The sequence below is a fragment of the Trachypithecus francoisi genome, unplaced genomic scaffold, assembly GCF_009764315.1.
Source record: "Trachypithecus francoisi isolate TF-2019V2 unplaced genomic scaffold, Tfra_2.0 Lachesis_group13, whole genome shotgun sequence".
Lineage (NCBI taxonomy): Eukaryota > Metazoa > Chordata > Mammalia > Primates > Cercopithecidae > Trachypithecus > Trachypithecus francoisi.
In genome coordinates, this window is record NW_022681458.1 from 23,583,910 (window position 1) to 23,728,088 (window position 144,179).

General features: G+C 40.7%; 2 long non-coding RNA genes across 2 annotated transcripts; both read left to right on the forward strand.

The window, feature by feature from the left end:
• Positions 1-28,384: 28,384 nt before the first annotated feature.
• On the forward strand, positions 28,385-53,835 carry LOC117095312. The gene is made up of 3 exons (XR_004441916.1): positions 28,385-28,396; positions 35,075-35,079; positions 53,736-53,835. It is a non-coding gene; the product is annotated as an uncharacterized LOC117095312 (long non-coding RNA).
• Positions 53,836-119,132: 65,297 nt separating this feature from the next.
• Positions 119,133-121,357, forward strand: LOC117095313. The gene is made up of 3 exons (XR_004441917.1): positions 119,133-119,208; positions 119,846-119,944; positions 121,124-121,357. It is a non-coding gene; the product is annotated as an uncharacterized LOC117095313 (long non-coding RNA).
• The last annotated feature ends 22,822 nt before the right edge of the window (positions 121,358-144,179 follow it).

The following is a 144,179-nucleotide window of genomic DNA, read 5'->3' on the forward strand; positions in this document are numbered from 1 at the left end:
TTGTATTACCATTTTTTTGTCCTTTTCTTTCTTTTTCCTTTTTTCCTGTCTTCTTTTGGGTCAATAGAGTAGATTTTATGATTCTATCTTACTTCTTTTGTTGGCTTATACATGTAACTCTTTGTTCCTTTATTTTAGTGGTTGCGATATGGCTTATAATATATATCTTTAACTTATCACCGTCTACATTCGAGTGATATAATTCCCATTCACTTATAGTAGTAGTTGCCAAGCGTCAAAAACTTTGCCTCAGGGAAACATTTGGTTGGTAATGTCTGCAGAAATTTTTGGTTGCTACATCTTGGGTGTTGTTATTGGCATCTATTGGGGGCAGGGGACAGGGATGGTTCCAACAGCTTACAAACCACAGGACCATTCCCACAGAGCAAAGAATCCTTCATCCCAGATGTCAGTAATGCTGTGTTGAGAAATGCTGAGTATATACTATAGTATATTCTCATTTCCCCTTCATAAGTTTTTTGCTATTGTCATACATTTTACTTTTACAATATTATAAGCCCCATGCTACATTTTAAAATTATTTTTGTTTAAAGTCAATTATCCTTTATGTAGAATTAAGCATTAATTTAAAAATCTTATATACATAATTATGCAGTTACCATTTTTGATGCTTTTCATCTTTATGTAGATCCATATTTCCATCTGGTACACTTTCCCTTTTGCTTGAAGGTCTTCATATTTTGTGTAATATGGATCTGCTTGAAATAAATTCTTTCAGCATTTGCATTTTGTAAAAAAAAACTTCATTTCAGTTGTTTTTTTGAAAGATGTTTTTACTAGGTATACAATTTTAGTTTTTTTTTTCAATACATTAAAGATGTTACTCTGCTTTCTTCTCATTTGCGTTGTTTCTGATAAGAAGTCTGCTGTCATCCTTGATTCCCCCATATAAAGCATCTTTTCTCTCTGTCTTTTTAAACTATTTTTTTCTTTATTACTAGTTTTGAGTAACTTGATTATGTGGGACCTTGATGTAGTTTCCTTTATGTTTCTTACGTTTGGTGTTGGTTGAGATTCTTGGCTATGTGGGTTCAGATTTTCCATCAATTTGTGAAAATTTTGAATATTATTTTTTTCAGGTTTTTTCTGTCTTCTCTTTTTTGGGCACTCCGATTATATTACCCATATGTTAGGCCACTTAACTTTATCGCACAGCTCACTGATGCTCTTTCCATTTTTTAAAAATTGTTTTTCTCTGTGTATTTCATTTTGCATGATGTTTAACACAGTACCTTCAAATTCATTAATCTTATCTTTTGTAGTATCCTATCACCCATTTATCTCATCCAGTATATTTTTTATCTCAAATATGCTTTTTATATTCACAAGTTTTATTTGTGTCTATTTATCATCCGTGTCCCTACTTAAATTTTGAAAAATGAAATAAAATTACAACTCTTTCAATAACCTTGTCTGCTACTTCTAATATATGTGTCAATTCTGGGTTAGTGTCAATTTATTAATATTTTCCTCATTATGAGTCATAATTTTTTGTTTCTTGGCATACATGTAATCTTTGGATGCCAGAGATTTTGAATTTTATCTTATTAAGTGCTGAATATTTTTGTAATCTTATAAATATTTGTGAATGTTGTTCTGGCATACCATTGAATTATTTGTCAACAGTTCATATGTTTGAGTTCTTCTGTTAAGATTTGTTAGAATCAGATTCACATTTATTCTAGGTCTGATTATGCCTCACTCCTGGGGCAAGATTCTCTTAATACTCTATTCAATGTGAATTATGAGGTTTCCAGTCTGGCTAATAAGAAAAGGCACTATTCCCAGGACTGTGCAAACTTCAGATACTGTTCTTTCTAATCCTTTAAGGTGGTTCTTTAACTGGCTTTGATTAGTTCCCTCAAACACAGGCACCTGATCTTGACTCTGCAGCATGTTAGAAGGGGCACTCTGTTGATCTCCTGGATTGTCTCCCTTTGCCAGTCTCTCTTCCCTTGTACTCTGCCATATGAACTCTAGCCACCTTGGTCTACCTGGACTCTCAGATGCATCTCCTCAAGTCAGAAAGTTATGCGCACTACCTGTGCTTTTTTGCCTTGTGCCAAGACCTACAAACCCTAAGTCAGTAAGCTGGGGCAATCAGAGTTCACTTAATTTGTTCCCGTATCTCAGGGGTCACTAACATTTTTGCCTGGTGTCTAGTGTCTTGACAACTGTTGTTTCATATATTTTGTCTCTTTTTTTTTTTTTTTTTTTGAGACGGAGTCTCACTCTCCCGCCCAGGCTGGAGTGCAGTGGCGCCATCTCGGTTCACTGCAAGCTCCGCCTCCTGGGTTCACGCCATTCTCCTGCCTCAGCCTCCCAAGTAGCTGGGACTACAGGCACCCGCCACCGTGCCCAGCTAATTTTTTTTGTATTTTTAGTAGAGACGGGGTTTCACTGTGGTCTCGATCTCCTGACCTTGTGATCCGCCCACCTCGTCCTCCCAAAGTGCTGGGATTACAGGCGTGAGCCACCGCGCCCAGCTGTTTTGTCTCTATTTTTTGGTTATTTCAGATAAGACACTAAATCCATTGCTTGTTACTTCCCCTTAGCCACAAGCAGACATCTGACTATTCTATATCTTGACTGTCATAGTTTTCATGACTGCACATATTTGTCAATATTCATAGAATGGTACATGATGTGATTTGGCTCTGTGTCCCTACCCAAATCTCATCTCAAATTGTTATCCCCACATGTCAAGGGAGGGATCTGGCAGGAGGTGATTGGATCATGGGATTGGTCCCCCCGTATGCTGCTCTTGTGATAGTGAGTGAATTCTCATGAGATCTGATGGTTTAAAAGTGTTTGGCAGTTCTCCCCTCATTCTCTCTGCTGCCTCCATGTAAGGCATGCCTTGCTTCTCCTTCACCTTCTGCCATGATTGTAAGTTTTCTGAGACCTCACTAGCCATGCAGCACTGTGAGTCAATTAAATCTCTCTTCTTTATAAATTACCCAGTCTCAGGTAGTTCTTTATAGCAGTGTGAAAATGGACTAATACAGAAAATTGGTATTGAGGTAGTGGGACATTACTGTAAAGATACTTGAGAATATAGAAGCAACTTTGTAACTGGGTAACTGACAGAAGTTGGAACAGTTTGGAGGGCTCAGAAGAAGACAGGAAGATGAGGGAAAACTTGAAACTTCCTAGATATTTGTTGAATGGCGGTGACCAAAATGCTGATAGTGATATAGAAAATGAAGTCCCAGCTGAGGTGGTCTCACATGGAGATGAGGAACTTGTTAGGAACTGGAGTAAAGGTGACTCTTGCTATGCTTTAGCAAAGAGACTGGTGGGATTTTGCTCCTGCCCTAGATATCTGTGGAACTTTGAACTTGAGAGAGATGATTAGGGTATTTGGCTGAATCAATTTCTAAGAAGCAAAACATTCAAGATGTGACTTGGCTTTTTCTAAAAGCATACAGTCATATACATTCACAAAGAGATTGTTTGAAATTGGAACTTATGTTTAATAGGGAAGCAGAGCATAAAAGTTTTGAAAATTTGCAGTGCCTGTACCCTCATTGTATCTTGGAAGTAACTAGCTTCTTTTTGATTTTACAGGCTCATAGATGGAAGGGACTTGCCTTATCTCAGATGAGATTTTGGACTTAGACTTTGGAGTTAATGCTAGAATGAGTTAAGATTTTGGGTGACACAGGTAGATCTTCTGAGGTCAGGAGTTCAAGACCAGCCTGATCAACATGGTGAAACCCCATCTCTACTAAAACTACAAAAATTAGCAGGGCATGGTGGTGCACACCTGTAGTCTCAGCTACTCTGGAGGGTGAGGCAGGAGAATTACTTGAACCCGGGAGGTGAAGGTTGCAGTGAGCTGAGGTCACACCACTGTACTCCATTCTGGGTGTCAGAGTGAGACATCATCTGAAAAAAAAGAAAAGAAAGAAAGAAAAGACTTTGGAGGACTGTTGGGAAGGCATAATTAGTTTTGAAATGTGAAAACGACATGAGATTTGGGAGGGGCCGGGAGTGGAATGATATTGTTTGGCTTTGTGTCCCCACCCAAATCTCATCTCAAATTATAATCCCCATGTGTTGAGGGAGGGACCTGGTGGGAGATGATTGGATCCTGGGGGCAGTTTCCCCCATACTGTTCTTGTGATAGTGAGTGTGTTCTCATGAGATCTGATAGTTTAGAAGTGTTTGGAAGTTTCTCTCTCTCTCTTTCTCCGACTGCCATGTAAGAGGTGCCTTACTTCCCCTTCACCTTCTGCCATCATTGTAAGTTTCCTGAGGCCTCCCCAGCTATGTAGAACTGTGAGTCAATTAAACCTCTTTCCTTTATAAATTACCCAATCTCAGGTAGTTCTTCATAGCAGTGTGAAAACAGACTAACAAAGTACATTAGTAAAGGGTGAATTTTACTATGAAATTTGTTTCTCAACTTAAGAAGATATTTAAAAATGTCTCATGTTATAGTGAATGTTTTAAAGGTTATAGGGTTAATAATCCTGAGTCCTAGGTGTCACTTATCCACAGACCAGCTATGTGAGTTTGTGCAAGTCACTTGATCATCACTAGACTATTTTCTTCATCTTTTAGGTGAGGTTTCTAATGCTTGCTGCTTTGTAGGGTTACAGAGGGAATAATGTTAGATGATGCATGAACATGGTTTTGTTAAATTGCATTTTCATGTATTTCCCATCTGGCGTTGCTTTCATAATTTTTTGTGTTTTATCTGTCTTCTTTGTCAGACTAAGATTCATGAGGGCAAAGTCCAAATTGGTTTGTTTACCTCTATATCTTCACATATCATGGTGAATTGAATGAATATTTGAACATTGAAAATTAAGTGCTATTACTATATAGAAATGCAATTTGTCTTATAGACAGGATATACTTTATTAAGACACTTCAAAAAATCAAAGTTCCTCTTCACAAAGTTATGTAGCTTATGAAACTCAGTGTGGATGACTGAGATTGGTGGTTTAGGGTTTACCTTTTTCGTTTTCCTTTTTGCTTCAGGTTAATCTTTTTCGCTACAGGGGGAGCAAAGCCTTAGAATTCCCCCTCACTGGCAAGATATTATGTTTCTGCATGTCAATTTATTACCGTTATCTTCTACATTTTTATTGGAAATAAAGGTATAAAGATAGCACAGAGGGTTATCGTGTATTCTTCTCTAAGCTTCTCTTAATGTTAATGTTTCACATAACCATGGTACAGTTATTCAAACTAAAAAATTAACATTGGCATAACAATATTAGCTAGACCACAGACTTCAGTTGAATTTCGTCTTTTTTTTTTCACTAATGCCCTTATCTCTTTCATGATCCAATACAGGATACCACATTGCATTTAGTCTTTATGTCTCTTTCATCTCTTCTAATCTGTGACAGTTTCTTAGTCTTTCCTTGTTTTTTATGACTGACATTTTGAAGAGGACTGATCGGGTGTCTTGGTAAAGTGTTCTTTGATTTGGGTTTGTCTAGTGTTTCCTTATTATTAGGGCTATGAATTTGGGGGAAGAATACCACAGAGATGAAGTGCCTTCTTCATCACATCACACTAGCATCTACATGATATTCAGCGTGACTTCTTACCGGTGATATTCACCTTAATTACTTGGTTAGGGTAGTATCTGTCAGGTTACCTTTTTTCCTTTATCATAGCCTATTTGTTAGAAATAAATCAGTCACTGAGTCTATGAACACTCGTGGGGAAGGGAATTAAATTCTACCTCCTAGAGAGAGAGGTAGCAAAGAATTGTACACATATGTTAAACCACAACAGTTTATAAATAATTTGGGGTATAAAATTTGAGGCTATGTGAATATCATAGCTTCTCCTTAAACTTTCTCTACTAATTTTGCCATTCACCTGTGGTTGCCTGCAGCACCCACTACTGTGGTTTTCTAGTGGTGAATTTCTATTTCTTTGATTTCTTCTACAGTTAATGTTTAGATTTTTTATTAGAAAAATTGTCCCCTCTCCCTCATTTATTTGTTCAATAATTTATTTATATCAGTAGGAACTCATGGATATTTATTTTATTCTTTATTTTTTAATCCAATGCTATAATTATCTATTTTATTCCAGTTTTGGCCATTGAGAACTTTTCCATGTTGACTCCCTTGTCCCTTTAGATACACCCTGTGCTGGTTGATCTTTGAGTGTCTTGTACAACATTCTTGACAGAGCCCACACTTTTTGTAGGACATCTTAGACACTTTATACACCAGACAATGTGACTCACCCACTCAACATCTCTGAAGTAAATTGCCATGAGAGACAGGACTTTGAAAATGAATGACGCTAAAAAAATGATTTGGCTGTCCAGACTTTACTTATGGACATAAGTGAACACAGACTCCATTTTTCTCTTTTTACTATGACTTTTGCTTCAAATTCTCAAGACTACTCTTGTGCTCCTATCTCAACAACTTCCACAGGCTGAATATAATCCTTTCTCTGTTGCATGTTGACGCACATCTGTGAAGATAACTGGACTTCACCATGCTTTTTGGGAAGCGTAGATGGTAGTGAAATTTGAAAGCAGGGGATAGAGGAAGAGGATTTATCTTGCCCAGCACAATGGATCAGCTGCTCTACAATCTGCTCACATGCAGTTGAAAGTAATGGATGAGCCGGGCAAAGTGGCTCACGCCTGTAATCCCAGCACTTTGAGAGGCTGAGGCGGGTAGATCATGAGGTCAGGAGTTTGAGACCAGCCTGGCTAACATGATGAAACCCCATCTCTACTAAAAATACAAAAATTAGTCAGGTGTGGTAGCTCACACTTGTAGTCACAGCTACTTGGGAGGCCGAGGCAGGAGAATCACTTGAACCTGGGAGGCAGAGAGCCGACGTGCCACTGCACTCCAGTCTGGGTGACAGAGGGAGAGTTCATCTCAAAAAAAAGAAAAAGAAAGAAAGAAAGTAGTGGATAGTTTTTTGACTGGGTCAGAATTCTCAGTGTGTTTCCAGAGAAGTAAAGTCAAGCAGAGAGAAAAATAAAAGGAGTTATTCAATCTGATATATAAAGCCTCCTCCTATTTGCTACCTCTCTATCTCACTACTCTACAGCAAGACGTTTCATGGCTGGGCTTTCTCTGAACTGGACTATGGGCAAGTTCTCCAAGATAACCAGCTCCTGTCTCTCTAGCTATGTCTTTCAGATCTTATGAGAAAATAGAAACCGTAGTTCATCATGTGGTGGTATTGCCTACTTGAATTCATATAACTACTTGGGCTGAGGTTCCTTAGTGAGTGTACTTTTTCACTAGCCTGTCTGAACTGAACAGTGCCTTTGGCATTGACTGTATGCCACTGGATGTCCTTAGTGGTTGTACATGTACAGAGCAGAAGGGAAACAGCCAGGGCAATCTGGGCTTCTGAATGGTTCCATTCATTCCATGGAGGCATAACCTCCTGCCTGACAGCCTTCCCACATCCATTTCCGTTTCCTCCCTGGTTCCCCGCAGCTCTGCAACTTCAGCCTTCCATCCTCCTGCCATGTGGGCTATATCCAGTCCAAGTTTATTTAGGCACAGTCTCTTTCTTCATACACATGTGTATGTTGGGTTTTTCAAGGCATCCAGCATTCTTTCCTCACTAGCTACCCTTTTTCCACAATTGACAGCATTTGGACTCAAACAGGAAAAAAAAAAAAAAAAAAAAGCCCTCTTCCGCTCCTGGGGCAGCACCTGCCTTAGCTTCCAGAGCTCTCCTGCTCCGTTCTGTTGATCTTGGGTAAACCGTGGAACTGGATATGGTGGAACGGAATTTCTGGGTCATTTACCCGAGCAGTTTATATCCTTTGGACTTCTCCCAGCCAGCCCGTTGAATCTCAGGTAAGGTTCAAATGCTTTTTTCTGACCTCTTGTGGCTCATAAATTTCAACTTATGTGTGAGCTATGTGTCCACATTCCTTGATTTGCTTTGACTCACATCAAAGAGGTAGTTACAGCTAATGAGTGACCCATTAAAACAACCATTATGAATATTTTAAAAAACATACACACTTCTATGTATGCATACCCATTTATCTACACTTGTTTTTCATTGACAAACCAGAGAAGCATGTATCATGCCCAGATAATCCTAAATTAATCACTTGTTCATTCAAAAGCCATTTCCAGGGCAACTAGCTTCTTTAGATAGCCAGTATTGTGGCCATGAGGCCACTACCATAAACTCTTGAGTGAATTTAACCACTCAACAAACACTGACTGAGCATCAGTTGTGGGCCAATCTCTATTCTATGTTCCAGGATGGAAAGGATACACAGGACAGGACAAAATCCTTTCCCTTAAGAACTCACATTTTAGGCTGGGCATGGTGGCTCATGCCTGTAATCCCAGCACTTTGGGAGGCCGAGGTGAGCAGGTTGCTTGAGGTCAGGAGTTCGAGACCAGCCTGGCCAACATGGTGAAACCTCGTCTCACCTAAAAATACAAACATTAGCCGAGTGTAGTGGTGAGCACCTGTAATCCCAGCTACTCGGTAGGCTGAGGCAGGAGAATCACTGCAACCCGGGAAGCGGAGGTTGTAGTGAGCTGAGATCACGCCACTGCTCTCCAGCCTGGGCGACAGAGTGAGACTCACTCTCAAAAAAAAGAACTCAGATTCTAGTTTACTCATATAAAGTGTAAAGGAATAAAGGGGGAAGAATGCTAACACTTGTGTTGAGTGCTGTGTAGAATATAATAAACTCTCACAATCATCAGTAATTAAATGTAATTAAATTCTCACAATCATCAGATTATTGATAATTAATCAGCATTGTTGATACTATTATGTCTTCTTCTCAAGGCCTTCTAGTTTTCCCATCTGTTTCATTTCTCAGTCTCTTTATCTATAACAAAATTTACACGGATGAGACAGAATATAACCAAATATGCAGTGAAATAGGTGCTAAATAGAGATATAGTCAAGATGCTAAAGGTTGGAAAAGAGACAGTGCTCACCATCCAGGCGGGTAAGGGTCTTCAAATTTTATCGTGCATAAAGATTACCTGGGAAGTTTGTTTGAAGTGTTGACCCCTGGGATTCAGCTTTAGAGATTCTGATTCAGTAGTTTTAGTAGGGAACCAAGGATCTGCATTTTTAAAAATGCCCCAAATTATTCTAGTGGAGGGGATCTTCAGACCACTTTGACAACTGGTCTAGAGTCCAAAGTGGTCACATTTATTTTTACTGATATTCTAGTGTATGAAATATTATTGCAGAGGGATCTATCAATCCATTTCTTGATTTTTTTAAAGTATCACGTGATTTAACACCTTAATGTGAATTACATCAGCTGCATTGATCCTTGACAGAAATCGTGAGGCCACAGCAGCATAAAACACAAGGTGAGAGTCGTGAGTGGTGGGGGAAAGCAAAGACCCCATTTCCAGTGCTTGTCTGAGTGACAGTGATAGGCTCTGCCTGAGACTTTCTCACAAGCCACTGCTTCATGTCTACAGGCAAAGAGGTGAAGTATCTAGAGACTAGCTAGGTACCTCCTGCTTAGTTTATTTTGTCTAAGACCTACCTCATGCACCATTCCCTCTGTGTTCTGTTCTGAACTGTTTCTCTCTACTCTGATCACGTGCCTCTCAGAGTTCTATCTCCCTAGAGCCTTTGCAGACTTCCAGAAATAATGTTTCCTTTTCAAATCATCTCGGGAAATTCTCAGGCCTTTTGTGTATAGGGTTGACCCTGTGTGCCTAGATATGCTATTGATTATATATATGATTCTTAGCCCACAAACCTCGGTGTACAAGAAACATTGCATCTATTTTCCTTAAATAACTAGAAATACAACTCTGATTCATCATCGCTTCAGGTTGTTGGGAAATTCAAGCTAACATCTGGGTGTTCCTGAGATTTCAGAGTTCCAAAGTCTTATGAACACCAGAACTTTGGGGCGACCCTTCTGATCATGAAAAATGACCCACTCTGGTAGGGCTGCCAGTCATTCTTTTATGTCATTTCTTCAAGTTCGGTGACTCTGCTTATTTGTGCTGCTCCAAGAACATGGGAACTTTAGGGGAGAATGGGCACTCATTGCACGTGCAGTAAATTCCCCTGGTGTGCGCACCCAGCTATCCTCTCTGAGTTGTTTCATAGTACCCCAAACACTGCTTCCAAAAAGCAGGACATGGGCCATTCCTCATGGTGGATGCCAGAACCATTTGTTTGAATAGTTTAGGCTTAGTTTGAAGTTAAGCTGAAACTGAGGGCCAACTTCTTTTGTCTGTTGTGTACGTCACTGAGGGAAGAAATATAAGGTTTTGGGTTTTTGTTTGCAATTAGAGAAGAGGGAAAATCATTTCTGTTTTTGACTGCTTCCTTGGGAAAAACTATTGACTTTGAAAATTTACAATATACTAGGACTTGGACCTATTACTCTATTTAATCCTCTAACACATCTACGGGAAGATAGTAACCTCCAGATTTTACAATTACAGGAAAAGAAACAGAGACTGAGAAAGGATAAGAAACTTGCCTAATTAAAAAAAATAAGTACAGAAAAGTGAAGTTACTTGCCAATGCTAGAGTCACCATGGGTCTCTTGACTCTGAGGCCAAGGTTTGTTTCCTCACATTATTATTGGTCTGTCTGCCATTGCTACAAAATTGACTAAAAGAATATTTCTCGAAAACTCCCATTCTTTAGGGACCAATACACAGTTAGGTTGTGAAACTGTTTACCCATTTACAAGGACAGCTGTAAAAGATCTTTAATATTTGGAAAATCACATTTCAGCACAAGTCTAAGATTTTTCAGTCAAGGATTTATTTTGTTATTGCTTATGGGTATCACTTGTATAAGGAAAATCATGTTTTGAATCCAAGATTACCGCAAACATTGAGTTTCAATCCCTACACACATCTCTTAGACTTCTCTTTCTGAAGCAAAATGTATACTATATTGCAAAAAACGATAAAATTTGTCTTCATGTGCAAAAAAAATGATACTTATGTTTTGATGGACATCCTTTCATGTGCAAAGGATTTGTCCTTTAGTATGTGTTTTATTCTCAAAGTGGTCTATGGCTGAATCACCCTAGATGGATGCATAACCTTGTGCAACTTCAGATTTTCCAGAGGAAAGAAATACTTCTACTTTTCTTCCTCTGTTACCTCCCACTCCTTTATCTTAGGCATGCTTACCTGTCCAACTTCCATCTTGCCTGCTGTGATTTCAGCAGTTTTCCTCACGTTACATCTTCAGAAAAGACAGAGAACAGCTGGCCTCCTCTCTGCATATAATTACTCCTCTGAGATTTGAATACTGCTATTCATTTCCTTACCTTTAGTGAAATAAATTTTTTGCTGGACATTTTGGAGAGCCCTCCAGATGCAGCTTTTAATAACATATCCATAAACTGGAGTAAAGCCACTAGATAGGAGATGGCCTGTCTTGGAACCAAAGCATAATCAGGACCACACAATTCAAAGGCCAAACTCATCTGGAAGGGTGCAGGCTGGTGGGACAGCCATGGTTTTTGTTTTTAACTAGGTAGTGTTTTATTCCAATCACTACAGTTAGAACTGTTAGTCAATGGCAAGGTATTGACACTATTTATGTTTACTCTCAAATAATTAACTCTAGAGGGAAATAGATTTAGGTATGAAGAAATTACAGAGAGGAGAGCAAATTAAGATGTAGGAGGCTTCATAATTTGTATTTGTGTTCTTGTAACTTCCAAATTCAGTCATTTCACAATGATTTATTGAGTGCATACTATGTCCCAGGCACTGTCCTAGGCACCAAGGCTATAGTAATGACAAGAAGTAAGTCATCATTATTATTATCTCCTTAAAGTGAATATCAAGTTCCCACAAACAAATCTTAGTCACAATCCCTGCTCCTTAAGAACTTTTAGACCAAGACAGAAACACTCATGTAAATTCATTCAAAGAAAATAGAAAAAGTACAACAAACAAAAACCCCCAAAGAACGATAGGCAACCCAGTCTTTGAAGAAGCTGGGAATGGAATAATATCCTCTTACAACTGGAGAGTGCCAGAGAGAACAAGGGAAAAGGCCCTGAGTTCTTGGTGTATTCAAGGAAAAGCCAGGAGGACAATGGACCAGGAACACTGTCAGAGATGGGATTGGTAGGAGATAGGATAGGAGAGAGCCAGAGGCTGGGCTGTGGAGGGCCTTGCAGACCAAGGTCCGAACTGTTGGAAGCCACAAATGAGAACAGGAGTCTCTGAGGGGCAAGGATTTGGGAAGAGAGCACAGACACTGGAGTCAGGTTGATTTGTGTTTCAATCCAAGATCTGTCACTTACTGCGAATTGGGAAAGTTCAATAATCTCTTTGAATTTTGACTTCTTCATAGGAAAATGGGGAACTATAAACTTAAGAGAATATTTTTGACCATTAAAAAGGTAAAGATGAAAATTGAATGGTAGCGAGCGCAGTGACCCTAAATAAATGCAGCTGTTACTGCTTTCTGCTGTTAGATAGTATTTAGATACGCTGTGACATTATTGTTTCCAGTTTCTAGTCGTAGGAACTGCATAAAGATTAGTGGCAAATCATCACTAATAAGTGTGGTCATGTGCCACATAATGATGTTTTGGTCAGTGACAGACTGCATATAAGATGGTGGTCTTATAAGATTATATATTATAGTATTATAAGGTTATAATACTGTATTTTTACTGTTTAGATATACAGATGGTTAACGTTGTGTTACAGCTGTCTACAGTGTTCCCTACAGTACCATGCTGTACAGGTTTGTAGCCTCGGCGCAATAGACTATACCATATGGCCTAGGTGTGTCCTAGGCCATACCACCTAGGTTTGTGTCAGGACACTCTATGATGTTCATACAATGACAAAATCACCTAACAACACACTTCTCAGAATGTTTATCCACCGTTAAACAATGCATGGCTGTAGCTGAATTAGGATTCAAACCGAAATTTGTCTGACTCCTAAACCTTCCCTTTTCTCTCTGCCTTACGTGATAATACTAAGACTAAAGTTCTTAGGAGCCAATAGACCTCAATCCTGAAGGCAATTTGGAGGTGGACCAGTCAGAATAGAAACAAGAATCAACAACTTGAGTCCTCCAGCTTGTATTGGGCTTACGCAGTGGTCAAGTTTCCTGGGCCAGTGTCAGGGGAGGTAATGTCAGAGTGTCTCCCCCTTCAAGATACTCAATGAGAGGACATAGAGGCATATGTCCTGATTGCTTTAGACATCCAAATGCCCAAAGCAGGAGACCAGACAGGCTGGCATCTTGGCCTCGGCATACTCTTCTGTAGTTATGAGATATTGAGCATATTGCTCCTTGCACTAGAAGGATCGGATGTGATTTACTCACTAGTGATTGCTCAAAATCCATGAACCTTCAACTTACGTCTTTTCAGCCTCACAAAAATTCCCAGCTGCCTGTGTGTCTGTGTCTCATTCCCCTACAGGTGCAATATGGGAAAGGAGGACTACAAGGTTAACTTTAGAATAACCATTGGGGGAACTACCTGATATAGGAAGGGGAAGCAGTAATACAAAGGTTTTGTGAAAACAATTTTGGTGGTCTGGCCGGGCTCCTTCTAGGACACCTCACACCCAGAGGGAGCAGTCCTGGCCTACGTCAAGTAGTGTCCCATGGGAGAGGGTTTTGGGAGGATTACATACCGGTGACTCTCTGTTACCCGGAAACTCATGAGACTGGCTTCTGTGACATAAAAAAGCATGATGTCTGCCCAAAGTTAAGAGTTTCTATGATCTGTTTGGGGTTTGGGAATGCTACAAGAGGTTTTTATAGCAGGTTGGTACTTAAATTTGGAGAGACTCTAGGCAGCACAGCAGCCAGGATCCCAGGGTTCCTATAAACAGCAGAGTTGTTGTGATGTCCAGTTGAAACCATGCAAGCAAAGAGCTTAGCAAAGGGCCAGTCATATGAAAGTATTCAATAAGTGGAAAGAGGAGGGGGATGTGTAAATTTTTCAGAAGGCAGGGAATTAATTTGAGCTTGTAGTGACCTGAGGCTGCTGTATTCCTGTATTAGTCCATTTTCATGCTGCTGACAAAGACATGCCCAAGACTGGGTAATTTATAAAGAAAAAGAGGTTTAATGAACTCACAGTTTCATGTAAGGCTGGGGAGGCCTCACAATCATGGCAGAGGGCAAAAGGCATGTCTTACATGGCTGCAGGCAAAGAGAGAATGAGAGCTTGTGCAGGGAAACTGCTCCTTATGAAACCATTGGATCTCCTGAGACTTATTCACTGTCATGAGAACAGCACAGGAAAGACCTGCCCCCATGATTCAATTATCTTCCACCAGGTCCCTCCCATGACATGTAAGAACTGTGGGAGCTTCAATTCATGATGAGATTTGGGTGGGGACACCGCCAAACCATATCAATTTCTGTCTGCCCTCTTCACATCTTTTAGAAAAGTTTAATGAGCCCAGTTTACTGACTAGGTTACTTGGAAATGGCTAAGGTCCTTTTGGGGTAGACTGGATCTGTTCAAGGGAAGTAAAGAAAGAGTGGAAGGTGGTGTTAATGTGTTAATAATAACTGTGATTCCATAATGCCATTCTTCAATGTGTAATTGATTGAACACCTAGAGTGTATTAGGTACATCATAAAGGATCACATATAATCCCCAACATTTCGTTGTCTGCTCACACTGAATAAATGAGGAAACCCAGTCTCAAACAGGCTGTGCGACCTGTCTATGAGAGAGGAGAACCTGGAACTCTGATCCTAGCCTGTCTGATTCAGAAGCCCAGGTGAGGCTAGTGCAGCAAGGGAGAAGGCTATGAAGGGGGTAGGGAGCAGGAGGCATGGCAGGCAGTTTGGTCCTTGCTATAAGTTTTGGCATGCAAGAGCTTTTGCAAAGCAGCACTAGAAATCACCCAAAGGAAGCCATTTGTAAGATCTTGTGTGGACCAGGGCTATGGGTGTATCACCTTACTCCTTTTCCAGTCAACAATTCTCAAGTCATCTTGTTCATGTCTCTCATTCAGATTGGGCTGCTATGAAGAGGACAGACAGGGCAGGAAAGCATAAAACAACTGGATAGAAAATAATTTAGGCTTTTTTTCAAAGAGAAGTTAGAGGAGATTAACTGTTTTAGATAACCTAACACATTTAAAAAAATATGCTTAGGGGCTTGAGTTTATTTTAACCACAGCATGTTTCACAGGGCTCTCACAGCTGATGTAGTAGCAGGGAATAACTTAGCAGTGCTAGAACAAAGTTATGCAGTGTGGTGGAGGAGTTTCTCTATTTCCTTGTTTTCAGTTCCTGAAGAATCAAACCTTCTGTGTAGGCTGCCTGACATAGGCCATGGCCTTGTTAATGTCTCCTTAATTAACAAAGGGATTTTTATTTATCCAGTGCAAAGCTTTTCTTACCTCCTTTCCCTATCCCCCAAACCAGCCATGCAAGTCAGCACGTACTGAGACCTCAAAGAAACCCAACAGTGGACTTAAAAGAATCCATGCAGCCGACTGAAGAGGAGTTTAATAAGCTTGGCCTCTCTTTTTCTTCTTCTTGTATTCAGCTTTTAAAAGACTCTCAATGTGTTGGCCGCAGGAAAATTCTGGGACTCTGAGAGATCCAGGAGATGGAGGGCAGTAGGGGAGTTGGAGATGGTAAGGGGTGTATTGCAAAGGTAACTAGAAGTGTGGCTTGAACCACAGCAGGGGATTGGATGATTCAGAATTGCCACAGTCTCATGCTCATGGAAAAAACTTGGCAAAGTATAGCCAGAAATGTAGGCCTAGGTTTTCAGCCCCTAGGACTTCAAACTGCCTATGTTTCCTTCCCCTAAAAGCCTCAGGCTAGCTTTAATCTGTTTTTCAGAGAGTCACAGGCTGGTCAGGTGGAAGTGGACTTTGACCTGCAGGCTATCTGCAGGCTGAGTTGGAAGCCCAGGTGAGGATGGTAGAGCAAAGGAGAAGGCTATGAAGGGGGTGGGTGGGAGTGGGGCATGGCAGGTCCTTTGATTCTTGCTATAAACTTCAGTATGCAAGGAGCTTTAGCAAAGCAGCACTAGAAATTACTCAAAGGGAGCCATTTTTAAAGTCTTGTGGGGACCAGGGCTATGGCTCTCTGAATAGTGATGAAGCCCTTTTAGGTTGTCAGCCTCTTGGGAGTAGCCCTACTCCTGGCAGACAGCACTGAAGCTGTCAGGAGAATCTGTGTTGTCATTGGTGGCCTCCATGTATTCCAGAGAGGGAGGAGGGCCCACATTCTCCAGAGAGATAGTGAGATGAGGGAGGTGCCAGGTTTTCTGTGATCTTTGACTCTCAGCTGAATTACTGGGGAGAGAACCAGCTATAAAAACCATAAAATTACTTTGGTAATCCCCTCTGAAAGCCATCTATTAGAAAATAAAAAGGGAGAAAAGATGATAGCAAAGTAGAAAATGATTCCCAGGGATCCCTGGGCCCCTGTGTTTGAGAATCTTTTGTAAAAGCCTCCCTTACCACCCCTGGTGAAGTCATTAGAATATAGAGGGAGGAAATCCAGAGTTTCCTGGCTGTCAGCATGGCGACACATCAGACTGCCCATCTGTTGAGTCACCAGCAGTGGTAGAGACATTTAGTGCTCACTTATTATTCAGGTGCTCCCTTTGCAGTTGGATTGGACCCATTTGATTAGTTCTAGCTGATAGCTGTGATCAGCAATGATCTGTGCCATATTGGGGTCAAAGCAGTAAACAGGCATTGTGCTACCTCAGTCTTTCTTTACATTGCTGGGGCAACCATGAAAGCATACTCTACGTATGCTGAGATGAAGAGACAACTTGATCCTTGAGTCGTTGGTTAGAAAAGAACCCTTACCAAGTTACACTGGATTTCGAGTGAGTGAGAATTTAACTTTTTGTTGTGCTGACGCACAGAGATTAGGAGTTTGACTGTGCCAAGTACTAACAATAATTATCATGATTAAAAGGATGGTGTCAGTGCCATGCTGTTTTTTTGTGTTGTTTTTTGTTTTGTTTTGTTTTGTTTGTTTGTTTCCCTAGGGACAATTTTCCAGCATGCAAGTGTTTCTCCAGAATTGGCTGGTGGAGACCTGGCTCCATCTAGTCTTGTAAAGCCTCCACAATTTTTTGCAAGGTTCTTTTGTGGAAGCTCTGAGTATTATCCAATCCCAAAAGAATATCTCTAGATTGTTAAGATCTCTTCTACTCAACAATTGGAAAGCACTTCCTATATGTCCAGATAGCTCTTACTGATGCCAGTCTACCAATCTTCTGGCTGCCCCAGCCACAAACCATAGATATGATTGCATTGATTCATTCAACAGGGATGTGTTTGGTACCTGCAAAGGTCCAGACAATCTTCTGGCATTTGGCCTGCTTCATGGCCCTGCCCCTGTTCTTGAAAGACGGTGATTATCTGCCATAATAGAAGGCACCATACCCAGGAGCTGAGCTAGATGCTGACATATATCAATGATCTCCTCCCAATTTCCCAAGAACTTGTTAGATAAGAATTCTTTCTTTGTCTTTTCTTACAGATAAGGAGACTGACTTCCAGAGAACCTCCTGGTCACAAAGCCAGGAACTGCACAGCCTTCTCAGCTCCTGATTCCATGACTTCTGTACTCTTTTCAGGAAACATGGATATTCCAAGATTGCTTCCCAGATTAGTCATGATGAGGTTCTGAGAATATGGATATTCTTTCTGTGGTCAACTTTGCTCAGTAATCACAGACCTCTCCCACTGGTCATGGGTCTTCTGATTAAGAACTATAGGACAAGAGAAGATATTTCCCAAGAATCATAAAGTAAATGTTCATTTCTAAGAGACATGAATGTGTTACTCATAGATTCTGTCATAGATTTCGAGGAAATCTGGCCCAGGCCCTTGACTTCTTCTGGAATCATAGCACACCTTGTTCTGACCAGTTTTACCCATTAAGTGGATTTGTTGAGGAGGAGATGAATCCTATGATCTCTTTGGATGTCTATTTTCCATAGTCTTTCTTGTGTTGGCTGGCAGGTAGATTTTGTTTAAGTTAACTTCTCTTGTTAACTTTTTGGCAGTTCCAAAAAGTTAACTTAAGAGAAGTTAAGCAGAAACCCAATGCCAATGGAATCCAGAAGGCTTTGTCCACACTGCAAGATCTCTTCTTAGGTAGAAAATAAGGAGAAGAGCATGTCCAAAGCCAAGAAAAGAATGAAGCCAGACTGTTTATCCCTATATTTTCTTTCTGTCTCACTCTACTTCTCTTTCATTCTAACCCTGAAATTGTGTCCATCTTGAGAGATCAGAAATGGCAAAATGTCAGGTCTCCATTCTAAGAGCATTTTCTTTGATTTGGGCTTTGGTAATGAAGGAGAGTTACCATAAATTAATCCATCAAAGGGGTACTATAAAATAGGTCTGTGGCCTGGTGTGAAGTTCTAGTAATAATGATTACTGGATGGGAGATGGGGTGAAAGGTGGGAATTAAATGAAATTTTCCAAAGTCAAAAGCAATATTCTACAAGCCAGAATGCAAGAGAGAGAAATGGACTCAAGATGCAGGCTAACGAGTCATCTTGTTGCAGAGCCAAAGAAATTGCCAACTCAGTAAAATATTGCCTTTGATGCGTTTGCTCCAGGGACTTTCTCTTTCATGGAAGGTAATTAATTATCATCATCCACTCTTACTTAGTAATAATCTTTTACAGGCACTTGGGCATTCCAGATGCATGCTGTTACCTAATATTTAGGCTGGAGGGAAGTGGTTTTTGGGTGGATGAAAATTGCATCCCTGGAGAGCTTCTGACTTAGGGCACATTCTCCTCAAGATTCTGACTCATTAGCTGTATGGAGCTTTGGAAGCTAGGTGTCTCGGCAGGGCCTGTGGAATCCTGACCGCATATATGTAGGATTGTCTAAGGCAGTGAGACCCAGTGGACACCACCCAGTTCTTTCTCAGGAGACAGAACACTGTGAGAATTCTGTCTCTATCTAATCTTATAAAGTCTCCACAATTTTTTGCAAGGTTCTTTTGTGGAAGCCCTGAGTATTAACCAATCCCAAAAGAATGTCTCTGGATTGCTAAGATCTCTGCAACCTGAGACTTATATGCAATTGGCATGTTATGCAACCAGCATCTTATGGATTATTCTTCAATAACTTCTCTATTGTTGAAGAATAATCCGTAATATGCCAGTATCCCTTCTGTCTCTGTCCTTCCTGACCAGCATTGGGAAAAGCATTTCACTTCCTAGGTTGTGATTTCTCCAACCTGAGTTGGACATAAAAGGTACTTTTGCTCTTGACTTCACCCAGAGTGTCTTCAGTTCATGAAGATGACTGAGCTCATCCAATTGAAAGGGATAGAGCTGTTTAAGAACAGGTGCAAAATATCAGCTATGAAGGTTGACTTCACAATGATTACATGCTTTGAATCAGAGTTGCAGCAACTTGCCATTTAATGTCTCGGAACCTCTGCCCGTGCCTTGTTCTCTGGCCAATTTTTGACAGAGAGGTTGTTTTCTCTCTTGAAGGTACACAGTGAGAAGGGGAGGAGAGGGAACTAACACTTAGAGAATGTTGGGTTGGTCAAGTACTTTGCCAGGGTATTTCATCTGTGTTATCTTATTTAATCCTTACTACAACTCTGAGGTTGTGCAGTTCATTTTACAGATGGAGAAAATGAAGTTCCAAAAACTTAAGAGAAATGAAGCAAAAGCCCAATGGCAGCAGAATCCAGAGGACTCTGTCCACACTGCAAGACCTCTTCTTAGGCAGAAAAATAAGGGAAGAGCATGTCCAAAGCCGGGAAAAGAATGAAGCCAGACTGTTTATCCATGTACTTTCTTTCTGTCTCACTCTACTCCTCTTTTATTCTAACACTGAAATTGTGTCTGTCTTAAGAGATCAGAATGGCAAAATGGCAGGTCTGACTGTCTGAATCCCAGCCTGCATTCTTGATTGCAATATCCTCTTTCCCTCACCTCCAGCCCTCCAGCTGCTGCTAGAAGACACACCTGCTCTCCTCCCTACTCCAGGGCTGGAACACATTCCTCCAACCTCCCTGCTGCTCCCCACCCCAGACCCTCTCCCTGGCTCTAGAGTTGTCAGGCCCCTGATGACAGGGAAATTAGAGAAAGAATGTGGGATGCCAGGTCGTGTCAGGTACCTGATGCCCATCTGGGAAGATACATGGAGTGCCCGGCCCTGTTTGAATTTTCTGGACCACTGAGAAGACAGAATTCCAAAGATAAAGTTCCTTCCCTCTCTCCACCATTGGCTCTCCTTGCTGATGGAGCCTGCTGATGTCAGTCTTTGGAAGAGAGGAAGGAGACTTCAGGATGGCAGGGCTGTGGATGCTGCTTCTGTGTTCTCTGCAGGACACCCTAGCAGCCACGCTTGTGGTGCTCAGTTCTGGAAAACACCTCTTACTCTTTGTCTGTCTCTCTTTATCCGACATTCTTGACATTTTCTCGCCTGGACTGTGACAAGAGAAACAGTAACTAAAGAGCCAGTACTGAACAAAAAGAGGAGCTTTAATTCTGATAAGTTGATTATCTCTATTCCAGCTTCTGTGAGGACTGAACTGGAATGAGAAATGTGAGATGTGTATGTGTATGTAAGAGGAAGTGAGGGAAGAGTGGAGAGATAGAGAGAGAGATCACTAAAGTTAGACCTCAAGAAGAACTTCCAGCCTGGGAGGTATGACATGCTAGGGTTAGTGATGGAGGGTCAATTCTAATAGAGGTCTTAGTCCAGGAGAGAACTAGAAGATCATTAGATCGCAAGAAGGCAATGAAAGATCACAGGAATCAGTTTCTAGACCAGGTGCCATTGTGAAATCAATAAGGTACAGGACTACAGCCAGGACTCCAGACCTCAAAGGCATCATCTGAAGCATAGTACATTCTAGACTTGGCATTTCTTCCTTTTTGATTACAATATTGAAAATGTCATATAAATAGATGACCTGTCTCAACTCCCAGACCATGGAGGCAAATTGATATACTACATGGCTACTTCCTGACCAGAGCTACTGGCTCTGCTTTTCTAGCCCCCTAAATTTACATCATTTCTAATCTCCAGAATCTAGACCACTTAGTCATTATTTCACCAAAACACATTTTTATAAACACTCTGTGTTTGTGTTCATGGCCATGCAGTGAGAACTGCAAAGCCAATGGCACATACAGGTACTGTTTTTCATTCTGATCCACTCACTGAAGGGAGCATTATCCCATTTAATCGTTACTATAAGAATCCTATTTTGCAGAAGCAGCTAGAGAGGTTAAACAACCCACCCAAGTGCAGAGAATCACTGAGAAGCAGAGCTGGAATGCAAATCTGAGCATACCAGCTTTAAGAAACTTGCTTTTAACCTGACAGTTGGAGAGAGACCTTTCTCTTGAGAACCCACCCATTTCACAGCACAATATACCTCTCTTGTATCCTGTCTTATTATTTATTGCTGCAAAATAAATCACCCCAAAACATAGTGGTGTAGAATACCAACCGTTTTTATCATGACCTTCAAATTCTGAAGGTTAGAAATTCAGAATGGGCTCAGTCGGAGTCATTTTCCTCTGCTCCACAATGTGCTGGTCCTCAGCTTGGATGACTCAAAAGGGTAGGAAGTTGGAATCGCTGGGGTTGGAGGATCCATTTCCAGGGTGACTTCTTTTTATTTATTTATTTATTTTTTTTGGAAGAATTAGAAAATCAGGCTGTGTCTTTTATAATTTCTATGTTAACATTTATGAAAAAAATCTTTGTTTTAAAAATGTTACTTTAAGTTCTGGGATACATGTGCAGAATGTGCAGGTTTGTTACATAGGTATACATGTGCCATGGTGGTTTCCTGCACCTATCAACCTGTCATTTAGGTTTTAAACCCTACATGCATTAGGTATTTGTCCTAATGCTCTCCCTCCACCTGCCCCCCACCCCTGACAGGCCCTGGTGTGTGATGTTCCCCTCCCTGTGTCCATGTGTTCTCATTGTTCAACTCCCACTTATGAGTGAGAACATGCAGTGATTTCTTTACTCATATATCTGGTGCCATGGTTAGGATGGTGTCATCTGGAGCATGTACTTGCAGCCTCTTTGGCATCATGGTTACAGCATACTGAGAATTCTGACATGGATACCCCCTGCTCCAGGAGTGAGTGTCCCAGTGAACAAGGTGGAACTGCGAAACCCTTTAGAACCTAGCTTTAGTCATCGCCTAGCCTCATTCTGCTATGCACTATTGAACAAAATATCACAAGCCTGCTCCTACTTAAGCGGTGGGGAGGTGGACCCTACCTCTCAATAGAGGACTGTCAAAGAATTTGTGGGAATGTTTTAAAACCGTTATATGAGTTAAAATTCTGTGTCGGTAGCAAGCGGGTTGAGCATTTCAGATCCTGATGTATGCCAAGGGCGTATTGTTTCTTTCTTCTTTGTAAATTAAATTGAAAGCATTGAGATGGAGACAGTTTGGGTCCTTATTTGGCTGAAGGCATCCTCTTCATGGTGATGCAGCGGGAAGAGTGGGAAGAGTGGGAAGAATGGGTAGCAGCCCAGGACAGAAGAGCAGCTGGACGCAACCCACCAAAGGGATTCAGACCAAAGTCTCTGTAGGCCTCACTGTAGCAGAAAGAACTTCGTAATCAACACTCTCTTGGCTACAGTCCTGGCCTGTCAGTGGACCCTGTCCCCCTTAGCCTGGCAGCTCTCTATTATTGCTTCTCAGCTTGGATGGGAGGTGGGAGGAACCAAAGTCAGCTTCCCTCCCTTCCCAGGCCTCTTAGACTTGCCAGACAAGGGCATCATCCCTCCTCTTTGGGCAAGCACCACTGCTCTCTTATCTGCTGCTGTAGGGAGGGAGCCGTCAGCACCCTCCCTGTTCCATTGCCAGGCGCCACCAAGGCTCCTCTGGCTTGGTGCCTCCTCACAGGCAGTGTAGCAGAGGCCTGAGTCCTGACTTCTGGCCCCAGCTTCACCCCAACCCTGGATGTGATGTTAGCCAAGTTGGTTCATCTCTTTGGATTTTAGTTTCTCATCTTCAAAATTAAGGTGGAGTGGTTAAGTCAGTGCTTTAATATGCACACAAATCTTCCATGGATCTGGTTAAAGTGCAGGTTGTAACACCATGGGTCTGGGGTGGGGCCAGAGATTCTGCATTTCTAATAAGCTCCCAGGTGATGCTTCTGCTGTTGCCCTGCAGTAGCAGGAATTCAGTGCTGGTCTATAGAACTTTTGCAGTGACAGAAATGTCCTGTATTGGCATTCTCCAATATGGTACCCGCTAGCCACAGTGGCTATTGAGCATCTGAAATGCAACTGTTGAATCAACAGGAACTGATTCTTACATTTTATTTAATTTTAATTCCTTAAAATTTTAGTCTGTGGCAAGTGGCTAACATGTGGGACAGCATGGGATAGAAAATCTCTTAAGATTTGCCACTGACCACCCCTCTGAATTAGAACAGGGCATTTAATGTCTCAGAGCTTTAGCTTTTCCACTGATGAAAAAAATAACTCTTCTTGCCTAACAGAGTTTTTGGTGGGTGTGGGGTGTGGTGATAAGTTATAAAATAATTTGTCGACTGTATAGACATGTGTTATATAGTAATGATATTACTACTAATACTATATATTAATTAATATACATTATCTAACACTGCCTCTATATATTGAAAAGAAAAAACTGGCGTCAGACAAATTGGGTTCAAACTGCATTTCCAGCAGGTTCTAGCTCTGTTTTTGGTTTTCTCTGGGCCTGATTTCTCATCTCTAAATTGCATGACATGAACACTTTCACAAGACCCTTGAGAGAATAAAATGGGTTAAATGTTAAGTAGCAACCAGTACAGTGCCTAAGACACAACAGGTGCTCAGTTAATGTTAAGATGGCACAGTGGAGCCATCGTCAGTGGTTGGGGTTTAAATCCTGGATCTAGTACTTACTAGCTGCGTGTCCTTGGAGTTGTCATGTAATCTCTCTTTGCTTCAGTTTTATTAGCTTCAGAAGAAAGGCTATAATACTGTAGAAAGTTAAATTATTCATTAATTTTGCCTCAACAGATGTTATTTGAGCTCTCCCTTTACGTATTTTGTGGTAGGTGGTTAAGATACAATGGCGAGTAAAAGTAAAAATTGTCCATGGTCTTATGATTTGTATAATCTGCTATGTGCTAAATCAAACATTACATGCAGCAGAGTATCCGTGATGCTGCAGGATCCTGTAATTGGAAGGCCAGAGAAAGCCACCTTTGGGAAAAGACATTGCACAGGAATCAACTCTCATTTGCCAACTGGATGTTTGCTATGGTTTGAATATTCGTTTCCTCCAAAACTCATGTTGAAACATAATCCCCAGTGTGGCAGTATTGAGAGGTGGAGCTTTTAAGAAGTGATTGGGTCATGAGAGCTCTGCTCCTAAGAATAGATTAACCCATTCATGGGTTAATGGATTAGAGGTGTATCATGAGAATGGGACTAGTGGCTTTATAACCAGGAGAGAGATCTGAGCTCAGCCCCCCCTCACCACTGATGCCCTGTGCCACCCTGGGACTCTGTATAGAGTCCCCACCATCAAGAAGGCTCTCACCAGATGTGGACCCTCTACTTTGGACTTTTCAGCCTTCATAACTGTAAGAAATACATTCGTTTCCTTTATGTATAACCCAGTTTTAGGTATTCTGTTAGAAGCAACAGAAAACAGACTAAAACACTGTTGGAAAGTAAGAGACATGGAAGAGTCTAGACTAGGGGGTATACATTTGTAAGTTGTCTACTCATAGAGATGTTCAAGAGTACAGGAGATAATGTTTGTAAAGGGTGAGGCACAGCACACCTCTGAGGGGCTCCACATTTCTGAGGGGCTCAGCATATGGCTGCCTCTTCTGTCCCCTTTCCTTGTGGAGTGGTGAACCAAAACCTCACATGGGCCTGCAGAGGCAAGCTCAGACTCTGTACCTGAGCCTCCAATCGCTGTTGCCACTCAGAGCTTCCTGAGTTCCCCGCTGAACCAATTCATCAACTAATCTGGATATGCCAGATTAAACACCATAAAAATTTACCAGTTAGTGGATATTTTACATAGTCCCCAGATGAGCAGAAAGCCAATTCATTCAACCTAGAAATGAAATGAGATCTTAACTGACTCTCACCAGGAGATCCAGTGGCATGACCTTGTAGTTACTCATCTGTTTGAAGGTCTGTTGAGCTTTCCAGCATTTGTAATCTGCATCGATCATTTGTGCCCCACCCCACCCACATGCACACATGGATGCATGCACGCACACACACCGAAAGGACAGATTCCATTGATAAAGCTTAGTAGTTTTGGTTAATTGAAGCATTTGATTTTCTTCACAAGGAAGGGGCTTGGAGTCGGGAACTTGTGCCTCTGTAGCTCCACACAACCACTGAGAATGTGGTCCACATATGGTGACAAACTGAAGAGCTGCTGGCTACCTCGTTGACTCAGTCTTCTTGCCTCTGCCTCTAGGGCAGACTGAAGCCTCTAAGAAGGATGTTACAGGAAAAACAACAGCTTACCCAACTCCCCTCAAACCTTCCTTCTAGAACTTACTCCCTTTTTCCAGATTTCAATACTCTTGGGACTGAGTCAATTCCCTGAAAAGCAAATATTAGAAAGCAAATTTGCCAAATGACCAATTTACCTATTAAGTGCAAGTTTACCACATTGAATCTTTTATAAGATTTGACTAGAGTGCTTGGTCATTTTACCAGAAATCTTTTAACGAATTTAACAGGAATGTCTTATTTTTGTTTCTAATAACGTGACACAAAGAAATATATTTTATCATTATTAACAACATGTCAACATTTCACATGGTAATTTTTCATATTATGACAATATGTGTGAGGAACTGTTTTGGCTGATGGCTACTTCTGATTTTCTTTGTAGGTTTTGAAATACTGATTTTAATATAATGTAATTTAAAACTGATTTACTTAGTTTTCAAATTTAAATGTAAACTTTTGATTTTCTGCATATTAAATAATTACTTTAAATTTAGATTTAATTTAAAATTCTAATATGCTTCCAATGATTTTGGATTTAAATATAAAATTATATTTAAATGTTGAATTGCCAGGAATACATAATTAAGGAAGATAACCTGTATAAGGAGTTGATGTACACTACTAAAAAGGGCTTAATGGTTTAAAAAATGGGCAATAACATTTAAATACAACAAAAAACAGAGGTGGCTTAAAAAAAAAAAAACTCTATTACCTGCAAAATACACCTGCAAAAATGTGTGATACATAGCATTTATAAGTAGTGATTGGAATCTGCAGACCTTATCGATATTATCAGAAATAAGTCATAGTTTGCAACAAAGGTGAAATTATTCCTTTTTGGTAAATCAGCTAAGCAACTAGACATCCTTTTAAAAAATTCAATTTTGTGTTTTTCTGCTATTTTTTCTTTGCATTTCTAGCATTCTGCTGTCAATTTCTCATATAGTCAATCTACCTTGGTTTATTATTTCTAGTCATTGATAGCCACATTTAAAAATGTGATATGGGGCTGGGCACGGTGGCTCATGCCTTTAATCCCAGCACTTTGGGAGGCTGAGGTGGGTGGATCATGAGGTCAGGAGATCGAGACCATCCTGGCCAACATGGTGAAACCTAGTCTCTACTAAAAATACAAAAATTAGCTGAGTGTGGTGGTGCGTGCCTGTAATCCCAGCTACTCGGGAGGCTGAGGCAGGAGAATGGTGTGAACCCAGGAGGCAGAGGTTGCAGTGAGCTGAGATTGTGCCTCTGCACTCCAGCCTGGCGACAGAGCAAGATTCTGTCTCACAAAAAAAAAAAAAAAAAAAAAAAAAAAGTGATATGGTTGCTCCTGCTGTTTCTGAGTTGATTCTTCCTTGACTACAGTGGACCAGGACTAGTGTGGGAAATCTTTTCCGGGCATCCTCGCACCCCTTCCTGGCCTTGGTTATATCCTTTCTTCTCGATCCTTTCTATAAACTGAAGAAAGTAAATTTCTGCAAAGTAAATTTTCAATAAACTTTGAAACTAAAATAAATTAACTTTAAAAGCACTCAAAGCAGAATTGTAAATAACATTAATTTTAAATATAATTTAAAATTTAATTCTAGACTCAAGATAGAAATCAGAATTAGCTAGAAGAAAATTTCCAGTAAAAAATTAGAATGCTCCAAAAAGATTTTCATTAAATGCAGACCATCAAGTGGATAAATATTTTCATTAAACATTATGACATATGAATTTAGTAATGTGAGTGTACTGGTCATTTGGCAAATTGATGTTTCTAAGAACTGACTCCCTGGGCTTTAGCTTTCAGTAAATTGACTTTTCAGGGAATTAGCTTTTGTACCAATTGGGCATTCATTGAAATGACTTTCACCAAATTGGCAGATTCCATCCATTTCATCCTTTCAAGTTCTCTGGAATCTCCTATATTCCCACCAAGTCCTTGTGAATCTTTAGCTAACTTGGTTTCTCCAGGGGTGCAGATTTATACTGAAAACATTTAAAGGCCAAGTCTTTAGGAAATAGAGGAAAAATTTATGTCATTTCTTTGAGGCCAAAGGCTTTTGGGGACTTGTTTGCTTTTTGGGCTTCTTTTATAGCTTTTTGGGTCTTCTTTGGCTAGAGATTAAGTGTTTTAAAAGGGTCCCAGTGACATAGCTTTGACATCTTTGTCCTCTCCCTGGCTCTACTTTGAGAAACATTGGATGGCTAAATGGAATCCCACCTATGCAGAGGAAAAATGAAGGCCCCTAATATAGTTCTGGAGTTTGAAGAGATCTTAAGATCATCTAATGCATGGTTTCTCAACCTCAGTACTGTTGACATTTTGGGCCAGTTGGACTTTTTATTGTGAGGGGCTGTCTTGTGCATTGTGAGGATGTTTAGCTGCACCCCTGGGCCTACCCACTAGATACAGCATCACTCCCCAATTCGTAACAATCAAGCGTGTCTCCAGATGTTGCCATGTATCTCTGGGACACAAAACCATCCCTGGTTGAGAATCACCCACTCTTCCATCCAATCTAGAATTTTCCTTTAGCTTATACACCATATGTGCTCTGACTGCTGCAGGGGCCTGACAACGCACCTCCTCCTTTCCAGCCTGTTTCCTGATATATTCTAATCCCCATTTCGTAGATGTTTCAGGAGAACGAAATAGCCATGTGTATAAAATGTCTGGCCTTTTGTTATGCTTGATAACTGTATTCATTATATTGATCCCAAATCCCCCATCTTTAACTTCTCCTTTGTCTAACACCTGAGTGCCATGCAGAGTGTGTGCTCTTTGGATCTCCTGACAGCTTTGAATTCAGCCATTGAGGGCTGCTATCCCATCCTCATTTCTTCTCAGCAGACCAGGCTCCATAAACCTCGATTCCTTTTCAGTTCAGAGACAACAACACTATTCAATTTAAGAGGAGATTTATCGCTGAGTTAGTGTGGAGCTGGGGAGAAATGAGATTTTAAGGTTGACACTTTGATGGGGGAGAGAGAACTCCTAAAAAGGCCTTGCTAGGCAGATCTGCTCCTTCAGAGGTTGCATCAATCACTGCAGAAAGGCTGGATTGCTAAAAAGAAACCGAGAACATACATTTCTGCAATGACATCCTAGTCTGGCACCCCATGAGGGCCAGGCTAGGAGACTAAGGCCACACTGCCCTTGACATCTCGCTCCCACCAGTTGCCCATTTGGAAATAGTTCCTGACACTTTGCAGGAAGTATAAATGAGTCGTGAGCCCTCGAACACAGAGATTTGAGTAGCCACCTGAACCCTCAGAACAGCCAGCATTTGCTGAGCAGTTTTAAAAAGCATTGGGTCTTACATTTAAGTCTTTAACCCATTTTGAGTTGATTTTTGTATGTGTGAGAGATAGGGGTCTAGTTTCATTCTTCTACATGTAGATATTCAGTTTTACTAGAATAAAAGAGATGATTCTTTCACCAGTGTTTGTTCCTGGTGCCTTTGTCAAAAATCAGTTGGCTGGAAATGCCTGGATATATTTCTGGGTTGTCTATTCTATTCCATGTGTCTATCTGTTTTTATGCCAGTACCATGCTGATTTGGTTTCTATAGTTTTTTAGTAGATTTTGAAGTCAAGTGGTGTGATGCCCCGGCTTTATTCTTTTTGCTTAAGGTTACATTGGCTATTCAGGGTCTTCTGTGGTTCCACACCAATCTTAGGATTTCTTTTTTTTTCTATGATGAATATCATTGGTATTTTGATAGGGAGTGAATTGAATCTGTGGCTTGCTTTGAGTAGTATAGACGTTTTAACCCTATTAATTTTTCCAGTGCATGAACACAGGATATCTTTCTATTTATTCGTGTCCTTTTTTTTCTTATTTTTCTTTTTTTTTTTGAGATGGAGTCTCACTCTGTCGCCCAGGCTGGAGTGCAGTGGTGTAATCTCAGCTCACTGCAAGCTCTGCCTCCTGGGTTCACGCCATTCTCCTGCCTCAGCGTCCCGAGTAACTGGGACTACAGGCGCCTGCCACCACGCCCAGCTAATTTTTTTGTATTTTTAGTAGAGACAGGTTTTCACTGTGTTAGCCAGGATGGTCTTGATCTCTTGACCTCATGATCCACCCGCCTCAGCCTCCCAAAGTGCTGGGATTACAGGCATGAGCCACCTCGCCCAGCCATGTCATTTTTTTCATCAGTATTATATAGTTTCATTGTAGAGATCTTTTACTTCCTTGGCTAAATTTATTCCTACTTTATTTTTTTGGTAGCTATTGCAAATGAGATTGTTTTCTTAATTTTTTTTGGATAGTTTGCTGTTGGGGTATAGAAACACTGTTTGATTTTTGTATGTTGACTTTGTATCCTGAAACTTTGATAAATGTTTGAGGTGATAGATATGCTCATTGCTTTGATTTTATCATTACACAGTGTATATATGTATCAAAACATACTGTACCCCATAAATATATACGACTATTATGTGTCAGTTAAAAACAAAGTAAAACTTTAAAAAATTTTGAAAACATAAAAAAAGGCTTGGTGTCAGGATGCCACCAGATATTCCTGTGGGGAGACTTTCTACACCCCTCCTTGCAGAGGCCAAAAGCTGAGCTGACCTCATACGCTCCCATATGAAAGCTGGATACAGCTCAATTGCTCTTGTCAATTTCATGCCTGGAATATACAGGCCTCAGGAACTGCTGTCTTGTGTAAGGGGAGGAATTGTGTGTCAAAGTGCCAGGGATCCATCTAGCTGGTGCCAGAAAGATCCCCCAGCAGAGATGGCAGGCCTTATTTCTCCTTGGATCGCAGGGGAGAAATTGGGTTGAAATGGCTCAAGCTTGAGAGGATGGTCTCCTAAAGTCCCACTAGAAGTAGACTGAGGTCATGGACGATGTTAATTCTTGTACAAGAGGCGGTCCTACCTGCTGTCCCCTGAGACAGGAGAGCCTGCCAGCCAAGGGGGTTAGACTTGATTGTTTACACACAGGGACCCTGAGTCTGGCTTAAGGCTCCCTGCAATTTACTCTTAGGCAGTCTCTGGATTTATGAGTCTAAATCACATTAAGTACTGTTGTGAATCACCAGTGCCTGTCCCTGGCAAGGTTTTGAAGGTAAGAGCTCCAAAATGGGAGACTTCTCTGAGCCCAGGGAACAACAGAACTGTGTTTTCTAAGTCTATGAAAAAGCATTAAACTGTTTTTTGGGCATCTCTGGGAGGTGAAGAGGAGAAAAGGAACTTTTCCAAGGTTTCTTCTTGCTATGATCTGACTTGAGGCATGAAGAGAGGGGAAAGATTAAAAAGGGTAAAGCCTGTTGCAGTTTGGAGGTTCCCTATCCGGAATAGTCACTACTCCATGTGGAAGGTCTTTGCTGTACTGGACCCTCTTGAAACAAATGTGACCTTAATCTTTCTAGAAGTATTGAGTCTTTGGCAGGAAAGAATGTCCACCTGCGTTTTCTAGTTCAGTCTCCTGACTAAACTGCAATACTGTTAAGAAACTTCTCCTCAAGAGCCATTGGGTTTCAAGGGTCTTTAGACTTTGGAGGCTTTTAGCTCAAAACCTCAGATTAAGTCAGAGAGCCAAAGGAACTTGGAGATCAGTCAGCCCAATGTGATCATTCTGAAGTAAGAAATCCTGAGGACTGGAGAAGTGACGTGACTTGCCTAAAACTACACATCAAATAGTGTCAGGGTCGGGACCATGATCCAGAAGTCCTAAGCCATTTCAGAGACTGCTGTCATTCCCTCTAGTTCTACCAAACCTGCATTTGCTGGAGACATTTGATTGCTTTTTCAGTTTTCACTTTTTTCCCCTCTTCTAAACAGCTATCTTTATCCATGATGGTGATAATGAGCCATGGAGAATAGTAATATCTATATGTTCTCCTTTTCCTTTAATAACATTTACTGAATTATTCATTATTAATGATGAGTAATTCATTGTTGAATTATTCATAACATGTGTTGAATTATATTAATTTATTCACTGAACAATAATCACTGAATATTTATTGAGCATCTTTTATGTGCTAGAGATGGTGCTAAAAGCTCAGTGTCTATTACCACATTTCATCCTCACAGTCACTCTAAGGGGTAGCTACACTTTATATCTCTAATTTACAGACAAGGACACTTGGAGAAGTGCTCTAACTATACAAGTTGCACCCAAGTTAAACCTGGATTTGAGTCTTATTTCTGCCATTTTTTTACCTGGTACTTGAGTTGATGATTATGTTGTACCAGCTCTCCTACTTGAGTTCAAATTAGCTCTAAGGTCATAAATGGGCTTAAGAGCTTCTTTAAGATGACCATTTGCAGACTGGATACAATGTTTTACAATGACTATGTTATCTCTGTTTCTGCAAGGACCTTCCTGCTGTTCTAATCTTTACATGGAAACTACCATACCCATCTTCAACTGAGCCAGTTAGTATTTCTTTAGGGCAGGATAACATTTGGGGCCACAAGAAGCTATCAGAATTAGTTCACTCCAAGATTACATAGAGCACATTAAGCATATTACTTCCAAAGGTGGACTATTTTTGTTATTTTTATCTATTAATTCAAAGCACTTTAAAAGCTATAAATCTTGATGCATCAAACATGACAAAGCTTGTGGTATATGATGACCACTCTGGATCCCAAATGTGGAGACATTAGAAAAGTGAAGCCAAGGCTGGGCGCGGTGGCTCACACCTGTAATCCTAGCACTTTGAGAGGCTGAGGCAGGTGGATCATGAGGTCAGGAGTTCAGAACCAGCCTGGGCAACATGGTGAAACCCTGTCTTTACTAAAAAAATACAAAAATTAGCTGGGCATGATGGTGTGCGCCTGTAATCCCAGCTACTCAGGAGGCTGAGACAGGAGAATCGCTTGAACCTGGGAGGCGGAAGTTACAGTGAGCTAAGATCGTGCCACTGCACTCCAGCCTGGGTGACAAAGTGAGACTCGGTCTCAAAAAAAAAAAAAAGTGAAGCCAAAAAAGTGATTCAAGGATGCAAGAAATTTGGCATTTCAGGTGTTCCCTGACATGGCCCCAGCCTACTCTCTGATGACAGTATATCCTGACACCTCCTGATATGCATGCTTCATTACAGCCCAGCGCACTCACTGTTCCTAAAACATTGCACCTCAGAGTCTTTCCGCCTCCATGCCTGCTCTGGGAATCTGTAGAATACCACCTTCTCAGTGGAACTGGATCTCTCCAGTTGGAATTAATTTCTCCTTTCACTGAGTTCCTCCCTGCATTTCTTATCACACTTGATACATTCCACTTGGTAAAGTAGCTATTTATCTACGTGACTTAGCTTAGCTGGGCTTAGATAGGGGACGCCAGTGAAGGAGTCTAAGCAGGAGAATAAAGGGTCAGATTCGTGTCTGAATGTTTTTCTGTTTTCTTATACAAAGAGGTTGGCCAGGGAGACTTTGACAGAATAAAAAAGAGCCTTCTTGACCTCAAGGGGTGAAGCTGGATTGGTAGAGAAAATGAAAGTAGATGAGGAAACTCTGCAATATTTTGGAGTGCTCAGGGGCTATGAAAGTCTATTCTTTTCTGCCTCTGGTTTTCCAATTCTTTCTCTAAGGATACTTTTCAGTTCAACAGATCTTCCTCTTTCCTCTGAGACTCCACTGAACTCTGTGTGTGTGTGTGTGTGTGTGTGTATGTGTATGTGTATATGCATGTGTGTATCCATGGATGTGTGTATGTATATATGTGTATGCATGTGTGTATGTGTGTATGCATGTGTTTATACATGTGTGTATGCATGCATATGTGTGTGCATGTGTGTGTGTATGCACTGTGTATGTGTGTATACATGTGTTTATATGTGTGTGTGTGCATATGTGTGTGCATGTGTGTATGTGTGTATGTGTGTGAGTAGTGTGTGTGTATGTGTGTGTGTTTATGCATGTGTGTGTTTTTGGTTTTATGCTGATCTGCTATTGTTGTCATCATTGCTGCCAGTATTTCGGATGCAGATGCAGGGAGATAGAGGATCTACAAGTGACAGTTGGATATAGTTTTCAAATGAATTGTGTTGAAGACTGGATCCTGATAAAGGAAGTTTATCTCTTCTTGGCTTCCTGAATGTCGAAGTCGTGGGAACCTGTGAGCAGGTGACTGAGGGGGCAGATTCTCTCCTGACCTTGCCAGCTTTAAGAATAGGAGAATCTCTCTACCCACTCAATATTTGCATCTACTTATAACAGGCAAGAGTCATTTGAAAGCAAGGCAAGGGCATTGCCAGATGATCTTTGAAGGGCCCTTTTGGGATGAATCAGCTGTGATACTGCTGCTTCAGCCACTATGGGTGGGGAGTATGTATCATTATTTTAGGCACATGAAAACTGAGAATGCTACATAAATTCACATTATTGAGCAAGAGTGGTTATGGTGACCCTGAATATTTTCACATTTACCCTTGCAATTCCCCTTTTCCTTCCCTGTTTTTATTTATTTAAAATTATGGTCTCCTCTAGGAATGGAGGTGGTCTATGTTGTGGGGAGTGGTCTAGAGGCAGGACCGTGAGCCCAGAGGAGCATGGAGAAGAGGGGATGAGGTAAGGGCAGTTAGCTTCTTTCTGGACTTGGTGAGGACTGTGTGTTCTAGAGGGAACATTTTGGCCTTGTAAAAAAATAAAACCGAACACAGACATGTGGCAGCTCCCAACTGAGCACCCATTCCTTACAGGGCTACCAATCGAATGAACAGAGACCCCGATTCTCTTTAAAACAGCCAGAGAAACAAGTTTATATTTATTTACATGACCCCAAGACTCAGTTAACACAGAACTTATTTTCTTTGTGATGCTGAGGCCTGAAGTTGTAAGATGCAGGTTAATTTCCTTTGTGTATATTCTGTGGAGAGGAGAGTCATGATGCTAGAGGAACAGTCTAAAACACATGGAATATTACTGGAAAGACACTTACAGATAGTTTTCCAGCAAGAGAGAAAACTGGCATCTAGAGAAGTTAAACGACTTGTCCAAGAGCATATGGGGTGTTAGTAGGAAAACTGGCCTGGAAGCTGGGAAACCTGAGTCTAGTGAGGCTTTATTGGTAATCCTAAACTGTAGGATTATGTTCAAAACAGCTTTAAGAATTTCCCGAGTCTATAACTTAACTTCCAGATTCCAGATTCTCCCTGTGTCTATATACACATATATGCACACACATACATACATACACATGCACACACACATACAATAAAACATACAATATACACACACATACAATATAACTGAGAGAGAGAGAATACTCCAAACTTCAAATTACCTACAGATAATGGAGTAAACTCCCAGGCTCAAGGTGGTCTCCAGAGAAAGTGCTGGAGCAAAGAATCAGCCTGAAGATTGTGTGGAAAAGGAGAAAGGTGCCTGGGGGCATTAGTGTCCAAAACCACAGATAAAATAACCTCCAGAAAGAGAAGGTCGCACCTGACTGAGAAATAGCTCCAACAACTCAGAGGCCAGGTAGCCTGAGGGCGCTGCTTCAGGATGCGAATGAAAGGGAGGGTTTGACTGCCCATGGGGCTGGGCTGGCCTGTGGAAAGGGCACCATTTATGGAGGAGGGGGGGCTGTGTGGCAGCAGGGCGTCAGAAGCGTCTGAGTGGAGGGAAGAACGAAGGAAGAGTGTTCTACCAAGCCAAAGTGGATCTCAAAGCTCAGAGGACACACCAACCCCTCCCCCACAAAAGCTGCGGTCAATGAAGAAACTACACTTTCCCGTGCCGACAGAAGAGGGTGCTCTTGAACTGAGAAACGTGGTCATTAAACGCCATGACTGCGCCTACCTACAACTGTATATTTAAACATCTAAAAATGAACAGAAAATGGCAGACGACACTCATACAAGGCCAATAACTTACACACACACGAATTAAAACATTCCAGCAGATGAAAATGCTCCTACCAAGATCAAATATGAGGCAGAAGAAAACTTTAATATAACACCCACACTGAATTAAATATCCCCAAACAAGCATTTGAAAATAGAAAACAAAACCTTCAATCAGAAGTTTTAAGCTTTGTAAAAGAAATACGACCAAAAAACCCTATTATTCTGTGAAAAACCCTGTTTTTCAGGAAAATGCGAAAGAAGAATTGAGTGAACTCAGGAAAGACATGGAAGGAAAAGACAAAATCACCTTAAAAATAAAGGCCAAATTATAAAGTCCCCGTGGAAAAAGAGATTTGACTGAAAATACGAAACAGTGAGGAAAGCCATGAAATAAGTCAAGGAAAGAAAAGAAAAAGAAGGAATAAAGCAAAAGAGGTCACATAGAAAATAATTGATAGAAGAAAGCCATTGTAATAGAAAACCACTAGTATTTAAAACCACAAACTAAGAGAAATGTCTGAAGTTAAAAGGAAACTTGAATCTGCATCTTTAAAGGCTCCTCAGTATTCCTGGGAAAATAAACCTGGAATGGTGAAGTCCAAGACATATACTAGGAAAATATTATAATTTAAAGATAAAGAAAAAATTTTTCTAGATCTCCAGGCAAAAGTATAAAATCACTTACATAGGAAAGAAAATCAGACTTCTCATCTAAAGTAAGAGAATAACACAGTCACATCTTCAGGAAACTAAAGGAACTGTGGAATAGCTTTTATGTAGATGAGCTAAGCTTCAAGTATCAAGCGGTTTTCTATGTGCAGAACCCCAGAGAACACTGCAATCACTATCCAACTTTAATGGTCCTACTATAGAATAAACATCATTTAACCAAGATAGGGCCCGAACCTGAAGAACTTTGGAAAATGGACTGAGTGTGAACATTGAATATATTTTAATGTAAATCTGTAACTTAAACAAGGACAGAGTCATGGGTGGAAGAACAGTACAACTGTTATATGTGGTGACAAAACTGAAGTGATATATTGTTGCATAGACAATAGGTGGGAATGAAGAATAAAATTTGGAGCAAATAAAACAATAAGTAGCAAGGTAAATGTGAGAAAAGAGACTAAGGGCATTATAATAGGTAGTAGCAAAAAGGTAAGCACTGCAACAAAGATACTAATCTTCCCAGATATCAACAAATAAATAGCACAGGAAATAAACCACATTGAGAAAGAAAAATTATATACACAATTTTACACAAGTTGAGACCATGTATATCAGTCATATTACTAAATTGTTTATTATATTATAATTTATTAATAAGCTTATTAGTAAATTACATAACTCCCCAATTAAAAATATTTTCAAACTGACTCATACAGTAAAACTCAATTCTGAGACACATTTGAGACACACCTATAATAAAGTGATCAGAAAGGCTAAGAATAAAGAGGTATCCCAGACAAATGGAAACCATAAAATAAAGACACTCAAATCTAATCAACATAATTCAGAAGGTAGACATTATAGATATATATCAAATCTCCTCTCTTGCTAATATTGGGAATACACTCTCTTCTTAAGCACAAATAGAATGTTCACAGAAATTGACCTGATGTTGAGTAACTGTCTTCCTCTAGGCTGCTATAGCAGAATATCAGAGAGTGGGTGGCTTAGAAACAATAAAAGTTTATTTCTCACAGTTCTGGAGACTAAGAAGTCTAAGATCTAGGTGCCAGCAGATTTGGTGTCTGTTGAAGACCTGCCTCCTTGTTCATAGACAGCACCTTCTTGCTGTGCCCTCACATAGTGACGGACTAGCTAGCTCTCTGGGGTCTCTTTTATAAGGGCACTAATCCCATTTATAAGAGTAGATCTCGGATGCCCTGATCACCTCCCAAAGGCCCCACCTCCTAATGCCACCACCTTGGGAATTAGGATTTCAACATGTGAATTTTAGGGGAACATAAGCATTCAGCCCATTGTAGTCACAAAGTTTTTAAGTGAGTTCCATGAAGTAGAAATTAATGAGAAAATTTGAAAACGTTCTTCTACTTGGAAATTAACATTTCTCTATTAGATGACTATTGGGTGAAAAAGGATGTACAAACTAAAATTGCAGAATCTCAAAAAACAATAGTAGAATAAAAAACATGCACATCTGGTTTTATGAGAAATAATTAAAGCAGTGATCTGAGGAAAATCTGTGGGCTTAAATATTAAAATCAATAAAAATAATGACAATAAATAAGTTTTATTCCCGACTTAAAAACCTAGAAAAATTACAAAGTAAATAAAAAGAAAGTATAAAGAAGGAAATAATAAGGATAAAAGAGGAAATTAATGTAATAGAAAAGAGTAAAAGAAAAACTAATTAATGATTCAAAATGCTGGTTGATATGGTCTGTCTGTGTCCCCACCCAAATCTCATCTTGAATTGTAGTTCCCATAATCCCCACGTGGTGTGGGAGGGACCCGGTGGGAGGTAATTGAATCATGGGGACAGTTACCTCCACGTTGTTCTCATAGTAGTGAGTGAGTGCTCACAAGATCTGATGGTTATATAAGTGGTTTTTTTCTCCCTCTTCATTCTGCACTTCTCCCTGTTGCCATCATGTGAAGAAGGATGTGTTTGCTTCCCCTTCCACCATGATTGTAAATTTCCTAAGGCCTCCCCAGCCCTATGGAACTGTGAGTCAATGAAACCTCTTTTCATTTATAAATTACCCAGTCTCTGGTATGTCCTTATAGCACTATGAGAATGGACTAACACATGGGTTCTTTGGGGACAAAAGGTAAAGCAATATACTGATAACCTTATCAAGAAAGAAAGGTGAAGAGCAAATATACAAAATAAGAAAAGACTAGAAGGAAATAACCATTATAAAAAGGAAAATAAATCATAGGTGGACTACTTTGCAAAACTCTATGAAAATACATTTGGAAACTATGAAATTGATTATACCATATGAAAATGTAATTTATCAAAACAGGTCCCATTTGATATAGAAAACTTAAGGAGACCATTCTCCAGAGTAGTAAAAAAGGGAAGAAAGTTGTCAAAAATTATTCCACATGGAAACACTGGAGCATTATGGATTCATAAGGGAATTCTATGAATCTTCACAGATCAGATAATCTCACATAAATTGTCTCATAAATTGTTTCAAGGTACATAAAATGGAGAACTTCCAAATTCTCCATGTAACATTGCTATCGAAGCCTAATAAAGATTAATATTAATAGTGATAACAATGATCATTATTATTGTAGGGATCTACAAGCCAATTACCCTTATAAATATAGATGCTAAAATTAGATTAAAAAACTAGCCAAAAGTTTCCAACACCATATTAATTAAACATCAATATCAAATTACGGGAATGTAGACTTTAAATATGAATAAATTAATTTATATAATTCACCTTATTGATAGATTTAAGGAGAAAAATCAAACAATTATCTCCATAGGTGTTGAAATGGCCTTCAGTAATATTCAACACTTATTCCTGAAAAATGCACTCAATTAAATAGAAATAAAAAAAGCACTCAATTAAAAAGAAAGACTTCATGCAGTTTACATATATGTACATGTGTATATGTGCTTTATGCATATCTGTGTACCTCTGTCCTAAATGTAGCATCTTATTTAATTAAGAAGCCTGGGAGACATTCCTGCTAAGGCCAGAAATAAGATAAGTATACTATCCTCCTTACTATTTAACATTGTCTTGTAGGTGTTAATCAATACAATTAGATATAGGTGTAAAAATTTGAAAAGAAAAAACTCTCTCTATGCAGATGAAATGATAGTAAAACTTGAAAACCCATGAAAATTCATGATTAAACTAATTGAAACTAAATGAGAAATTCAATGAGACAGTAGGATGTAAATTAACTTATAAAAGTCAATAGCGTTCATATATACAAAAATAACCAATTACAAGATGTAATGGAAGAGAAAACATCCATTTATAATTACAACAAAAAGAGGTGAAACTTGAACAGAAATATGCAAAATCTAAATGAGGAAAGTTCTAAAACACTTCAGAAAGACATTCAAGTAGACTTGAGCAAGTAAAAAGCATCTGTTGTTCTTGGAGAGAAACTACTCAACATCATACAGATGTCAGCTCTTCTCAAGTTAACATATGAATTTAACTTAAATGCAAGAAAAATGTCAACAAGCTTTTGTTTTGTTTTGTTTTCTGGACCTAAACAAGTTGATTCTGAAATTATATAGGAAAGCAAACATGCAAGAATGGCTGGGAGACCCTACACAGGGGGAAGAGGGAAGCGGTAAGGGGAGATTGGTCTTCTTGGATACTAAAAAGTACTGTAACTACTTGGTGGTTAACACAGTGTAGTAGTGGCACATGAATGGAGAGACCAGAGGAACAAGATAGAATATCCAGAAATAGATTTAAGCTAGCATAAAAATGTATTATTTGATATAGATGGCATTTCAAATCATTGGGAAAGTACAGACTTCTGAATAAATGGTGTTGGGACAGTTGGACAACTATTTGGAGACAGAACTGAATCCACACCTTACACCATATACCATAATAAACTCTGAAGACATGAGAAATCTAAATGGAAAAATACATAATAAACAATCCCTACAAATACTAGAAGAAAACATTAATGAATGTTTTGTAACTTGAATATAGGACAGGCTTTCTAAATGTGACTAAAGATCCATATATAATGAAAGAAAAGATTGAGGAGTCGTACTACATAAAATTAATTAAGAATTATGTGGCTAAAAAAGCAAAAATATTTGCAACATGCATCAGAGATCAATGCAATCTCCTTAATATATAAAGCATATTTAAAAATTGAGAAAAAACAAAAATCATGAATTTCCACAAAATTGTAGGAACATGATCCTTAACATATGAAAAGATGCTCAGCCGCACTCTTTTTTTTTTTTTTTTTTTTTGAGGCGGAGTCTCGCTCTGTCTCCTGGGCTGGAGTGCAGTGGTGTGATCTCAGCTCACTGGAAGCTCCGCCTCATGGGTTCGCACCATTCCCCTGCATCAGCCTCCCGAGTAGCTGGGACTACAGGTGGCTGCCACCACGCCCGGCTAATTTTTTGTATTTTTTTTTTCTTTTTTAGTAGAGACAGGGTTTCTTCATGTTAGCCAGGATGGTCTCGATCTCCTGACCTCGTAATCTGCCCACCTTGGCCTCCCAAAGTGCTGGGATTACAGGCATGAGCCACCACGCCCGGCCGCTCAGCTGCACTCTTAAAACGATTATGCAGACCAAAACTATACTTTTATAACTGATTGAGTTGGCAAAAATTCACAAGTTTAGCAGCCCATTCTGCTGCTGAAGCTGTGGGAAAATAGGCTGTATTCGTGTGCTTCAGCTGCCATAACAAGATATCATAGACCGAGGGACTTAAACAACACAAATTTATTTTCTCACAGTTCTGGAGGCTGGGAGGCCAAGAACAACTTCCTCACCACCTTAAAGATCCTCTCTCCAAATACAGTCACATTCTGAGGCACTGGGGGTTAGGGCTTGAACAGATGAATTTTCAGAGGACATGATTCGGCTCATAACACAGTCACATACATTGCCTTTGGAAGTTCAAGTGGTGTAATCAGCTTGGGGGGAGATATGGCAGAGCAACATTTATCTGCTGACTCTGCAACTGACTCCTATAACTTTATTCTGAAACCTTCTGAAACAACCAACCAAACAAACAAACAAAACCAAAGCAAACAAAAGAAACATATGCACAGGATTATTCATCAAATCATGATTTGTGGGAGTAAAACAACAACCTGAATACCAATATATAAAATATTGGTTGAATAAACCCTGGCACATCCACACATTGGAGCAATTATTTAACTATAGAAAATAATGATGAAGGGCTGGGCACAGTGGCTCACGCCTGTAATCGCAGCACTTTGGGAGGCCGAGGTGGGCAGATCACAAGGTGAAGAAATTGAGACCATTCTGGCCATCATGGTGAAACCTCGCCTCTACTAAAAACACAAAAATTAGCTGGACGTGGTGGTGCGCTCCTATAGTCCCAGCTACTTAGGAGGCTGAGGCGGGAGAATTGCTTGAACCTGGGAGACAGAGGTTGCCGTGAGCCGAGATCATGCCACTACACTCCAAACTGGCAACAGAGCGAGACTCCATCTCAATGATGAAGATTGTTATTAATTGCTTAATTGCTTAGGGTTATTTCCACTGATATGTTTTAAGTAAAAAAAAAAGCAAAGTGCAAAAGAGTACATATAATAGGCTTTTATGTAAAAAAAGAGAAGGAAAATAAGAAAGAAAACACACACACACACACTTATATTTACAAAAAGAACCATGGGAAGAATAAACCAGAAATGAATAAAATGATTGTCTGCACAATGGGTATAGGATAGGAATGAGAACAGGGTAGAGGGGATGAGAAAGGAGTGAACTTTTATATAACTTTTTATATAGTTTTGACTTTTAAGCCATGGTAAAATCATACATATTAAAAAAAAAAAACTAAAAAGGACAAAATACTCTAATTTGAACACAAAGAGAAACAAGTGAACCCAACTATATGACCAGCTGATAACAGAAACTGATTTTGAACACGTTACCCTGACCAAATGTGTTTTGTGGGATATAGTGCAAGTGCAAAAAAGAACTGAAAAGAAATTTAAATTTTACTCTGTATGTTTGTAGTTGGTTGTGGTACTGGTGTAGTAATTCCCACACTACTTTGTGCAAATTATAGGAAAGAGAATTAAGTCAATATTAGATGTTGTTAACCGCCATGAGGGAAGGAAACTGGGAATATGGAAGGGAAGGAGATGAAGAGTTCTCTGTATTCAATTTGAAGGTTTCAGAGTAAACTCGTGGTTTAAACACTTAACTATCTTAGTTCATTCAATAAAAAATATTCCAGGTCTCTGAGGAAGGAAAAGTACATTGTTGGGAAAATATTTTATTGTCCCAAGAAAATGTTCAATAACTAATGGGAACATATCAAGTAAACACAGGAGCCAGCTTGAAGAAATTCTCACTGGTCAAGTTAGAGACAAATTGAGAATCAAAAAGAATAATGATTGTAATGTATTTTAATGCACTGAATTAAAAAATGATATTCAAAAACAAACCAACAAGCAAAACAAGACTAGGTGGGAGGGTGAAGAAGAGTTCTTTACAGAGAATGCTGGCCGAATGTTACTGATGGTGGAGTTTGAAAATTATTTGGTGAAAGATTATTGGGTCACAAAATATTCATATAAAGTTTAACCTCACAAGTGACTTACTAATTGCAAAAGCAAAAGATATATCTACATTAGAATAATCTAATGGACACCATTTTAAGCAGTCATCAGATAGATTGGGATAATCTATCTGTTTCCTGATGTGATGCACTGAGAAAGACACAACAAAACTTGTCATATTCTTGCCAATATGCATAATCAGAATTTAAATATGAGAAAACAATACAGTTATTATGGAAAACAGTGTAGAGCTTCCTCAGAAACCTAAAAATAGAACTATCATATGATCCAGCAGTCTCACTACTGAGTATACATTCAGAGGAAACAAGATCATTATGTTGAAGAGATATCTGCACTCCAATGTTCATTGCAGCACTGTTCACAATAGCCAAGTTATGGAATCAGTCTAAGTACCCATCAACAGGTTAACTGGAAACAGAAAATGCGTATAGATGCACAAAGGAATAGCTTTAAACATGAAATCCTGTTGTGTGTAATGACACAGATGAAGCTAGACAACATTATGCTAAGGGAAATAAGCCAGGCATAGGAAGAGACACACTTCATGATCTCACTTACATGTAGCATCTACAGAAGTTGAACTCATAGAAGTAGAGAGTAGATTGGTGGTTACCAGGGGCTGGGGCTGGGGAGTTGGGAGATGTTGGTCAAAGGATACAACATTTCAGCCAGATGGGAGAACTAAGTTCAGGAGATCTATTGTACAACATGGTGACTATAGTTCATAATAATGTATTGTATTCTTGAAAATTGCTGGCCGGGCGCGGTGGCTCAAGCCTGTAATCCCAGCACTTTGGGAGGCCGAGACGGGCGGATCACGAGGTCAGGAGATCGAGACCATCCTGGCTAACACGGTGAAACACCGTCTCTACTAAAAAAATACAAAAAAACTAGCCGGGCGAGGTGGCGGGCGCCTGTAGTCCCAGCTACTTGGGAGGCTGAGGCAGGAGAATGGTGTAAACCCGGGAGGCGGAGCTTGCAGTGAGCTGAGATCTGGCCACTGCACTCCAGTCCGGGCCACAGAGCGAGACTCCGCCTCAAAAAAAAAAAAAAAAAAAAGAAAATTGCTAAGAGAGTAGATTTTAAGGGTTCTCACCACAAAAGTGATAAGTATGTGAGATAATTCATATGTTAATTATCTCAGTTTAGACATTCCACAATGTATACATACTTCAAAAAGTGTACATAATAAACATATGCAATTTTTATTGTCAATTTAAAAAATAAATAAATATGAGGAAACAATCAGAAAAATCCACATTTGTAGAGCTGGCTACAAAAAAGTTGGCCTGAGTGCTGCAAAAATCTCACCCTTACAAAAGGCAAAAAAAAGTGAGGGAATTGTTAATGAAGAATAAAGGGATACAACAAATAACTGTAACCTATGATACTAGATTTGATCTTTGATTTAGAAAAAGCCAAAAAAAGACACTATTATTGAGAAAATATGAATATTTACTATATATTAGATAATATTGTCACATCAATGCTAAATTTCTTGAGAGTGATCATGATGTGGGTGTGTAGGAAAATGTCCTTGTTCTTAGGAGACACAAAATGAAATATTTAGAGAGGAAGTGTTATAATGTCTAAAACTTTCATTTCAATGATTCAGATGAAAAATTAACCCAAGCACACAAAGGGTGAAATGTTAAAAATGGATAAATAAGAGAGGTATAAAGATTTAGTCAATAAATCAGATGTGGGGTGACCAATGCCTATAATGGTAGCAATCAACTGACAAGTACCCCACAAATATAGTAGCCTTGTCCAGATTCATGGGTGTCCACATTTCATTCCAGATGAAAATGAAAATCCTGAGAGAGTTTTTCAGAGGAGAATGTCCTAAGTTAATGAGTCAATGAAACACCCACTTCATTAGCCTACTTTCTTGTAAGATATATTTCCTTAGAAAACTTTGAAGATTTGTGTGCTAGTAAGGGAAACTTTGGGATCCATGAATACTCTTAGGACTATTGCTCTCATTATTTTCAGGATAATTTCAAAGTCAGTCTTTTGCTTAAAACTGTTTATTTAATTTATTTATTCACGTAGTCATCCCCTATGCATATACTTCAGGCCAAAAATGTTGCCTGACACTGTAGATTTAAACATGACCCAGTTTTTACTTCAAATCCTATTGGGGCAGACATGATTAAATACTAGTTAAATGTACCACTATGGGAACTCAGAGGAGATCAAGTAACTTTAGCCTGGGGGGTCTTCAGAAAGGACCTGATATAGCACCCTATAGCTTTCCTTCATGGCACTTATTCACGGTTATGATTATGGAGTGAGTTAAGAGACTATCACGTTAACATTTATGTCCCCAGTAGACATTGGGTACTATGGGAGCACAGACCCACAGGTCTACAGTGAGGAACAATCTTGTTCCCCACTTATATACCCAACATAGTACTCAGCATATATTGTATTCTCAATAATGACTTGTTGAATGAGTAAATGAATTGTTTTAGACCTGTAGAAAGAATATTTTATCAGATTAATCAACATCGGAGCTTTTGTACTCAGAGGCAATGAGATGTACAAATGCACCAAGGCATGAAAAAGCAGGGAACGTTTAGGAAATGAATTGTACGTATGGTGTGTGAAGGTAAATAAAGAGATAGAAAGATGAGCTGCAGTCAGCTTGGGAAGACTTTGGGTAACTTCTTAAAGAGTCTGGAATTTATTCTGTAGGCAGTGAGGAGTCAAGGAAAGGTTTGTGCAGGGGAGCAATATAATTAAATTGGTTTCTTAAAAAGATGACAGAAGCAGAAGAAATGTCTTGAACAAACAAGAAACTAGTAGTAGTGAGGACATTTAGAGGCATGAAGGATATACAATGAAGGGAGCAGGGGAATTGATATTCCTTATAAATATCTCTGAAGTGTGAGATTTGAAGCCCATTTGGACAATGAGAGAGGAGTGGACTTAAAGATAATTTTGAGATGTCTAATTTGAGTGAAGGGTTAGATGATGGTGCTATTCACTAAAATAGAAAAAAGTATTCCTGCTGAGTTGAAATTAGCCATTTTGGGGAAACCTTAAGCACACATTGAAAAGGTGTGTCTAGAACTTAGTAATCCACATAGAGACACAAACCTCAGGTTGAATGATCATAGGTACAGAGGTGATAGCTGAAGCCATTGTGGGAGAAGCAATTTCCCAAGAGAATAGAGAACGAGATGACAATGGGGTTGAGAATAGTATGTTAGAAAACACCAGTATTCCTCGAAAATTCTATTACCATACTGTCGTCCTGCATAGGAGCTCTCATTCCAGAGCATCAGAGCCTCAAAGAACATGGCTTCACTAACAGCTGGGAACACTTGTGCAGCAGTCAGAGGCCCATCAAGAAACAATTCACTGAATGGTTTGTGACTTTAATGAAGTCACGTTATCCCCAGTGGTGTCAAAAGGGTTAAGGAAACAAAGAAATTGAGGCCACCAGAGAATACCAATGGGGGAAAACCTTGCCACTTCCAGACCAAGGGGCAAGGAGAGGAAACAATGTTACTGGAGTCTAGTGAAAACAGAAGCGATGAAGGAGAAACTGTCTAGTGGGACATTTAGAAAAAGAAGAATATGCCTGCTGCCAGAGAGGACTAAATGGAAAGGAAGAGCCAGGAGAAGAAATACTTCAACCTCCCTTACCCCCCAACTCCCTCCCACTTACCTTTTTTTTTTTGAGATGAAGTCTTGCTCTGTCTCCCAGGCTGGAATGCAGTGGTGAAATCTTGGCTCACTGCAACCTCTGCCTCCTGGATTCGAGTGATTCTCCTGGCTCAGCCTCCCAAGTAGTTGAGATTACAGGTGCCTGTCGCTGCGCCCAGCTAATTTTTGTATTTTTTAGTAGTTTCACTGGGGTTTTAGTAGTTTCAACGGGGTTTCACCATGTTGGCCAGGCTGGTTTCAAACTCCTGGTCTCAGGAGATCCACCCACCTTGGCCTCCCAAAGTACTGGGATTACAGGCATGAGCCACCATGTCTGGTGCATTTTTTTTTTTTTTTAAGCAACTCGAACTCGAGATGTAATTTATATAACATAAAATTTCCCATAGTACAAAACCCACCATTTTTAAGTATACAATTCAGGGGCTTTTAGTCTACTTACAAAATTGTACAACCAACACCATCATCCAATTCCAGAACATTTTCATCATCCCAAAAAGGAACCCCATATCTTTTTTTTTTTTTTTTTAAGACGGAGTCTCGCTCTGTCGCCCAGGCTGGAGTGCAGTGGCCGGATCTCAGCTCACTGCAAGCTCCGCCTCCCGGGTTCCCGCCATTCTCCTGCCTCAGCCTCCGGAGTAGCTGGGACTACAGGCGCCCGCCACCGCGCCTGGCTAATTTTTTTGTATTTTTTTTAGTAGAGACGGGGTTTCACCGTATTAGCCAGGATGGTCTCGATCTCCTGACCTCGTGATCCGCCTGTCTTGGCCTCCCAAAGTGCTGGGATTACAGGCGTGAGCCACCGCGCCCGGCCCGGAACCCCATATCTTTTAGCAGTCACTACTAATTGTCCCTTTTCCTTAGCCCCATAAACTGATATACTTTCTGTCTCTATGGATTTGCCTATTCTGAATAGTTCATATAAGTGGATCATACAATGTGTGTGTGGCCTCTTTCTCCTTTTAATTAGCATAATGTTTTCAAGTGTATCCATGTTGTAGTATGTGTCAGTACTTCATTACTTTTAAGGATGAATAATAATCCATTGTGTGGGTATACTGCAAATTTGTTTGCGCAGTCATCAACTGATAGATATCGGTATTGGTTCCATTTTTTTTTGCTTGCACAGAACCTCAAGGTCAACCAGGGTCCTCTCGGATCTTTCCGGAGCATGTGCACAGCCCTATGCATAGGTGTGGCCTTCTAGACTTCCAAGAATAATTTAGAGTTTTCCAAGCCTGTGGACATCCCATTGTCTAGCTTTTCCTTTTAAGCTTTTTGGTTAGTCTATTGTTTTCATCAACTTTTATACATCACTTCAGGCAGTGTCTGTATTAAAACACCTGCAGGTAAATATCTTTAACGAGTGTTCCCACCCTCAGAGGTATTGAGCACGATGCACGTTTTGAGGTAGGTGAACCTTCCATGTGGTCTGCAAATGTATCAGTTTCCAGAAAACAATCACTAAGGTATCACTTATCCCAGCCCATTAATCTCCCTGTGCTGCTAGAATTCCGTTGCCTCCTCTCCCGGTCCTGCTGAAGCAGGTGCAATGACAATGTTCATCATTTAGGCAGTGAGGTTTAAGCAGTCATTTTATATTTTGTGACTGGTCTAAGGTTTCTGAGTGAAACTCGATTGCTCTGTATTTGTCACAAGAGTAATACAAAGATCCTGGTTCATGAGGGCTAAGAATGATGTCTGTTGGGCATGGATGTCTAGAACTCCCGCTGAGTCGCCGGATCATCCGACCTCATTCATTCTACTCCTACTGTCACCAGTAGAGGGTTGTGACTGCAAGTTGTCAAGGTTCTTGGCGTTTTGAACAAAGAATTGGACAAAATGCCCAGCAAAGGAAAGAAAGAATGAAGTAAAAAAAGAATGAAAGCAGGGATTTATTGAAAATGAAAGTACACTCCACAGTGTGGGAGCGGACCCAAGGAGCTGTTCAAGGGCCTGGATACAGGATCTTCTTGGGTCCAGATACCCCCTAGAAGTTTCCCATTGACCACTTTATGCTCACCTCATGTCAACGAAGTGGTAGCCCGCAATCAGTCTGTTTGGTTGCAGAAAGCAGCCAACTGGAGGCTGAAGTGAAGTTACAAAGGTCACACCCGTATGCAAACATCTGACTGGTTGCAAAGAGCAGCCAATCAGAGGCTAGGGTGAAGTTACAAAGTTATATACTTCTTCGCATATGAAGACTCCACCTGCGATCAGTCTGATTGGTTGTGGACAGCAACCATTCAGAGACTGGAGTGAAGTTACAAAGCTGCAAACGAAGACTCTACCCACACTCAGTATGATTTGTTGTGGACAGCCAGTTTCCCATCTGCCGGGCAGAAAAGGCCAAAGGGAGTAGTAGTCTCTGGTCCTTTGGTACTTAGGCATGGAAAGTTAGGGTTTTCCTTCCAATTTAGTTCTAGGAAGTGGGCTTGAAACAGTCTTGTCTTTGGTTCCCTGCCTCCAGACCCTATTCTCCTGCCTCACTACCATGTACATTGTTGTGAGCAGCTTCATGAAGAAATGAGGCTCCAGGAAGACTTGCAGATGAAGGCAAAGTTACTTGCCTGGGGGAGGCAGTAGATTAGTGAGGCAAGCATAAATTGGTGGTGACAATCATTTCCTGGACTCCCAGGCAAAATTATGAAATTTCTTCTCATGCAGAAAGTCTCTTCTCCTCTCCTCTGGCTTCCCACCCTCATTTGGCATCCCACTTCCTGGAGTGTTGACAATTTGTGCCCACTTGAATTTGCTTTCTCAGCATACCATGTTCTAAGCTTTTTTCCCTTTCCTTCTAGTCATTAAAATCTACCTATCTCATTCCCCTATCATATCAGAAAACTAGGCTAGGTACTAACATATACCAAGATGATAATCACTGAAAGAGATTGCTGTTATTTCTTCTAGGTCACATATTTGACTTTTAATAGTAACTTTTAATCTTTAACTTGAAGGTATGACCAATGAAAATTCCAGGAAAAACAGCAAGGTTTGTGGGCTAGATACTTTATAGCTATCATTTGCGACCTTTCAGCTCTGCAACAGATACTTTAAATTCATAGCCCATTCAATCTTCATGACAACCCTATGAAGAAGGTATTATTTTCCCTGGTTTATAGATCATAAGCCTTGTTGCTCATGAGAAATAAAAATAAAATCTTAAGTCCTTCAAAAGACTGAACAGACTCCCTTTTGGCCAAGAGGACCCCAGATAAACCTTAAAAACTGAGCTCCTAGCCATGACAAGATGAGAGGTCAGACACGTCCCAGTATGCCCCTTTGTTATTAACCTTTAACCAGAATTCTTTCCTAGAGTAAGCAGAAACCAGCTCTAGAAAACAAGAAAGGGATGACTCCGTCCTTTATTACCTTTAGCCAATTATCTGAGGCCATGACAGGACTCTCCCTCTCTCTCTCAGTTTTGACGTGATAACTCACCCATTTCACAATGTATTCCTTCCTAATAAGAGACCACCAACCATCGAGTGGTTCTGGCATCAACAGAGGGTGCACAGTGAGGGTTTACATGTTCTCTGCTTTACCTTTTGACATTAGAGAGTCAAAAACTGCACCTTTGGATCATTCTAATGCCATCTTTTTTTTTTTTTAATTTTGCTTTAAGTTCTGGGATATATGTGCAGAACACATAGGTTTGTTACATAGGTATACATGTGCCATGGTGGTTTGCTGTACCTATCAACCTGTCATCTAGGTTTTAAGCCCCGCGTGTATTAGGTATTGGTCTTAATGCTCTCCCTCTCCCCTCCCCTTGCCCCTCACCCCGCAACAGGCCCCGGTGTGTGATGTTCCCCTCAATGTGTCCATGTGTTCTCATTGTTCGACGCCCACTTATAAGTGAGAACATTCAGTGTTTGGTTTTCTGTTCCTGTTTTAGTTTTCTAAGAACGATGGCTTCCAGCTTCATCCATGTCCCTGCAAAGGACATGAAATCATTCTTTTTTATAGCTGCATAATATTGCATGGTGTATATGTGACACGTTTTCTTTATCAAGTCTATCATTGATGGGTATTTGGGTTGGTTCCAAGTCTTTGCTATTGTAAATAGTAATGCCATCATTTTTGGAACATGCCACCCATGAAGAGGCATGGAGCTCCATTGTGCATGTGTATGTTACTCCTTTCATAAATATTCATGATTTTGCCTATAGCTTATTGAATATGTATGCTTAGCCAAGCTGGTCAGCATAAATTCCTGTCTTATGCCTCCCCCTACCCCCACCAAAGTGCCATCTTCCAGCTTCTGGCTGGAGGCTATACTTCCCAGCCTGTCAGAATGGCCACCTTGCAGGCTACAACCCTTTATGAGAAACAAAGGTCTCGTTTCCAAAATTATGACTTCATTATTCTGCAGCTGACACTCACAGTGATGAGGAGATAGAGACAAGAAAAGGCAGAGCTATGATTTGAACCTGGGTAGACCTGACTTCAAATCCTTAAGTACCCTTCCTATCACAGCTCCCTGGCTGGAGGCAATTCAGGATGAACAGCTCATGTTAGTGATAATGTGATAGGAATTCATGTTTTTAACTTCACTGCATCCCATTTTATTTCTAGTCAGATACATAATCTCTTTCAAGTCAAGAATTTCCTTCTTTAATTTTTTTTCTCTTTCTGGATTTCAAATGATCATTTCCCCCCATTTTTGGGCTGAATTGACAAGAGAAACTTCAGCTCTTTCTCTTTAAATGGTCTAAATTGCTCAGAAACCAGGGAGAAACAATAAAAACCACTGTTCTGCTGGAAACTGTACTTTCACAAGTCTTAAAATGAGGGAAGGTTTCATAGCCACGTGTCCCAGAGTTGGGTTCTGGATGAAATGAAGGGGCATAAATATCACCATGGTCTCAATGGAAAGGTGGGAAAAGACCTTTACAGCCATATTTTCTCCTTCATATGTTGTTATGGGACTTAGGAAGAAAGACACAGTGTGCCTTGAAAGGCCAGGGAGAAATGTGAACTCTAGGAATGAGCACTCGGATCTTAAGGAAACACCACATTGAGAATGTGGTGGGCATGGGTCAGGAAATTCCAAGCTCTGGCTTCTGCTGCAGGAAGAACAGCTAGCTCCTGATTACTTGTGAACAGGTCAGACCACCTGGCTTCTTCTCCTACCATGTATCCAGTTCAGCAAGAAACCAGTGGCAGGTGGCCTAGAAATAAATTGTTTTCTGCCTCTTCTTCCCACATGTTGGTGAAACAGGCCCAAGCAGAGAGGGATTAAATGTTTGAATTTACCTATGATTCTTAGAAATAAAAAGCCAAATTTGGATAATAATTGCTTGCATATTAGTTATGACTTTTCTTTCATCTTCCTCTGACTGATGTGGGTAATTAAGTTGGCCAAACACAATCTCAGTTTCCACATTAGGTTTGAATTAGTCTAAAGACACACATCTGGGTGGGTATAGAAATTGTGTGAACTTCAGTCATATTCTGCAAATGTTCCCATAATCCATGTTGTCAGTGTATAGGTTATAATGATATTTTTACATTTATAAAACTTCTATATTTATTTATTGTAAATTTATTTTCAGCTGAAAAGTTTGTTTGTTTATTTATTTATTTATTTAGAGATGGGGTCTTGCTATGTTGCCCAGGCTAGTCTCAAACTCCTAGACTCAAGTGATCTGCCCATCTCAGCCACCCAAAGTGCTGGGATTACAGGCATGAGCCATCACACCCAGCCCATTTACAGGATCTTATTTCCTTATTTTTTTTATAAATATTTTCATCCTAATCAACTAACCTTTATGAATGAACAGTATCTCCAGTACAATTAGACTGTGCAGAGGGAAGACTCAAAGGTTCAGGTAAGTGAGCTGCATAACACCGGTGAGGACATTGACATCCAGTGCCAGAGACCCGCACAGTGCTCAGCACGTTTTGGAGTTGAATATCAGTCCATATTGGTTGACTTTCACAAAAACAGTGGTTACTAGACCTCAGGTTATTGGCAAGAAGTAAATACAAGGCGTGGAAATGCATCTGCACAAAGTTAGAATTTGTTGGCTGTGGTGAAATCTGAGGGCAAAATCAAACTCCCATCTTGTTCCCCTGACTAAAGCCACTGAAAAAAGTTCTTCATTGTGGTTTCTGAGATCCAAAGAAAAGACAGCTCCAAGTGGTTTATTACACAAGGTTCAGAAGGCTTATGGGCATCCAATGGTTCCCACCAAGTTGGATTTTGATGGGTTAAATGTGGGCAAATCAGAAACATAAGAATTGAATTTCCTTTCCAATACACATGGGTTTTAAGTGAAGGGAAAAAGGTGCTTGGGGCACAATGTATTTATTTGCCAAGCCCCAAACATTCAAAAAATGGTTCAATATGTCCCAGTGCATCCAGCTAGCTGCCAAGTCCCCCCTCTTTCTGGAAGTGATTGTCTACATATGCACACTGATAGGTGCACAGAAAGTGATGTTATATCTTTTGCAATTTAAGTTTTAGACTATCTAGTCTCTGATACAGATTATTCTAAATTCTCAGATGGTGTAGTGATGGAGGTATAGTGGTCTTTCCCCAAGGCTTCCTCAACCCCTTACCCAATGTCTGCTCAAATACGTGTCCTCATGACATGAAGGAGATTTTGTATTTACCAAGAGCCAATGTCTCAAATATTTAGGTCAAAATCATTTACTTTGTTGCCTGTTTACATCTGATAGCATATTAATGACAAATTGTTGATTTTAGTTGAGACCAACAAATGGTGAAAATGTGGCTCAGTTTCTCTGGAATCTAAATGAATTAGGCTAAAGAGAGGGAAAGAGAGGGGAGCAAGAATGTAAGTCAGGAGGCTGCTTTGGACATCTCGGGGTAAAGAAATGGAAGAAAGGAGGAATGGGAGACATGGGCAAAATAGGCTATGAAACTAAAGGAAAGATGGAATCTTAAGGAACCTTTGTGACATGGAATCAACCTAAATGCCCATCAGTGATAAACTGGATGAAGAAATTGTGGTACCTATGTTAATACCCCATGGAATATTATGCAGCCATAGAAAACAACCAGATCATTTCCTTTGCAGGGACATGGATGGAGCTGGAAGCCATTATCCTTAGCAAACTAATGCAGGAACAGAAAACCAAATACCACATGTTCTCACTTATAAGTGAGAACTAAATGATAAGAAGTACACATATACACAGAGGGGAACAACACATATTAGGGTCTATCAAACTCCCATCTTGCTCCCCTGACAAAAGCCACTGAAAATAGTTCCTCATTGTGGTTTTTGAGATCTAAAGAAAAGACAGCCCCAAGTAGTTTATTGTATAAGGATCAGAAGGCTTATGGGCATCCGATGGTTCCCACCTCGAGAAGGTGAGTGGGAGAGTGGGAGGAGGAAGAGGATCAAGAAAAATAACTAATGGGTACTAGGCTTAATACTTGGGTGATGAAATAATCTGTACAACAAATCCCCATGACATAAGCTTACCTATGTAACAAACCTGTACCTGTACTCCCAAACTTAAATTTAAAAACAAAAACAAACAAGCCGGAACCGTAGCCATGGCTATAAGCCTTCTTATTCGAGCCGAATTAGGTCAACCCGGTAACCTATTAGGCAATGACCACATTTACAGAAAAAAAGAAAACTTTTCTGAGTCTACATGTCCTGTGGAAACCAGATGGGAACAAATGGTTCCACCAATCTAATTTGTTTGGGCTAATTTGGGTGATGAAAAGTAAGGATGGGAATTTATTGTTCCTTTTTCAGGTGAATTGACAGGCTAAATATGGTGTGTTGCAGGCAACAAACTGATTACATCTGAATCTACTATGGTCATTCTTGCCCACTCTCTGTGGTGTTGGCAGAGTTTAGCTATGAAGAATATGGGGCAAAAGGAGGGAGAAGATGCTTTCCGGTTTATGCCTGCAACCGGGCAAATTGAGGTGTGATTGCAGGAGATGGAGAAAGGAGGTGAGATGATAATAGACAGAGGATGTCTTGAAGAATACTATCAATTCCACAGATTTATTTTGGAATTGTATAAATATTGGTGCTAGTTTAAAAATTGTTGTAATTTAAGTCCTATACATAGATGAAGTAGCCTAAATCTATATTTTGCTTTTTAAGAATAGTACAACTCTCTTGCTATAATTAGGGTAGTGTAGATAAAATCTCAGAAAATTACATTTTTATGGCTACCTTTATCTCTATGTTTCTGCCTCCCTTGGAATGTTACTCCCTTCTGTTTCTTGCAATTTCCTTTAACTTCCATCTATTCATTGAAACATGAAGTATGCTTCTTTAAAAAAATTAATAAAGAAGTATGCTTCTTTTAAAATTTAATGACAAAAAATTTATATGAGGCCTGCTTCTCCCTCAGATTTTCATAAAATCTTCTACATATAGAGGGTGTTTGAGGATATTTCTTTGCTGTTAATATTAAGGTCTGAGCTTTACTTTGTAGGCCAAAGGCTCAGCCATAGCTTTAAGAGTACTACTTAAATAAGACCTGATTAAATTCCTTGATGAGAAGGAATTTTCTTTTTTTTTTCTTCCCATGCCTCTCTCCAAAGAGGGGAAAATGGGTTGGGATTGCCACTGTTCTAGTCACGAAATTAATGCAGATGGATATGTATTAAACTCAAGTGACACTGTGGCTAAGGGGCGAAGAAAGAACAAGAACTGAAAAATCAGGGATATTAGCAAAAAGAGAGGATAATTGGAAAAGACCAATGGTGGAAGTTAGGATGGCATAACTTTTAAGAAGGAGGTGAGCACCAGGGCATCAAGTACTGTGACTAATAGCATGAGAGAAATAGACTCCCAGAGGTCTTTGGTAGATGTACAAGTGTTTACACAGCTCACTCCACATGTTGCTTTCCAGTGAATAGGTGTCCACCTGGGAAAGGCCAAAGCTGGAGTGTGATAAGTGAGTGTCCATAAAACTCAGAGGTGAAAAGTGATTGCTACCATCATCTCTATTCTGAATGATAAAATAGGCAATAAATTTGTTAGGCTGGGGAATGATGCCAAACTAAAAGTTTGGAAAAAAGAAAAGGTAACAGGAATAGATAACTCAATTATAAAAATGTTTGGGGTTTTTTTTTTTTTTTTTTTTTTTTTTAAAGGCAAGGGCTTGGTGGTTCATTGGGATAGAAAATCAAACTAAGTTCCTCAAGGTTCCCAAATATTCCTCCTCTGATCAAAGTGCAATGACAAAGCATTCATTAAGCCCCAAAAATGTACCAGAAGCTGTATCAGGTACTTTCAAATATGATCATTTAACTCATGAGTAAACAAGTCTATAAGAAAGGTTTTAAGATTTTTCTATTTGACAGTTGAGGAAGTTGAGGGTCTGAAACTTGTGACTTCCCCAAGATAACACACGCTATGAATGTCAAGAGTTGGAGCTGGAGTGTGGAGTATATGAGTCCAAACCCTGTTTCTCAACCACATAACACTTCTACTCTTTTGTGTAAAGGACATTCTGTAGTGCTTCTGAAGAATAATGAGCTTTTCAAGAAGAGAGAAAATCAGAGAACTGGACATATGAAAATTCCAACAGTGGCTTAGGGCTGCTTATTTTTTTCAAGACCATTATTTCTGAGTTTTATTATTGGTTTACATACCGTTCAGCTGTATAACCATAGACAAATTGTGTCGTAACTGAGGTCTCGGTTTCTTGGTCTATAAAATGAAAGGATTGAACTGGCCCTTGAGCCCTTGACACTCTGACTTATCTGCAAGGGTCTCTAGAGTTGCTCTGATCTGCCACCTTTGACTTTGTGGTGTTTTAGAGGGAAGAAACCAGAAGACAATGGACAGGAGCCCAGACTTATCCCTGGGACAACTGGGCAGTGAGTGAGTTAGTGAAGCTTTATTCCTCACTTCCTCTTTGACTCTTCACATCCCTATTGTGCATCCATACCCAGGGGTCCTTGTCAGTTACCACCACCCAAAAGTTTGTCAATATGAGTTTAAAATGTTACCTTTTCCCTGGAGCATTTACTCTTTAACAGTTGACTCTAATGAGTAGAGATTAAAATTTTTAAAAAATAAGTCAGTGGATTTTTTAAATGCCATTTCTACTACTGTGTTTAACAATGGAATTGGAACTTCAGAAGAAGATGGAGTCATCAGAAAAAGACCAAATCTGAGTCTGAATTAGAGGCAGATGAGGAAGCCCCGGAGCCCGCTGGGAGCACCAGCTAAAGGGTTACTGGTTGGAATACAGCTTTACCGTGCTATCAGCTGTGGCTCATGACTACTCTGCCTTGTGTATTCCTCATCTGCTGGGGTTTCCACACCTGGCACGTCATCGGAAATGAAAGAGGTAGATGGGATAGATGTGCAATCAGGCCAATTAGCTCCAGATCCTGGTTGTGCTACTTATTATTTGTGTAATCTTTGCGAGTTACTTTGCAATTCTCAGCCTCAGTTTTCTCATCTGTCAAATGGGAGCGAGTCAGATGATTTTGTAAAGCACTCAGCACCAAGCTTGCCATGTGCAGAACATATAGGGGAGTGGTTAAAAGCAGAGTCTGGGCCTAGACAACCTCCTCATTTATTAGTAAGTTGCTTAAATTCCCTGTGCCTCAGTTTCCTCACCTGCAAAGTATGGCTAGTAAAGACACCTCCCCATGAAGTTGTCATGATTAAATGTGTTAAAATGTGTAAAGTGGTTAGAACAGTGCCTGCAAATGGTAGATGGTGTAAAAGTGTTTGCTGTCATTGCTATTATGACCATGAAGTTTGCCTCTGCTACCTATCTTGGGGTAGGAAAACAGTTTTTTTAAAAATCATGATTAGCTTACAGTCAACCTGTTAAAGGAACAGTCCATTTTGTTTGTTCAGTTCGTATCACACGGAGATAAACAATGGGTCTCTCCATCTTCACATTCTAGGGAAATGAGAGGAGAAAGGCTTGGAGCTCTTTCCCTGTGTGAGACTGCAAGTGAGTCACAGACTCTCACAGTCCACCATCCCGTCTCCTCCCTGTACATGAGCCACAGAGCAGGAGTCCCAGCAGTTCCCACCACTCTCTGAGGTTGCTCTTTGCCTCGTCAGAGCTCCCAAGTTGATGTAAATTACAGCTCTGCAGCAGGCACGCAGCTCTGAGGGCATCCCTAAGTTGCCTGCTGAGCGGTGGTGGGAGGTCTGAGCTGGGGGAATATGGATGCAATCTGCAAGTCAGCCGCTCTGAGGCATCAACAACTCCCAGAGGGGCCTGCGGTCTGAGGCACAGAGACCCCCAGGGGGCCAAACGGCCAAATAGTGAGTTGCTCGTAAAGAGTAGGGGGTAGGAGACAGAAGAAACCACAGCCAAACAAGTAAAGATTGCCTGGCAACCTCATGTGATCACAAAGGATGGGGCCGTGCTGCTGGCTTTCTGTAAGGTGAGTGTCGCCGACTGTGTGCGGGGTTGCACGCACGCGCACAAGCACATTCATTCTATAATGACCTCCAAGGAAAACTCCTCCGCCATCCTTCCCATCCACAGTGTTGGAGCAATTAGGTAGGACTTGGGCAGAATGATTCATGCTTCAATAAATTCAATTTCAACAAAACATAATTATGGTGAGTCACCTAATCGCAGCTGTAATCACGGCCCGCCCCTCCAGAAGTCAAAACAGTTGAGGGCATTCAGCAAGGGCGTCTGATTCCTCATTATGACTGAAGCCTCCATCTTTTGCCAAGCAGCCATATTTCAGACTCCAGTTCCTTTCTAATTTTTTAAACTACAGAATATTTCAGGCATGCATAAAGGTGCAATGAGTACGCTAATGAATACCTTTGTATGTGCCAACCAGCCTAAAAGTAAACATTACAAATATGGGTTAAATCCCCTGTATCCATCTGTCATCCCATTCCCCTATTTCTCAGTAGGGACAACAGTGATTGATTCTGAGTTTTATTCTCTTGTCTGTCTTGTATCCTTCTCTTGTCTATGTATCCTTAAAATTATGTAGCATTGTTTTCATATATTAAGTGGTTAAATAAATGGTATAATTGTGTATCCTTCTGCAACTTGGTTTTTTGCTTAAGGTTTTGTATTTAAATTGAACATATATCTCTAGTCTTATGTTTAAAATTCCATGTGTGAATAGATGAAAACATACTTTTATCAGTTTTCCTCTTGATGGATGTTTAGTTTGTTTCCAGCATTTTCGATTACAAACAGTGCTTCCATGCACATCCTTATACACGTTTCCTCTGCACATGCGTGGGGAGTGGGAGTTTCTGGGTTATAGGATGTCTCCCTGATAAACTTTATTAGATGTTGCCAAATTGCCCTCTCTAGTGTTTGTACCAATTTACATGTCTACCAGAAGTTTATGCGTTTTGTTTTTCTTACATTCTTGCTATTACTTCTTATTGTCAGGCTTTTATTTTTTACCTGCTTAGTGTGAAATGTTTTCTGTGTAGTTTTATTTACATTTTTCTAATTATTACTGAGGTCAAGCATCTTTGCATGGAATTAGGAACCATTCAAGTTTCTTCTTTTGTGAATTGCACATTAATATATTTTGCCACTTGTCTACTGTTTTTCTTTCAGGGAAGCTTTTTGATAATGCAGTAAATTTTCTTATTTCAAAAATGACAATTCAGATTTTGTTTCTTTTCATGCCAACTTTGGTAAGTTGCATTTTTCAAGAAATTTATCCCTTTCATCTAAGCTATAAAATATAGTAATATAGTTGCTCCAAAACTTACTTATTATCCTTTTAAAATCTGTAGGATCTGTGGTAATAACATATTTTTTTATTTCTGTCATTAGTGATGTATTCTTTTTTCTTTCTCTTTCTTTTATTTTTTATTTTGTCGGTATAACTAAGAGTTTGTCAATTTTTTTTTTCAAGGAGCCAGCTTTTGGCATTGCTAATTTTCACTATTAGGTATCTATTTTCAATTTCATTGGCTTATTTTTACTCTTATCTTCATTTTCTTCTTTCTACTTACTTTGATCTTTTTTGACCTTCTTAAGGCAGAATCATAGGCTGTTGTTTTTAGGCCTTTCTTCTTTTGCATTTAAAGCTGCAAGTTTCCGTTTAAGCACTGCTTAAGTTGCATCTTACAAATTTTGATATTGTATTTTCTCCCTTATTCAGTTCAAAACATTTTAAAATTTTCCTTGTAATTTTGACTGTGATCCATAAGTTATTTAAAAGTATGTCATTTAATTTCCAAATAATTGGAAATGACATTCCAAATGATATACTTTTAAATAATTTTCCTAGATACGGATTTTCCTAGATATGTTATTACTGATTAATTCTCTTATGATTACAGAAAACACTTTACATGATTTCTGTTCTTTTGAACTTATTGACAAGTGTTTTGCAGTACAGTATATGGTCTGTCTTGGTGAATGTACCATGCGTGCTCGAAAATAATGGATATTTTGCAGGTGGATGTAGAGTTCTATTATAATGTTAATCAGATCAGGGTGGTTGACAGTGATGTTCAGATCTTCCATGTCTCTACTGATATTTTGTCTGGTTATTCTATCAATTGCTGAGAGAGGAGTGTTAAAATCTGCTAAGATTATAGTTTTTTTTTTTCTAATTGTATTGAGTGTTGATTCATGAGGTTCTGCTATTAGATACAAACATATTTATAATTACTATCTTCTCGGTGCATTGTCCCTTTTAAAATTTTTATTCCTGGTTGTGTGCTTTGTCATGAAGTCTACTCTTTTCATTTGTTATTAATATAGTCACTCTAGTCTTCTTAAGCTTGCTGTTTGCATGGTATATCTTTACCATTATCCATTTACTTTCAAACTACCTGTATCTTTGTGTTTAAAGTATGTCTCTTGTTGGCAACGTGCTAGAGTCTAACTTTTTAAAATCTACTCTGACAATATCTTCCTTTTAATGCTTTGACCACTAACATTTAATGTAATTACTGATATGGTTAAATCTAGGTGTAGTATATTATTATATTATTATTTCTTTTTGGTTCCTCTGTTCCCCTTTTCCTGCTTTATTTTGGATTATTTGAAAATGTTTAGTATTCTATTTTAATTTATATTGACTTAAAGCTATGAATTATTATAAATATCTTAATGGTTGTTCTATCTATCTATCTATCACCTATCATAGTCAACTAAAAGTTAATATTACCACTGATGTAAACCCAACACTGTTAGTCCCTTTATTCTATAGTCAACATATTTTATATTACATATGTCTCATAAAAACTCCACCAATATTAACACTTTTAGTGTAAGCAAATATAGGTATTTTAAAGAGCTTAGAAGGAAAGAAAGTAGTGTTTTATATTTACTCAGATATAATAGCTTTTTGATATGTAAACTTGGCTAGGCTAAGCTACCATTCCAGTTATTCAGTCAAACATTGATTTAGGTGCTGATGTGAAGAAATTTTGTAGATGCAATTAAAGCCCCCAATCATTACTGTTTGACCTTAAATTAGTTAAAAAGATATTATCTTATGTGAAACCTTTAAAAGAGGGTCTAGGCTTTCCCTGAGCCCAGAGACTTCTACCTGTGGGGTTCAGTCTATTCATCTTCTCTTTTGGGCCACTTGCCCTAGACAGACTCCATAATTGCATAAGCCAATTCTCTGTAATAATCTTCTCCCCACAACTCCCCTGCCCCTCTGTGTATGCATCTCTATGTATACTTTTCTGTCTCTAACACACACACACATACAGTCATTTGCCGTTTCAGGATGGGGATAGTCTTGGCAAATGTATCCTTAGGTGATTTTGTCACTGTGCAAACATCATAAAGCATATTTACACAAACCTAGATGGTATATATTATATATATACCTAGATGGTATATTACATATAATAATTATATTATAATATAATAAAAATATAATATATATTTATATAAATATAAATATATAATATGTAAATGTATATGTAGTTTTCCAAATGGAAAACCAAATATCCCAGCATGATTACTGAATACCAATAATTTCCTCTACTTGATCTACAATGCCAATATCAAGTGCCATATATCAGATTTCTATATATGCTCCATCATAATTTTGTGGGAGCACCATCGTGTATGCATCCGTCATTGAGCAAAACATCATTATACAGTGCATGACTGCATAAATACTCCTCTGGTTGAACCATGACTTATACACCAGATATTTACCATTTTTGATACTTTATTCTTTCCTGAAGATGCAAGTTTTACTCTAGTGTCTTGTTTTTACAGTCTAAAGAAATTCCTTCAGCAATTTTTTGTAGCACAGGCCTGCTAGCAACGAATTCTTAGACTTTCTTTATCTGAAAATATTTTTATTTTATTTTCATTCCTGAGAATATTTTAGGTAGATACAACATTTCAGGTTGATAGTTTTATTTATTTATTTATTTTCAGCACTTTAAAAATATTGTTCCACTGTCTTCTCGCCTCCATGGTTCCTGATGAGAATCCACTGTCATTTGAATCTTTGCTCTTCTGCATGTAATGCATTATTTTTCTTAACTGCTTTAAGATTTGCTCTTTATTCGTAGTCTCCAGCAGTTTGGTTACAACGTGTCTAGGCAGGGCTTTCTTTGAATTTATAAAATTTATGATTGGGGATTGCTGAGCTGCTTGAATATGTCTTTCACCAAATTTGGAAATATTTTTGGTCATCATTTCTTCGAAAAAAATGTTTTTTTGTCCTAACGTCTTTCTTTTTTCCTTCTAGAATTCCAGTTACATGCATGTTAGAGCTTTTGATGGTTGTTTTCCTCTTGTTAATTCTTGGAGTCCTGTTTGTATTCTAAATACGGATCTTCACAGGTTACATGTTTGCAAATTTCCTCTGCTACTATATTGCTTATCTTTTTCACTTGTTCATAGTATCTTTTGTTGTATATAAGTTTTGTATTTATTTTAACATAGGTAGATTTATCAAGCCTCTTTAAAGTTGTTGCTTTTTAATGTTTTTGTTTGTCATAGATTAAAAATTCTTTTCTACTTGAAGGTTTTAAAGATATTCTAAGATTTCCTCTAAAAGGTTCTAAGTTTTCCTTGATATCTATGCATTTAATTAACATTAAATACAGTTTTGTACTAATTAGAGGTAAGGATCTAATTAGAATGTTTTTGCATATTAATAACCAGTTATCTCAACATGTATCATTTTCCCCATGGATCTGCATTTTATTTTGTGTTCCCATTTTATTTTGTGTTTTCTAATATGGGATTCCTCTTCTTTTTTTTAGAAAAGTCTTCACCATCATTAGGGGGAAGAAATTCTCCACCTAGAAAGGCTTTCTGGGATCTAACCAATATCAAAAGGGAGAGTGTCTACATACATGATTTTATTCAAACCACTGGATTCTGGATTAACCCTTCCAGATGGTCTTTTAATTTAGTTCTGATATTCTAAAGGAGGAAGTTTTGGGAGAGAAGAGGAAATGGTCAAGTGGTAAAGGCAGCCCCTCCTGGCTAGTGAGCTCTGGGAAGGAAGGGATGTTAATCAATTTTTTATAACCCTCAAATGCCATCAAGCTTATTAAGAATAAGCTGGCCTTGAGAAATATCTCTTGACTAAGTCTTTTCTCACAAATTTTCCAACTAGCAAAATCTGTTCTCCACATGAATGCCAACTGCAGTGTCTCGTTGGTGGTAATAAACCATTTAAATTCCTTCAAACTCCAACTAAACATGAATATCTCAAACTCAAATTATGTCTCTGCTCTTAGAAAGAAGTGCTATTTCTCCAGCCCTCCTTGGTTATGAGTGAAGGGCTACAGGAAAGAAATCTGAAAGGCCCCTTTTTTGCTACTTTTTTTCTATATTGAGCCACATTCACAGCCAGAAACCATTTCAAAGGTTTCTGTACTTGTCTGAAACAACTAGTGGTTGTTAGTGATGTACTTAATTCTTCAGTTGTTTGGACCACATGATAACTAGCCCATTCAGAGCCTGAACTCGCCAAAGTGATCAGGTACTTTGAGGCTGTAAATGTTGCCTCAATGTTTAACCTATTTTTTTCTTTCTTGTGGCAAGAGATAATTAACATAGAATTTGTACTCTGCTCACTGATCTCTCCCTCTTCAGAGACTAAAAGACTGTTTTATATTGTGTCTACATAGGACTAATTAACTAGTCTGAATAATTTTCTGAGAAATATACTATTAAATTTTCATTTTTACCAAATTGACCTTTGATTTTAGTAGCTTTTGTAAACAGACACTTAGATTGAAATCATTATTTTTTAATAGACAGAATTCCCTCTATGCCCTCATATTCTCTATGTCTGTGGGTTTCTTTTTTTGTTTTTGTTTTTTTTTGGTCTTCTGACTACATCTTGGAGTTGAAAATGGGCATAGTACCCTCTTGATTAAAGCACTGAGAACTACTCCTTAAACAAACCACTCATATACACCCCATCATATAAATGGACTTGTGTCTTCTAGTCTTCCCACTGAACCTTTCCTTCACAATAAACTGGGTATGAACCAATTGTCTTCTTTAAAGTTCCATAGGGAACATTTTTATCACCTTACTGCTGAGCTGACCCAAGGATTACAGAAGATCACAGGGCATATGGAAATTGTAGGTTTTAACTTTTATTATATCAACTCCCTGCCCTATTTAATTTTCTTCTTCAGTTGCCCCAGGTTGGCATAGTAAGAGCCTGAAAGCAGTGCTCTGTAGTGGATGATCATTGGCCTAGGAGGCATGAGCCCTGGGTTCTAGCTCTTGTCACACCTGCACAGCTGGTCACCTCAGTTAGATCATTTTTCTGGTTCTCAGTGTTCATGTCCACAAAAATCAGGGATTACAAACTTAGATGCTGATAAGAGTTAACCATTTAGGGTAAATGAGGCAAGCAAATCTGGTGTGTTCTATGATAAACTAGAATTTATTTTCTCCATACAACCCCAATCCAAAGAGAAGCACCCAACTGCAATTGCTGCCATGGGAATGAGGACCACTATGTTTCCAGTTCTTTTGTGTTTTCTAGAGATCCCAGCTATCTGGATTTTTTTTTTTTTTTTTGAAAGGATCTCTCTCATATCTAAGCATTGGCAACAAATACAAAAATTCAAAAATTAAACTTTCTGTGGCCCTAGTAAAATATGTCTCAATCCTTGGTTACCAGTCATAACCCCTAGACTAAATGGTATTTAAAGCCTCTTCCAGTTCTGAAATATTATACTTTAATTATCCAAATGGTCTGAATTGAAGAAAGAATTGGTATTTGAATATGAGGAATATTTTCCTGGCATCCAGTTCTTATATTTTGAAACAGGTGACCATGGGGAATTGTGAAATGCCCTTCAAGTGATCTTGAAGACTAAGAGACACCTCCTTCTATCTGGAATTAGTTAGGAGCAATTGCAGGGAGGAGGTTGAGTGAGATGTTCTCTTGCAATTTTTCTCAGTTGGGATGTTGTGAAAATGGTCTTTTATGAGTTTTGTTTCAAATGTCCTCGGGTCCTTTCAGGGGAGGAAGGAGGTGGTAGCTTGGTTTCTGATTCCCAGGACCCCTCCCAACTCAATTCCTGGAATCATCCTGGGGGACTCTGTAAATTGAAATTTAAAGTTACAGTTTGTAGTTTGCCCTCTAAGGTTTAGATTAGGTTTCATAACTTGGAACTGAAATCAGGGCAGCAGTCAGAGTGTGGATGAAAATGTCTATAGCTTTGGTTGTCAGCATGCTAATGAAAACCAGAGAAGGCAATAAATAAAGGTGGGGATGAGTGATGGCAAAGATAAGAGCCTTTTAACCTCACTTTTTTTCACTGTAATTCCCTCCTTAGGAAAATTGATCGTGATTACCCCAATCCATTTTCTGAAGGATTAAAAACACCTAGGAAACCCACAAACATCTTTTGTGCACTATGTGTGCTAAAGCCCACATAGTGTATAAAAAGTTCAACAAGCAGAGAGAATTCAATGTCGTTACTGATTGTATCAGGATAAATACTAGGTCTCTGATTCCAAAGTAACTGCAGCAAAGTAAACATACCATCACCCTTAAAAGCAGACAGAAGATAGAGGCAAGAAAGCAAGAGAGAACACAGATGTATTTGATTACTAATCAAGCCTATTTCAACAGTGCAAAATGTATTAATGGGAAAGAGGGAGGTAGGTTGAAGCCCAGGCAGGCCAAGCTAGGCAAAGGATCTACTTTCATGTATAAATGAATAACATGGATCATTGACAGTGAACCCAAGTGCTTTTGATGGCTAGTTAGGAAGATAGGGCTGTCTGAGATTGTAATCTTTTCCATCACCACTATTATCACCAAAACTTTAAGTGCTAGTCTGTACACCTGATGAGTGATGGGCAGAAAGTTCTAATTAGATATCATACATGGCGCTCGTGTTGTTTTATGTCTCCAGCATGAGTTCTCCCTTTGCATAACAACACCTTGAATTTCCTTTGGGGTAGCACTCTTCTGGCATTGCATGCAGTTTTGGTGGGCCTCTCAATTGACTGGCAATGTGGCCAAGGGCTGGAGATAAATAGGACCAACAAGACCTGCTCTCTGAGGAATTTGAATCTTAAGAGAAGTTACACAAGGGTAAGTCTAGAGATCATCCTGATAGAGATAGTTGATTTGTGCCTGAATGCTACTCTAGGCCCTCTCATTTTCTGAGGTCTAACAGTTCTTTTTTTTTTTTTTTCTGTGATTCACAGAACTATCCCATAGCCTTAAAATAGATTCTACTTTATATCTAAGTTAGTCAGAGTCACTTCTGTTGCTTACAACCTAAGAAACCTAAAAGATATATCAAGCATCTTCCTTGTGATCTCACCAGCTGAGAATTGATGGTGAGAAGACAGACTGAGAATCTATAAAAAATTATTAGTAAGTGAGTTTAGTGAAGTTACTAGATACAAATTCAATCTACAAAAATCAGTTAAATTTGGGGGCAGCAATAGAGTTCTGAAATAGAATCTCAGAGCTGATGATTTGCTGGTATATATAAATCAACATTTCTATATACATATATAAATAAATATATTTAACAAATAATTTAAAAATAAAATTTAAAAAGCATACCATTTACAGTAACATCAAAAACATATAGTTGGGATAAATCTACCAATGAATCTATATATTTACAAACCTCTACACAGATATCCATAAAACACCATTGAGATAAAACCAAAAAGACCTAAATAAGTAGATTCTTATTGTCAGCCATCAAATTTTGGGGTAGCAATAGATTTCTGAAATAGAATCTCAGAGCTGATGGTGGTGCAGTACAAGTCCATCTTTATGTAGATAAGGAGAATGAGGCTAGAAGGATAAAACATCCTCTTCAAGGTAGCCCAGACAGACAAAAATAGCCCTGAATTAGCACCAGCTTACTGCAGTTTGCTGCCAATCTGGACATCCGTATGCTGGGGCTTGACCCACACTCCTCATCTCTCAGGGCCATTGCTAATACAATCCTGGCTTCTAGTTTGCTCTGCCACTTTTTAAGGACATTCTAGCAATAGAGGTTCTGTCTTCTTTCTTTCCATCTTTCCTGAATATTCTGGTACCCGTGGAAAACCAATGGGCTGGACTCACTATCTATAAGATTATTTGGCTGGATTAGGCATCTAAATTCATGTTGATTTCTAGGGTTGGTAACTTGCCATACCTCTGACTCTTTGAAACTGGCAAGTCTTCGCTCGAAGACTCACTCATTACCTATAGCTCAAGGGACCATATTCAAACAAGAGACATCTTATCATTACGGTTTCCCATTGTCTGGTCACAGACATTGTATTATTCCTCACTTCTTCTATTCATTCTGGAATAGCAAGACTTTAGTAACCAAACTCAGACTAAGAACTGCAGAATTTTTCCCCACTTCCACCCGTGATTTTCCCTCTGCTGTTTTTTCCTCTCTTCCATGGGTTATTTTTTCCAACTTGGGAGACAAGGAGAATGTGTATCCCAGGTAAAGTGAGGAGGAAAGGGGAGGAGCTATGGCACAGACACATCAAAAGAGCCCTTTGTGCTCAGGGCACATTATTCCTGGAATCCAATCAAGTGCCCAAAAACCCAACCAAGCTTTTCAGACAGCACAGAAACCAGTCATGCAGGCCTCTTGGGCTCTGCTTTTTTAAAGCTTTATAGGGTACACTGAATTATTTGGTTGGGTCTTTTCAACCGTGTGACATTTTGGTTTTCAATGGCACAAATGGAGTTGATCATTAATTATTTGGACGCTTTAATTAAAAAAAAAAACTCACTGTGGATTTATGAGGGTCTGCTGGGGGGCAAGGACAAGGAGCCCTTTAGTGATTCTCTCATTTGAATGAGAGTGAGGGTTGCGGAGGTCTAGAAAGGGAGGGTATAGAATCATCTTCCAAGAAGGTCTTAAACCCAAGTTAGGGTTTATTTGAGGGAGGAGGGGCTTACAATGAAGAAAATGGAAAGGAACACAAGAAAACAGAATTCTGGGACCTGCCAAATGCACTAAGGGGGAGGGTGTTTAATAAAAATCAATGGTTTAGCAGGGAGCCATCAGCCATCAAGAGCTCTTGAATCAATACCTTTCACATCAAAACTAGTAAGTCCTCTGGGTTGAGGTGGGGGAAGGACTGGTTTCTGGAACATACGATTCACTGAACCAGAGAGAGACTCCAGGAGGGGAGTTTGTGGGTGGAATGTTGAATGCCCAGAAGGACAGATGGATGTCTTCCTGTTTCAGAACAGCGAGGTAGCAAAGGTGTAACATCCGCTTCCTTTCTGGGGCATGTTTTGCAGCCTCAGCCTTCTGTAACATAGATGTGTGTCCCTCCTGGGTCACACACACGTTCCACTTCCTGATACCCTGAAAAAGCTGTCACACTCCCAGAGAGTTGCACTCCTGGGTGCCTCTCCACAAAGGTTAATCTCAATGACAAGTGATCCTGGGTGGGGTTGGGAAGCCTGGGAAAGGAAATAAGCTCTTCTCCAGAGACAGCAGGAATTCCCATCTATCCAGCCCCTTGAATCCAGGAGCCTCAGAGAAAAGACTCAGCACATTTAAAAAATACTGATGAAAATTGCTTATCCTTAACATCAAAATGCATAGTAATGCCATATGCCAAAAAGAAACATACTGATTTATGTGGATATCTTTGCTAATTTCCCCACTTAGATTTTTTAAAACCCTTACTTTGGAGTGATTCAATATGAAAAGAAAAATGCCAAAAAACTTGAATGTTACTGATGTCTTTCCTTCTAAAGTGCCCAAAATTATTTTGAGAGTTGTTCTTATGGTGCCAGTTGATTAGACCATATTATTTATCTTATTTCGCAAAGGAGAGAAACTGAGTCGGAGGGATGTCAACATGCCAAATCCATGAAATATTCGTGGGCTGGAATTCTAGCTGCCTGAAAAAAGACACTCCTCTCAAAAGACCTCACAATCATATCCATGGGATTATAGCACTGGGCTCTCCAGATGGTGCTACAGGAAGAGCTCCAGAAATTTTACAAGTAAGTTATTTGTTCTTCCTTATAGCCACTTCCCTGCAAAGGTTGGCTTTATGCATTTAATTTAGAGATGAGAAAAATAAAATTTACCCAAATTTTTGTGGCAAGTCCATTCGGGGTGTTTATGGTGGTGTTTGCTTTGTCTAAAGTTAAGGGCTGGAGAGGTCATAACAAATTGAAGATAAACCTGGCTTCAGTTAATTGATGATAAAATAGTGGAATTAAAGATTAGAAAGCATAATTGATGGACTTACTTGACGTGAGAGCAAAAACAAGCTTTCATGTCTCTTCCCAGCCTCCGTAGATCAAGATGGGAGGAATGTAGCAGGCAGATGGGGTTCTGAAGCCCGGGGGAAAGAAATGGCTCAGATTCAACCTCACAGGTGGCAAAGGGAATGGGCCATAACTCAGGAATGTTCAGGTTCCCCGGGGTATGCTGTCCACCTCCACCGGTTGGGGAAGGCACAGGGACAGCAGCGATGGGTTTTGGCAGGTAAAAATACAATGACGTGGCCTGGAGAATGTATTCCTTTATCTCAGTTTTGCCCACAGAGGGAAGCAAGGGCTTCACTTTGGCCTGGGATCTACAGGATGCATTGCTGGCTCCCACTGACAGGAGTTGAGTATTCCGTATAGCACTGCCCAGGCCCAAGGCACCCACCAGTTTTCACTCCAAAGTACATGGATAACAGCTAGTCACACACATATATTTGCACCTAAATTCAAGGTACTACCTTATGACAAAGTTTAATCATCTTGCTTATAACTCAGGGCTTAGAGGAGATAACAAATTTCGGAGTGTTTAGTGATGAAAGAGAAGATATACTACACAAGATGCATTTGTTTGGACCAAACCCTGAAGCAGAGCCACTGTGTCTGAAGTCCCTTTACCTGGAGCCCTCTTTCCCCTCGTCTTTACATGATGGATTCATGTTCTTCATTCCTTTCTCAGTTCAGGGTCAGGCTTCCTGAGAGATGCTTTTCTGCAACCCTTGGTCTAAATTAGGTCTTTGTGTTTGGTTTATTAAAATGCCCTCTGTTTTTTCTTCATAGTACTCATCACATGAAGAAACAATTACATTCTATGATAAGCTATTCAATCCTTCTTTCTTCCAGTGGATGGTAAAGTCCTTGAAGATAAGGACCATGTCTGTGGTGCTCACAATAGATGTCTAGCACCAAGCAATATTTATTGAATGAATGAATGCCCTTGTCAGGAAACCCGTTCTAGACTGGGGTTCTGCCATTATATGCCAGGATGGTCTTGGCCTTTTTGAGGCTCAGTTTCCTCGTCTGTTAAATAACGCTGTTTGAATGCAGGATCTCTGAGGCCCCTTCTGACAATGCCACTCTACAATCCATTTTAACCCACTTGTGATTCTGTTTTTCTTTGGCAATTCCCTTGGCTCTTCAATTCACCCTCCCAAATAATTCCAGTTCTCCAATGCATTAATGATAAGGAGATCTTTTACTGTTGATTCTTTAGTCCTCTCAGGGAAGACTGTAGCTCACAGCTCTTAATACCTGACTCCCCAACTTCCTTTTTGATATTTTTTTCCCTTGTTTTCCTTTTTGGCTCTCTGCTGTTTCCTCTTTCTTCTGGGCCTCTCATTACTCTCTGAATGCTCAAAAACTTTTGTAATTTATTTAGAGCAACTCAGCACTCTGCTCAAACCCTTCTCTGTTCACCTGCCTCAGGGTATACAGTTGTCCTTGCTCAGATATCCCATGAGCTGGCTGCAGCAGCTCGTTTATTGTGTCTCTTTCCAAATCCATTTTCAGTGACATTATGCTGGTAGCTTGAAATCAGCCATGATGGGAGTATTTGCATCACGGAAATTGGCAAATGCTATAAATCAAAGTTTTTCTTTCTTGGAGAACTAAGTGTTAAATATCAGTTACCAGTACACCACTGTCCAAGCTTTTCCTTGTTTAGGAAGTTGGTTGAACCAAAAGGTTCTTTAACATCAAACATTGTTAAGCAGAGTAGCAGAAGCTAAGAAAGGTGCATATAAAATGGTAGCTGTGTTGGTTAAGTTTCAGGCAGGAAAACAGAATCTACGCCAGGCAGGTCAAGAGATGAATCTTAATATGAGATACTTGCCCCAAAGGTGTTGCCAGAGCAAAAAGGGCAAATGAGTGAGGCAGATAGATATCTTTCTGAATTATCTTTCTGAATTATCAGAAAGATATTTCTAGCTAGGGCTAAAGTGAGTGAGACAGGAAGTGACGTTAGCAGAGTTTAGGAACTGAGACTGCAAAGGGAGAGGCTTCCTGGTGGAAGTGAAACCCCAGAAGAGACCAGACCACTGCTGCAATGTCTCTAGGAACAGATGAAATAGGGGAAATACCTTGGCTTTTTCCTTCCTCTAATGTTCTTCTGAGGCCTCCCATTGGCCAAACTTAATCAGGAGCCAGATGGAACAGGAGCTTGGGAAATGTACCAGGAGAAGGTCAGCCCCTGTGATGTAGAACAGGGCAGAGCAAGTCTTGGCAGTGAATCTGACAACAAACAGATAAGTCGCCATTTTAATAACTAATATTATTCCTGGAGGGACACTCAATACCTTTCAGGTCACCACCAGTTACACTGATTTCCTAGAGCCCAGAGTTGAGCCTTACTCTATGAACCCAAATACTTCCCTGAGTCTGGCTCCCAAGTCCATTCTATAGGGAAGAGGATTAAGTTCTAAAAACTTAAAATTTTGCTATAGCTTCATGAAATTGATCCCAAGAACCAGGAACTATCATGATTTATAGAAAGGTAGACGTTCTATTAGCTTTTATTCATGAGGCATCTGAGATTTGTTGAATGATCCGATGTTCAGGTTAGAAGCAGCCACGAGTCCCTGAAGAAGCAGGCGGAATGCAGCAGGGGAGGTCTGTGCTCCAGTCCTGGATTTGTGGTTTCCTTTCTGCGTGTGCTGGAGCAAACCGCTTATTGTTTGTCACCTCAGTTTCCTCATCTGCATGCAGTGATGACCATAATCCTGGCAATGACACGACTTTGCTGTGAGGCTCTCATGAGAGCAGGCAAGTGAAAACATTTTGTAAATTGGAAAGTGTTACAACTGTGCAAGGGAATATTGTTTAAATGACATTTCTCGGCAGGGTTCAGCTGCCTCCCACAGTGTGAAGGTCAGCTTACTAATGCCACCCTCATAGCAGAAATGGTCCCAACTCACATCTTTTATTTTTCCTTTTACTAAATTGGGAACAAAACCCTCATTGCTTATAAGTGAAAATTGCTAAAAGGTTCATCTAACTTAGAAATGCCTACAAAAATTTCACTCTATTTGCTTTACATTGTCTACAGTGTGGAGGAAGAAGCCATCACGGTTTCTCTAGAAGGAAGTATGCAGTGCAGGCCTTGTGGGTTTGAGCCTCCAAGGGCTCCAGGGGCTGTAGGGTCCTCCAAAGGGCGGTGGGAAAAAGGTTCCTCAGGTTTTCGAAGGTGTGCTCTGTAGCCTTGCTGAGGAATGTTTGTGTATCCTATGTGTGCTGGTGCATTTATTAGAGGATGTGGTGGTGATGGCGCTGGGCACTTAGGTTTCTGGTGCCAACAAGCTGCTTGCTTTTCAGAAAAAGTGGAGTTTTCCTTGGCTCCACTGCCAGCTGCTTTATCTGTTTTCATTTTAAAGACAAGTTTCCAAAGTACGATTTCCTGAAATCTCTTGGCTGCAGCCAGGTATGTGATTAGCAATTTCAAGTCCAGGGAGAAGGTGAGCTGCCAGGGAGAAGTTTACAGTAGGGTGGGTCATCCGGAGGAGTGCCAATTGAGGTCTTGCCAGGGAGCAGAGAGAGCCAGAAACAAGGACCCTCCATGGGAAATGTTCTCCCTCCAGCTCCATCAGGAAATTCACATCTTAGAATTTTAGTTTGAATCATTAGTCTGTGCTCTTGTCAATTAAAGAGGGAATATTGAGCTTCAAGTTTAACAGAGTGACACTAGTTGAAGAGTTTTTGTACATCAAGGCTTTTTGTTAACTCTCTTTACAATATGTCCCTGTGTTTAGGGGGCTCACCATGTCTTATCTTGACCCTTTCTTAGTGCACTTATGGCTACTTGGGTAAGTATTTTTCCTTCCCCATCAGATTTTCAGTTCTGAGCTCACGTCACATTTATCTATAAACTCTCCAGTGCCTAATACACATGCAGTGCTTATTAAATGTTGTTTGCACAAATGATCAGATGATGAAAACTTAGAACCATTAACAAGGTTCTGATTAGAGATTCCTTCTTTCCACATATGTTTATTGAGCATCTCATATATGCCAAGCCCTGTTACAAGCTTTGAGAAGATATTGAGAACAAATTATACATAAGTAATAGGAATGACCCTAGTGATAACTTCTTTTTTCCACTCTTTATATCCCTAGCTGTTGAGAACTTCTGATCATGCTCAGGTTCTCTGGCCCTGTAATTCCCACATTTCTGGCCACTTTTCCATGTGCAAAGCCTGTCCTAGTTGTTGGGACTTACCTTGTTGGATTTCCACAGGAGATGAATAACTCTAGGCTAGTTAGTAAACTGGGTATCCCACTCAGCTCTTCTATCCGACAACAGGATTTTAATCAATTCCCTAGTTATTTCTTTCTCACTGTGTGGTCTCAGAAGACTGAATTAGACTCTGTGGGTGCATGTTACAGACAGGTAAGTTTTTTCCTCAACTCAAGGAAAAAGTTCCTAATAGAGCTGCCTGGCAATGAAGCAGACTCAAAAAGTAGTGAGCTCCCTGCTCCTGGAAGTTCTTAAGGAGAGACTGGACAGGGAACTTAATGGGCTGTAGAGGTGGTTTCTACTTTGAGTAGCAGAGAGAACAGTGCATTGCCATGACCCCTTAGAATTTGAGGTCAACCATGGTTCAAGCATTTTGATCTCCGATGTGGCCCTGCTCATTAGGCACCAGGTTAGCTACTCATGCCATCACCCTCAAAATGTCAGAGGAGCTCCCCTGCTCTTTTCTAACACCTATCTGCTAGATCTGCAATTGCCTATTTCAGTATAACCTAATGGATTCCCAGGAGGCTCAGCCTCCCTTACTAACAGTTCAATGGTGGCAGCTCCTGGAGGCTGCATTGAGAGGCAATTTGAGACTGCATGGGAAGCTATGGTCATTTAGCCATGTCTTCCAGGCTAGCAGCCGTTGCATATAGACTTACTATCCCTGATCATCTCAGGTCTTTTTCTCCTTGCATATCCTAAACAGCAACCTTTCTGCTTTAATCCTCCCTCTTGCTGAAATTTCCAAAAGCCTTTGTTTCCTTTCACTCTCTCCTAATGGTTCTGAAATATGGCTCTCTGCTCCTCTATGAGATTCAGATAGACTTTTCTAGGACCATGTTATTCATAAAAATGGCACATTGAGACTTGAGTGGTGAGTAAAAGTCTTTGGAAAGTCTTTTATTTCCTTTCCTCTTTCTTTTTTCTATCAACTGTACTGATGCTGAAGTCCCATAGGGTCTTACTAAAATGGAAATACTATCCTACCCCCAACCTGGAGGCAGTAACACAAATAACAGCCCTCTAATTGTTTAGTATGGAATATCTATGCTACTCCTTTTCCTCTGACAGCATGGGGCCCTGGGTATAGAAGCCAAGAAGAAAAAGGAGGGAGCCAGGGTTTTACCACAAGGCAGAGAAGTGAGTTGTGTGTGTATGTGGGGAGGTGGAGGTGAAGGGGAGGCAGAGTCCCACAGATCGGTAGACTATTTCAGTTCAGAGGAGCCTTGGAGGTCTAGTCTGGCTGTCTCATACATATGGGGAAACCATGGCCACAAGAGGGGAACAGACTTGACTTGACCAAAGTCACAGTGAGAAAAGCACACATCTTATCTTTGCTCAGTTTGCCTTTAGGAGTCTCTAAATGTTTCTGTGTAGGGGTCTTTCTCAAGATGGAAGTAGGTTTCCTCAAGTTGGAAAATTAGGATAGATGATAGCTGCCACAGTTTTGCAGAAAGGAAGACAGCATTACAGAACTATACCTCAACCACAGAAGCCAAGTCAAAGCTAATCAATGTCCCTTCTCTGGTTTGTATATTTTGAAAGCAATAAATAGTAATTTTCTTGTTCGTAGGAAGCATAGGACAACACAAAATGATGCTCTTGAATTTCTATCTCTGGATGGCATATTTTATGTTATACATTTTCTCTGGCCCTTATCTTCAACATTTTGGCCGATAGAAATCCTAGCACAAGGTTGATACTCCCCAAATGTTTGCAAAGTAGGATGAAAATCTACCCTTTCCTTTTGTGGGGCGTGAGGTGGTGGGGAGTGAGGGAGAGAGAGAGAGAGCCAGGAGACATCGTCTACTAATTTATGGATTCCATGCATGTCTTAGAGGAGCACTTTGCAGACAAATGACAAACGTTGGGACCGTTTACTCCCCTTTCCAAAGGTTTAGTGGAACAGTAGCTAGGTGTCTTTCTCTGGGCTAAATTTGTCCTGTATAACCATATTACTGCTGAGAAGCAGAGGCTCAAAATGATCTTATAATTCCTTTCTCCTTTGGGGGAGATTGTCAATGTATTTTCTTCAACACTCTCAGAATCCCAGTTGTTTATAGTAACTAGAGATGGCAGAACCTGGCTGAAGTGGGAAGGCTGAATTTTATCTAACCTCTAATTTAGTTCTCCTCTCAAGTTTGTCCAAGTTCCTGAGACGCCTTTTCTCTGTAAGTCAAGCCATTGTTTGTCAAGGGAAATATAAATTAAGAGTTCTGTTCTCTGAATTAAATGGAAACTTGGGCTAGGGAAGCAGATTCTTCCTATGCTCCTCAGATCTCTAATATAATATAGGAACTGAAGTCACTGTGGGACTTAGACGTGATGGATTCTAGAGGAATCCAAAACTCAAAGAATGTGGGAGTTATGCAAAGCCAGAAACCCAGCCTAAGTTTGACTCATCAGAGCTCTTAATAATCAGGTTGGAAATTCCACAGCATTATTGAAAGGGGCAAGTCCCTTTCTTTCTTTTTAGACAAAATGGATTCTGAAACCATCTATATTCTCTAATTGGACTCCCAAATGGACAAACCACAGGCCATGCCCAGACCAACAACAGTGATGCCATGGTCATCCCCATGTTTATTGGAGAAGGGGAGCTAAACTTTTAGCACTACATGAGCTGTTCAATTATGGATCTCTGGATTGTGTATGATTTGGAAGACACACAACTAAGGAATAACTCTGGCCAAAACTGAGTTTGTAAAACTGGTGTTGAGCCAATGAGAAGTAACACAATCTTCATTTCTCTTTGCAGGGCTAGAAATGACACTTGTAGGCTTTAAGCCTATACTGTGAAAGACAAAGAAAATTGGAAAAATTGTTCTTTCACGGACACTTACAAGGTACTAAATTCCATCTTTATCACCTCTGCAATCTGGTGACCTAGCCATTGAACCAGTATTTCCCACGAATCTTCATAATAGTTACCTTCATGTACCTCACAAAACATTAAGGACAGATGATGAGCAAAGCTAATACAAAGTTTTGACAGCCTAAAAACTAAAGCCTTATTTACTTAAACTGTGAAAGCTGCCATAGTAAATAGACATTTAATTCAAATAAGTCCCCTTGGACAGTGTTTTTTTTTTTTTTTTTTTTTAACCACTATTATAAAATAGTGGTTTATAGGCTCACACCTATAATCCTGGTACTTTGGGAGGCTGAGGCAGGAGGATCACCTGATGTCAGGAGTTCAAGACCAGCCTGGTCAACATCATGAAACCCTGTCTCTACTAAAAATACAAAAACTAGCTGGGCATGCTGGTGGGCTCCTGTAATCCCTGCTACTCAGGAGGCTGAGGTAGGAGAATCACTTTAACCCAGGAGGTGAAGGGTGCAGTGAGCCAAGATTGAACCACTGCACTCCACCCTGGGTAACAGAGTGAGACTCCATCTCAAACAAAAACAAAAACAAAAACATCCACACACACTAGTGGGTAAAATGTTTTTTCTTGTACTCTACTTCCAAATCCACTGTATCAGAGATTCTATGGTTGGGTCTCAGAAATCTGCATTTTAAACAAAGTATTATAATCGATTTAATAGATGGTATACTGTGCACATATATGTACTATGATTTTTTAAAACACAGTAGATATCATTCTGATTAAAAACTACGAGTCATATTTCAGGGGGTGCCAATTTTATATAGCTTTGGGTTCTGATCTACTCTATGAATCAATAGATATTAATCATAAGACAGTGGTTTATAAAATTTCTTGGTTTTTAAAAATAATGTGCACACAGAAAAAGTTGGTAGCCATGCTTTAGAACAAATAAGTGCTGAAGGTGCAAATTACTGATAGCATCTTCCTGAGATTGTGGATGGATTCAGCTTGACAGACACTTAGTGGAGGCCTCCCATATGCTGATTACTGAGCTCAGAATTATCCAGCTATTGATAGGGGCTGGGTTCCAACACAGGTCTGAAGACCCCCAAGTTTAATTTCTTCCTACCTACAATTATCCTCTGGAAGAAATGAGAGCAGAAATGTTCTGACTTTATGAGGAGGAGGGATGCCAGGAAAGTGAGTAGGGAAAGGACTCTAGAAGTAGGATGACTGAGCTGGAGACATTGAGATTTAAGGTGCCTAAATATTTTATAAAGGCTTGCTCCCCCTATGGATATAAATTACATTTTACCTGGCTGCAGCCCTCACCTCATGGTTTGGCCTGTTGTTCTGCATGTTGTGGTAAGAGTTCTGGGTTATGCTGTAATGAATAGGATGGGAGAAAGCCTCGGCTGACAGGAGTGGTTAGCTTGAGTGATCTGAGGCCTGGAGAATTATGACTTAAGGATGAGGTGGAAATTGGCACTTCATTGCTTTGTGAGGCTACTCTGACTTGTGCCTTTCCCCTTCTAGGTGCCAAGTTGCGAGATTAGCTCTATTTCTTTGGGGTGGGACTTGCTCTTTAGAAAACTAGTGATTCCTTCATGTCCCAGCACATCACGCCCTCCTCCCTTTGCTGTTGATACTGACCGCCCAGCCTGTACACACTACCTTCAACTGCTTGCGCAATGATGTGGCCTGACCCCCGGAGCAGAGGGCTGGAAAGTCCTTGTGGGCTGTCCTTCTGTGGTTACTTCAGGGTAAGTCTCTTTAGTCCTGTCCTCCAGGGCTTACATGAAAAAATCAGAGCCCTTTCAACTCTATTTCTACTCCAGTTTATGGAACACATAGATTAAGCAGAAGCAGTTTCAGAAAATAAACCGTATATGCTGCTTAGATTAATTGTCTAATAGTTTTCTAAGAGCTAAAAATGACAGTGTTCCATTGTCACTATTTCAATGCTGGGAGTATCAAAAGCTCCTCACCCCACTTTTGTGTATTTATAAACATAGAAGAAAAGTTTAAAGATATTAACTGACTTTTTCCCCTCCAATAATTTACTACATCCACTCCCTAGCCCCTGTATGTGCCTGAGTACACATGCATATAGCTGCATGGGCATATACACACACTTTTCAATTCAGTGTTATGTTCTCAGGACAAAGAAAGGCTAAGGTAGTGCTAGAGAATAGAAATAAAAGGCTATTTGTAGCTTTTGTCTTTAAAGCCCACAACCTTAGGGAGATGGGGAGAACTCAAAACACAGAAAAAAAAATGCCTGAAAAGATCCATCCTAGAAAATGTTCCCACAGGCAGAAGTGGGGAAGATAATGAAAGGGAAAGTGGTAAGATCATACTTTTCGTGGATCATGGAAAGAGAGGCCCTGCTTCTTCTACAGAATCCCAGGCAGGAAATATCTGTGCTGTGAGTCTCAGCATATGGTCCCTTACTGAGATTTTCATGCCTTTGCAGGGCACAGATACATCATAATGGAACCTGTATCTGCAAACGCAGTAAGAAAAGCCCCTGGGCCTAAACAGGCAGGTGATAGGAGCAAAGGACAATTCAGCAGCAATCTGCTTGGACTGATAGCCACTGATAACCAGATGCTCAAAGAGTGCCTCTGTGGGCACTCAGGTGAACAGGTGGCCTGAGAGCCCACAAGCTTTTGTCCTCTGTGAGCACCCAGACTTAGCCTCTGCCTTTGGAAGGTGATGGGTTCTTGAAAGTATTGAGCTTAAGTACATCAGAATAGCATCTTAAACTATAAAGTTAGTTATTAACACTTCCCCCTGACCTCAGAGAGGTATATTTTCTGTACACCCTGGTGGTGGTCTGCAGGCTGGCACATACTATATAGGAAAGTCTATTGAGACTTGGAGAGCTTGTGTCTGCTCATTCACCCCATGCATTTGTACTAGACACTAGTGACAGGAAAAAAAAAAAAAAAAAAGCATCTTCTAGACATAGAGGGGGCTCATTAGTCACTTGGGGACCTTAAGTCCCTCACTACTGCAGTCAGCTTTAGAGGTAGGGCCAAGGGAAGGATTATGTTAATGCTCTCTGAGCCACAATAGTTTCTCTTGAATCTTCATGGTTTGGGAAAATGTGAGTTAGGATGGATGATAAAGACAGAGAGAAATATAACATTTGGTATTTCTAGGTCCTCTCATTCTGAAGTCAAATACTCAGACCCACAAATGAGCATTTATTTGAATTCTTTTGTCTTTAATTTGATTCCTCAGATATATTTTGTTTAAAAGGCAATTTCAAAAGTGGGGAGGGGTGATTAATTTATGCTATTATAGGGTGGACATCCTTTTCATAAGTCTAGAAAATCTTTTGCAGATTTCAAAGGTTTCTTAACCTTTTCTGACATTTAAAAGCAAACAGAAACTGTGCCAAATAAAAGTGAGCTGAAAACAACGGTCAAGTTGATGTCCAACTGGAAGGAGCCTGATTCCTCCAAATTCCTTCCCTTTTACACACTCTACATTATGAAATGGTACCAGAGAATGCTGACATCTCTCTTTTAAAACACACACACACACACACGCAAAAATCACTGAATTATCATAGTTAAAATAGGCCCAGGACAAACTGTCAACAGAACACGGTCCAGATATTTTATCCCTTTCTCTGTCATGAAGGTTTTAAGGGTGGGATTCAAAACTGGAAGGATTAGAGCAGGCTGTTGGGAAATTTACAGCTAAACACAGACTCTCTCATTCACTCTCTCTTTCTCTCTCCTCCTTCCTCTTCTCTTTAACAAGTTAGCAGCATGTGGCTTGCCCTTGTTCCAGCAGCGATTACTAAAATAAAAAACACCTTTGGCCATAAACACAAGTGAAAATGGAAACACGCTCATGAAAGTTTATTATTTTCGCTTCACTAACTTCACCCTACATGGAGAACTTTATTTGCCTCAGGAGGTCTTTAGGTCAGGTAATGAAAAAGCGCAGGGGTGAGGCAATCCCAAATGATCAGGGTTGGGAGGCAGCTGGGGGGTGTTATGCATCTTGGCCTTGGGCCTGCAGAACCACTCAAGTGTGTAGGCTTACCCATACTGGAAGCCCACTTCCTCCCTCTCTCTTCTTGGGGCTGCACTGCCTTGAGGGTCATGTTCAGGGAGCTGGACGTTGAGTTGGTTTTAAGCCAATCTGCCCTTCTGCTGGCTTGCTGGCCCAGCATTCAAGTCATATGGCTGATTCTGCAGACTTCCTGGAGCTTTGCTTTGACTTAAAGCATTTTTAGCCCCTAACTGGGATTTTCTCCCAAACTCAAAAGGAATAAAGGAAGGAGTGGAAGGGCAGATATCGAGAGGACAATGAAGAGACACGGTGGGGAAAGAAGGCCTACATTCAAAGAGAGGTGGCCCAATTGGAATAATTTACTTCTGAGAAGGCAGGATTAACTGTTACCTGATAATAGTCTTTAGCCCTAGAGATGAGAGAAGATTTTAAACAGAGGAGGCAGATCTTTGTTTATATGAGAAAAATAAAACCACTTCTATCCCATTTAAATGACTGTTATTTTAGTTGTTTTTGTCACTTGCAGTTAAACCTGGTCCCAAATAGACAGTCATTCATTCCAGGGTGTAGGCTGTCTCTCTCAGAGACGGAACACAAGGTTAGGAGATAAGCCTTCCAGGACCGATGTGATAATTCTGCCCTATAACATTCTTGCAAACCAAGTCTCCATGGAGCTCATCACTCTACCATCTCTGGAATGTGGCCCTTATCATCATGGCCCAAGATGGTGCCATCTATATTTGAGGCAGCAGGTGGAGAAAGGGACGATAAAGAATAGGCCAAGAGAGCATGCCATCTGTCTCCTAAGGGAGATTACAGGGGGCTGCCATATGACACATGCATTTATATCCCATCGACAAGAAGTTAGTTCCTTGGCCACACTTATTGCAAAGAAGGCTGGAAAATCCGATCTTTTTTATGAGTAGCAATACGCTCAGCTAAAAAGTGTATTATTAGGGAAGAAAAAGAGAGACGATTTGGGAGAAATTGAGCAATTCCTAGGAGCCTGGCCCTGACCTATCTTACTGGCCTGTGTTGGTTTAGTCAATGTGTTCCTTCTGTTGTTCCATGAATCCATGTCACTATAGGAAGTCTGTGCTCACCAATTCCTCATTCTTTCATCTCTGGTGAAAGAAAGAGAAAGGCTTTGGTGGCCTTTCTCTTATAGTAACTATCTTAGAATTTGCTCTTCCTTCTCTACTTATCCCAAGATGAGTCCTCATATCTGGATTATAGGTGTGAGGGAAGCCAGGAAGATGGTAGAAAGGAGGTTTCCTATACATCTTTCTGAGCCAAAGAAGGCTCAAATCACGTCCTCCAACACAGTAAAGAAGAATCCATGTATTGGGGGGCAAAGACATAAAGCTAATGCTGACTTTGATTGTTATTTGGATCCTGTTTTCAATTTTATAGGACTTTCTGTCAGTGTCTCTCCTCCATGATTTCACATGGATTATTGTTCTTCGTCCCATCAAAGTCAGCCCTGAATCAAGTTATACAAACCTGTAGACTTCATACCCTAGACTCAGAACTTAGAACTAACTAATATGGAAAGAAAGAGTTTATGTGTATTAACACCTTCGATAGCTTTAACACATTTTTTTTAAGGATCCAGACACAACAGTGTGTAGCATTTTACATGGCTTATTTTGCACTCATCCGTGTGACATAAACTCAACCAGCTTCCTAAAGCCTTCCTGGAAATAGATTGGGGTGAGAATCTCTTTTGGATTCTGTCTGGCTCAGAGACTGCTGTTTTTTTTTTTTTTTTTTCTTTTCCGTGGGGTGCTGCATGATTCGGCCCCTCATCCTGGTGGGATGACTCACATAACATCAAGTCTCCCTCCTGCTTGCTCGCTTTCTCCCAGCTGCCTCTCTCCTGCTTCATGCGTGATGTTTCTGGTTGCCTCCCTTTCCAGCATAATTAAATCCAGTAGACCTTCCAGTTGACCTCATGAGTGTGAGTTAAGCCCATTTATGAAATATGAAATGATCCCAAATGTTCATGATACAGCTTTCCCAGGGGCCTGTGGAGGTGGATCAGATGCTGAGAGCTTCCTGCTGGAGATGCTGCAGGCAAGGCAGATGTGGCCTCTCTGGAGTTAAGCAGCACCTTCCATGGATTCAGCTCTGGCGTCCAGTGATAGTGATGATCCTCAGTGCTCCCTGAGGTTCTTTTATTGTCTTTCTGCCCCACTTCTCTTCCCAATCAAGGATATTTGCTCTTATTTTGAGCAAGCAAGGAAAACCAAGATAATGCTATGTCATAATGGGTTAATGCTTTGTACTGACTTTTCATTGTTATTGGAAGCATGGACCAGAGATGAATTAACCTATTCATATGTATTCAAAGACATTGCTTGCATGGTCATGGAGCTGGGTTTCTTCTATTCAACGTTCAGGGTTTCTTTGGTCACAAGAGGGGAATGGAAGAGAGAATGAATGACTCAAGGCAAATTAGCTGCACTGAGAAAATAGAGGCCAAAGAGCTTGCAGCACTTACAGAGTAGTTAGTGCATAGAGACAGCCATGAAGCATGTTGGAGACACGCCCTGGTGTTAGCAGATAACACCCATTACCCTACTCTTCATACTTCTGCAGAGGAGAAGGGACTTCTGCTTCATCCCCCAGGAAAGAATACAATTAGAGAAAGACTTCTGACTCCTCCTGCCTGCTCCCCCAATGCACCCCCAGCCCCTGACCCCTGCCCAGCCCCACCAAGCAAGGAGGAAGAAGAACTCATCTGATTGCTGAGCTTGTGTCCAAGGTCACTGCTTTGGTGGCCTTTCTCTTATAGTAACTATCTTAGAATTTGCTCTTCCTTCTCTACTTATCCCAAGATGAGTCCTCATATCTGGATTATAGGTGTGAGAGAAGCCAGGAAGATGGTAGAAAGGAGGTTTCCTATACATCTTTCTGAGCCAAAGAAGGCTCAAATCACGTCCTCCAACACAGTAAAGAAGAATCCATGTATTGGGGGGCAAAGAAATAAAGCTAATGCTGACTTTGATTGTTATTTGGATCCTGTTTTCAATTTTATAGGAACCTAGGGTGGGTTTGGGGAAAAGAAAGCATGACATTAGTTGGCTCTATGCCTGTCTCTGCCTGTTATACTCACTCCTAAAAAAGCCCTTTTAGCACTTACCTTAATAAGCCACAGTCCTTTCCTGTATCCCTAGTCATCTTTGGGGTTCCTGCTGAGTGTTTCTCCTTCATTCCAGGATCATTCTGCCATACTCTGTTGTACCCACAAGCAGGTGGGCAGGGGAGGCGGGGGAAGTAAGGAGAAAAGTTAAGGTCAAAAGAGGTAACTGACAATGAGAACATCATGTGTGACAAAAAGGAAAAGTACTAAAATGCAATGAGATGTGTTTTGAAGAAGTAGCTCACTTCTCCTGTCTTCCACCTGTCCTGGGCTTGAATCCCAGTCCCACCTTCTGCTAGCTGTGTGACTTCCTTGACTTCTTTGTGCCTCAATTCAATTAGAGAGCCTATCCCCTAGAATTGTTTTGAAGATTAAATAAGTTATTATATAATGGCAAGCACACAGTAGGCATTAGGTGATCATTAGCTTACCATTGCTGTCACTGCCACCACCACCACCATCATCATCATCATTATCATCATCATCAATTATCATGACCATGGAATTTCTAGATGTAGGCTCAGGAATGACTGAGGTGGTGGACAGAATTTAGACCTTTGTCATGCTTTGAAAGAGATTCAGGTATTCAGGTATAGTAAAAAAAAAAAAAATCTGGACTGGGAAGTGACATATTTGAGTTCTAGTCCAGCTCTGTGTGGCCTTTGGCAGTACTTCCATCTCCAAATCTTAGTTTACATAGTTACAAAATAAAGAGTTTGGTTTTCAGCAGCTTCCAAATGTCTGGAGACCAGAGCTGGGATGGCCGCATAAACATACCTGGGAGCTTGTTATAAATGTAGATTTCCTGTCCTCCTCACCCCCACCTTCCCAGCCCAAGAGATCTTGATTAGGTGTGTCTGGTATGGTTTGGGAGCCTGTGTTTTTATCAAGTTCGTGCTTTTCTCTTCATGTGCTTACATCTGAGATACAACTACAGCCTGGGTATCACTGCCCCAGGTCATCTTTGAGGTCTTAGTTCTAAAATCTCTTGTTGTGTTCAATTGTGTGTGACAGGATAGAAGGAGGAAACAATTTTAAAAATAAGTAAAGGAGTAGAAGTGAGTTGGCAGGAATTTAGTGAAGGATTATCTTTGATCATTTTGCTTATTCAGAAATCAAGAGTTTTCTCCCAAATATATAACAGACTTCAACTTGCAGTTCACCAGAGCTTTCCAGTGAGCCAGTCTGACTCCTTCTTCTCTATCCTGAGATGTACAGCCAGGTCTCTGGGAAAAGAACTGTCCCAGAGAAGTGGTATAAATGCTCTTTCCAAAGCCAGTTCCAGCACCTCCCTTTACACTGGGCCAAATATTCATTTGATTAACCAGAATCTCAGGAGGCCAAAAGCAGAGAGGAGACTCCATCTTGCTGCTATAGCATGGGATAAGAGTGTTCTCAACCCATCTCATTTCTGAGTCTCTTTCCTTGGCAAATAAAATGACTTTGCTGTAATCCCACAGTGTTTCTCTCTTTAACCCAAAGAATGAAATACAGAAAAACAAAAAACAAGGCAAAAAAAAAAAAAAATGGTTCCTTCCACCATATAAACTGGAACTTCTTTCATCCATTGAATGACATGGTTTCTTGCTTCTTCCCTTCACCATGGGGACAGGGTGGAGACCATATTCCCTCAAGGAACCCAAGGTCATGACATTCATGGTGAACAAACTGCAGCCTCTAGAATGCATTTCCAATTAACACACACAAAGCGTTTCCTACTGTCTCTTAAATTATGGTTCTATATTTATCACTGCCAGTACACCCCTCCCTCCGTCTCCAGCTCCCCCGACCCACGATCCCTGCTCCCCCTTTAATTATTTCCAGAAGTGTTTCCATTCTTCTTTTTTTTTCTTCCCATTTTTGGAACCCATTTTGTTATAAGAAGAATGTAATTGTTGCTAACATTTTGATTTCCCTGTTCAGTGAGATTTACATGACACTGAGTTTCTGTGATATAATTCCTCATTTGCTTTCACGTTTTCTGTTGATGGGCATTTAATCTATGCAGAATTTCATTATCATCTGATTTGCTGTGGCCTCAACATAAGGAAAGACTTTTCAGGTGTCAACATTTTTTTCCTTTTTCCCTTCCTCTTTGCACTCTCTCTCTCTTTCACTTGCTGTCTCTCTCCTTCTCTCTGTTGGTCCTCTAAACGCACATGAGCACGTAGAAACAAACATACACATGTGCCTGCACAATATCTCTGTCCTCGCTCTTCTCTCTTTCTCTCTGTCCTGTCTCTTCTCCCTCTTTTCCTCTCCCCCTCTTTTGCCTCCCTTCAATTGCTCTCTCTCTCTCTCTCTTCATCTCCCTGATGTCTCTCTAAACACACACGAGCACTCACACACATACAAATGTGTGCCTGAACTCTCTCTTTCCTCCATCTCCTTTCTTTCTCTGTCTCCTGTCTCTTCTCCCTCCTTCCCTCTCCCCTCCATCTGCCCCCTCCTCTGTTTTTGTCTCTCTTACGTCTTCTTTCCACCTCCCCTTATATTTGAGTTTCAGTGCTCACATCTAATGGACTGGCATCTTGGCTTTGTCCTCCAGCCCAGTTCACTCCCCCAAGATCCCCTGAGAGCACAATGCCCACAGGAGACTGCTTTCTGGGAGACGAGGGAGCTGCTTCTCATGGGAGAGTCATATTAGGGATCCTCACAGTGGTCTTAAAAGTCCCCTTGAACTCTAAGATTGTGATTCATAGAGGCCTGACCCTGAGTCTTCTGAAGGGTGAAGATGTACTTTAGCTCCTTAGGGACCAGAGTCAAGGCAATATAAAGGCTATGATTTTTGCACAATAGTTGCATAATAAAATACCTAAAACATGTGCATGACAGAGACCAGAATTCATGAGATCAGGTGGTAGGTTGCTTTTTTCTTGGCCCTTTGTCCTCATCTATCCAACACATCAGACCCATGGAAGATAAATGCCCACAAATGGTGGGTCTCAGTGGATTTTTACAGAGGTAGAGAATTCAGCTCCTTAACCCCTCTTGGAAGCACATTTTCATCATCTGTATTGAGTGTTAGGGCTCCTTCTCCTCTTATTTGTTCTGCTGATACTCCTTCACTTTTTAAGTAATTCTTCCTCTTCATTCTAACTCTTAACAGCTGCCCAGGTATTCTATACCTTTCTCTCCTCTTTCCCTCCACTTTTACAATTTCTCTAGCCTATAAACTGACCTCAACATCCTCATTTGTCAAAATTTGTCCATTCTGTGTGGCTTCATCATCCTGTATCCTTAGGATCTTGCGTTTCTACCCCACCCCCCTTGGTGATGGGATTGAAAGACTATGAGATTAATGTGATGAATTTTCACATTTTAATACAGGCAGACAGAAGGTGTTCTACTTGGGCTCTGAATAAGAATGCTATAGCGTGAGAGATAGAGGCACTTAGAAAACTCACCAAGAAAACATGAATGTTTAGGGAGCACTCTGGTCCCCTCAAGTTGTACCTTGCCTGCGAAACTTGGAGAGCATCTTGCTTGGCCTTATTAAACCAGAGAGGAAGAGGTCATTCTTGTGTCCATGGATCTGTAATCAGTAGCCAGAAAAGGTGAGACCCATCCAGCTTCTCCCAGTGGATTCCTAGAAAATCTTAAACCGTAGTTTTGTGGGCTTTTTTCTTTTTTTCCTTTTTAGAACTTTTAAGATTCTTACTCTGTTCTTATTTGTCAGAGGTCGGTGGGTGCCTTCTCTATTCTTCCCTCATTGGAACTCTCACTAGCTGCTTAACTTATTATTCTGATGGACTTAATTTAATTCTCAGCTTTAGGAACCTGGAAAATGAGGGACTCACTTTCTGTGTTCTATTCTCGAGATGCCTAGGTCTTAAGCTACGGAATATGGGGTGAGCTGGATAATTCAGGAATTCCAGAAGCCAGGATAATGAGAAATGATATTCCACCATTGGGGAGTTTTTGTTGGCCCAAGAAAGCCCCTACATTTTTGTCTTGACTCAGGGCTGGCCCAGTAATGAGTTGGGAAGAAGCCCCCAAATCAGCTTTGAAAAGTGGCCTACTGTAGTGGTTTTATAATGTGCCTGCAAATTATTTGGCATTCCTCCATCAAAAGTTGGAGCCTAATTTCCCTCCCCTTGAAGATGGGCCAGGCTTTGTGACTGCCATGACACATAAAATGTGGCATATGCTATGCTGTGTGACTTCCAGGGCTAGGTCATAAAAAATATTTGGCTTGTGCCTGTCTTTCTCTCACCCTACTGGGAACCCAGACACCATGTTCCAAGTAGCACATGAAGATGACACATGCAGGGCTCTGGCCACAGCTCCATCTTATGTCCCAGCATCCAGCATCAACAGCTAAACATGAAAGTGAACAAGTCTTCAGGTGATCCCAGCCTTTCAGCCGCCCCAGCTGATGCTGAGTGAAGCAGAGAAGAGCTGTCCCCATAGAGATCTGTCCACATGTCAGATGCACAAGCCAAAGAAGTGTTGTTGTTATTTTAAAGCTGCTAAGTTTTGGAGTGGTGTGTCACACACCAATAACTGGAACACCTGATTTTTTTTTGCCTTACCTTTCGTAACAGGATACCTTCAATTCTTCTGAAATTCCTGACTCTAATCTCAGACCTTCATTCCTGAACACTTCGGTTCTTAAGTGGCATGCTTCCATGAGTCAATCCCATGGAATAAGCCCTGGTATGAAAGTGAATTTACCTGTTCCCATCAGTAATTAGCTTTGCAATTACATTGGTAGTCTTGGGAATCAATTTCCTTGAATTTACAATCATGGGGTTGAGCTAGGTAATTTCTGAGGTCTGTTCCAGTTCTGTTTGTGGCTTTTCTCTATGGGTCTGCTCTGATGTCTCTCTCACATCTTCTCACCACCTCCCCCTATATTTGAGTTTCAGCTCACATCTAATGAACTGACATCTTGGCTTTGTCAAGATGTTCAGCTGCAAATGTCTGATGACGGCTTTGTGACTTTTCGTTACAAGAATTGCTGCGTCATGTAACTGGTCCTTGCTGGTCTTCAGTGCTTTCTTCCAATGGAATGGGTGTTGGGGGTGGTTTGGGCACTGCAGCAGGCTCAGGGAATAGCTATGTCTGTACTGGAAGAGAAGGGTTAACCCTGATCCGACTGCTGCCAGATATTTGGCAGTAAAATAGACAGTGACTCCCCTCTTCTTCACATGTGGCCTGAGATAAGTGAATCAAAGGGATCCCTGCCTTGCTGTGGAAGGCAGATGCTCCTGACATCTCTGGGCTGGGAATGACATATGAGGGCCTGGAAGGTGGATCCTAGTCGTTCATTCTGAGAAAGCATGGATTTCTGAAGTTTCTCAGACCTCTGACTCTCTTCCTGGTCCCACTCAAAGTGGTATTTCTCTCTTTCCTTTAGAAGCTGGAGAGAATTTGATATTAAGTGAGAACATCCCATGAAAAGAATTCGTGTCCAAAGAGCAATTGCTTCTTAGTCAGTTTCTCCTGAGAAACAATGAATTGGCTCAAATCAAAGAGAAGGGGAGCAGGCCAAAGTATGCTGTGAAACCAAAAGCAAAAGGAGAATAAGAAAGAGGCTGGAGAAAAAGTCATAAAAAGGGTTGGAACTCTTATAAAAGCCCAAACCAACAGTGGTAATTCTGAAAAGTGTGGGATTTGGTTACATAGCTTCATAAACAGTTTAGTCCTGAGCATTAATGCTAACCACACCTTCCCCCTCTACCTCGATTTGCCCAGGTGAAGGATTATCCAAAGGTGCTGAGTGGGCCTTGCCTTGAATCTAGGGTCTTTCCCTCATAGTAATGACACTGAAAGCTGTGTCTGGTCTTAAATACCTGGCACTCAAATGCCAGTTTCTTATTCATCTTAGACACTTCTTCTATTGAGCAGCTTGATCTCCAGGTTTTTCTCTGCATAGACACTCTTTCCAGGTCTTTCTCTGCATAGACACACTTGATAAGGTGTGATAAGGTCTACCTTATCTTCTCTCTGGGGCCTTTCCTGGTGCTTCAACTCACAAACGCATCTGAGTTCCTCAAGGTCTTCTAACATGCCATTGTCCTCTGCATGTCTGCTTTCCATGGATCATTTTAAAATTATCTAGACTTTAATAGAAAGAATAAATAAATAATAGAGTCAACAAATGTCCATGGTTTAAAAAGGGTACAAAATGATATTGTATTAGTTTGTTCTCATGCTGCTAATAAAGACATAACCGAGACTGTGTAATTTATAAAGGAAAGAGGTTTAATTGACACACAGTTTCACAGGGCTGGGGAGGCCTCAGGAAACTTACAATCATGGTGGAAGGGGAGGCAAACGTCCTTCTTCACATGGCAGCAGGAAGAAGAAGAATGAGAGCAAAGGAGGTGAATAAGCCCCTTATAAAACCATCCAATTACATGAGGATTCACTTACTCTCATGAGAACAGCATGAGGGTAACTGGCCACATGATTCAATTACCTCTCACCTGCTCCTTTCCGTGACACATGGGGATTATGGGAACTGCAATTCAAGATGAGATTTAGGTGGGACAGCCAAACCATATCAGACACACACACACATACACACACACACACACAGACACACAGAGAGAGAGAGAGAGAGAGAGAGAGAGAAATGAATCAAATATCTCTAGGAGGATACACAAGAAACTGAGCGCATTGGTTGCCTCCTTGGAGGGATGCTGGATGGAAGCTGTGAACAGGAGATGGAGATCTTTTTCTATATCTATATCCATATTCCATTTTGATTTCTGCACCATAGGAATGTATTTTCTATTTGATTAATTAAAATTCTGAAAGTTAATGAATGAGATAACCAATATTGTGTGTGTGTGTGTGTGTGTGTGTGTGTGTGTAGTGTGAATCCTTCCAGGGCTATTCTGTGACAACATAAATATGTGCAGAGACATAGAGACACAGAGAGTATGTGGAGGTGAGGATGAGGGAACAAGTATAAGTTCTCTTGTGGACAAGTGGTAGCATACTATATTTACGGTTTTGTATCTTAGCCTCCTTTTCTATTGAGCCATGTATTTTGGAGATTATTTGTTATCAGCATAGTTTTAGATATTTCAGTCTTACAATGGCTACATTTTTAATTGTATTTTAAAATTATATATATGTTTAATTATACTTAAATTATATTTTAATTTTTATTTAACTTGTTACCTATTGCTGGACTTTCAGGTTGTTTCCATGTTTCAATTGCAGTAAATTACAAAAACAATCCTTGCTCTTGTCCTTGTGTATAACTTGTTGGGGGCCAGGCCATGGTTTATTCTTTCTTTTTGTCTCCCCCAAACCAGCAGCACAGGTTTGCAGGTTTACAAACAAGGAGGCATTACAAGACCACTAGTTTGTGCTGATCATTGAGCGTCACTGATAGTGTTTAAAGAGCTGAACCTCTCTATTCCTGATACTAGTTAACCAAAGATTGCAATTTTCTGCATAAGCAAATTTTACAACAAAACATAGGGTTCTTCTAAATGATTTCTTGAAATGAAATTTTAACAGAATCAAAACCTTGCTAAAAGTAAGTTTTCTAATCTGCAGAGAGAAAAAGAATGGCCACCTAGTCTTTTGAGTCTCACTGAGCAAGTGAAAACAAGGGCTTTGGGCACAGTGGGGAAAGAAAGGCGGTTAACACATACAGACTTACCTCTTTCTCTATCTCAGTTCATGGAATTTGTGTGTTGAGTTGTGCAAAGTGGTTTGGATTTGTGTGAGTTTCTTTGGGTGGTTAGGAGATTTGAGATGGGGAGGAATGAAAATAGTTGAAACATAATTTTGATGGTGAAACAACTTGCAAAGAGGTCTTAGCTAGGACACAACTAATCTCAACCACTGTGGACTTAGCATGCCCACATAGACTTGAGAGAATAAACTGCCCAGAGGTCATGTGAGCAGAATACGGTATTGCTGCTCATAGAGCAGTGATTATAGGCATGGAGAAAGTGCTTCAGAGTCAACTCGGGAAGACTTCGGATTGTGCTCTTTCCCTTCCTATTCTAATAGCCCCTCTCTTTATTAATAATCATCAGAATCACCACCACGATGTGTCTCCTTTGGCATCTGCCTTATTCCTTATGGGATTTGAGGAAGAAAAAAGGGGGTGAATAGTACTATTGTAGAGAGGAAATTCGAGTTCTTATGAGCCCTAGGATTTAAGAGCTTTTCTCACAATGGTCTTTGTTCTCCTAGGGCTTTACTCATGTTTACACTGCTAATCAACTCCTTCATTTTGGTGCTATCCCTTCTTTGTGCCTTTGCTTTTGCTGTTTTCTTTATCTTTGATGTCTTTTCCTCCGGGCTCTGATTATGTCTTTTCTGAAATTTCCTTTACGCCTCCTCCTCCTTTCTATACCTAAGATTGAGTGCTGAGGATCCATGGAGTGCTTGGGTTATACTCTTTGGGATCCAGATTATTGGATTGGAATTTTGTTTAGATTTGTTTCATTTGATCTCTGAGGTCACTTTTCTTGGGTGGATTTCTTGGTGTCCCTGCCTGCAACTCCCAACCACAGCCACGGCCCAGGTTCTTCTTCATCATGGGGCTGGGGTGGAGAGTTGTCTTACACCTGAATGCTGATGTCTATCTGCACCCTTCACACACTGCTGTGTCTTGTTTCCAGGTAACAGGGTGTCTTGGCAGGGCCACACCTACCCAGCTGAGCCTCTTTGTAAGGTTTGTCTCATCACAGTGTGCCCCAAGAATCAGTTCTGAGACTGGCAGCTCCTGTGCCCAATCTGTTTCCTCCCTGCTTCTGCCACCACTATCAGGCAGTCTTCAAAACTGGACCATTGTGTCTGAGGCTTCCTTCCTGCACCACCTCCCAACTCCCACTTCTTCTCTCCTACGAAATGCTCTTCAGTCTTTGGCACCCATGTCAAATATCGTCTTCCCCACAAGGGCTTTCTCATGGGGAAATAAATCCTTACTTAGAAATGTATAAAGTGAAAAGTAAAATGATTCTCCCTACACCAGCCTCACTCCTCAGAGGAAAACATTTAGAGTGATTTCTAGTTTTAGACCTTCTGTTGGTTGTCTCCAAAAATGTAAATATCATGTTTTTACCTCCATTAAAAATTGTTTAATAGCATCTTTTAATACTTCAATCACATCTTTTGATAGTGTTATAGTTGAGAAATTTATCCTATTACTAGTATTCCCTCTATTAAATGTGTTTATTACATTAAACAATATATTAAAAACACTATTTCTACACTGAAAAATTTGGAAAATATTTTTGTTTCCCCATTATTTCTGAATAAAATCAGTGTCCAATCACTTCCCTCCTTCTTTCCTTTGACCCACCCACCTTCCAGTATTCGTCAAGCATCCCATCCTTTTGAAATTCGTACGTTTATAATATTTACATGCCATTTCATAACCATAAGGTCTTTTTAACTTTTTGAACATTTATATGAGTACTGAAAACCAATAAACAGTATTTGCAAAGTTGTATTTACTCCAAACCTGATAGTGTATTTGGATCTAGAGAGAAATACTAGAGGTTATATGTTGCCACCTAAAAGAAAACGCTTCAAAGATCAAGATCAAGTAGATGCTCCTTTTAGACTCCATTAATTATTGAGAATTATGCTACGGATGATGATAAAAAGAGGAGGAACATAAATAGAGAGTCTTGTATTATCACTAAGATGGATAACTTGGGTAGAAGGAATATATTACATAGAAAAATCACCAGCACAAATGTTGGCCACTCAGGCTTGTTTTTCAATGGGTTGTGGGAAAAGAAATGAGGAAACAGGAAGAGGAAAAGGAGTTGAGTTGGAGATGGAATGACAGGTGAGAACAATCACTTAAGAAAGATCCAAAATATCTAGATTTAATAAAATTTGAAGACTAGGAAACACCTCCCCTACCTCTTGGAGAGGCTCACCTGGAAAGCACCAACCTGGCAGTGGCCACATCAAAGTAAAATTGATTGAGGCCCCATGGTTTGGAAGAGAAAGAACAAGGAATTTGTTCTCTCAAGCTGTCCTGGGTGCTGGGAGGTATGGATGGGATTTAGACCTGGGGATGGGAAGCTAGTTGAGATGCTAAAAATGGGCTCACTGAGGGCAGTGGGACTGGGTTTCTGGAGTAGGGCTACAGAGGCCCTGTAGGTATGGAATGGTTCACCTGGACTAGAACCACAGGAAGTCCCAGCCAGCTCTCAGCACCATTCATAATGAAAGCAGGAGCCAAGGTGGGCCAGGTCCACCAGCTAGGGCTACTGGGCTGCAGCCAAACCAAAAGAGAAATTAGACCATTGAGTTGTGCCAGCCAAGGCCCTCCATAGCCAATGTCAACAGATTGGCCAGTATAAAACCATCTTCCTAAATGGTCCCACTCTACAGCATTGATCACCAAGGATCCAGAGGACACCGGTGGATACAAGGGCCTCTTCTCACTGCTTTTAGGACACAAGAAGGCATTCCCCTATGCCCAGAAACCGTATTGGGAAAAGAAAGGGTGGGAGAGCAATGAAGTTTGACAATGTGAACATTTTATCTAAAAGCGCTCATCTGGAGAGTGTCATATCCATTATAAAGATTTAAAGAAGCACAATTTCTCTGCACATCTGTGTGTATCATGAGTCTCCAACCACAAGAAGTCTGGGCAGTTATTAGATATCATTTTTTGTAGCCACCCAGAGTAGAAATATCTGGCTAACATCCTCTGGCTGAAGAAAGCCTGTAATGTCCTATAACAAATTTGGGATTATTCACAGTCATGGGGGACAGGGAGAGGCTGGATCACTTAAACTTCCAATAATTCAAAAATATCATTTTTGCTGAGTGTTGACTATTGACCAAAATTTCCAGTTGCTCAGAGGTCGCCAAATGGACTGATTTGAACTGTATGTCTTTTCATGGCCTCTATCAGAGGAGGGAAGAATCTGTGAAATAATTAAACATGATCTTAGCCCCACCACCCCTGCCCTGTGCCCACCCCGGGTTGCTAGGACTGGGCATGGAGGTAGGAGGTGAGGACAAAAGTTGGGGGATGAGGCAGGGGTGAGTCTGCATCACTCTAGTAAGGCCTCCAGGGATTTCTCTCAAGGAACCCATGACCTTCTTCAGAGTTCTTTAGTGACGTTCTTCCCAGTGCACCTTGAATAAAATCTAAGTTTCCTTCCAGGCTGCAAGGTTTGCCCACACTAGCCTCTGTTTTCCTTTCTGATCTCCTTGTGCCACTATCTTCTGCCTCACTAAGCTCTGCTTTAAGTCAATGGGGATTTTATAAAAATTTTGTAATACAATTCTGAAAATTGTATAACAAAATGTTAAGTTCTTTTCTGTCCCTTACAGTCATTACTCTGTCTTTTTTTTCTCAAAATCCCCTTCACTCATTTCTTTCCATAGTTATCTCTTTGTCATCCTCAGTATCTCCGTTTAAATGTTGTCTCCATGAAATGAACTTCTTGATCTTCTGTGACCTTCTGTGACTTTGCCCCCATGAATAGCTTTCCAAACACCCTGGTTATTAACCTCTTAAGCATGTATAACAAGTTGTGGTGACTTATTTATTTATTGGTTTGCTCCTTTGTCTGTCTCCTGCACTGGAATACAAGTGTAAGCTTCCGAAGGACCATGTCTGTCTTTCTGATCATTGTGTCTCCAGCAACTAGCACAGTGTTGGGCTTATACTTCCCTCTCAATAGCAAACTGTTAGGTGAATGAAATGGGCAGACATTGTTTAATGCTCTGATCTCAGTTCAGATACCTGGTAGCCCAAGGGAGGAAAAGGGACAAATCATCCCTTAAAGTCTGTCAACTGGAAAATGTCCCTCTAGAAGGTTGGTTGTCCCTGAGGAGATGGATGGAGTGAGGTTGATTTGGCAAGCTTCCTAGTGGCAAAGAGAGGGTTAAAACAAAGGAGAAAAAGAAAAGACAAATGAAATCTGCTCAAAGCAAAACAGATGTTTCACCTCAGATCCACTTTGTTTCCATGAGGAACGGGTGGGCTGGTGGGGCAGTGGGGAGACAAGAGTGATTGTTTGCCTAGACTTTGCTTCCTCCTGAGCTGCCCAGTCTCTGGCAACCTGGGACTCTTTGCTCCCTCCACCCCTTGACCCCTTCCTGCCTCATCAAATGAGTCATGACCACAGCATTTGTGGAAACTCCTAGCAAGTGGCAGAGGGGAGGGGGTGGGAGAGAAACCCAAGAGCTGGCTTCTGGGAGGCTCTGAGGCTGTTTTGACCCCCAGAAGGCAAGTATGGTTGTCTTCCAGGCTGCAGAGGAGAGCGTCATGTTTGAATGCTGGCAAGCTGGGTGTCTGAGTGTTAAGATCTTGTGAGAAATAGGAACAAGTTCTATGAGAGGCAAGGTACCTAGGACGCTGGGCTGTGAAGAGGAAGAGAGCTCACTCCCTAACCTCAGGTGCACAGAAACTTCACCAGAGGCAAGGAAGAGTCAAAGGACCTCGTCTTTGGCAAGATCATTGATGACTGGCAGGGAGGGATGTTACTGGGTGCAGTGCTGGAGCAGCTCTTTGACACAGCTGCTCATATTTAACACGCATAGTAGGTACCTACTATGTGCCAGGCCTGGTTCTTATCACTCAAGAATCATCAGTGGGAAAACAGCAAAGTCTAGCCCCCATGGGGCTTCCTTTCCAGCAGTCTCATGATTTATAGGAGTTCATGGAATTTGATTCTATGTCCTTGTATTTTGGGTACACTCTAAAGCTGTCCTGTTTGCAGGTCTCTCAAAAATTGTGATCTCAGTTGGAGTGATAGGGGCAGTTGTAGTTAAGATCTTGAGAGAGCAAAACGAAAAAGGCATTAACAGGAGATATAGCCATTGAAGTCCATTGTGACAGGCTGGCACTAAAGAGCTTCCTGTTGCTAGGATGAGCGTGGTCCTTGGAGCACAGAGACCCTCCCCAGGAAAGAAGCAGTTTACTTGGTTTCTGTGGTATACCTGGCAGATAGTGGGGTAGATTCTTCTGGCTCTCACTCTTGCTTCTAGCCCATTGGCAATATTGCCATCCCAATGCCTCCTTTTTTGAGATGCAGACTTGCAATGCCACCAGCCTCCTTTCCTTCCCAGCTTTGCCAGTTGCAGGCCAGTTACTGTCCACTCAGGTCAGGCTGGTATTGGTGTCTGTGCTGCTGTGTTCTCACCTCTGCTACCTCTTCTATTAATATTCTAGACGTATCTGTCGGGAAAGGCAGAAGAGGGTGGAATGGGGATGATTGAGTTTGTGGTTGGCTTGGCACACCCATAATCCCAGCACTTTGGGAGGCTCAGGCAGGAGGATTGCTTGAAGCCAGGAATTGGAGACCAGCCTGGTCAGCATAGCGGGACTCCGCCTCTCCCAAGAATAAAATAAAATAAAATAAAATAAAAATAGGAGTTTGTGATCTGTAAGGGATGCTAAGAAAGGATCAAAGTCCAGATGAGATTGGTTTCCTCTTTTTCCTCATTGCGGTTCAACAACCCTGTCTCAAGGCCACCTGCAGGTGATTTTGTCTCCCCAAACTCTTCCTCTAAATGGTAACCACTGAATCCCTGCACAGACCACACTGGTCTTCTTTGGCCCTCTCTCCCTTGCTTGCCATATGCCCCTGAAGGTCATCATGTTTTTCTTATCCCCCAAGTGCATTAGCTGATAACCAGTCACCCCTAACCAAACTTCACTTCTTTCCTACCTAGGATAGACTCCAGGTTATACCTATTCAGTTGTTATTCTAAGAGAAAATAACACCCTTTTAGCTTAAGCCATTCTTTGTTACATTTTCTGCTACTTTCAGCCAGATACTTCCTGAACCAATGTAGCTCATCTCCCTGGTCCATTTGATTTTTGATGTTGCTATGCTGTAGCTGCTTAGAGTTCCCATGTATCTCTTCTTCTTATGAACTTCCTATATTTATGAAACTATCAGAGCTGGAAAATCCCTTTGAAATCAGCATCCAGTCTCCTTATTTTTATATAGGGAAAGTAAAACCCATAGAGGGAAAGTAGTATGAGAGTGAGTGGGACAGCCAGGCCTGGAACCCACAAATCTTGGAAATGAGTCCAGTGTTCAGTGCCAGCCATCTCCCTATTTCCTTGACTTGAAACGATAATAAAGGTTGAGGTGCAAAGAAAATCTCTGCTTTTGCTTGATGTGGCTATTGTAGACATACTGAGCACAGCCCTGTGCCTGAGGCTCTGACCATCTTGTGGAAAGACAGACCCTGAAAACACGGGCAGCTGTCCCGGAGAGTGGAGAGGCCCCAGGCACTGGCTCACAGAGCTTTTCTCTCCGCTCCTCTAAATTACTTTCCTGGAGACAGATTCAGCCTCTGCCCAGCTCCCTATAGCAGTGTTCAGACATGAGCGTAGTGGCTGCACTCTTACCGACACCATGGGCACAAACCAATTAACTGTGAGAGTTGCATGCATGCATACACACACCCACACAGACACACAGACACACACACATAGGAGACATGCTGCTCTGCTGCTGCCCATTTCGTTTTGTCTCTCTCTATCTTGGCCTCTGTTAAGACCCACTTAAACATTCAATAGCTTATTTTTCTTTCCTCTCTTCTGTCTGTGGGTGTGACATTATAGCCACAGCCCTCACTCTCAACATTGAATATCTTATTAGTTTTCTTTTTATAAGCCCCAGTGTCAGAGGCATTTGAACCACAGCAGCTCCTTCTTAAATAGGAGCTGGGTAAAATAAGGCTAAGACCTACCGGGCTGCATTCCCAGAGGGTTAGGCACTCTAAGTCACAGGATGAATAAGAGGTCAGCACAAAATACGGATCATAAAGACCTTGCTAATAAAACAGGTTGCAGTAAAGGACCCGGCTAAAACCCACTAAAGTCAATATGGTGACGAGAGTGACCACTGGTCGTCCTCATTGCTACGTTCCCACCAGCACCATGACACTTTACAGATGCCATGGCAACGTCAGAAAGTCACCCTATATGGTCTAAAAATGGGAGGCAAGAATAATCCACCTTTTGTTTAGCATATAATCAAGAAATAACCATAAAATGGCAGCTAGCAGCCTTCGGGGCTGCTCTGTCTATGGAGTAGCCATTCTTTGATTCTTCTACTTTCTTAATAAACTTGCTTTCACTTTACTGTATGGACTTGCCCTGAATTCTTTCTTGTTTGAGATCCAGGAACCCTTTCTTTCGGTCTGAATCAGGACCCCTTTCCTGAAACACCAGCACCAGATTCGGTCATTGAGTGTGCTTCTCCCTTCTGCTGAGGAGGCACTCCGTCTACCTCTCCCCTGGGCTGCCTCTTGCTGCCATTCTTCTCCCAGCACTGACATCCAGTCCTCCCAGGGGCCTTTGCTCACCTCCTGGTACTGCCAGTCACTCTAGCATGCCACTTCCTTCCCTCTTTGGCCTGGAGATATATATATATATATATATATTTTTTTTTAATTTTAATTTTTATTTATTTTTTTGAGATGGAGTCTCATTCTGTCACCAGGCTGGAGTGCAGTGGTGCCATCTTGGCTCACTGCAACCTCCGCCTCCTGGGTTCAAGCGATTCTCCTGCCTTAGCCTCCTGAGTAGCTGAGACTACAGGCGCCCGCCACCATGCCCAGCTAATTTTTGTATTTTTAGTAGAGACGGGGTTTCACCATGTTGGTCAGGATGGTCTTGAACTCCTGACCTCATGATCCACCGTCCTCGGCATCCCAAAGTGCTGGGGTTACAGGTGTGAGCCACATGCCTGGCCTGGCCTGGCCTGGGTATTTTATCTTCTTCAGAGTATTTAGTAGCAACTATATGATTATGCCGATTTGTTTACTTGTTTGGTTTCCATTTTTCCTTTTTTTAAACATTATTATTACTTTTTAAAAGACAGAATCTCACTCTGTTGCCTAGCTGTAGGCTGGAGTGCAGTGTGCAATCATAGCTCACGGTAACCTCCAACTCCCGGGCTTAAGCAATCGTCCTGCTTCAGCCTCCTGAGTAGCTAGGATGATAGGCGCAAACCACCATGCCTGGCTGTATTTTAAAAATTGTTTGTAGAAATCAGGTTTTGCTATGTTGCCCAGGATGGTCTTGAACTCCTTGCCTTAAATGATCCTCCTGACTTTGCCTCCCAAAGTGCTGGGATTACAGACGTGAGCCATGGTGGCTGGCTGCCATTTTTCTTTGTAGAATGCAGACATTTCTTCTAGGGCAGAAACATCCATTCTGTTAACATCCTGTGTTGCTTTCCAGTAACAAACCCGTGCCTGGCTTGAGATAGGCATTGAAAAATCATTTGTTGAACTTTAGTCTGCTGAAGTTGACTGAAGATGGACTTGAAATGAGCTTCCTCCACACCATGGGCCATCTGTGCTGTGGGTGTAGGACAAACAAAAAACAACATGGACAAGCCTCAGTCCTGGGTGGCCAGTACAGTGAAGGCCAGTGACATGTTGACTTTCCTGTACTGCTGTCCTTTCCAGTGTCCTTCCCCTCACACTTGATGTAAATCCACAGACTTTCCATCAGGCCTCTTTATATCCATCCCAACCTCCCCGCAACCCACCACAGGAGAAAGGAAGATCTCTCTAAAGGCGTTACCAGAGGTCCATGCCTTTGCCTGCTGGCTGCTAATCCCACCTTCTCCTGACTCCTCTTGAGCTCTTTGGAGAAAGCGTCTCTCCTTCTCCCCTTGATCTGCCTGCATGGGAAATTCTGAGGCATCAGAATCTCCTGTGATTCTCCTTGCGAGAAGAGTGAGACCACAGCTTCTTACAGACCTCCAGAGATGCTGAGGTGGATCTCTGACTTGGCTCCCAGTGTCCCCTTGTACTCAATCCAGCTTGAGCTTTTAGTACAGTGTCTCTCCATCACCTCATTCCCCCAGCCCCATTTCACTATGCACCCACTTCCCCTTATTTTTGGGCTCTCCTAGAATGTTTCCTGGTCCTGGTCTGCATGACCAGCCCTCATGCGAATATCCGCTTCTGACCACAGTTCTCTGTAGAGAACAGTACCTGCCTCTTTTTATTCTGGATTTCTCATTCACAAATCCTTACTCAAAATTCTTCCTGCGGGAGGGCTTTCCTGGCTTACTCTCTTTGACTCTCCCTACTTGACTAATTCCATCTGCCCCTCCAACTTGTCTGCCTGCACAGAGCCACCTCCACAGGATCCAGGTGTGTCCAGATACTGGTAGGTATCAGATTTTAGGTCCCCATTTAATCTTCATGTTTGGTGGAATTTTCTTACAGGTAAGAAAATCATTTTTCTGTGTCTGGGAGGGCAGTCTGTCTATGTATTTTTTTCTTTTTTACTAATTCTTTTTCTCTTTCTTGGTCATCAGAGTAGAGTATAAACTGGAAGACCATGAATGAGTAATCATGGTTCCAGGTTTGTTCCTTCTCATCATTCTTGCCAGCCCCAATCCTGCTCACCCTCTCCGTAGCCCTGTGGCTGACTAGTTGCAAATTAGATAAATCATCTTGAGTCCATCAGGAATTCTTCTTTTTAAGGTGTCCTAGCATTGGTTTGCAGGAGAAAGAAAGCAAAAGGGGGAAGGAGTGGGCAGAGAGGAAAGCACCTCTGACCTCCGGGGTCTTGCAGTTTATCAGAGAAGGGGAACAAGCCATAAAGGAACAAACATAAAGGAAAACACTTGAAGAAGGTAGAAGGAAGCAGCTCAGATGCCCAGAATTTTGGCTTCTGGGTCTTTGTTTCACCCACTATTGACTGTCCTGGCAACTGTCTAGGAATATTTCAGAGTCACTTGGGTAGAGCCCGAGAATGAATCAAATGTCTCTTTTCATAGACCCACTGGGCTGGCTGAGAGTGGTGATGGTCATTCTGTCCATCCCCTTCCCCCTAGGCCAGACCACATCAATTCAGCCTGCCAGTCAGGGGTATCTCCTGTTTCCAAACCTCACCAGAGACGGATCCTACCCAGCTCTGTCTGCTCTTCCTGCCCCTGTGGTTTTGAGCCTTGGTAATGAATGGCTGAGACGGCTGCATTCCTTGGACAGCCTCTTAGCCCTGCATATTTGTCAAGGACTCTTGGGAAGGGAGCTCAAGGGGATCTAGAGGCAAAGGCCTGTGTGAGGCTGCCCAGCCATACTCAGCTTTTTCCACTGGGCCTCTCAACTGCAATCTGTCTGTGCTCCAAGGTGGGGAGGTGGTTCCCATTTGCAAGGGGATTAATGCTGGTGTTTGACTTATTGCTGTATCAGGGCCCAGAAGTTGTGGCAGAGAAAACATCTCTTTAATTTGGAAAAGAAAAAAAAGACCAACTTTGAATTCCACCTGCCTCCTCAGTCTTCAGCACCACTTCCTCTTCCCCCCTACTTTTCTCACCTCTCCATGTGGGATGACTGCCCACCAGAACAGGCCTCACTGACAGCCCTGTCTCTGCTGGGGGCCCCACAGTTCTGTTGTCCTGCTGGATGAAAGGCTGTCAGCTGATATTGCTCAGTGCTGAGAACTGAGGCTCTAGTGGGATGAAGAAGTAGTCTTGGGTGAAAGGGTCACACCAAATGAGTGTTGGCCAAGGCCAAGATTTATGTATTTTTAAAAACAGATACCTCTGTCAAGTTTTCTTTATGTCTTTCCTATAGAAAATCCCATTTCTTCTAGACCACTTCAGCTTTTTCCATTCTTCAGAGTGACCTTGTAGAGTTTGGTGGTCAACCATGCAGCCACTGATGACAAATAAGAAGCAGTGGATACCACATGTGGTGTTTCCTCTGTTGGGACATGCTCCCCACCCTGGGCCCTACACCACACCTCTGGCTATCACTAGCCTCATTCCCTTGGGGCCTTCAGGTCTTAGTTCAGTCCAGGTAGCTGCTTCTCTTACATGCTGCCTCTGCAGTTTCAAGAGAGGGGAACTGAGAGAAAGTGGTCACACACAGATCAAGAGGGGAGGAGGCTTCAGGCAAGGAGTGCCTTGATGCAGTTGATAAGCATCCAAAAGTCTGGATTGGGTTTATAATTCAGCAAGAAATCAGTAACTTCCTGGAGAGAAACTTCAGGGGTTTATAAAGTCAGAAACTGAACAACAGTAGGTTGAGTAGCAAATAAGAATAAAGCGCGAACAGTGCCTTTAGACAACTCTTTCAAGAAATGACCTATGAAATTAAAAAAAAAAAAGTAAAAAAGGCATTAGCTAAAGAGGAGAAGTGGAAAAAGAAGATGATTTATTTCTGTATTGTTAAGATGGAAGTGACCTGAGAAATGTAGTCTTGGGCTATTCTATATTCTGGGTGTTCTCTCTTTACCACACCCAGATCCACTCCTTGCCCTACTCTGTGTCCTGAGAGGCTGACCTTTCTTGACTATGTTAAGGGGTCCCTTGCAGTCTGATTTCCTGTTGAGTTCGGCCAATGGGAAGCAGAGGATCAAAGGGCAGGAGAAGGAGTTGGGAGTATTTACTCCTTTGTCTCTCTCTTTACCAAGTTAAGGTTCAGTAGTGGACCATGTTCCTCTATCAAAGGCTAGCACTCCTGCCAGGCAGCTCTCTCCTGTGGTACAGTGATAGTTCTCTACTAGGCCTGTTGTTGTTGGCTTGGGAGCTTCACCAATCCTTTCCAATTTCTCTTAGCTTGACTACATCTTTGCAAGCAGTCCCTTTAGTAAACTCTCCTCAATTACCCCATTTGAGTATAACATCTGTTTCTTATTGGGGACCTGACTGGAAAAGGGGGGCAATTAAAGACCCTGTTTTTATCAAAGCCTCCAGAGATTGCCGGGAATGTGAAGAGAACATATTAGAGAAGCTGTAACAATAGACAGTGAATAGAAATGGGAGAATTTTAGTCAAAACCATGTTGTCACTTCAGGTTTTGAGGCCTTTACTCTGCTTTTGACCCATCACAGTGATGAGTAAAATACAAGTCACGTCAATGTAGTTAAATCTCCAGGCCTGTGGGGCCATGGGTCAAAAAAGTAGGCAGAGGCAGCTGCATATGCAATTCTGTTAGTTTAAAATTAGAAATCCCCATCTCTCTGCTTTTGCTGTCAAGTCATGAAGAGGCTGGGGAAAGATGCTGCAATATGAATCTATGGCTTACATAAAACCACATGTCTAGCAAGGCAGGAGAAGGTGGAGCACAGCCCGTGAGGGAAGGCCTAGGTCAAGGCACCTGCTAGCTTAGAGACTGATGTGGTTTCCTGTGTCCCCACCCAAATCTCATCTTGAATTGTAGCTCCCATAATTCCCACATGTTGCACGAGGGACCTGGTGGGAGGTAATTGAATCATGGGTGTGTTTTCCCTCATATTGTTAGTGCTAGTGAATACGTTTCAGGAGATCTGATGGTTTTATAATGGGAAGCCGTTTTTGCTTGGTTCTCATTTTTCTCTTGCCGGCCACCATGTAAAAAGTCCCTTGTTCTTCCTTCATCTTTCACCATAATTGTGAGGCCTGCTTAGCCACAGGGAACTGTGAGTCCATTAAACCTCTTTTTCTCTGTAAATTACCCAGTCTCAGGAATGTCTTTATCAGCAGTGTGAAAATGGACTAATACAGAGATTAAATCTGATATTCCTAATATCACACCAAGATAGAAATCCCAAACTGCCCGTATGTAACTTGAAGTGAACTCATAGAACATGAACCTATAAAACCAAAATCTGAGACACATGAGGAATATTAACCATAAGACAAGCACTTAACAAAATAAAGTGTGGGAAAATAAATAAATTCATTTCAGATTAAATGAAAATGACAGGACAATCTGAAAATGATTTAAAATGAAGTCTTTAGGATTTTCACAGAGATAAAGTATAATAAAAATTAAAAGATAAAACAAGAAATCATGAAACACAAACAGCAAAAATTAAATCTATATAAGAGAATATTTATAGCAACAGTAGTAAATTATGTACTAAAAATTGCTATTTTAAAAAATACTCAATAAATGGAATAAACTCTGAAGTAGAGTTTAGAGCCAAACCATAAAGAGAGTATTTAAATGGCAGTGATAATTAATTTTATGTGGCAATTTGACTGGGCTGTGGGTTGCCCAGATATTTGGTCAAACATTATTCTGGGTGTTTCTGTGTGGATATTTTTGGGTGATACTAACATTTCAATTGGCAGAGTAAAGCAGATCACCTTCCATAACATGAGCGGGTCTCATCAAATCAGATGAGTAGGACTGAATAGAACAAAAGCCAATCTTCTCTCAAGTAAGAGGAGATTCTCCAGCGGATCACTTAATAGGACTTCATTTGCACCATCAGCTCTCCTGGGTCTCAAGCCTGCTGGCCCACACTGCAGATTTGAACTTAAAAGTCTCCCTAATTGTGTCAGACAATTCCTTATAGCAAATCTCTCTCTATATATGTACACACCATAATGGTTCTGTTTCTCTGGAGGATCTGTTACAATGGGAAAACAGAACTCAGAAATATAAACAAAATATAGACAAAAAGAAAAATTATACATATGTACGCATACAAACATATTAATGTTTGTATGGGAAGTTAAGGGCAATAGAAATGGATTGAGAGACTCCAATATGCATCTGATTAGGAGTTCCAGGAAAAATAGAGAATGATGTAAGTTTCCAGAATTGAAGTTGTGAATCTTTTGGTGAAAGTTCATATAAAATGCAAACAGAACAAATGAAAATAAAACCACATCTATTTACACTGTAGTGAAACTGTAGAACATGAATAATAAAAATAAATGCATATTAGAAGCTACCAGAAGGAAAAGACAGCTTACTCATAAAGGATTAATGATTATATTGACAAAAGAATGATCTTCAGCTAGATTAGACCCCCCATTACAGATAAGTTGATATCTTCATAGCAGTAAGAAAAAAAGTCAACCTAGAATTTCATCCCAGCTAAACTATTCAATTGTGAGGGCAAAATAAGGATACATTAAGTTACAAAAGGACTAAGAAAATGTACTGCTCCCAGACCCTTGCATTTAGTTCAAAAGAGAGAAAAGTGAAATCAGAGGGAACAATTGGGGGCAAGAGAGAAAAAGTTGTAAAGTAGTTCAGTAAAAGTGCATTAACTACTAACTTCTAAAAATAAATTTTGTATTAAAAAATGGAGCTAAAAGTCTAGACAATAACATCAAAGAACGTTGGTGGTAGGGAGTGCTCAATAAACTAGTTAAAACCTACTAAGATTTCTGTTTTAAGAGGATTCTAGAAATTATGAATAAACTTAGAACTTAGTAAAAATTTTTGTGAGGTCATGCTCTGCACAGTATTTTGGTCAATGATTGACCACATATATGATGGTGGTCCCAGAAGATTATAATACCATAGTTTTACCATACCTTTTCTCTGTTTAAATATGTTTAGATATACAAATACTTAGAGTTTTCTACAGTATTCATGACCAAAACATGATGTACAGGTTTGTAGCCCAGGGGCAATGAGCTATACCATATAGCCTAGATGTGTAGTCAGTGATACCATCTAGGGTTGTGTAAGTACACTCTATGATGTTTGACAAAATTACCTGATGAGACATTTCTCAAACATATTCCTGTTGTTAAGTGATGCAAGACTGTATATATGCATATTTAACAATTTATCAGCGACCATTAAAATATAAGAAATACAATTTAACGTCTAAGTCAGAAGCTGATTGGTGAAAAGGTGTTGATGTGGAGAGAATAGCTAAAGCTCTATTAATCCAACACAAGACAGGCAAGGAGAAAAAAAAGGTTTAAAAAAGAAGCATAAAAGAAGAAAACACAAAAGTAAAAACATCGATTTACTAAAAAGCAAGGAGCAGAATCTTATAAACAGTATGACATCATTTATTTTTAAAGTTACCAGGTACACAAAACAATAATAAATGCTTTTGTATAAAAATGTACTAAAAATATAAAAACTCATAGAAGTGGGATACATATCTTTAGGTGTGGGGTTACCAAAAAGGGGAAGAAAATGAGGGGATGGGGCTTCAGTTGTATTTTAGTGTTTTATTTATTTTTAAAAGGCCTGAAACATACATGATAACATTAACATTTTTCAAAATTTTGGTTGTGGCACATGTGTGTGTTTTAAGTTGTTCTCTAGAATTTTTTATATCCTGTGTCAGAAATATTTCATGATTTTTAAAGGAGAATAAAATGAGAGGTAGAACTGTATGGCTGCGGAAACAGAATTAGGACCAGTATGAGTTTATGGCAATGGGGGATTTCCTTAGATCTGGAGAAGGATTTGGACAGGACTCTAGGTCACAGCCAGGTAGACACAGGCTGAGGCTCTGGATAACATAATTTTGTGCTCACAAAGGTTTTGCTTTGTTCTATTCATAGCTAGGAAAGTAAAAGGAATACTTTGTAAGTAAACCATGGGCTAGGTTCTAGAACAGGTTGTAAAACTGAGAGAGATTTGGCCCAAGAAGGACCAGAAAAGGGCTGTTTAATTATCTCACTATATGCCAGGCTGACTTGTATACATGTGAAGTGATTGTGTAGAATTTCTTACCTAATATTTAAAGTATATGCTACTTTATGTTGAACACAAGCCACTCTGCTAAATGTTTGACCTGTGTTATCTTCTTAATAATCTTCAGCCTATGAGCAGTGTTTTGATTGCCTTTCTGTTTCATTAAGAGACAGTATGAGGGCCTTTCCTCTCAGAAGTTCTCTCTCTCTCTCACTAGATAGAGAATTGTTTGCCTTTCTCTTTCTTCTGCCTATTAAATCTCTACTCTTAAACTTCTGGGGCGGGGAGGGGGGAAAGAGGCAGGATGATGAAGTGATTGGGAATCATAGACTCTGTAATGTTAGATCACAGCTTTGCTCCTCACAAGCTGTGTGATTTTGGCAGCTCACTTAACTTCTCTGTGCCATGGTTCGTTCATTTATTATTTTAACTTTTTTGAGACTAGGTCATGCTCTTTAACCCAGGCTGAAGTGCAGTGGCACTAACTGGCTCACTACAGCCTCAACCTCCCGGGGTCAAGCAATCCTCCTGTCACAGCCTCCCATGTAGCTGGAGTCACAGGTGTGCAACACCACTCCTGGCTAAGTTTCTTGTTTTCATAGAGATGGAGTCTTGCTACATTGCCCAGGCTGATCTTGAACTCCTAGGCTCAAGGAATTCTCCCACCCCGATCTCTTGAAGTGCTAGGATTATAGACATGAGACACTGCACCCAGACTCTCTCATGTTAAAAGCGGGGAGGAAGAATATCTATCTCACTGCAACTTAAATGTATTGATATATGTGAAGACTTAGGAGACTTGTTGGTATATAGTAATCTCTATATAAGTGGTTGCTATTATTATTTGTTATTCTGAATCAGAAAACAAAAATCCAGAGAGATAAGGTAAGGTAACTTGAAAAAAGTTCCCAGCTAGTAAATGGTAGAGCTAGGTCTCAAATCCAGGATTAATTAACTCTAAATTCATGTACTGAATTGCTGTACTATTCTGCCTCCCCAGGAGACATAAAAAATAGAGAGACAGTAGAAAACAAAAAACATCAGAGTTACTGGAGAGAAGAAGGGTGAATCAGAAATACAGGGACAAAAACTTTATGGCAGAAATCTGGATTTTCCCTTACAGGGTAGCAGATAGAGCTGTGAGTCTGTCCATCAGCACATTCCCCCTTTCCTCTCTTTTAAAAGGCCTACTGGTAGGTTCAGGCCTCTGCCTTCCTCTGTGAAGCTGTGAACTTCTGGAAAGATGGAGCCCCATCTTCAACCCCAGAACTTTATTTATGGTTGATCTGAGTCATTAGTAGTCCTGTTCTTCTTGATAGAAATTGGTTTGGGCATGGACAGTAAGATGTGAGAGCAGGCCTTATCCCACGGAGGAGTTCCCATGAAAGGTGGATTCATGTGCGAATAGATGAGCTCTCTTTTCTGTTGGACGTTGTGGTGTCTGGGTGTCTTGGTCTTTAGGGCTTCTATAACAAAGTACTATAAACTAAGTAGCTTATAAACAACAGAAATTTATTTCTTACAGTTCTGGAATCTAGGAAGTCCACGATCAAGGCACTGGCAGATTCAATGTCTGGTGAGAGCCGGCTTCCCAGTTAATAGATGGTGCTTCTCACTGTGTCCTCACATGGTAGAAGGGGCAAGACAGGCCTCTAGAATCTCTTTTTTAAAGGCACTAATCCCAATCATGAGGCCTCCACCCTCATAACCGAATCACTTCCCAAAGGCCCCACCTTTTAATATTATCACATTGGTGGTTAGGTTTCAACATAGAAATTTGGGGGGAACACGAACACTCAGACCATAGCAATGGGTAAGATTATGGTAGTCACGTTTCACCAGTAGGTTAGCTAACCCAAGGACCATGGGTTAGACATGAGGGTGCTAGAGCAGGAAGACAGAAAGAACCACTGCCTTGTTGACGTCAGTGAACTCTGAATTCACCAGCCTCAGAATTGTCCTACCCATAGACTTTTGTTATGGGAGATAATGTTTTCTTAATTGCTCAGGCCAGTTGAGATATATTCTGTTACTTGCAGCCTGAACCATCCAAACCAGTTCAACTACAAAATCAAACGCTTGCTACCAGAGGAGAGAAAGAAGTAGTGCCATGGTATCTTTAGGCGTATTCCTAGAGTGGCGGCCCCAGATCTACGGGTCTGTTTCTGAGAGTGAGGATGGGCTGTGGCCCTGCAGGGTTGCTGCTGAAGCTGGTTTCTCATGTTGTGTTGGAAAAGGGCATTCTGGGAGCTGGGTCACGAGCTCCTGGAGAAGCAGAGTTCCCCAGCCCTTTAAACGGAGAAGCTCCCATAACAACCAAACAAGCAGGATTCCAAGGGGGAAGATAACAGTGATCTTGGAGCTTCTCCCTACTCAGATTAGATGCATGAAGGTAATAAAAACCACCCAAAAGAAACTGCGGAAAGAGGCCTTGGGAAGCGCATTCAAGAGGGTGAAAAGGAAGAACAGAAGGAACCCGTGGAAAGAAAATCTTCCAGACCAAATGATGGTCCAAAAATAATGAGACCAAAGTTCAAAAAAGTAATTTAAACCAAATAAGGCAGGGGAGGCCTAGCCAGCAAGGGGCGGGCTCACTCTGCAGGGAGCAGGCGAGCAGAGGGGATGGAGTTGAGCAGAGTTCACTTCAGGATAGCCATGGGTCAGAGGGAACTGAGGAATGCACCCGCTGCCCAGGTTAGCAAGGGGGGCAGGACCAGATGGCATGCCTTCTTACCTCCCCTGCCCAAGGGGCCTGGAGCATTGCTGCCACCCTCACTGGTGACAGGGCTGCTTGAAGTTGCAGAGCACATCCCATCTGGGTGGGCTTGCCGCCACTGCAACAGAGAGCCTGCGGGACCAGGCAAATGAAGGAAGCCTTACTTGCTCATAGCCAAGCTTCTTTTCAGGTTCTCTTTTATATTTTATTGCAACAAAGAATTCCAGGGCCATACTGTGAGCCAGGGATGATGGATGCTAAGCTCATTAACTGCCTGCTCAGTTTGTGGACTTGTTCCTGCTGAATCTGTAGTCCAGGTACTGCCAGTTTCTTAGTGTCAGAGCCCTCGTAGAGTTCATTTGTGCATTCTGCATGTGGATATGTGTGTGCATTTACCCAGATTTTTAAAAAGCTTTCTATTTACCTTTTCTATTTACCACATACTCTCTTCCACACTTAAAACTCCACACCTTCTACCACAGCTTTTAGAGTGAGAGCACTGGGTTACAATACATGTTTTCACAGGTATTGAGCATTTAAAGAGGTACTAAAGTGAACATGATGAATTTAAATTCTAGGTAAACAGCTCTCAAAGGCTCTCTCTTCTTTGTGCTTTCCTCGATTATGACATCTGATATTTATTCTGATGACAGAGGACAAACTGAACGGTGTATCACGGTCATCAGTTGATCCACTCTGCACCACTGGTCCCCAGTGGCATTTGGGGGCAATGTGGTATCTTTTTCTTAACTCAGGGCCCTCTTAGTACCTCCTAAGGTGTCCCTCTCTGGAGCACCTATGAATCCTTAGGTCCACTGTTCACCCCGGGCAGGCCATGGAATGCAAGCAGTGCTGCTGGAGGCTTGCCTAGCTGGTCACTTTCCCGCTCCACTGCTAAACTTTCCGCCCTCACTCAGGCCATGCTGAATATGGCTCTGTGTGGGACTCCTCCAAGATGCTCCCTGTCTTCCCTAAGATGTGTTTGGCAAACAGTGTCACTGGTCACCTCCTCCAAATATTCTCAGGTTCCTTCCATATCTAGCTGGAAAATGCTCACTATGCCTCCTTCTAATCTTGGCGTTCACCTCAGGAGTGGGGAGATTAGGACATGTAAGTCACATCGCTCTGCTGTATTTCTGTCTTTCTCTCCTGCTCCCAGCCCCCTTGGGATACACAGATAGGTTCCCTTTCCACTCTGGGCTTCAGAGTAGGGTGTGTGTACAACATTCCTTTATTTTCTTCCCACCTGCCACGTGATTTGCCCGTCCCTATTTCCTGAGACATGAAGGCAAATACGGTGCAATGAATGAGAACTTGTTTTCACAGATAAGTGAACATGACTTTTGAAGTGGTTAGAATAACACAGCAATCACATTAGCATACATAGACCCTTGAGGCTGACTGGGAGCCCTGTACACAAAATAAAAAATAATAATAAAGGCTGCTTTCTGGCTGAGAAGGGAAGGGAAGAGTAAGGATTTTCAATAGCATGGGGTCACAACACAACTCCACAGGTTCTGCAAGTTTTTCTCTCTGAAAAAGAGGACCCTTGACTTTTCCTGCTTTTTTTAAATTTCAAAACAGCACACACACTTTAGGAGCAATAGCACCATGGATGAGTTTCTTGCCATCGCATGAGCAGGATGACATAATCAAGACGCCCCCAGGAAAGATCCTCCTATTTTTTTCTAATTCAGAAAAAAACAGAAGAATCATATGATACACATATCCCTTGCTTATATTCAAAATGTTCACTTTTTGTCACTTAGGCTTCAGATAGTACATCTCACAGGTAAAGCTGAAAACCATTTTGTTCCTCCTCTCCACCCTAGTCTTGCTTCTTCCTCTCCAGCAATGATCACTGTCAATAGTTTGATATATAGTATTCCAGTCCATGTTTTTATTAGCTTATTACAGATTTTATGTGTCAGACAATAGATGGTATTGCTCTGTAGTTTTAAAATTTTGGCTGAATAATACACTGCATGAATTGTTTTGCAATTTGTTTTCAGTAAACAATATGTTTTGAACTATCTATTTTCATGCTTATAGATACAGTCCCTTTTTTTTTTTTTTTTTTTTTTTTTTTGAGGTGGAGCCTTGCTCTGTCACCCAGGCTGGAGTGCAGTGGCGTGATCTCGGCTCACTTCAACCTCCGCCTCCCAGGTTCAAGCGATTCTCCTCCCTCAACCTCCTGAGTAGCTGGGACTACAGGCGCACATCACCATGCCAGGCTAATTTTTGTATTTTTAGTACAGACAGGATTTCACCATGTTGGCGAGGCTAGTCTTGAACTTCTGGCCTCAGGTGATCCTCCCACCTTGGCGTCCCAGAGTGCTAGGATTACAGGCATAAGCCACTAAACCTGGCCAGTCCCTTCATTTTAAACTGCATTCAAGTGCTCAATTTGTGAATACAAATATCTATTAATTAATGTCTATTAATTCCTCACTTAAAAATAGTCATCGTTTTTCAATATTTTCTCCTAGTGTTTTATTTTTATTAAGAGGAACAATTGGCTCCACCTAATACTTCAATTTCAGCCCAAACTTGGCCAGAAGACATCATTGCCTTAGAGCAGCCTGTTTTCCAGTCGACACTGAACTGCTGTCGACGGATAAATAGTTGAGAGTCCACATATGCCCCCAAATAGTTGCAGACTGTGTGTGCTGGGCCTGATTCTGTTCCCTTCTCTGGAAAATGGGATCATAACTGTTTCTATCTCCTTGGGCCGTATGAGGGATTGGTGTTGTGGAGCATGTACCACAGTGTCAAGCAGACAGTAAGTCCCCTGTTCATGCACATACAGTATTTAATGCCTGGTATAGACCTAGACCCCAGCACCTGACTCCCCGGCCAATTATTTTTCAAAGACACTCCCTGCCTGTGTTACCACTGTTGGTAAGACCACGTCTCTAAGAGTTAATCATCTGGAAGACAGAAATCCAACCACAAGAGGCAGAGGCAGTAGGCTGTAGAGTTAAGTGGCAGGCTCACCACCCCAAGTGCTGTCAGTACTCACAGCTTCTGCTTACCAGCAGCTGTCTGTACTCTGGATTGTTTTGAGCCTGTCTTTGCAGGGCTTGCTGGGGCCTGCCAAGTTCAGCTGCCTGCAGAAGCACAGCTCAGAGCCATTGCTATAGGCTTATTCCTTGCCCAGGTCTGGCCAATCAGAGCTCTGTTACCAGGCAGAGCCTCTCTCCGGCTCTGGTCACTGTCATCCTAGCTGTCCAGACACCCTTTTGCAATTTTTGTTTGGACTAATTTTTTTTAAAAGCACCTGATATATACTTTTCTTCTTCTTCTTCTCCTTCTAGTCCTCTATTCAAGGCCCACCACAGAGAGACAGGAATGGAACTCAGAATCACAAACAAAGAAACCTCGGTCCAAGAAAGAAAATGATCTTTAAAAAGACCCTCGTTTCATGCTTGCCAATGCTGAGACAATCGGCTCTGGAGGATATTTGGAGACACTGATTAAAAGGTAGTACCATCACCACATATTTAACTTCCACCTCTTTTCCCTCTGCTTCTAGGAGTAGAGAAACCAACAAAACCAACAGGAGAGAGATAGTAAGTTTCAACTAATCTGTCCCTCACCCCACCACTATTCCCACATTTCACAAGGGCCCAGCCACAAAGCCACTGCAACATGACACCAATCATCAGCAGAGTGGAGCTGACAGACCCTGCGTTTCACCTCTTACGGCATATTTGCTCATCTTCTCTCTTCCCCACCCCTCTCTGATAAGAGAAAGGACGAACGCAAGGCAAGCGCATTCCTGAGCGGGAGCTGCAAGCGCCCAGGCTCATGACTTCTGTGGAGCACACTGGAAGGGGAGAAAAGGAGGAGGGAAGATTGAGGGACCAAGATGGCAGGATAAAATGCTGTGGATGGAAGGGCAGGTTCTCCTGGGGTAGGAAGTATGAGGGGTCAGAGGGTTTGGGATGCCAAAGAACAAGAGAAGATCGAAAGTTTAATAAGCAACCTTGACCTATCCTATGGCACATCCTAATATGTTAGGAGAGATGTGAGTACAGATTGGAATACCTGTGTACCCATGCTGTTTTGAATTCAGTGATGGTTTGGTGCTGAAACATGCCCCATAGCTTTCTAAGCATTACACTTACTTATAGTCCATTTTTAAAGCAGTTTTATAAGAACATATGTAAGTAGATCAGTACCATTAAAATGGGGTTAATTTTTTTTCCAAGTCACAATGGTGTAGGGCAGGTTGTGGTGGGAGGACTAATTGTCCAGAAATCTGGCTAAAGCTAATTATTAAACTGTTATTGCTAAAAGAAAGGGGGAATTAGGCAGAAAGCCAGTCTACCTTGCTTCAAATGGATTTTCTCTAGAGATCTGATCCTCTCAGTCTCTTCCTTAACCTCTCCTTCTCTTCCCCCTTTCTAGATGGTTGTCCCAGTGGAAAGGGATTCTTAGTGTTATATAGATAGCAAGCACGATGCAAAAGTGTTGAAGCAGGAGTGTAAAGAATAATTAAAACATCTGGTGGGTTCTAATTTTATCTTTGAAAAACATAGCTTTAAAACAGGTGTAAAATATAAGCCATGGCCCTAAAAGCCGGGGTCTGAAATATATGAGTTAAAAAATATCATGATTCCCACATCTTAGACTTTTGCAGCTTCTCCCCCTACCCCAAACAAAAATACTCCTTTTGGGAATGAATATTTCATGTGTTAAAGTGACATTTTTTATATTAGGAATTTTTAAAGGTTCATAATAATCTTTTTCTTAGTCTAAATTCAGGCAAACTTAATACTTTTGATTTTAAAAAGTAAACAGCAGTAAGATCTCATTGTTATAAAATTATGCCTATCAGTGTACATTGAGAGATCATAGGAATCATTCTTACATAAAAGTAACAAGGGTGGTCTTAATAATGGAATACTGGAGTGATTTTTTAAACTTTTTTGTACTTTTCAGTTTGAATAATTTTAAAAACAAAACTATATATTGTTTTCCACAGATAGAGCGTAAATTTTTTTAAAAGGAAAAGAAATTAGGCAATCAGTCGCTTGAGAAGTAATTGAATATGCCAATTATTAGGTTGGTGCAAAAGTAATGGTGTTTTTTGCCATTAAAAGGAATGACAAAAATTGCAAAGTACTTTTGCACCAACCTAACACTTTCTCCTGTAGGTTTCATGAAGTTTCCTCTGTGTGTGTGTGTGTGTGTGTGTGTGTGTGAGAGAGAGAGAGAGAGAGAGAATGATAGGGAGAGAGAGAGAGAAAGAGAGTAGCAGTGCCTCAGTGCATCTGTTCCCAGGAGACATTTTGTGATATCTGAGTTCTAAGGAATGAGGGCCAGACAAAAGGGGCAAAAGTAGTAAGAGAGAAAATGGAGATCAGGAAAACCGGCCATGACTCAGCAAAAACACAGTGACATTTTCAGAAACCCAAAGCCTCAGACATTACAAAGTTTCCTTTACCCCTTGCTTCTGAATAGAGTTGTCCTGGCCCTCCCCATTTCAGGTGGGCTCCAGCCTAGGCTGGGTAAGCATTGAGAGTGAGGAGGCAGGTGGGTGGATTGTCCCTCAAGGTGCAAGGAGGGAACAAGTACCCTGTCTGTGGCTGATTGAACTGGGGAGGACCAGAGGCTGGAAGGTATTCTTAATAGCCATTCTTAATAGCCGCTCAGAAATGCAGCGGAAGTCTCCCAGACAAAGCAGACAGGTTGGCATCCCTTTCTTGAGAGTTAGTAAGAAGGAAAGGAGTGAGGCAGGCCTAGCCAACATACCAGGGACAGTGGTGAAATTTCGAGAATCTGGAGGGTCTGCCAGTTGTGCTTCCCACAGCAGCTTTCAGTGCCTGCCCCTGAAAAGCTGGCATACACCTGGCTGCCAGACCATAAGGGGACATACCTAGAGTGAAGGACCGACTGCCCCTAAATTCATTGCCTCGTGCTAGCTCCTAAGTTACTGTAGGGATCTGTGCGGGTCTGGCCCCTCTGCATGGGTCCTGGGACCCTTCAGAAATCTATTCTTGTGCTTGGCATTCGGTCTTATCTTCTCCCTGCTCTGCTGTTAGGTGATGGGTGAACCTATCAACACCCTATCTCATGTCACCAAGTGCTCAGATTCAAAACCGAAATCCAGTTCCTACTAGATCATTAGCCCTCCTCTTTTACTTCCATTTCTCATAACCTACAAAGAAAGAAGAAATAGCACATACGAACAAAAGATCGATAAAAAACAGAGGAGAGATTTCCTGGCATTGGGCTGGGGGTACAGCAGGAAATTGTAGCCACACAAACGACGCTCCATGGACAGAGAGTTACACATCATGACCCTTGAGTTGAGCAACCCTAATGCAATACCAGGGTGTTAAAGGGCTGGAACTCTCTTGCCCTCCGGTAGGTCAGTTCTTAGCTGTAGTATAATTTTACAGATGAAGAATTCCAGAGAGCAGTGACTTGCTCTGTGTTACACAGTGAGGCATAAATACAACGTACGGCAGCGACATAGGCCTAGTCCTAATTATTTGACATCCTAATACCTTTCGTTTGTTGTCTGAAGTGGCTTAGCTGAGATGAATGTCCAGCATGTTATTACAGTGGGAAGCCAGGCCAGCAGACTTCATTGTCCTCAGTTCTGTCTCAGTTGCACTAAGCTTTCCTACCCCATTACCTGAGTTTTGAGATGTAAAGTGGAAAGACACATTTGGTTGACATTGTACCCAAGACAGAAGGTAGAAATTCGTCATGCTTGTGCCTCCCAGGCCTCAGGGTGCGTGATCTGTTTTCTCTCGGTCCAGGCTCATCTTCAGGGCCACTTTCTCTTTCTTTCTTCTACACCAAGTATCAACCCAGCCCCTTTGTATATCTCAACAATGATTTAGTGGACACTCTAGTTTACTGATTTTGTTCCATTACAAAATGAGTTTCCTGCCAAGATAGAGGGAGAGATTATATAGACAGACATACATTTACAAAAACAAAAGGAATGTGGAAGGGTGATGTGGGGGCACTTTCAAGATGGCGGGACCTTCCTCCAGGCCATGGCAGCTTCTGCCCACAGCCCAGAGAGGCCACTCATATGCTGTGAAAGTAAAGGCATTACCTCATCTCCTTGTCACCACCTGAGTGATCCATGAATGGGTGTTCTCTCCTCACTACAGGTGAACTTGGTCAGGACAAGAAGCTCCAAAGGCTTACTCGATTTCTTTGTTGGTGCTACCCTACTTTACTCTGTCGTATTATATAAAGCTGTTTAGCCAGGCCCTTGCTTTATACATTCCATGTCACTGAACAAGAACTCAAATTCTGGTTAGCTGCCACCCCTCCCAAGTCAGTTTTACTTGATGTGCAGTTATGTGCTGAAATATACTGTGTCCTGTAGAAATGAGCAATGTGAGGGAAGGAGATGCAGAAGGAATCGAGTTGCACACTTTGGATCAGATTTATGTGAGTTATATGGATGAACTGACTTGCCCCAAACTAGATGAAGAAATCCTCCTCTAAAACTCAGCCAAGAGCCTGTTTATAGAGGGCTTCATTGTTTATAATTTCCATGTCAGTGCTTCTCAAATGCTCACTACTCTCTTGTTTTGGCCTTACTAAACTGAGGTGAGCTATGTGGTTCTTGCCCCCGATGTATCAATGTGAAAAGAGAGTCTTTAGGGATTTCAACATAGACAAGTCCCCAGGGGAGTGAGGGGTGGAGGTAAAGTAAGCATCCTGCTTTTCCAGCCTCTTCCCTCTTGACTCCACTGCCTTAAAGCGAGGTGTCTCCAGAAACCACGGTCACCTCCTCTTTGTGAGGCAAACATGAATCTCTCTTGGCCTATTACTCCCAAGGAAAGCGGAATATGAAAAGACATGTCTTTTGCCTTGCCAGATGGCTTCAGGGTAAAATTCTTCCCCAAACTAAGTGTTAGAGTCCAGTCAACTGTTTCAGGGAGGGCAAGAAGTAACATGGAGAAGTATTTAATCCTCTTTCTTCCCCGAAATTCCATGACATCCAAGCTTGTTGTGAGCAGGCCCTGCCAAGGCAGACAAGATCATTGAGCTGAAATCAAGAGAATGGGTCCTTGGCAGAGCAGACCCTTTTAAGGATGAAGATTGGATGCTGGGGAAATCCTACCAGCCCTTGGCAGTCTGAAGGTTTGAGGTTCCAGACTGGGCTCTCTCATTTTCCATACCTCCCGAGGAGCTGGCTGCATAAGTCATGAAATAAGCTGAAGAATCTTGAGCACCATCTAACCCATCTGGGAACCCACAGTGGAAAATTATGGGAGTAATATGTTGGGACAGCCCTGGCTTCTTAAGGCCAATGCATATTTTTGTGCTTTTCTGTATACTTTGTACAACTTTTCATTTTGAAAAAAATGAACAGGTCACATGAAGAATGGCTACTTACTCTTCAAATGCTTTGGAGAAGCCAGAGCTTGGGGAACCCAACGAAAGGGAGGGTGAGGGTAACCAAGGAAAATCGCTCACAGGAGAAGCATGAAGGAGCAGCACATTGGGTCTCAAACCCTGTTAGACTGAATGCTTGGGCATTTTGTGCTGGTTTTTGTGATGGAATTAGCATTAGGACTCTTGAATGAATTCATGGGACAGGATTTATGCTCCTACTTTACACCAAACACTAGAAAGGTAAAAATAAAAAATGAATAAGGGGTGGCTTTTTCACCTATGGCATGTTTTGCTTGAGAAATCAAAGCTTTGAAAGCACAGAGACTTCTATTTAGGTATTTGTTTTAACTACTTTTTTTCCCGTGCACTTCTTTACTCTTTTTCCTTTCTTCTGTCTTCCTCTCATCTTTTCTGCAAAGCTCTATGTGAGTCTTCTAAACACGAGACAGTCCGAGTCATTGTGATTTAACAGATACCGAAAGAGCAGCACCCTTACCTGACCCTCAATGCAGGACACTACGAATGGGCTATATGGAGCATTTGGGAAATCTCTTAGCAGAGGCTGATTCTAGAGGAGTCACTCTGGGTCGTATCTGGGATCACTGACTTTGCTTCAGGAGCCTCAGAACTTCATATTGGGACATGCAGGAGAGCAAATCAGAGCAAATATGTTGGAGACTTTCCTGCCTTATCCTGACCAGGAAAGAGCAAAAGGTCTGAGAGCCTGGCTAAGCACATGTGGGCTCCATGGATGCTAGATTCTGCAGTGAGCTGTTCTTGACTCCCACATCCCTATTCCAAGTTCTACCCCCCACCCAACTGGCTACTCCTCAGTTTCTCCATTTCTTTTTTCTCTCTCTGCCTCTCAAGCACCCATCTCTTTCAGATGCTCTGTTCTCCACTCCCTTTTACAAATTCTTTCTCAAAGACCTCATCCATTCCCATGGTTTTGATTGCTAGCCACAGTAAATGTTGCCTCTCAAACTGGAATGTGTCTCCTGGGTTCCAACCCTAATTGATTATTGGGTGTTGCAACTGAATTTCCTTCTCAAATAAGACACAAAGTCTCAAACTCTTGACCTGTTTCCTCTCTGGTTTCTCCCATCTTAGTACATGTCACCAAGATGTATCCAGTCTCCCATGCTAGAAATCTGAGGACATCCTGGACTCTGCCCCTTTTATCACCCTCCTTAAGAGTCACTAATACTGTTGATCATGGTTTCTAAAACTCAATAGAAATCAGTATCTTGTCTTTCTCACCTGTTTCTTCCATTCTTCAGGCCCATTCATTTCTGTCTGCAGCCATAACTCCTAACCATCAAGTGATCTTCACACCATGAGATTGTGAATGAATTCCTTCACCTGTCTGTGGTATTTCTTCATCTAAAACGGGGACATTGGACTACATCTCTGAGAACGTTTCTAGCGCTGATATTCTTTAATTGGTTAGCTTGCATATATCACAGGCCGTAAAGCAAAAAACTGAGTTTTCTCTCCTTTCACTTATTCCTTGCTTCCCAATAACTTTTTAAATTCTTCTTTCTCCATTTTGGTTTTGATAGAAATGTGGCAGCCCAAGACCCAAGCAAGGATAGGATTTCCCAGACATTCCCTAGGGAGACAATCCCATGTGCTTTCCTTCTGATGTCACATCAGGTAAGGGGGTTGCCTGGGGCTAAGGCTTAAACAGAGTGGGTGTTGTTCTCATTGTTATCATCACTGTTACTGTTTCCAGGGTACTGCTCCATGGCTATGCAGAGGCAGACACTCAGGTGGAAAGTTATAAGACAATTTCCCCCTGTAAATTAATCAAAGGGTGCATATGAACATCTTGTTGTTGCCACTTCACCCCCACCACTGTCTCTTCAGCTAAGACACCAGTTTAGTGAGGTAGTTCCTGAGGCTTGGAGTTTCCCTAAAGACTGCGTCTCCTTTGGTGTTGATTTAGAAGCTCCGTTGAGGGTACCAAGGGGAGTGGTGAGAGGGCACCCTTGCTGAGAGCTGGGGGTTAGATGGCACCCTTGCTGAGAGCTGGGGAACTCACCATAGTCTTTGAAATAACACTGCCCTCTGTAAGCATGAGGAGTCGCCATTCTTTTTGACTTCCCACTGGCTGGGAGGTCATAGGGACGAGCTAAGACTTCCATTCTCCAGTCACCTGAAGTTGGTGTTTTGCCTCATATTGTGCGGGAAGTGGGCAGTTTGTCTTCCATGTCTCCCATCACTTTTTCTGTGTACTAAAAAGATCATTGAGAAATGAATTTTTTTTTCTTTTATACGCATATCTTCCTAGAATCTGAAGGCTGCTAGAGAAGGGAGAGGCACATGCAAGTGCATCCCATGCTGATTGTTGTTGAAATACCTGGAAAGAAATTGGCAAAGACTATCCAAGGTATGCTAAGACATGTCCAAACTTACAAAACAGTAGAACCTGAATAGGAATTTGAAGTTGTCTATACTCTCCTCAGCCACACCCTGCCATTTTACAGGTATGAAAAATACAATTTTCAGCAAATTAGTGATGGATACAAAGTATCTGGATGCCCAATCCCATATACTTTCCATTACCGTCTGCTTCCTAATTGTGTGTGGATCTCCTTGTTCTTCAGAGCCAAGGAGCATCAACATTTGGCTTCAGAAATGCTGCTAAATCCTGAATAAACAAGAGTGAACAAGCAAGGTAGCATTCAAGGTCTCTTACTCCTAAACCCAGTTGCAATGCTTGTATTAAACCCTGGGCTCCAGGCTGCTTCAGTGCTATTAAACTTCCTCTTTACAAAGAGAGGAGAAAATGTGGGGTATCAGACATATCCCACCCTTCCAAGGCCCCGTGCAGACTCTTAAAAGATGAGAGGGTTTTTGTTTGTGCATATGGATCAAAGAAAGACTTCCTTGCATTTTGGTCAGCAGGGTTTGTTTTAGATCTGTGAAGAGTGGAAGAGGTCTCAATTGAGTGATTTCATGGAGGACTGGGAAGATCCCTTTCCTCACCCAGAATCACTATTGAGGTGCATTCAACCATTAGAATTCCACTAAGGGTAAAATACTGGGAAATAGCATAGGTTAGGAGTCATTGTACCTAGTTTCCAAGCCTGGTTCTGCCCCTGTAATTTATAACTTCATCCATAGGTTCATTTAATTAGGAAACAGAACAGTAATTGAATTAATATATATCTTGTACTATTCTATGTGCTGAGTATTCAGTGTGAAATAATGCAATATTTTTATTGATCTTATAATGTGGTGGGGAAAGCAATAATTCACACATACATATATAATATAATAATACCAATGTTATGAAGGAAGCACAAATCAAATAAGGCAGTAGAAAGTACCAGGAAAGGAGATATGTTTGTGTAGGGGTGTGTTATAGTGCTTTAAAATAGGTCCACAAACTCTTTCACCCTCTCTTCAAAAGGTGCAGCCTAAGCTACCTCCCCTTGAGTGTGGGCTTGGCTTAGTGACTTCTTTTAGCAAATAGAATAAAGTAGAAGTGATGATGTATGGTTTTCAGGCTGGATAATAAAGCCGCTGTGTCTTCTTCCTCTTGTTTTTGGATTGTCTCCTCTAGGGAAATTAGCTGTCATGTGAGGATACTCAAACAGTTTATAAAGAGGTTCATGTGGCAAGGAATGGAGGCCTCCTGCCAACAGCCATGTAAAGGAGCCATCTAGGAAACAGATTCTCCAGCCCCAGTCAGACCTTCAGATAATTACAGCCCCTACCAATATTCTGACTGCAGTGGAAGGAAAGACCCTGAACCAGAACCACTCAGGTAAGATAATCCTGGATTCCTGACCTAGAGAAACTCTGAGGTAATATTTGTTGTTTAAAGTCACAGCTTTGTAGGACAATGTATAACTAATACATGTGATTAGGGAAACTCTTAATAAGAGGCCAACAGGTTAGCAGAGACCAGAATGAAAAAGGGGAATGAGCCAGGTAAATATATGTGTGAAGGATGCTTAAAGTAGAGGGGATAGAACTGGCATAGGTCCTGTGATTAGAACAAGCTTCATATTTTTCAAGGAAAATTGCAGGACTTGGAAATGGGCAAGAGATACCTGAGTATCCATTCAGTGGAGGGCTGAGCATTGTCTAGGGTATCCTCTGGGGATATCTGATTATATTGAGATGTTTCTCTTTAACTGAATTTCTATTTTGTGAGTTATTTTACTTGTGGAAAACTGACAGTAATGCAAATGATCCTCCTTAAAGAAATACAATGAATTTTGTCTAGTAGAGATGTGACTGAATTCTACCCTGTAGAAAAGAGAGTCCCAAACAATACATTTTAAGCAGCTCTATTGAAATATAATTCTTATACCATACAATTCATCCATTTAAAGCTTAAAATTCAGTTTTGTTCAGTATGTGCACAGGGTTGTACAAACAGCACAACAATCTAATTTTAGACCTTTTTTTTTTTTTTTTTTTTTTTTTGAGGCGGAGTCTCGCTCTGTCGCCCAGACTGGAGTGCAGTGGCCGGATCTCAGCTCACTGCAAGCTCCGCCTCCCGGGTTTACGCCATTCTCCTGCCTCAGCCTCCCGAGTAGCTGGGACTACAGGCGCCCGCCACCTCGCCCGGCTAGTTTTTGTATTTTTAGTAGAGACGGGGTTTCACTGTGTTAGCCAGGATGGTCTTGATCTCCTGACCTCGTGATCCGCCCGTCTCGGCCTCCCAAAGTGCTGGGATTACAGGCTTGAGCCACCGCGCCCGGCTAGACCATTTTATTGTTCTTCCTCATCCCTGCAAAGAAACCCCATCCCCATTAGCAGCTCCTTCTCATTCTTTTTCATGTTTTGCTTTCCCCCATCTTCCAAGCCCTAGGCAACCACTAATCTACCCTCTGTCTCTATAGATTTACTTATTCTGAAAATTTTATATACATGTAAACCTACAGTATGCAGTCTTTCAAAACTGATTTCTGTCACTTAGCATAATGGTTTCAAGGTTCATCTATGCTATGACATGTATCAATACTTCATTCTTTATTGCCAAATAATATTCAATTGTATAGATAACTGTATTTCTGTATTTTTTGTATAGGTAACTATTTTCCCCCATTAGGAGGTTTGCCTTTTTCACTTCTTGATGGTATTATTTGCAAAATAAGAGTTTTTAATTTTAAATCCAATTTATATTATTTCTTTTGTTGCCTGTGCTTTTGATGTTGTATCAAAGACACCATCACTTGACATAAAGCCACAAAGATTTATTTTTTTGTTTTCTTCTAAGAGTTTTAGTGTTTTAGCTCTTACATTTAGGTTTATGATTCATTTGGAGTTTATGTCTGTATGTGTTATGTGGTAGAGATCCAAATTTATTATTTCGTATGTGGATGTCCAGATGTCCCTCCACAATTTGTTAAAAAGAGTATTCTTTCTTCATTAAATTGTGATTGTACTTTTGTTGAACATCAACTGATCATACAAATATGGTTTATTTATGCACTCTCTATTTTGTTTCATTGATCTATACATCTAGCCTTGTGTCAGTACCACACTTTCTTGGTTACTATAGATTTGTAGTAAATTTTGAAACTGGGAAGTTTGAGTTATCTAACATTTTTCTTGTTTCTCAAGATTGTTTTAATTTTTGGGGTCCCTTACATTTCTAAATTAATTTAAGGACCAATTAGTCATTTCTGCAGAAAAACAGCTGGTTGCTTGATTGGGATAGTTTTGTACTTGTGGGTTAAATTGGGAAGCATAGACATCTTAAAAACTATGAAGTCATCTGATCCATGAACATGGACTATTTTTCTATTCATTAGATCTTTAATTTCCTTCAATGATGTTGGTGTATGTCTTGCACTTATTTTATTAAATGTATTCCTAAGTATTTTGTTCTCTTTAATATTATTATAAACAAAATTGATTTCTTAATTTCATTTTTGAAATTTTACTGAAAATGCATAGAAACCCAATTATTTTATTTTAGCATATTGATCTTGTATTCTGCAAACTTACTCAACTCATTTACCAGTTTTAATAGTTTTTCAGTGAAATGGTAAATAGTTTCTATATACAAAATCTTGCCATCTGCAAATAGAGATAGTTTTACTTTTTCCTTTTCAATCTTTGACTTTCATTTTCACTTCTTTTTCTTCAATAATTGCCCTGGCTAGACCCTCCATTACAATGTTGAATAGGAGTTGCAAGAATATACATTCTCATCTTAATCCTGATCTTATGGGGAGAGTATTCAGTTGTTTACTATTAAGTATGATATTAGCTGTGGGCTTTCCATAATGATCTTTATCAGGCTGAGAAGGTTCTTTTCTAGTTCTAGTTTGTTGAGCATTTTTATCTTAAAAGGGCATTGGGCTTTTGTCAGTTTTTTTTTTCTATGTCCATTGAGAAAGAACATAAGAAAATGCTTTGCCCTTTCTTCTATTACTATGGTATTTTACATTAAGTAATTTGTTGCTGTTAAACAAACCTTGCATTTCTAGGATAAATCTCACTTTGTTTTAGTGTATATATGTATTTATATGTTGTTTTATTGAATTTTCTTGTGCTTTGTTGAGTACTTTTGGGTCTATATTTATAAGGGGTAATGATCTGACATTTTGTTTTCTTGTGGTGTCTCTTTGTATGATGATCCAGTAATGCTGACCTCACATAATGAAGTGAGAAGTGTTCCTTGCTCTTGTGTTTTTTGGAAGGATTTCTGAAGTATTGGTATCAATTTTTCTTTGAATATTTGATGAATTTTAAACTTGCTAATGCAACTGCTTTACTTGTTAAAGATTTATTCATTATTTCTATATTTCTTGAGTAATTTTCTGTAATTTGTGTCTTCTAAAAATTTATCTAACTCAGATACGTTATCTAATTCATTGGTATGTGATTGTTCATAGCATTCCCTTATGAATCTTTTTATTTATGTAAGGTTGGTAATGATATCTCTTCTTCTATTCTGACTTTATAATTTGAGCCTTCTTTCCTTTTTTTTTTATTATTCTAACTAAAAGCCTTGTCAATTTTGTTGCTCCAAACATTATACTTAGTTTTCCTATTGGATTTTAGCCAGTTTTGCATCTATTAGTAAATTCACGCCATCATTTCTGTCATCCTACATCCTTTGTTCTTCAAATTCTTTTTTGTAACAATATTAACAGGTTACTAATTCTCTCATTAATTAATGAGTGGAATTTACACTTTTATGAAAGTGATGTTTTCAAATTTTTGAAAATTATACTTTAGCAGAAAACATGAAAACAAGTAAAGAGCCAGAAAGTCATGGAAAATGAGATGAGAGGGAAAGACAGGGCAGACCACCAAAGACCTTGAAGGCCATGCTAAGGAGATTAGTTTTACTCTGAGTGGGGTGAGAAGCTTTTGTCATTCCCTTAGACAAGTCTTGCCCCTAACGGAGACCTCAGCTATCTGTAATATGTTTCTATGCCTCATCACAGGGTGACTGTGAAAATAGAATGAGACAGAATGAAATCAAAAATTGCATTGTTATTGTTAGTGCTCAACTGGCTCACCTATGAGGTCGGTTTTCAGGTACTAACAACTTGGCCTAAATTTATTGTTTTCGAATTCTTACCTATTACCAGCATTTCTGAGAGAAGCAGATACAGAGAATTCCAGAAGGCTAAGCCCTGGATTCTGAGAAAGGTAATTTTGTCCAGGAAAATGCTGGTGATTTGTGCATGGATATGGGATATAGTATGGTCATTAGATCTCTGAAAGAAAAGGAGACAGGGCTGGAGAGGTCTGAAAGCTCAAAAGGCAAATTTGACCTGTGTCTTCAGAACTCCACATGGAACTGACTCTAGGGGGCTAGAAGGCTAAGGTGATAGAAGGGTAGGGTTGAGGAGCAGACAGACAGATCAAGAGCAATGCTGAAGTGCATTTCATGAAGCTGATGGAAGGCCTGATAACTCAAAGGTTTGAGCTTGAAGAAGAAAGCAGAATACTAGACATGAGCATTTGCAAAGCAGGTTTAAAGCATCAGTGTACTATGGTGTTTGGAACTGAGTGACAAAGGCCAAAAGGAAGGATAACACAGTAAACCAGAGAAAAAAATCCCTTGCACAAATTAACAAGCATTTCTCCTTAGCCTACATCTCAGAGTATTTACAGATGGGAAAATGAATCAAATCAGTATCTCTCTCATTTTATTTTCGTGATTTTTATTTTATTTTGCCCCTGGCTTGACCTAGATCTTAAGTTATTCATGGAGATTTAAAAATGTATTCCAGCACTCAAAATCCTCCCTGGCAAACCTCTGCCAGTTGTATAACGTAAATTTTTGTTGTTTATACTAGCTCCGTTTTTCATGTCTGTGTTTTTCAATAGTCCCTCAGCTTGCCTTTCCCAGAGTTCAGCTAAAGTCCTGGGAAGCAATGGTAACCCCAAGACAACCTCTCAGGCAAGTCTCATGGGCTGAAATAGGTGGCCTCCAAAGAAGGAGAATATACCCAGGGAATGGTCTGAGCACATAGCCCTGGTTATTTGAGGTAAAGGAAATCTAAATTACTCTGCTCTCAAGCCTTTTGAAGGGGCTTAGTTTATCAGCCATGACCTAGTACATAGGGCTATAAAGTATGTTCTTCAGAGATTTTCTTGTCTTCCTCGTTCTCTCCTTTCTATCAAGAGTAGAAATCCTCAGGAAAAGAATCGTATAAACATAAGGGCAGAATTAAGATAAACGCATTTCTTTTCCTTAGGAAATTTTCCATGACGAATGAACAGCACTCTACCCCTTAGCCAGCCAGGTCAAGTGTTGACTCTTTAAAGAAGATTCACTTTTCTAGAGCTGAGGCTGGGGGTTGGGTCTAGGGACCTGATAAGAGATGAGGGCTTGCCAGAGAAAATAGTTCTCTAGAAAAGGAAAACTGATGGTCAGTGCTGATCTCTCCCAAAAGGTTTGCTGCCCCTCCGTGGTTTCAGAGCTGATGGTAGATTCTATATTATTGCTTTGGGGCCTCTCCCCCAGTGCCCCTCTGGAGCTGATCGACCATTCACAGCTGCAGCTGTGAGTGCTGAGAACACTTATTTATTTATTTATTTATTTATTATTTATCTTTAGTTATATTTTAGTGTTAGAGATGGGCTGGAGTACAGTGATAATCATAGCTCCACTGGGCTGGATACTCCACTGGGCTGGAGTACAGTGATAATCATAGCTCACTGCAGCCTCAAACTCCTGGGCTCAAGCGGTCCTCCTGCCTTAGCCTCCTAAGTAGTTGGAACTCCAGGTGCACCCCATCACACCTGACTATTGTTTATTGATTTATCGATTTTCGATTTTGGGTCTTTCTTTGTTGCCCAGGCTCTTCCTGAACTCTTGACCTCAAGAGACCCTCCTGCTTCAGCCTCTGAGTCACTGGGGTTGCAGGCATGAGCAACCAAGTCTGGCAAAAACACTTTCAACAGGGGGTACCCTGCTAATCCCCGATGGACACAAAGCTTGTTTGTCTGCATTTGCACTAAAGAGTGAGCACACTTGTAGGTTGTGTAATTGAAAAGGCTTCATGGAAGAAAAGTATCAGAATATCTGGGTCCCAACCCTGGCTCTGAGACTGAATGAAGCTTGGAGAGTGTAAATGGTATGTCCAAGCTCACCTAGCTAATGCTACAACTTGTGAAGCTGGCAAGAATTGAACCATATTGCCTAATATCCTTCCAAGTTCTAACTTTCTGTGTCTGAATGTTACAGAGATCCCTGAATATCTTTAGATGTATGTTTGCTTTCTTTTTCTATGTCCCTTCTTGTACTCCCTCTGTATTTTTGTTTGTTTGTTTGTTTGCTTGTTTTTTGAGGGCTTGGTCTAGCAAAGTTAAAAAGCCCTAATTAGCAGATAAAGAAAACGTTACCTTAGGAGTCCTACTTAATTTTACGTATGGAATGCTACCAGTTTGGAAATCAAGTAGGGATGGGATGCTTGACGTCTAGGAATGTCAGGCCCAAAGGACATTCTGGAGTGAAATCTTAAGCAACGGTAAAACATCATAGGCTGGAGATGAGAGAACTCGGGAAAAATGATCATCTTATTAGTGTGCTCACTGCATGCTAATGCAGAAGTTCTGGTTGTCAAAGGAAGAGAGGTACAAGCTGAAGCATAGATGGACAAGAAGAAAATGAAGATATGAAATGCAGGTGGTGAGTTATTTTTGTAAGTTTGTGTCAGTTTTAAGGACCTTTGACCATCACCCCAAGAGGTGACACTTTGTTTGGGCTGTACTGACACCAAGTAGTGAATTGAATAGAATCTTAGACTCATGATTGAGACTGCTTGGGGCCACTGCTGTGAATAAGGCTAATGGGAGTGGATTATCATGCACATATATAAGTAAAACGAAAATAAAAAGAGGGAGAAAAAGCAAAAGAAGGAGAATAGTTTTATTAAAACAGGCTAGCCTTCTATCAACACATCAGAAGCTTAATCTCTGTTTCATCTTTAAAATAAACATTTTGATACCACTTGGTATCTTTCTCACTAATCCTCAAATACTTTTAATCACTCTTGAATATAGCCACAGTCTTAGTACTAGATTTGTTTAAAATATTCCTTTCTACTCACACTGAACCCATTCTTGGAGTCCAGCTTCTTAGAAACTTGTCTATTTCCCTGAAACTTTTGGCCATATTTCCACAAAATATAATCTCTCAAAATTTTTCAAATATTTGGCAGTGGCAACCCAGAAAAGTCCAGTGATGGGCAAAGCTGGAGAGGCATGACTAAACTTTCTCAGAACTCCTGGTTTTCAACTAAGCAGTCCAAGAAGTCAGCAAAAGCTAGCCTTCTGTCTCCCTCACCATCTTCTCTGTTCTTTTTGTTTTCTTTGCACCTCTCCACTCACTTCCTTCTTTAGTACAATTGTGACACTAATAAAAACTGCCAAGTTGCCATTATTGAGATATGCTAGGACTGTCTGGTATCTCTGGTTCCTCAGGTTTTTTTTTTTTTTTTTTTTAAGCTGGAGTCTTGCTCTGTCGCACAGGCTGGAGTGCAGTGGCCGGATCTCAGCTCACTGCAAGCTCTCCCTCCCGGGTTTATGCCATTCTCCTGCCTCAGCCTCCCGAGTAGCTGGGACTACAGGCGCCCACCTCGTCGCCTGGCTAGTTTTTTGTATTTTTTAGTAGAGACGGGGTTTCACTGTATTAGCCAGGGTGGTCTCGATCTCCTGACCTCGTGATCCTCCCGTCTCGGCCTCCCAAAGTGCTGGGATTACAGGCTTGAGCCACCGCACCCGGCCAGGTTCCTCAGGTTTTAATTAACTCTCCCTGAGGTGTTAACAGACTGTATTCAAGTCCTTCTCCCACTCACTTCAGCTTATGGATCCTGTTGCAGAAATTCTACTCTCACTTTCCCACTTACAGTTTGGAGCAGGTAATGATGCCAATAGATTGAGTTGGAGGGGACTGGTAGAGTTGGAGAGTAGTGGGTGAGGAACTGGGAGATAGATTCTAGTCAGTGATGAACCTTTTAAGAATGTGTAACTTGACATGCAGCTCCATGGGCTGGAAGAGTTAGAAAGAATTTCTGTGAAGAAGCTGGTTCTGAGAAGTCTCACAATCCCAATGGGTGTGCAATCCCTGCAACTCAGGAAAACCAGAGAGAAAGGGTAGACAGTAGCATGGAAGAATCACGATTGCTGAGCAGCTGCATCCCCCTCATAAGGATGGGGCAGATGGGATGGGAGATGACCATAAGGAGAGACCACACAAGAAGATTCCTCTGAGATTAATTAAACTGGGGGTTTTAACCAGAAAATCAGTCGTGAAATCATTGACTTGATGAGATGTTTTTTAAAATAATTAGAAATCAAACCTGGTTTTAAAGGCTATGCAGAAAACAACTCAGTTCAAATTGGAAGGATAAGCCAAAAACAGAATAGAGACCTTTAGGCGAAGGAGGTGGCAAATGCTTCACCTGCCAAGTATCTCACTCTGATTGTCCACACTCTGGACAGGAGCAGCTCCCTGTGCTCCAAATTTTCAGGAGAAAGTAAGGGAAAGACTTGAATGAGTTAGAATCCAGGACCAGACTTCTCTGGAGAACCTGACTTTGGAGGTTTCTGGAGTAATCTAAGCAGAGATCAGGAATTTTATTTATTTGGGGGTCATCTTTAGATGACCAAGTTTTTCCCACTTCCAGCCAGAAGCATCAAAGTTGCAACTCAAGGGCTGAACCATGGAATTCTTGAACTGCCCAATTCATGCGTCTAGCAGCTCCTGAGTTCTAAATCGTAACTCTGAAGATTGCTTTGTGGTGATGGTGGTAATAGGGATGAGAAGTATCCAATGAAATGTCAGTTATCTAAAAAATGCCAAATAAAAGTATATGATCTCAAAATGCACACAGATAATAAGCTATTGTCTAAAGGCATAATTAAGAGGTATGGATTCTGAGCAAGTGTTTCATGCCATGGGTACAACTGACAAAAAAAAAAAAATCATTTTTGAATCCCATTGGTTAGTGGGGTCAGAACACTGGCTATTTTGCCTGGTCGATGCATCTTTTTCTTGGGGTCTGGCTTCTTTAACTCAGCATAATTATTTTGAGATTCACCTGTGTTACAGATTGCATCAGTAGAAAAAAGAATGTGTCTTTTTTATTACTGAATAGAGTACCATGCTGTGTACAAGATATGCCAAATCTGGTGTGACCATTTACCTGATGAAAGACATCTGGGTCATTTATAGTTTTGTGCAATTATAAATCAAGCTGCAATAAACATCCATGTATAGGTTTTCTGTGTGGGAAGATAAGTGATTATTTTACCTAGGGATGGGATTGCTGGATTATATGGTAAGTATATGTTTAACTGTTAAAAAATCTGCCAAACTGTTTTCCAAAGTGGCTATGCCCAACAGTAATGTGTGTGTCCCAGTCACTCCATATCTTTGGCAACACATGAAGTGGGTCAGTGTGTTCAATGTTAGCCATTCCAGTAACTTCGTAGTGGTATCTAATTCTAGTTTGGTTTGCGTTTCCCAAACAACTATGTTGAGCGTCTTTCTGTCTATTTATTTGCCAACCATGCATTTTCTTTAGTGACTGTCTGTTCAAATCTTTTGACCATTTGTATTTGATTACTTGCTCTCTTATTATTGAATTTTGAGAGTTCTTTATGAATTCTAAATACAGCTTGTCAGATATATTATTTACAAATATTTTCTCCTAGGCTGCCTTTTATCTTTTTAATTCTTTTTACAGAATTTACAAAATTCTGTCTTTTGAAGAGGAGAAGTTTTTGACTTTGAAAGCCAATATATGATTTTTTTTTTTCATTTTATGGATTATGCTTTAGGTGTAAGACCTAAGAAATCTTGCCTAATTCAAGTTCACAAATGTTTTTATCCTATGCTGTCTTGTGAGGGTTTTATAGTTTAGATTTTACATTGTGGGATGTATTTTGGGTTACTTTTTTATTATGATGTAAAATATGGATTGAAGATCATTCTTTGGCATGTGGGTATCCAAATGTTACAGCACAATTGTTTGCAGCCTACCCTTCCTACTCTAAATCATCTTTGTACCTTGGTAAAAAACCAAGTTGTCCATCTCTGCGTGGATCTATTTTTGGACCATGTCTTCTGCTCCATTGATTTGTTTGTTGGTCTTGATGCCAATAACACACTGTCCTGATTTCTTCAGCTTTTATAATAAATCTTGAGCTTGGATAGTGTTAGTCATCCAACTTTGTTTTTCTTTTTCAATTTTGCTTTAAATTTGTTCTAGAGCTTTTAAATTGTCACATGAATTTTAGAAACAGTTTGTTAAATACACCAAAAATCTGCTGGAATTTTGATTAGGATTGCATTGAATCTATAGCTCAATCTAGAGAGAACTGACATCTTAACAACATGAATGTTCTGACCCATGAACATGATGGAATCTCTCCATTTATTTGGGTTTTTAAAGATATCTTTGGCAACGTTCTGTAATTTTCAGGGCATAGGCCTTTCACATATTTTGTCAGAATTGTCTTTAAGTATTTCATATTTTTGATGTTATTATAAATAATATTACATTTAACATCAATTTCTAATTTATCATCATTACCATATAGAAATCCAATTGATGTTTTATAGATTCTATCTGATTTTCTACTCTTCAGTCACGTAGACTGTAAATAAAGTGTCACTTCTTTTCCAATCTGGATAGTTTTTATTTCTTGCTCTTGTCTGACTGCCCTGACTCAAACCCATAGTACAGTGCTAAATAGAAACTGTTAGAGTAGACATAATTTTCCTGTACCTTGTCTTAGGAGAAAAACATTTGGTTTTTTACCATTAAGTAAAACTGAGGCAGTTCTCTTCTCTTCCTGGTTGGCTGAAGGTTTGTGGGTTTTTTAATTTTAATTTTAATTTCTTGGTAAGGAATGAACACTGAATTTTGTCAAATGCTTTTTTGGTATCTATCTGAAATATCATATGATTTTTATTTTTAAAGTATGCTAAGGTAGTGAATTGCATTGATTTGTCATCAAATATTAAATCAACCTTGCATTTCTGGGATAAACCCTATTTGGTCATTTGTAAAATTTCTTGTATATATTGTTGAACTTGATTTGCTAAAACTTTGTATAGACATTTTACATCTATGTTTGATGGCAGTTAGTATGTGATTTTCTTTTCCTGTAATGTATTTGTATGACTTTTGTATCAGAGTAAGCCTGATTTCATAAAGAGTTGGAAAATATTTTGTCCTTTTCAACTTTTAGAGTTGTTTATGTAGAATTGGTATTAATTCTTTCTAAAATGTAATTCACCAGTGAAGACATCTAAGCCTGAAGTTTTCTTTGTGGGAAGATTTTTAACTACAAATTTAATTTTTTAATTAGATATAGAGCTATTTGTGCTGATGTTACCTATTTCTCCTTGAGTGAGCTTTGGTAGTTTGTGCCTGATAGAGTTTGAATGTATGTTCCTGCAAAATCTCATGTTGAAATGTGATCCCCAACATTGGAGGTGGGTCTTAGTGGGAGGTGTTTGGGCAATGGGGGTGAATCCCTCATGGCTTGTTGGTGTCTTCACAATAGTGAGTGAGTTCTCCTGAGATCTGGTTATTTAAAAGTGTCTGGCACCTCTCCCGCAATCCACACACACTCTCCCTCTTGCTCTACTTTCACCATATGATGTACTTGCTACTTCTTTGCCTTCTTCCCTGAGTAAAAGCTCCATGAGGCTTCCCAGAAGCTGAGCAGATGCTGGTGCCATGCTTGTACAGCCTGAAGCACCATTAGCCAATCAAATCTCTTTTCTTTATAAATTACCTAGTTTCAGAGATTTCTTTATATAGCAACACAAAGAACAGACTAACACAGTGTCTTTCAAAAAATTTGCCCCGTCACTTAGGTTGTCAATTTATTGGCATAAAGTTATACATAATATTTTCCTATTGTCCTTTTCATATGGTAGAATCTGTAGTGATGCCACCTCTCATTCCTGATATTGGTAATTTGTGTCCTTTCTTGCTCTCTGATTTTTCCTGATCAGTCTGATTAGAAGTTGATTATTGATGTTTTTAAAGAAACAACTATTATTTCATTGTTTCATTAATTTTTTATATTGTTTTTCTCTTTTATATTTCATAGATTTTTGTTTTGATTTTTGTCATTTCTTTTTTGTTTACTTTGGATTTAATTTACTTTTCTTTTTTCATGTGCTTGATGATCATGGTATTTCCCCTGGTAAGTATCTTTTTTTTTCATTTTCTTTAGGCAGAAGCTGAAGTAATTGATTTGAGACTTGTATCTTTTTCTATTCTAAGAATTTGGCAATATATTTTTCCCAAAGTACTACTTTAGTGCCATACTACAAATTTTTATTTTCATTTAGTTCAAAATACTTTCTAATTTCCCTTTTGAGTTCTACTTTGATAATCTGATAATTATTAAAACTTGATAATGTGTTAATTGCTATTATGTAAACAAACAGAGTAATGGGATAGAATCTCATAGAGAATTGTCTTTACTTTAGATGAGACCATAAGAGAAGGCCTGTTGAAGGAGATATTTAATCCATGACCAGAAGGGTGAAAGGAAATCAGCCAGGTAAAGAGCTGATGCAAGAGCATTTTAGGCACAAGGGCAGCAAGTACAAAAGTCTTGAAGCAGGAACGAATAGGAAAGAGTCTGAGAAGAAGAAAGAGGTGAAAGAAAATTTGTTGTAAGTTCTAATTCTCAAGGATGCTGCTTCCAAATATTACAAATTGCAGGAACAAGTCATAGTCATAAGAACAGAGCACGGCCATGTTTGGGCTGACAACAGCTCTTCTTAGAGTCTGAATAATGGGTCAAGTGACCTCTGGAGAAGCTCTGCCATCGCAGGAATTCTATTCCTATTAAGTTGTTGAGCTGGTGTTCCATCCTTACACAGTGCTGCTCTACATCCTTAGTAAATTAAATTCTTCACCCTTGAAAGTTTGCCATGAGAGATTACTAGATTATTATTCTTTCTTTCTTTTAGACGTTTTTTATGTGCTAAAGAAACTTCCCGGATTGACCTCAAATAACTGATTCATGTCAAATATATATATATATATATATATTTGCCTTTTCCTTTGCCCTAGCCTTGCTGACTGGATCTCTTCAATTCTTGGTGACAAGATTAAAATGATAAATCATGGACACAATCTGGTGCCATCCATTTTCTACTTTATTCTTTTTCACCACAAAGGATCTGAGATGGAAAATGTTCCTCAGTCAGCCACAACTGGCTCCAGTACCACAGTGAGTTAGTAAACATCTGCTAATGATGGGCTGAAGATGTGCCTCCCTCCACTTGTTCTCTCCAAGCTGGCTCACTGAGGAGTTGTTCTCTTTATCTCTGGAGATCTCCCTCTGTACTTTCTCTCCCCCTTGGCTTCCATTGGCTTTTCCCATCCTGTCCTCAATCGAATGATTCACAGTTTATGTATGTCAGTCTCGGGAAAATCTACAGAACATTCTCTCTTTTCCTCAGTGGTGAGGACCCTGCTGTTAGGCCTTGGGCCATCACTTCCCCTCCCAGTAGATCAGGAAAAACATGGCCTTCTATAGGGAGGGGTGTTATTTTTTGTCCACCCACCCGCAGCACCAACCAAGAAGGCTGCAGGATGGGATCAATCAGATATCTTACCATGAATGCAGTTCCAAGGATGGAAACATTTCAAGAGAGAAAAATTAGAATTCTTTCCCACTTGGGATGTTGTTCTCTCCCCGTCTTGAAACATTCTGAGGAAGGTCTTGCCAAAGTTTCTTTTACTGGTTATGTTCCTGTTTCCTGAATTCCCCCAGTAAGGAAATTCTAACTGAGAGGAGGAACAGTTATACTGTCCTTCCCATGTTCGCACTTTGACTAGTAAAGAAATAATACAATCCTTCCATCTTCTTTTTCCACTTACTTATTTGCCCCTCCCCAAAGCGGGAGGACTAGCTAACCTGACTGTTGAGGACCTGACTTTCATGGACTCACATTTAATAGTGGATGGGGGACAGTGTTAAATGCCATATGCGTTCACACATGGCATCATTTCTTAGTTTCTTGGCTCTGTGTTCTCTCGGGGGGAATTTCAGGATTATAGTCTTTAATCCCCTCCTCATAGGAAATTCTATGAGATAAAATTCTCTAGGCAAGGTGCCCTAGTATGGAGGGCCTAGAAAGGATATCCTGGAAAGGATATGGGGCAGCCCTGTGCTTCCTTGTAGCTACCTTGCTGGTGGCTAGGCAGGTGAATTTATGTCAGACTCACAAATCAGCTGTCCAAATAGGTGAGTCCTGAGACCAAGATTTGAGTAGGAGGAGAAGGAAGCTCCATTGAGCTCAAGGTTTAATTCCTACTCTCTAATAATTTTCTAGAAGTTCTACTTTTAGAGAATGGTTAGGTATATCCTTCAGCAATAAAGAGGCTGATCTTTTGTCCCCCATTTGGGTCTGATGAGTCTTGTATCTTTTCATTTGATGAAACAGAGACCAACGGGAGAAGACTGTAACCCCTCTTCCAGCCTCCATTTAATTTTTAATGCTAAGAATAGCCTTTTAAAATGAAAATGAGTGGCACATGACTGCAATCCCAGCTGCTTGGGAGGCTGAGGCACGAGAATTGCTTGAACTCAGGAGGAAGTTGCAGTAAACCAAGACTGAACCACTGCACTCCAGCCTGAGTGACAGGGTGAGATTCTGTCTCAAAAAATAAATAAATAAAATGACAGTGAGTTTTAAAGTTATACCTATTGATTGTCTCTCAGAGCACAAAGATTTCTTGCGTGTATATGTGCATCTTACTGCCCTCAGTATGCATGTCTGAAAAACTAAGATACATTAGGTTCAAGCATCCAGAGAAACAGAAAACTAGAAAGGCCAGCTGTCTTGCCTAAAGTCATAGACACATTACTCAGCCCTTTCTTTTTGCATCTTTCCTATGGTATTTGAGTTGGCACTGCTTGTCTGCTTAATGCTAGTGATTGCAGGTGTATAATAAGGAGGCTAAAATTACCTTCCCTCTGCATGCCTGTAAACCATCCCCTTGACTCTACTGGAAGTTCCACACACCAAATCTTAGACAAGAGTCCCAAGAATGAAATAACTCCTCTAGACTCTGGGGAGAATGGATTAACCACCAGCTAAATCATCTGCCAGTATTGATAATCCAGCTCCTTTGCTCTGTCTATGGTTATCACCATTGAGGTAAATTCTGCAGGTAGAATGCTGATTCTGGTCACATGGAGAAAGGCTTGGATATGTTTAATTTCTTGTCACATTCTGACAAAAAAAAAGCTAATTTCATGTCTTATGATCAAATAACCATAACTTTGCAAGAGCAGAGTGTGTTGGAACAGGGATATTGAGGGTCCTTGTGTGGCTTGGGGCATTGCCAGGGCAGCCTCGGGGTCTGAGTGTTTTTATTTTATTCCTGCTTTATTGCCCTGCCTAATACTCCCATTTCAAAATGTCGTGGAGTAGGCTGGTGTCATTTGTTTTCATAAATTAATGTCTATTGCAATTTATGGCCAGATGGGCCCTGAAAAATAAGAGCCTTGTGTGTCTCTTGGAAGGTTTAAAGAAAAGCAGTGGGCAATGCTCAGGGTGAACTTTTGCACTTTAAGGCTTCGTTGTGGGGAGAGCGTAAATGCTTGTGAAAAATCCTGTTTTATAACAGCTGGGGACAAAGGACTCCTTATTAGGATTATTTTTTTGCCACTGCTTCTAATTCCTGTAGCAACCAGAAAACAGACACACACACACACACACACACACGCACAGAGAGAGAGAGAGAGAGAGAGAGAGAGAGAGAGAGAGAGAGAGAGAGAGAGACAGAGAGAGACAGAGAGAGAGAGAGAGAGAGAGAGACAGAGAGAGAGAGAGAAATACAGAGAATTCTTCTTGCTGGGAAGCCATGTATGTTGGAAATAACTTCAACTTGCTTGGAAATCAGAGGTCTAGATTCTGAGACCCTCAGATAGCTCTCCAGCCAACTAATGTGGGGAGTGTGGTACATATTGGATCACAGCACATAAAGGCTCTGACTCAATGTGCACATCTCTCTTTTTGCTACTCCTTCATGGGTCAGTGAGAAGAAATGGGTCAGTGTGAGGCACAGAGAAAAAAAATGAAGAAAAAAAAAACACTAGAGAATTTGATGATTCCATGATTTTAAGAAATAATGGCTTGTGGGAAGCTCGAATCAAAGGTCAGCTTGGTAGCAGCCAAAGAGGAGGCTGCTTGGCTGCTGTAAGCATTCAGAGACCACGTGCGGCTGGACAGGCTTCCTCCCACAAGTGCACATGCTTCTGAGTACATGAAGGGCAGGCTTAGAGAAGACCCTTTTTCTGACCCCGGTTTGCTCATAGCTTTTGACTTGCGCAAGTCACATACATTCCAAGTCAGTTCGTTTCCAGGTAGAACAAATATGTAGACAGGATAAGCTCCAGAGTCTCTCCATCTCTAATAGCCCTTTGATGATAATTTTTGATTTACGAAATTATGTTAGGATGAGAGTATTATTTTATTCGCTTACTCAGGCAATTGGCATTTAAATCATTTGAATTTCTCTGAAGAGGCACAAAATTATCTGAGGGCCTTTTCCCATCCAATGCTTTTGTCTTACTTTTGTAGACCTTCACAGTTTGAAAAGACATTTTCATGTATAAAAACCTTGTGAGGTAGATAATACAGGAACTATGACTTGTCTCAGATGTCATAACAGGACTGGGATTTAAACTCAATCTCCTGGAGATATCCCTCTCTGTCATTCGACAAAGATGGCCACAGATTTGTTTGGGCACATACTAGATGCAAAGCATTTTGCTGAACAATAGAAGTGCAGTAGTGAAAGGAACAGGTGCAATTATATACGTAGGTAAGTCATATCTTGCAGGGTAGGACAACATTTAATTATAATAAAGTGTGGTGTATGTGAGGATAGGAGATGAGGACATTCAGTAGGAGAACCTATCCTAGAGTAAAGGTCAGTGAAGATCTTACCAGAAGTGAAATTTAATGTCAGAAGAATGGGGTCACTTTAGTCAGGGCAAAAAGGAATTAGAAAAGAATATTCTAGGCAAGGGAAACAACATGTTCTCTGGATTAAGACATAATTTCCCCAATACCATGTGCGGGAAGTACTGTAAGGAGGAAAACAGGGACTCAAGATTAACAATGTACAAGGAATATGTGATTTCCCACTGTGTTTGTATCAGAGGCTTTTGAACCAGAGCAACTCCATCTTGAATAGGAGCTGCATAAAGTGAGGCTGAGACCTACTGGCGTGCATTCTCAGACAGTTAAGGCATTCTAAGTCTCAGGATGAGATAGGAGGTCAGCACAAGATACAAGTCATAAAGACCTTGCTAATAAAACAGGTTGCAGTAAAGAAGCCGGCTAAAACCCACCAAAATCAAGATGGCCACGATAATGACCTCGGGTCATCCTCACTGCTACATTCTCACCAGTGCCATGACAGGTTACAAATGCCATGGCAACATCAGGAAGTTACCCTATATGGTCTAAAAACGGGAGGCATGAATCATCTACCCCTTGTTTAGCATATCATCAAGAAATAACAATAAAAATGGGCAACCACCCACCTTCGGGGCTGCTCTGTCTATGGAGTAGCCATTCTTTATTCCTTTACTTTCCCAATAAACTCACTTTAACTTTACTCTATAGACTCGCCCCGAATTCTTTCTTGCATGAGATCCAAGAACCTTCTCTTGTGGTATGGATTGGGACCCCTTTCTGGTAACGTTTACATGTAAAATAATTTTCAAAGTTGGTGTTTTTCTTGTGTAACTGTGGCCACTTCACATCAAAATTGGTAAATGGTGAATTTAACAAAATACCAAATGAATGTGTATACTGAGCAGTCCATAGAACTATGAATGCCTGCCATAGACATAACCCCCTTCTATGAAAAGAGCCTGTAACAGATACTCCTTCCCCAAAGGTCAGTAGGGTTTAGACCGGTGACCCTCAGCACCCTGGAGACATCTGTTGGGCCAGGGGTAGACATCTGAGCCAATCCACAGCAGTCATAAGAAGTGGCCCAAAGAAAGAACTTCACCTGTCATGCCTGTAATCCCAGCACTTTGGGAGGCCGAGACGGGCGGATCACGAGGTCAGGAGATCGAGACCATCCTGGCTAACATGGCGAAACTCCGTCTCTACTAAAAATACAAAAAATTAGCCAGGCGTGGTAGCAGGCACCTGTAGTCTCAGCTACTTGGGAGGCTGAAGCAGGAGAATGGCATGAACCCAGGAGGTGGAGCTTGCAGTGAGCTGAGATCGTGCCACTGCACTCCAACCTGGGCAACAGAGCAAGACTCCGTCTCAAAACAAACAAAAACAAAAACAAAAAACAACGGAATTTCACCTCACAGATGTTGCTAGACTGGGTAGCAACTAAGGAGTCCAATCAGAAGTCAAAGAAAGACAAGGAGGAAAAAAGAATACTAGAAAATATTCAAATGTGTTTATTCAAAAAGCAGAAGCCATGAATACGAAGAAACCATATGGGGTGTAGGGGAGGCCAGAGAAAAAGTGAGGACAGGTAGTTGCAGGATGGGGTGGGTGGGCAGTAAGAGCAGAAGCAGCCCCAGGAAGCAGCAAGATTGTGGAAAGAGGAGAACAATGGAGAAGCAATGGCTGCAAAGTTGGAGAATTTCAGCATGCCAGAGGGTTGGTGTGGGTGTGGGGATTTATGTACTGCTGCTGGGAGTGTCTCCAGGAACAGGCTTTCTGGTGAGCAATCTGACACAACTTAGTCAAATTAAAATGGACCTTACATGTATCTCCAAGGATATCTCACCCCGATCCATAAGGAGATATCTTTGAAGATGTTCATTATAGTGTTGTTTGTGGTGACAGGAAGTTGGCGGCAATCTGGAAATCCATCAATGCAGATTAGGTAGGCAGCATATGGTGAGTATACATCATGGAGAATGAAGCAACAGTGAGCATGAACAGCCTGGCTGTACATCTAATAACACAGATGAATTGATAAACAGTACTGGGTGAAAAAAGTAAGGAATACAAAGAGATATATAACAAAGTATGATTTTTTAAAATTAAAAATGCATGGATTAAAAAAATAAATGTTTTCTAAGAACACATACAAACCAAAGGATCTAAATTAAACACAAATAAGAGTGGTTGCCTAAGGGAGGGAGGAAGAAAAACTAGGATGAAGGAATAGACATAAAATAAATAAGCAAACAAGAAAAATAATGGGCCATGGACTAAGGAGTGCATTTTACTCAACCTTCTACAACCAACGAAAGGAAGAAGAGAGGGAGGAAAAATGAGTAACAGGAGTAAAGAATTCTTACTTTGCAGACGAGCGGACAAACACTAGTTTGGCAATATGGCAATTTATTTATTTATTTATTATTTATTTATTTATTTATTTATTTATTTTTCTGAGACAGAGTCTTGCTCTTTCGCCCAAACTGGAAAGAGTGCAGTGGCCGGATCTCAGCTCACTGCAAGCTCCGCCTTTCGGGTTCACGCCATTCTCCTGCCTCAGCCTCCCGAAGATGGCAATTTATGCATGCAATAGCTGAAAAGATAAGGAATGATTTTTCTGGATCTATGTGGCCAGTGATGCAGTTGTGAAGTTTCTGGTCTTTTATGCCATGTATCTTTGTAATAAGCCCCTAGCATCTGAGGTCATCCAAACAGATCTCCATTCTCTGAAACCCAAAAGCACCCAACAAAAAGTGATACAATGGGATATAAATGACAAATCAAGCTACTTTTGTCAGATAGTTAATATGTACCAGACACGATTCAAAGTTTACTAATTGCATATGTAGATACGATTATTCTCTTTATTTTGCAAATAAGGAAACTGAAGCACAGAGAAGCTAAGTTACATTCCCAAAGTCACACAGCCAGTAAGTGTAAGCTGGGATTCAAACCCAGGCAGTTTGATTCCAGAGGCCGAGCTCGCAATCACAAAGCTGTAGCAAAAGGTGCTCCTGAGTAAATTCCATGAAACAAGCATCTAGTTTATCCCAATGGCAGACTTGACTAGTTTCTCAAAAGTCATAGTTTTTTTTTATTGTTATTCATTAATTCTAGTAGAGGCAGTTAATAACTCTTAGACTCACTGTGAAGTACCCAGATTTTTGGGGGGAAAAAAGTGTTATCTCTGTAGCATGGCACTCATTTCAAAAGTCCTGATCTTCCTATCCATTAATGAGACAACACTAAGAAAACTAGATTTGGAGGCAACGACTTCTCTTCTTCCAGGCCATGTAACCTTGACTGAGTCTTAAGCTTTCATTGCCTCAGTTTTCTCATTTGAAACACTGGGCCCAGTAACAGCTCTGGGATCTGTTGTTATAGGTGTCAAATGAGATAATATAGAGTAAATCCCAGCACTTTGGGAGGCCGAGACGGGCGGATCACGAGGTCAGGAGATCGAGACCATCCTGGCGAACACGGTGAAACCCCGTCTCTACTAAAAAATACAAAAAACTAGCCGGGCGAGGTGGCGGGCGCCTGTAGTCCCAGCTGCTCGGGAGGCTGAGGCAGGAGAATGGCGTAAACCCGGGAGACGGAGCTTGCAGTGAGCCGAGATCCGGCCACTGCGCTCCAGCCTGGGCGACAGAGCGAGACTCCGTCTCAAAAAAAAAAAAAAGAACTGTGAGCACCGCACAGCCTGTGTCTAGGTGATTGGGACACTCCATCTGTGTGGTCCTTCAAGCCCTTCTCCCACACTGTGCCTTTTGTTGCATTGTGGCACCACCCAGGAGAACCTTGGTATCCATTGCTGCAGGTACCTTGAATAAGCTTCAACCTGTGAGTGAGGCTATAGTCACTGCTTCTTCCATAGCGCTGCTATTGGTAAAAACATACATAGTTCATGAATTTGGCCTTAGTGTTGTCTGTTTTCTTACTCCACAGGGGGTAACTTGGCCCTTGTGGGTCTGTTTTCAATGTTCTTGACAACTGGAGCATCATGGGACTGCATTTTCCCACCTTTGCTCATTTAGTCCCTGCCACATTTCTATTATCGAAAATTGTGCCCATCCCAAATAAAATTTCTCCAACGGGGTGTCGCTGAGCCTTTTCCCTACACCATAATCTAATTTCTCCTTCCTTGGAAGTCATTTAAAAAATGGGTTTGTTTCTTTCTTGTGAAGTGCCCATCATGACTTTTGTCATGATTATGAATGTGCTAGTCTCTTCCTACGCCCTGTTAGCCTATGTGCTCCATAAGATCGGCCTTGCAGGTTTAACCTCTATGTCCTCCCCAGCCCTTAGCCTGGTGTTTGCCACACAGTGGGCTTATAAAAGATGCCTGGTGAGCCAAAGGGTATGGGGGTATGCTCCTGCCTGGGCTGGCAAGAGCACTGGACTCCCCCAGGCTGTCTCCCCCATCTCCAGATTACCCAGACTGCATGATGTGGAGGGCCTTTGATTAGTTGATTAGTTGTACATCCTATTGGTGTAAAGAAAACCTCAGGAAATTAGCAGCAGCATCTATCATTGGTTTTCAAGATTTTCATTGCATTTTCTAGAATGGTCATGAACATACCACTGTTTTACTTCATTCTAAGATGTGGGGCTTTCAGCTATTACTATTCATTGTTTATGAATCCATTCAGGAAACATCTATGAAGTGCCTACTTATATCTGAATGATGGCCTGGAACTAAGAAGACTAAAACATAACTAGACCTTGAGAGGCCACAGTCTGGTGAGAAACATAAGTGGAGACATAAAACTAAAACACAATAGCAAAGAAAAATGCTACAATAGGGGTTGCTAACCAAGGCAGGAAGCCAAGTATGGTGGGGTCAGACGCCCTCATTTCAAATCCAGGTTCTGATACTTATTAGGTTGCAGGATCTTTTTCTCAAAGTCTCAATTTTCTCATCTGTGGTAGTATTGCCTTTATGAAATTGCTATAAGGGATTAACCGAGATAATGCATGAAAAGTACTTGCACTGTGAATGGCCCATAGAAACACTTTTAAAATATTAATTGACACAGTTGTTCTCTATGTTTCAGTTCTTCTCGTTTGTAAAATGAAGGTAGTAACTGTACTTACAGGATTACCATGAGATTCAAATTATGTAATGCAAGGAAAGTGCTTGGCACCGTGCCTGATGGTAAGCACTTGGTAATTGTTAACTGTGATTTTTATTTTATATAAAGTAAAAAGGAAAAGAACATAAAAGTGATTAGAGGTATCATGTACTAATGTCTGCAACTTACTTTGAAATGCATCAAAAAATAAGATGGATTGGGTAGAGGAATAAAGGTATGGAAAGATGCATAGATATGATGGAAAAAATGTGGCAAAATCTTAACTATAGAACCCTTAATTGTCTTCTCCATGGCTCCTTGTAACCCCTTGTGGAATTGGGGGTTTCTGGAGAGACTCAGTTGGAGGAGGGAGGGGAGGGAGGGAGGAAGGGAAAGAGATGGTGAGTAAATGGATGTTCACTGTGCTATTCTTTCAACTTTCTGTGTGGTTGAAATTTTCCACAATAAAACTTTGAAAGAAAAAAAGGAGTGATGAATGTTAGGATGGATTTTGCACTAAGATTTGAGCAAGGAAGTATAAATGGAAGGGGCTGAAGACCTGGAAGTCTCTACGCTTTACAGCCTTTCTCTATCTTATAAGAGAACAGCATGTGCCAAGGTCAGAAACCATCCTGTGGGAAATGCAGAATGGTGAGATGAAGGCACTTGAATGAGGGGCAGAGGTTAGACAGGCTAGGAATGCAGAAATCCTAGATTCACATCCCCACTCTGCACTTCCTAGTTTTGTCTCCATGCTTTATTTTCCTTATCTGTAAAAATGGGAATGACATTATCTACTTTATAGGATTCCTTTCAATATTAGATGAGTGAATATCACTATCATCATTATCTTTATAGAAAAGCTTCTCCTCTCAGCACTGGTGTCTTCTCCATGGCTCCATATAACCCCTGGTTGAATGGGGAGCCAGGGAGCTTCTAGAGAGACTCAGTTGGAGGAGGGAGGGGAGAGTAGGAAAAAGGGGTAGAGTTGAGTGGGAGTCTGGAGTTTAAGAAAGATGTATACTCTAAGACCGGTCTCATAAACACAAGAGGCCCATGCTGATTGCTTGCTCGGTGTCATGCACGTGGCTTCTAATACTATGTTTAAAATGCTAGTGAAATTATAATCCTGTTGTAGC